General features: G+C 55.0%; 7 protein-coding genes and 2 long non-coding RNA genes across 9 annotated transcripts; 6 read left to right on the top strand and 3 right to left on the bottom strand.

Annotated features, from left to right (window-relative positions):
• Nucleotides 1-3576: 3576 nt before the first annotated feature.
• PAXBP1 (PAX3 and PAX7 binding protein 1) lies at nucleotides 3577-35301 on the bottom strand. Its single transcript, XM_029082383.2, has 18 exons — nucleotides 34966-35301; nucleotides 27652-27780; nucleotides 26786-26962; nucleotides 26153-26374; nucleotides 24397-24500; nucleotides 22779-22996; nucleotides 22075-22264; nucleotides 16521-16644; nucleotides 13333-13432; nucleotides 13107-13222; nucleotides 12021-12220; nucleotides 10783-10927; nucleotides 10005-10126; nucleotides 9465-9541; nucleotides 8231-8297; nucleotides 7470-7616; nucleotides 6451-6605; nucleotides 3577-5032 (listed from the first exon to the last, which is right to left on the bottom strand). Exons 1-18 carry the CDS (start codon nucleotides 35264-35266, stop codon nucleotides 4915-4917), a joined length of 2712 nt encoding a protein of 903 aa, XP_028938216.1. The 5' UTR covers nucleotides 35267-35301; the 3' UTR covers nucleotides 3577-4914.
• On the top strand, nucleotides 27919-37307 carry LOC114817857. Its single transcript, XR_003765725.2, has 3 exons — nucleotides 27919-28004; nucleotides 29602-29787; nucleotides 37272-37307. It is a non-coding gene; the product is annotated as an uncharacterized LOC114817857 (long non-coding RNA).
• A 242-nt stretch (nucleotides 37308-37549) lies between these two features.
• On the bottom strand, nucleotides 37550-45713 carry C17H21orf62 (chromosome 17 C21orf62 homolog). Its single transcript, XM_001521228.5, has 2 exons — nucleotides 45592-45713; nucleotides 37550-38906 (listed from the first exon to the last, which is right to left on the bottom strand). The coding sequence occupies exon 2, from the start codon at nucleotides 38901-38903 to the stop codon at nucleotides 38205-38207; it is 699 nt and encodes a 232-aa protein (XP_001521278.2). The 5' UTR covers nucleotides 38904-38906; nucleotides 45592-45713; the 3' UTR covers nucleotides 37550-38204.
• Nucleotides 45714-48896: 3183 nt separating this feature from the next.
• LOC120638949 (keratin-associated protein 11-1-like) lies at nucleotides 48897-49888 on the top strand. The gene has a single exon (XM_039914549.1). It carries the CDS (start codon nucleotides 48897-48899, stop codon nucleotides 49611-49613), a length of 717 nt encoding a protein of 238 aa, XP_039770483.1. The 3' UTR covers nucleotides 49614-49888.
• Nucleotides 49889-53867: 3979 nt separating this feature from the next.
• Nucleotides 53868-54617, top strand: LOC114817905 (keratin-associated protein 11-1-like). The gene has a single exon (XM_029082549.2). The coding sequence runs from the start codon at nucleotides 53868-53870 to the stop codon at nucleotides 54615-54617; it is 750 nt and encodes a 249-aa protein (XP_028938382.1).
• Nucleotides 54618-57737: 3120 nt separating this feature from the next.
• On the top strand, nucleotides 57738-58486 carry LOC103168978 (keratin-associated protein 11-1-like). Its single transcript, XM_007663858.3, has one exon. The coding sequence runs from the start codon at nucleotides 57764-57766 to the stop codon at nucleotides 58484-58486; it is 723 nt and encodes a 240-aa protein (XP_007662048.2). The 5' UTR covers nucleotides 57738-57763.
• A 9221-nt stretch (nucleotides 58487-67707) lies between these two features.
• Nucleotides 67708-74279, bottom strand: LOC114817684. The gene is made up of 3 exons (XR_003765538.1): nucleotides 73809-74279; nucleotides 73387-73603; nucleotides 67708-67747 (listed from the first exon to the last, which is right to left on the bottom strand). It is a non-coding gene; the product is annotated as an uncharacterized LOC114817684 (long non-coding RNA).
• A 636-nt stretch (nucleotides 74280-74915) lies between these two features.
• CLDN8 (claudin 8) lies at nucleotides 74916-76039 on the top strand. Its single transcript, XM_029081688.1, has one exon. The coding sequence runs from the start codon at nucleotides 75142-75144 to the stop codon at nucleotides 75826-75828; it is 687 nt and encodes a 228-aa protein (XP_028937521.1). The 5' UTR covers nucleotides 74916-75141; the 3' UTR covers nucleotides 75829-76039.
• Nucleotides 76040-81021: 4982 nt separating this feature from the next.
• Nucleotides 81022-82777, top strand: LOC114817733 (claudin-17-like). The gene has a single exon (XM_029081801.2). It carries the CDS (start codon nucleotides 81911-81913, stop codon nucleotides 82637-82639), a length of 729 nt encoding a protein of 242 aa, XP_028937634.1. The 5' UTR covers nucleotides 81022-81910; the 3' UTR covers nucleotides 82640-82777.
• The last annotated feature ends 22321 nt before the right edge of the window (nucleotides 82778-105098 follow it).

The following is a 105098-nucleotide window of genomic DNA, read 5'->3' on the forward strand; positions in this document are numbered from 1 at the left end:
GACGGGCTTACGGTCTAATCGGGGGAGACGGACGGACAAGAACAGTAGCAATAAATAGAATCAAGAATCAGGGATGGTCTCTATCTGTTGCCGAATTGTCCATTCCAAGCGCTTAGTACAGTGCTCTGCACATAGTAAGCGCTCAATAAAGACTACTGAATGAATGAATTCCCATTCTTAATCCCCATTTTACAGATGAGGGAACAGAGGCACAGAGAAGTGAAGGGACTCGCCCCAGGTCACATGGCAGACAAGCGGCCGAGCTGGGATTAGAACCCAGGTCTTCTGACTCATTCATTCATTCATTCAATCGTATTTATTGAATGCTTTCTGTGTAGAGCACTCTACTAGGCGCTTGGAAAGTACAATTCGGCAACAGAGACCATCCCTACCCAACAACGGGCTCACAGTCTAGAAGGGGTAATGGTATTTATTAAGCGCTTACTATGTGCCAAGCACTGGTCTAAGCACTGGAGTAGATACAAAGCAATCAGATTGTCCCCCATGGGGCTCACAGTCTTCATCCCCATTTCACAGCTGAGGCAACTGAGGCGCAGAGAAGTGAAGTGACCTTCCCAAAGTCACACAGCTGATTCGTGGCAGAGCAGGGATTAGAACCCACGACCTCTGAATCCCAGACCGGTGCTCTTTCCACCAAACCACGCGGCTTCCCTAGCCACGCTCCCAGGCCCGTGCTTCATCCCCTAGGCCATGATGATTCGAATGGGTTTTCGATTCCTTCATTCATTCAATAGTCTTTATTGAGCGCTTACTATGTGCTGAGCACTGTACTAAGCGCCTGGAGTGTACAATTGGCCTTCAGATAGAGACAATCCCTGGGGTTGGGTTTTTCTGTGATTTGGAGTTGGGGCTATTTTGCAGTTGGCGTTACTTGGAAGTGGCGGGGAACCGTCCCACCTCGCCCACGGTGACTTTCTCTAGCCCCAGCGTTCGAGTCCTGCTTCCTTTCATTCATTTAGTATTTATTGAGCGTTTACTATGTGCAGAGCACTGTACTAAGCGCTTGGAATGGACAATTCGGCAACAGATAGAGACGGTCTCTGCCCACTGACGGGCTCACGGTCTAATGGGGGAGACAGACGGAGAAAGACAATTTAGTAGCAATAAATAGAATCAAAGGGATGTACACCTCATTAACAAAATAAATAGGGTAATAAAAATAACTTTCAATCCACTCTTCACCACCTACCTAACCCTGCCCTTCTCCCACTGCGGCCCAGTCCACCCATTTCACTCTAGCGCTTAGTCCAGTGCTCTGCACGTAGTAAGCGCTCAATACTACTGAATGAACTCCCCACACCACCCTCCTTACTGGGCCTCGCTCCCACCTGTCTCACCTCTGACCCCTTCCTCTCACCCTCCCTCCTTCGTGAGGGAGAGCAGTGTGGCCTAATGGAGAGAACACCAGCCTCGGACGAAGGACCTGGGTTCTAATCCCGGTTAGTTCTCTCGGCTGCTGTCTGACCTTGGGCTAGTCGCTTCACCTCTGTGCCTCGGTTCCCTCATCTGTAAAATGGGGATTAAGACACGAGCCCCGTGTGGGATAAGCAGCATGGCTCAGTGGAAAAAGCAAGGGCTTAGGAGTCAGAGGTCGTAGGTTCTAATCCCGGCTCCGCCACCTGTCAGCTGTGTGACTTTGGGTAAGTCACTTGACTTCTCGGAGCCTCAGTTCCCTCATCTGTAAAATGGGGATTAAGACCGTGAGCCCCAAGTGGGACAATCTCACTGTATCTCCCCCAGCGCTTAGAACAGTGCTCTGCACATAGTAAGCGCTTAACAAATACCATCATTATTATTATAAGGACTATGTCCAACTCCATTATCTCATATCTGCCCCGGCATTTAGAACAGCGCCTGGCACGAAGTATTTAACAAATACCCAATTATTATTATATCCCACGGACCACAACTCTTTCCGACCAACTCCAGTGAAATCTTATGACTTCCAGGAAGGCTTTCTGAGTAATCTGTCACCTCCGCAACCTATTTTCCATCCCTCCCGTCACCAAAGCACTGGAATTCATACCCTTTGATCGATTTGGTGCTCCTCCCCTCCCCGCCAGCCCTTATGTAGCTATCTTTAGTCGGGTGCCTCTTCCTGTAATTATTTTAATGTCTCCGCGGCTGCACTTTAAACTCCTAGAGGGCAAAAATCACATCTAAAGCGTTCTTTCAAGTGCTCAGTGCCGGAGTCTGTTCACAGCAAGGGCTTGATAAATATCATTGATTTCGGAGGTCCAGCTGTGTCCTGGGTTCTGATCCCAGCTCTGCCGCTTACCTGCTGTGTGTCCTCGGGCAAGTCACTTCGCTTCCCTGGACCTCAGTTCCCTCATCTGTAAAATGGGAAGCAGCGTGGCTCAGTGGAGAGCGCACGGGCTTGGGAGTCAGAGGTCAGGGGTTCGAACCTCGGCTCTGCCACTCGTCGGCTGTGTGACTGTGGGCAAGTCACTTCACTTCTCTGGGCCTCAGTTCCCTCATCTGTAAAATGGGGATGAAGACTGTGAGCCGCGTGGGGACAATCTGAATACGCTGCACCTCCCCCAGTGCTTAGAACAGTGCTCTGCACATAGTAAGCGCTTAACAAATACCAACATTATTATTAAAATGGGGTTTAAGACTGTGAGCCCCACGTGGAGCACTTCGACTGTGCCACAAACCCAAGTAGAGAAATGGAACAAGGGAAGCCTCCTCTCTGCCCTCCAGTTGTACAGATTTATTCTGTTCTCACACCCCTCGCACATCTCCTACTAGAACAGAATGTTTCTTTCAAATGTCCCTGGAAGGATTGGTGCTCTAAGATGCTAAGTAGTAGGTCTAAATAAGCATTTCCTGTCATGGGGTGAGGGGAGGAGGAGATGTCTCAAGCAGCAGCACGGCCCGGTGGATAAAAACAGGGCCTGGGAGTCAAAAGGTCACGGATTCAAATCCCTACTCCATCACTTGTCTGCTCCGTGACGTCGGGCGAGTCACTTCACTTCCCCGGGCCTCAGTTCCCTCATCTGTCAAATGGGGATTAAGATTGGGAGCCCCACGTGGGAGAGGGACTGCGTCCAACCCGATTTGCTTGTATCCATCCCCGCGCTTAGTACGGTGACCGGCACCTAATAAGTGCTTAACAAACACCACAATTAAGTCATCCTGGAGCCCCAAGGGGTTCCCCAAACTACCAGTGACTTACCCATGCTGGATTAACAAGAAAAAAGGCTAAGAATTGAGGCCAGCACCACATAGAGCACACGGAGCTTTCCGTGTACTGACTAGCACTTTCCCGAAGAGCTTCCAGACCCCCACCCGCCGGCAATCTCCAAGGAGGGAAAAGCCAAAATCTTCATCTTTTCCTCAGGCAAATCTCTACCCCAAACCAGGGAGCAGAGCCCCCGGATCGTACCGTACTCTCCCAAGCGCTAAACACAGCAAGTACTCAATAAATACCACTCCTGCCCTGGACAACAGGCTTGTGCAAGGAGCTGGGTCCTCCTTTCTGACACGCTCGAATGGGCTCCTTCCTTCCTTCCACCACCCGAACAGGCTCCTCGACGGCAACATCGAAACACGTTCCAGTGACAGACAAGTTTATTGACAGAATTCCTCGAGCGGATACTGAGAAACGGATCGCTTCAGTCCAACGGGTTCATCCAAACGCCGTTCGGGACGCAAATGCTTCAGCCTCTTCATTGACGGCCCGGGCGGAGGCCGGCTCCTGCTCCCGGATGGGTCGGAGCACTCTCCGGGAGCCGAGAGAGGCGGAATCATCGGGAGAGACGAGTCCTCCACGAGGCCGAAACGGGGTGAACAGACGGTCCGGCCGCTCGCCCTGCAGGCGAGCCCCAACGACTCAGGGCGGAGGGGCACTTCCATCTGGCTACCGCCCATCAGTGACACAACCAGATCGGTCCATTTTCCAAAATGCCGCTCGCGAAAATACAGAATCGGGGAGTGACAAGTCGTACTGTGAGCCGGGAGTTACAGCTACTGGAGAGGACCGGCAGCATCGCTCCCTCGAGGCCGTGGGCTAGACGCTTAAGCCACTCCCTTCCCTCCCTCCCGAGCCCATCCCAAATCCTGGAAGAAAAGATCTCCTCTCCATCCTCTCGCACGGAGGGCCCTTCTGGCCGGGACCGTAGCTGATCCGACTGCGGCGACTCAGAGTTTCGTATTTCCTCGTGACCGGGTCAAAGCTCCGGGTTGCAGCCAAAGACCCGAAACTTGTTTAGAGTTATGTCCGGGATCGCCTTTAAAAAACGTGGCGGATCCGGGGAGCGAGACGTTACGGTCCAAGAAGGGGAGGGGAACGATTCCCCCGAGCAAGTCAATGTGAAATTTGACAGCTGGACTGCGATCTCCAGATCTCCAGGCGCCCAATTCAAGCCACTCCATCGACACCGTTTTTCCAAGTTATTCTAGCCCTTTTTTTAAAAATTATTTCTTCAACACTGCGGACAAGTCCCCCAGACAACTTTCTACTTGAAGAACTCGGTAATGACAAAATTTAATCTCCGATTGTAAAAAAAAACACTATAATTTCCATAGGGCAAGGGATTCCACAGTGGTAAAAAATCTAAGCACATGATTACACATCTGACATGCCAATTTAGCTGGAGACAAGCAGCCCAGGAGACGGCTGATTGACCGGTTGGGGGGAGGTTAAAAAATGTGGCTTTTTGAGAGGCGATCGGGACAATGCTATTCCTAGGCTTGAAAGTCATCTTTGGGGATTTCCTTTTCCCAAAGTGAACTTTCCTGATAGGGATGCATTACGGTATATAAGAATGCTCTCTGTATTAAAACAAGGATCATCAGTTTATACAGTTTAAGAAACTTTACATATATACAAAAATTACACGAGGAATAAGGCTTCTAAAGCTCCAGTGACGTTATTCTTGGTGAAATGTTCTATTTTCCCTCAATTAAGGTTTTCAGTTCTTTGACATTGTGGTCGTTTGCCACCGTGAGAGCGTGGTCAAGAGCTCGAATACTTGCGAGAAGCTTGATGATCTGCTTGATGTTTTCTCTGCGGATTGAGGGAAAAAATGGTAAGGGACAAAGACCATCTGGCAACACGGATACGATTTACCGCTCCCTTTAAGCTTATAATGTAGGAATTCCTGTAATTACTTGTTTCTAGCGATACTGTTCTAAAGTGAAATACATTGCTCTCTTGATTCTATTTATTGCTATTGTTCTTGTCTGTCCATCTCCCCCCCGATTAGACTGTGAGCCCGTCAAAGGGCAGGGACCGTCTCTATCTGTTACCGATTTGTCCATTCCAAGCGCTTAGTACAGTGCTCTGCACATAGTAAGCGCTCAATAAATACTATTGCATGAATGAACATAACCAAATGAGTCCGCACGAATACCACCTGATTACGGTCTGCTCCATTTCCAAGCCGTAATCTTTTCACTAGACTGCACGCTCACCGTGGGCAGGGAACACGCCTACCAACTCTGTTACACTGTACTGTCCCAAGCGCTTAGTTCAGTGCTCTGCACAGGAAGCGCTCAATAAATACAACTGATTGATTTCACCTGGTAAAATTTCTTTTCCGTCCAGGGGACTTCATTTCGGTCAGAGGAATAAGAAGAGTCGTCCCACCTCTAGACTCTAAGAACTTTTTGTGGGCAGAAAACGTGCCTTACCAAATTCTGTTATATTCCCATATCTGACAGGCGATTCCTCTCCCCCGTTAAAAAGCCTTACTAAAGGCCCATCTCCTCCAAGAGGCCTTCCCTGACTAAGCCCTCCTTTCCTCTCGCCCACTCCCTTCTGCATCATCCTGACTCGCTCCCTTTATTTATCCCACCTCTCAGCCCCACAGCACTTATGTACGTTGATTTATTTATATTAATGTCTGTCTCCTCCTCTAGACTCTACGCTCGTTGTGGGCAGGGAATGTGTCTGTTTTGTTGTTGTGCTGTACTTTCCCAAGTGCTGAGAACAGTGCTCTGCACATAGTCAACGCTCAGTAAATAGGACGGACTGACTTTTAGAAAATCTGACACCAACCCTGTCCCACACCACAATTACTTGCCCTCTCTCCCTCCCTCATAAGAAAGGGAAACTTCCCACCGCGCGGGGCGGGAACTGAGTTAGATTGGATTCTACTGGATCTGGATTCCAGCTCAGGTCTCCTAGTCTATAAAATGAGGATTAAATCCTATTCCCACCAAATGAAGACTGTGAGCCCCATGTGGGACAGGGACTGTGACCAACCTGATTATAAGTGAAATAACGATGATGATGATGATAACATAAAATAAGAAAACAACTGCTATGAGACTCCTGTGTTGCCGTGCCCACCCACAGAGATATTTCCTTTTGGATGACCTAACCCTGTCACCCTCCCATTGAATGATCAATGAGAAATGCCTCCCCTGCCCAAGTCCCTATCCCCCCGCTTTTCTCTTCATTAGGTGATACTGAACCATTACCTTGCATTTCTCTTCTCTACATCTGAGCATCCGATGCTATTTCTATAAATTGTATCTGCCAGGTGAACTAGGTATCTACAGAAGTTTTCTAACTGGGAAACAGTCTTTTCTCCTTTCAGGTTCACGAACCACTGTTTAGGGAAGCAATTGATGACCTAGAAGGAAGAGAATAAGGGCAGGGAGAGAAAAACTGCTCAAAAAAGAGTCTCAAAAATCAGACTCAGCAAGCAAGATTGCAAGCCCGCCTCCAAGTCAGGGGGTGTCAAACCCTGAGCACCCCCCAAAAGGCTATCTGGTCCCCCCCCCACAAATGTTAAAAACACTGAGGGAAAAACTGTTCCTTCTGGAAAAACAGAGCTTGACACGGTGGGGGGAGAGGGGAGAAGCAGGGAAGAAGAGGGCGGGCGGGAAGCCGGGACAGGCGTGAGGGAGGTTGGGGGGAAGCGGTGTGGTCTTGCTGCTGCTGCTCTCCTCAAATCCGGGGTCTGAGCTGAAGTAGAATCACGACGGCTTCCCCATCGAGATGTCCTCCCCCTCAACAAAACCGAGTTTGACAACCCCGCCGCTCTAGGAAACACAGCTAGAGAACCCAGGCCCTCGGCCAATTCCCACAACTCCTCCCAGAGGCCTTCCCTGACTACGGTCTAGAAGCTCTACTCTCCCAAGAGCTTAGCCCAGTGCTCTGCACACAGTAAGAGCTCGATTAATATGACACGAAACCCTGAATGAACGGATGTAAGCCCGTCAAACGGCAGGGACTGTCTCTATCTGTTGCCGACTTGTTCATCCCAAGCGCTTAGTACAGTGCTCTGCACATAGTAAGCGCTCAATAAATACTATTGAATGAAGGATTTCAGCAAGTCTACCCCTTTAAAACCCGTGGCAGATATCGAGAAAGATGATGAGCACTAGGCGACAGAGCCACCGACTGCCTAGACTGGTTGGTGGTGGTTCAAACGGGGTGATGCTATGTATAAAGTTTGAGGACGAGCTTTTGGCGGGGAGACCGTTTAACTTACATTTTGAGCTTTTTTGATGCTGTCATCTCCACATTCTGAGTTCTGAAAAGCCATAAGGATGTATCGATTTAACAAGCCATCTATGGATAACTCCTGGAGGGTCTTATTGGAAAGGATTCCGTACCACTGCAGAAAGTTTCCTAACAACTGCAAAGGGAAAGTCGATTTAACACGCCATTCTCCCAAACACACAGAAGGCACTCAATAAATACTGACTGAACGATTTTACAATTTGCTCCGGTTCTTTCTGAGAGACTTCTACAGGGTTCACAGTCACATCGTATGTAAAACGTTTCTCGGGAAAAATGGAGGGACAGAAAATACGTGTTTATTTGTTATCTAAATACAGAAAAGACTTGTCTCCATCTTTGTCCCCGAGTCACAGCGGAGGGCCAGGGCTGAGCCATGAGCCCCCCTGCTCCTCATGTGGCGTTCCCACCGACTTTCCCAGTTTGGCTGACGAGGAAGCCCGGGGGTCGGAATCCAGATCCCGCCTTCACTCTTAAACGCCCTGCATCAGTTGCTTCTTGGTCTCAATGGCCCGTTTCCTCTACAAGGGGTTGACTCTGCCTGGCACCAGCGGAGCGCCTCCCATTTCTCTGACTGATTGGGAAAGGAATTCCACTGGGCACACTGGGAACGGAGGAGGTGGCCCGAGGGGTTGGAGTTCCGTGGAATTCACGGCACTGAAACGAGTATCGCTAGAATTATTTTTAAGGTGTAGCATGGGAACTGAGGGAGAGGTAGAAGAGGCCACTTACCTTGACCGACGACCAAAACTGGCGTTGAAAAAACAGGTAAGGCCCAGAGTTTTTATTTTCCAAGATACTAATTATGAGAGGGAAAAAAAAGGGTAATATTACATATTGTTTCTTAAAGACTTCACGAAAGAACAACATTTAAAATTAAGGATGATTCCAAGTACTCAAAAGAAAGCAATAGAAAAGGAAACACTAAAGACTCAAGTAGGTGATATTTTTAAACCTTCATTTGACAATTTAAGTTATTGGACAGTACACACATTGATAGAGAGATCTATTTATTTACAATGAACAGCTTCATTAATGCATGAAGTTCATTTCAGAAGAAGGATTTCAAAGCAAAAACTTATCATTGGTCACTTTCAAAAGTCGTCCGTCTTTTAAAATAATTTAACTTTCCAAGTAGATTTCTCCCCCGCCTCTAGGACTAGTCCTTCTGAGGCAAGTAAAAGAGAAAACAGATGTTCCCAAGAGGCTGTGGCCTCTTATCCATGGCCCAGTAGAATGAACACTGGCCCGGAAGTCGGGAACCGAGTTCTAATCCCAGCTCTGCCTCGGGGCTGCCTGGGTGTCCTTGTTCCAGTCCCCGGGTCCCCTACGGATGGCCGACTCCTCCTCCGTACATGGGGAGAAGACCAGACTGCGAGTCCCGTGTGGGACGGGGACCGTGTCCCCATCTGATGATCTCGTACACCGGTACTTGACGTGGAGAAAGCACTCCCATTACGTGGGAGCCTGCTAAACTAGCAGTAAAAATGCACTTAAATTTGTTCAGTGAAATCTGACACATTGATAACTTTCTCGTAATAAGCAAGACAGAGAGAAGGAACTACTTTATGTTACTGTCTAGCACACTGCTGTCTACATCTTTGTATTCGGAATTAGCTGAAATAATAACTGTGACACTTGTTAGGCACCTACTAGGTGCCCAGCACCATTCTAAGCGCTGGTACAAGATAATCCGTTTAGACTCAGTTCCTGCTCAACATGGGGCTCACAGTCTAAGTAGGAGGGAGAACATTTATTTCCTCCCTATTTTAGGAGGCCAAGAGATTTTGAGTGACTTGGCCCCAAGTCACACAGCAGGAAAGCGGCAGAGCCGCGATTAGGCCCAGGCCCTCTGGCTCCCAGACCCGGGTCTTCCAACCAGGCCTCGCTGCTTTCCTGGCCTTACTGCCGGGGAGACGTTTTAAGAATCCGGCAGCCTGGTTCGGACACCTTAAGGACTACTTACTTCTTAGGATACAAGGGCATGAACACGTCGTCGTCCAAAGTTCTTCGCATCCTTAACAAAAGTGCCTTTAAATATACCTGCAAAGCACAAATAAAGCTCTGTGGGGACCACCCCCAACCTCGGGGGCAATTCCAAGAGCCAAGCGGGGGCAAGACGACTCTAGAGCGGGCTCCGCCATCAGCGGTGGGGCACAGAGACGCCTCGGTGTTTGAAACTAACTTTGCAGAAGGGCAACTCATCGGGCACCAAAACTGGCCACCGGACGTCGCGACCTGCACGACCTCGTGGTACCGACGGGGTCTTCCACACATTCCCTAGTCAGTTCCCTGCCCATCATCCCTTCCATTACCCTTTTAAAAACTCGGTTCTGGTCTTCCCACGGATAACTTCACGACGCTTCCTCCGATTCCACTCCCCGGGGCCGGGAAGTCGAGACCTCGAGGCGGCAAGCCCGCCAACCCCCCGGCCCCCGTGTGAAGGAGGGAGGTGACCCATGCCAGCCCGTGGCCCAGGGGTCAGGGGCACCCAGCACGGTCTCACCTGGGTGTTTTTGTTTTCCGCGTTGACCACCGAGGGGTAGCCGTTGATCAGCTTCAGGGTGATCCCGACCATCCGTGACGTCTGCGTCGTCGAAAAAGGGTCCCACGTATTTTCAGCGATTCCTAAGGGGATGAAAAAAAGGTCCCATCAAACACCGACCTCCACCAGTCCCAAGCGCAACGTGCCGCTCTGTCTGGATAATAATAACTGTGTTATCTGTTAAGCGCTTACTACGTGCTGGGGTGGAGACCAGCAGATCAGGTTGAGCACAGTCTCTGTCCCGAATGGGGCTCGCTGTCTTCATCCCCATTTTACAGATGAGGGAACTCAGGCCCTCAAAGAAGTGAAATGACTTGCCCAAGGCCACAAGCAGTAGACAAGTGGCAGAGCAGAGATTAGAACCCAGGACTTTCAGCCCTTGCTCTATCCACTACACCACACTCTCTAGAGAGAGCGAGCAGCATGGCTCAGTGGAAAAAGCCCGGGCTTGGGAGTCAGAGGTCATGGGTTCTAATCCCGACTCTGCCACTTGTCAGCTTGTGACTTTGGGCAAGTCACTTCACTTCTCTGGGCCTCAGGTACCTCATCTGTAAAATGCGGATGAAGACCGTGAGCCCCACGTGGGACCACCTGATCACCCTGAATCACCCCCAGGGCTTAGAACAGTGCTTTGCACATAGTAGGCGCTTAACAAATACCACATTATTATTGTTGTTATTATTATTATTATTGTTAGAGAGAGCGCCCCCTTGCAGGCACGTGTTCTGAAGCAGCCCACCTGTCAGCTTGGGGAGGATCACTTTCTCCACAATGGTCGGGAGCAGGGCCACGTCAGCATCCTCCTTCTCTTGCTCCTGCTCTTCGCAGCCGTAAAACAGCAACGACTCGAACCACAGCATGCTTTCGAAGTCCCGGCATTTAGCCTGCGGGAGCCAAGGTGAACAAAGTGAGCCTGTGACCCCAGTGACAGTCGCTGCTGCTGCTGCTCTGTGTGTGTGTGTGTGTGTGTCGGGAAGGAGGAAAGAAGAGATGAGGGGTGAGAAGTGGGGGGGTTTCAGCCTGCGAAGCGTTCAATCCAAGGGGAGACAGGCATCCCCTAAAAACCACTGAGATGCTCGTTGGGCACTATCACAGCTGGGCTCGGGAGGCAGGCCGCCACGAAACTCCACAAGTTGGGACCGGGGGTTCGTTTTCCCATCTGCTATCCCCGTAGAGAAGGGGGGTCTCAGCAAGCTCACCAAGACTAGTGGGGCGACATCTGGGCAACCAATGGGGAGCACTCCAGAAGACATATTCCAGAACCACAAAGGGAGAAAGGTCTTTTGGGTGCTTTTCTCCTCATCACCCGCACAGCCCCCGTGTCTTCATCGCTCTGAGTGTGCGCTGATATTACTCGTTGATGCTTATCTTTCCCGCCACCTCACTAGGCTGTAGAGTCCTAGCACAACCCCCGGGTATCTTTTCCCTCAGTGGCCCATGGTGGACATATACTAAACTTCGCCATAGCTCAGTCGTATTGCGTCCATCCCCTTAGAAACCACGACTTGCCAGACCTGAAAATGTCTTTCATCTTTCATCTGGGACTTAAAAGGTGAAGTGTTCGCTATGTGCCACGCATTGTATTAAGTGCTGGGGTAGATCACGCTAATCAGATTGGACACAGTCCATGTTCCTCATGGTGCTCAGAGCTTTAATGCCCATTTTACAGATGAGGAAACTGAAGCGCAAGGTAGTTAAGTGACTTGCCCATGGAACCACAGCAGTCAGGTCGTGGAACCGGAATCAGAACCCAGGTCCTCGGGTTCCCAGGCCCCGTGCTCTAATAGCCCATGCTGCTTGCCAGGCTGGATCTCCAGAATTTATACCAGAGATTTAAAAAATCCCTCCCGAGGACAGCTCGGGACGCAGGCTGGGCAGAGAACCAGGTACCCCATTTACTCCTTTGCTCAACCAAAATCAATTTTTGTTTTCACTCCAGAAGGTATTCAATAAAAGACTGCCTTCAGAGCTTCTCACCTCCAAGGGAGTCCAAGAAAGAAGTTGCAACCTTATTAGAGGATGAAATAATTTAGGTAAGCAAAGACCAATATACGCATCCTTATACGAAGTGAAGTACTTGGACCGCCAGATTTCGAACTGGGACTTGATGCAATCTATCGAATAGAAGCTCTCCAGGACATCTTCGAAGACTTTGCTGGACTCTCTGGATATGCGATCTGAAGAAGAAAGTCAGAATTCACTGGCGTCCAATCTTCAGGCACGAGAATCCAGCCGGCGTGGCCCATTTCATTCATTCAGTCGCATTTACTGAGTCCTTACCGTGTGCAGAGCGCTGTACTAAGCGCTTGGGAGAGTAACGATATAACAATCAACAGACGCATTCCCCGCCCGCAACGAGCTTATAGTCTAGAGGGGCAGACATTTAATATAAATGAATACTGTGGGGCTGGAGGGGGGTAGGGAGATGAATGAAGGGAGCAAGTGAGGATGACGCAGAAGGAAGAGGGAGAAGAGGAAAGGAGGGCTTAGTCGGGAAAGGCGGGAGGAGGTGGGCCTTCAGTAACGCTCTGAAGGGGGAGAGTCACTGTCGGATTCGAAGAGGGAGGGCACATTCCAGGCCAGAGGCAGGACATGGGTGAGAGGTCGGCAGCGAGACAGACGAGATCGAGGTACGGTTGGCAAGGTGAGCGTTAGAGGAATGAAGTGTGCGGGCTGCACTGGAGTAGGGGGGTAGCGAGGCGAGGCAGGAGGGGGCGAGGTGACTGCTTTTAAGCCAATGGTGAGGAGAAGTGGAGCTTCCCGAGAAGTGGGGAAACACGGCCCGAACGTCCTGGTAGACAAATGATCCGGACAGCAGAGTGACGTACGGACCCGAGTCTGGCGAGATGGGAGGCAGGGAGCCCATTTCCCCTCCGCCCTTGCTTCCCCCCCCCCACCGGTCTGGTATGGGGCTGGCTACAATTAAATGTTCAATACTATTATTTGTAATGGTATTACTAGCAGGACTAGGCCACTTCTACTTCAGAAACAAGAGCGAGAGGAAAGACAAGACGACACGGCAAAACGCTCTGTTTCGCTTCCAGAACCCATAAAGGAACACACCTCTTTCCAGGTTGAAATTCGTGATATCCGTGGACGTTTCCTCGTCGTCACTGGAAAGGCCTTCGAGGTGATCCGTCATCTTGCCCAACTGCTCCCTCGCCTGTCTCCGCCGGGTCCTGAATGTCATCGACACCATGAACACCCCCGACCAACGCCCGCGCTCTCCATTTCCTCCCCGCCAGTGCCACTCCGACTCCCAAGCCCCGGGGAAGAGGCGATGTCGTACCTCCTGGCCTCTCGCTCCGCGATCCGACGTTTGGCGTGCTCTTGATACAGCGCGCGATCTCGCCCAAAAGAGTCAAGATTTGGGGCCATGAGAGCTTTATCTGCAAGACACCAACCAGTCCAATTACAAGCCTCCCATCGGCAATCTGGAGGAAAGAGTTAGCAAAGAATAAAACTTATGATAGATTTCTAACCGACAAAGTAATACAATTGGGATGCTACTGCAGCCGGTGGGCCAACGTCAAGTTGCGGGGCAACAAACCTGAAAATTCCCAATCCATTTTTCCTGGGAGAAAAGGGATGGGAAGAGAGCAGAGGAGATGAAATCTCCTTTGGAAGAGACCCCCCCCCTCCCACCACCGCACCAGGGCTAATAGAAAACATCACAAGCCTTCTTTCTAGACGCGCGTAATAAGGCCTAAGATGATCTCAATGGTTCGGCCAAGCCAAGGCGGACGCGTCCATCTGTTCTTGAAGCAAGATTTCAACGGTTACGAGCTTAACCGTAGGAAAGAAAGGTCGAGACTAAAAGATGAGGCCTCAGGCGGAGGGAAGTTTCCTAACTCAAGACTACCGGGACTATGGGTGGATAATTCTCTAACTCCAACCACGGAAGAGTAGCTTCTGGAGAGACGAGGGGGAAAGGGCACCCCCGGCTTCATTCCCCCCAATGCCACGGCCTCCCGCTCCCTCGCGGCAACCCCGGTCTCCCTGGCCGCAAATCTCAGGGGGGAGAAGGACCTTCTACCAGAGAGCAGTGGGGAGAAGGGACGTGACTTGATTTCTCCCGAAGGCACAATTTAAGCTTGTGGAAGGTTTTTCCGGTTGCCTCGAGTGACCTCACACCAGGCAAGGGGCACCGGTGAACCGGACATCTGCCGCGTGCTAAACTGCCCACGCTAAGGAAGCCGGACGCCTCTCTCGGACTGTGCTTGCTTTATTCCGACGAAACAGAACCAGAACTGGGCAAGGACTTTGTCTCCTTCAGCCCTCTCACCTCCAGTAGCGGGATAAGACAGAACGGGGAAAGCGAGAGTTTGGAAAACTGGGGGCTGCCTCGTGTTCTGCTGCAGGTGAAAGATTCTGAAGCAAAAATCCCTCGCTCGCCTATCACTTCTCCATGCCTATATATCACGAAGGCTTCCGGAAAGAAACGACTCGAAGTATGGTTTCCAGGGTAATGCGGAAGCGATGCGTTCCATACCCTTCGCTTCTTTCGTCAAGATGGCGGGCACAACCAAAGAATGGACACCCAAGGAGAAAAGGTGGGAGAATGGAAAGGGTCAGAGAAATCCACTTGTCCTTGTGACCCTCTCAGGTTGGATCAGGTTGGTCTCATCCATGTGACTGACCACAAAGAGGTGCAGATGTGGAGTCGGGGCGGAGGTGGGCCCTTGTTCTCAAACCTTCCTAGTTCTCATCAACTCCCTCCCTTTCAAAGAAAGCGCTTCTCAACTTCTTTTTTCAGTGGCTTTAATTGTATCTGTACAGCGCTCAGAACACAGTAAGTGCGCAATAAATACGACTGAATGAATCTCTTAGGCGCTTACTGTGTGTCAAACACCGTCCTAAGCGTTGGGGTAGGTACAAGATGATTAGGCCGGACACAGTCCCTGTCCCGCATGGGGCTCACAGTCTAAGAAGGAGGGAGATCGGATATTTAATCCTCATTTACAGTAGAGGAAACTGAGGCACTTAAATGAAGGGACTTCCCAAGGTCACGCAGCAAGCAAATGGCAGAGCCGGGAGGAGAAGCCAGGTCCTCTGACCCCCAGGCCTGTGCTCTTCCCGCTAGTCCAAGCTGCTTCTCAATACCATCAAAAAAACTGCTCCCCAAACATCCGATCCAACTGCCCACACACGCTACGGATCCATCCTTCAAAGGTGCTCAGAGTGGGCAGAGGGTCTCCCCCTTCTTGATTAGCCAAATCCCAATGGCTGGCTGCTCCACCCTCACAAAAAGGTCCCCAGGCCTGCGAACCATCCGGAGGATGTGGCGCGGCCCACGTCCCTGGCTTCGGCAGCACGGGGTCATCCAAGACCCCCTATCTCTGCCTTGGCCAAATGGAGGCTCGGAGCTGGGCGTGGCTCTCTGGGGGCTGCTCTCCTTGCCTCTCTTTACCCTTTGGGGCACGAAGGAGGGGGTGGGAGGTCAGAACCACTGTGGAACGTGGGAGGGCCCCTTCTAGGGCGGGGACGGCCGCCTCCTTCAGTATCCCAAGTCTCTGGCAACTTCACCCACGTGTCTCTGCTTTCCACGGCCTGAAAACGTCCATGTCCTAGAGAGGGGTGTACCTCCGGAGCCAAGGGGATGGGATGTATGAAAGCGATAAATGAGTCCTGTGAACAAGAGCCGGCCCGGGGTCGGTGAAGTGGACTCCCGGCTTGAACCACTTGGTGGATGCAGGCGCCCAGATTTTCATTCTTCCCCCGCCCCGGCAACGATCAATATTTGGCTTTTCGTCTCAAAACGGGAAGCATACCACTGGCCAGCTGAACGAAACAAAGAACGCCACATCCAGCATTCCAGGAAGAATAAAACCAAGTCAGAAGAACAGCAGCCTCACAGGCGTTGATGCCGCATAACTGCTTTTGCCCCAAGTTAGCAAGGGGCCGACACCTCAGGGTTCACTTCACATCCCTCGCCTGCCGAATGCTAGCAGTATGGGGCACACTGAGCCGACTCAAAAAAGAGGCAAGGATTTTTTTTTTTTATTTTTTGGCTTAGGGGTCGAAGACCAAGGCCCTCCCAGTTTGGAAACACGACGTGTAATCTGATTCCCCCGAGACGGATCTTGACAAAGAGCTTGGCCCCACCGCGAGAGCGGCAGAATTTCCAAAGACCAGAGCCGCTCGGACGGGTGGAAGTGAGGCAAAGGGAGGGAGGGGGAGAGAGAGCAACAGGCCGGCGGTGATTCAAAGGAAGCGACCGAGGGAGATATCGTCGCTAAAGAGGGAATGACCAAACTGCCGAGAGCGTTAGTGGAAACAAACAATCCCGAAGGTTCCTGAGTGAAGCGGCACTTTTAAAAAAGCTACGGGGAGAGGACAACGCTTTTTTCGATTCGTCACGGGTGCGAGGCAGCTTGCTGGGTACGTTCTGCTCCGCGACTGCCCGCTTTCCAGCGAGGCTGCACTAAATCAACAAGGTTATTTAATGAATAATAAAAACCTTCAAGATGGACTGACTTGAATGGCTTGAAAACTCCGAAGATTCATCTTTAATATCATCTTGTCGTCTTTGGACAAGGCGGGAAGCTCGCTGTTTGTACAGCTGATGCATGGCGGACTCAAGCTCGTTAATCAGGGGCACCTGTAAAAATACAACAGATTTCGTAACACCCGGTTCTTCGGTTCCAAACCATTCGGGGCTCCACGCAATTCCCAGGAGACCGGGAACGTTCCCCATTTCCGGGGGGAGACGGCGACGGCAGAAAGGCCGTGCTTGGCCCCTTCCCCCTGGGCAGGAGTTCGCTTTAGAAATCGGCTCGGTTCCCACGGGGGGCAGGAGGGGGGCCACACGTCTTGGCACTCTGCGGGCCAGGGTGGCCCGCCCGGCTAGGGCAAGCCGGCCTGGAACTGGCCCCCGTAGGCGGCCGTGCCGGACCCGGGGGTGGGAGGGTGGCGGGGAGAAGAGGGGGGACCGCGCAGACTGTCTCGGCACGTAAATACTGCTCGTAACTCCAGGACTCGTTCTCACTGTAGCAGCGTGACTTGTAAACAAGTTATTAAACTGCAAACCGACCATCAACGTATCGAGACCGACAGGGGTAAAACAAGCAGCCACCAAGGATTTGGTGCTTTTCTGAATCCCTTAGGGCCTTGCGCCAAACGTCGATCCGAGGTCTCGGCCAGAGGCTGAGGGGTGTCCGAGATGGAAGCTTTTTACACTCACTCGGTGCATTTCACAGGCACTTCCGATCAGGGCAAATACAACTGACACCAAAATAAAATGCTACCACCTCCCTATCAGTTTAAGGGTACCAAATCATCTGGCCATACTCCAGGTTTCTTTTAAACTCTAATCCACCTAGCAACCAGGGGATTCTGCTTCCAGGATTTCCGCTCCCCTCAAGCACCTCCTAAGACACAGCCTCCGGGATGCGATCGGAGGCCCGCTCCCGTGACGCTTTAAAGCAACGATAGCATTTCCAAACTTGCTCTTCAAAGATTTCTTTAAACTCCTCTTCCGTTTCTTTTCTTCACACAGTGACGGCTACACTGCAAGGTCATCGCGGGTACGGGGTGTGCCTGTTTAATGTTGTACCGTACTCTCCCAAGGGCATAGTACAGTGCCCTGCACACAGTAAGCACTCAATAAATAATAGGGGACACAGAAAGGGCCCTGGTTCTCTGACGCCTGCAGACCTAAAAGCCCTTAGGAAATAGGACACTGATGCAGTCCAAACTGATAAAAAGGAAAAAAACACACCTTTCCTAAGTACTGCACGCCATGCCACTGTGTCATAAATGCAGTAATTATTATCATCTGTATGAGTCTCCCTGAAAATATAAAATGGCCCCTAAAAGTAGTTCACGAAGCCAGAGGTTATGACTTGGCAGATCAGGGTCCATCTCCCCGGCCAGACGTATGGTCCTCGAGGGCAGGGAACTTGCCTTCTAACTCCATGGCACTCCCCCAAGTGCTCAGGGGGCAGTGCTCCCACACGGGAGGCGTTCATTAAGGTACCCGTGATGGAGTGAGCTGGGAAAGACTCGACTTTCAGTTTTTGGACTTGGCCCCGAACGTGAAAGCAGCTTCCCGAAATGACTGCGATTTTGATTCGGAAAAAAACGGCCCAGAGGGATCTGGGCACTCTTTAGAGTAACGCAGAGTTGAATGAGACTCAGGGGCTTCTCGAAAGGGCCAGCTCAAGTCCTGCTGGTCTTCTTGTAACAGGGGCAGCGACTACTCTGCACCCAAGAGGACGTGGGTTCTAATTCTTGCTCTGCCACTTGCCTGCTGTGTGACGTTGGACAAGTCACTTCACTTCTCTGTGCCTCAGTTATCTCATCTGTAAATTGGGGATTAAGACTGTGAGCCCCATGTGGGACAACCTAAATACCTTATATCTACCCCAGTGCTTAGAACAGTGCTTGGCACAGAGTAAGCGCTTAACAATATCATTATCATCATTATTATTATTAAGCAGTGAGGTACCTTATGAGGTACATTATGAGACACATCAGTTCAACTAAAGACCAGCTCCCAAGAATTCCAACTTGGAGCTGCCCAGCTGGTTTTTATACAGGTAATTTGGGTTCCGGAGGGTTCTTCCTTTTACTAGTGGGGTCTGTAACTGCGTGAACGAGGTCCCGGTTCTTAATCACCCCAGTGGCTTACTTCAGGTAGCAAAGATTAGGATAATTCACTCCGGGGCACTTGGTTACTTTGGACATTTTCATTTTACTTTTCTCTTACAAGGGAATTAAAAGCACGGGCCCTAGAGAGGTTGAAAGTTTGAGCGGGAGGAAGGAGACCGTGGTGAGTGGCAAGGAGCCCAAACTGGTTCCTTTCCTTGAGAAGGAGCGCGGGCTTAGTGGGTGGAGCATGGGCCTTGGAGTCAGGCGGACCTGGGTTCTAATCCTGATTCCGCCACTTATAATAATGTTGGTATTTGTTAAGCGCTTACTATGTGCCGAGCACTGTTCTAAGCGCTGGATTCTGCTGTGTGCCCTTGGGGAGGTCACCGTAAAACCTATAGAGCAAGCTCCTTGTGGGCGGGAATATGATCGACTGATTTCACCTCTCTGGGCCTCACTTACCTCTCCTATAAAATGGGGATTAAGACTATGAGCCATGTGGGGCAGGGATTGGGTCCAACCTCACTAGCTTGTATCGGGCCCAGCGGTTGGTAGAGTGCCCGGCAGACAGTAAGCACTTAACATATACCCTTAAAGAATAAATAAATATCTCTCAATTGAGCAACGGCCATCACTTCTGAGCCACGCGGCCTCTGTCGGCCACCCAAAGCCATGGGAGGAAAGTGGCACCGTCGAGGGGTCGTGACCGATTTGGATCTGCCCGGAATGCTGCTCCTCCGTATTTTCTGATATGCCCAATTTCACTGCCACGCTTTTCACAGAAGATGGGAGAATTGCCATCCGGTGATTTCCCAAATACGGACCGTGGAGGCTTGAGAGCTGGCCAAAAAGTTCAGGCAAACTTGCTGAAAACCCCCAAATCCCACAGCAGCCAAGCTTTCAGGGTTGGCGAATTTATCCACTGTGGACCAGGTAAGTAGGTTCTACAGCGGAACTCAGTGACCAAGGAGATACCTACACTCTCCCTCTGTCTTCTCTGGTCGGCAAACTGCTCCAATAAGGCCAAAACCAAGAACAAATGTAAGGAGCTTTAGGTTAGCCCTGGCGCTCCTGGAGAAAATGATGGAATTTCGCCTAAAACTTGCCCCCAAAGTACAGATCGGTGGAAAAAAATATCAAAAAAAGGTGAATGACTTTGCCATTTTACTCTATTGCAGGCCCAAGTTTTCCATTTTCAAGTTATCAGCTGTTCAGGTTTCAGAACACTCGATTTAATTTATTAAAGTTTGAATTAGCAAACCTTGGGCCAACTGTCTTTTGCTTCGAAAGGCCCGGAATTAAGTGCCCACTGTTCTCCTTTAGCGTGCCTCACTTTCCTTTAGGTCTGCTTTTCCTGCTCCCCGGTTCTTCTGAACAGTAAGGTTTTCCTGGGCGTTGCAACACTTAACTGAGCGGAAAAGTTCCCAAAACGTCTCTCCTCCCTTCAAAGGAACCTAGGCGTTCAAGACCCTACGCGCCTGAAGCCAGTGATCAGGATGCCAAAAGGGAAGCCTGGTTCCCCTCTCTAGACGGTAAGCTCGTTGTGGGCAGGGAATGTGTCTGTTTATTGTTATACTGTATTCTCGCAAGCGCTTAGTACAGTGCTCTGCACACAATAAGCACTCAATAAATACGAACTGACGGACTGCGGACCTCCTGGGGCCCCGGGCCCAGGTGTCCGGCCGTGGCTCAGCTTCGGATGCCGTGGCACAGCGGTGCCCCGAACCCTGAAGTCCACCGGGGGTCACGGTGGGAGGTGTCTGTCTCCCCCTCTAGACTGTAAGCTTGCTGTGAGCAGGGAATGTGTCTGCTATATTGGGCTTTTGCGAGCGCTCAGTAGACTGCTCTGCACACTGTAAGCGCTCAAATACCAATGATGGATCGGGGGGCTTCATGCTCGTCCTCTAACCTGTAAGTTCGTCGTGGGCGGGGAATATCCGTGTTACACTGGTATACTGCACTCTCCCAAGCGCTTAGTACGGTGCTCTGCACACAGTAAGCGCTCAATAAATATGATGGAATGAAGCAATGAATGAGCGCCTCATTTTCAAGTGGCAGCAGATGTGGGATGAGGGAAAGTCCAGCTCTGGGGACCCGTGGGGAGCTTAGCATTCAACCACTCCGACTGGGAAAAGGAGTCCTGCTTTTCTGGGTGTGTGCAGCAAGTGTGTGTTAGACACGCTTTCTCTAGTTAACATCCGCTCATTCCAACGGGGGAGCGTTTGGAGAAAAAAGAAAACACCGAAGGCACCCGCCTTCTAGAAATAAGGGTGTGCGGTTTCAAGAATTTCAATCGGCAGATGATACATTTATCCATTAAGGTGACAGGATGCCGTTTACAAAAGCTCCGTTATCTTAAGGACAAAGAAGTCTTCCAGTAGGGAGAAAAACCAAAAAAATGAAGAGAACGCCAATCGTAACTAAGGGAAGTTCTCGGAAATCTTGACACCGGGTCTTTAACGGCAACCAATGGACGTCGAAATGGAAAGTGCAACTAGACGACTACATGGGTGGCGATGCCTCTTAGAGCAATTTAAAAAAACAAAAAACCACAACACACATCTCGGAAGACACGGCAACTCAAAAAGTATGGTATTGACGAGCGTTTCCTGAAATGGGCGAACACATAGAAACCGATCCGGTCCCGGGGGCAATGGTTATCATTTCCAGTCAGAAATCGGAGATGCTCACGTAGCCCTGGACTGAAAGCTCGCTGCGGGCCCGAGCCTGCTACTGTCCCGTGCCCCGATGAAGAGCTCTGCAGCCGGTCAATACTATCGGATCAAGAATGTATTAGGGAGCGGCGCCGGCTCTTTCAGATAGGTATTCTTTTAGGTACGTCTTTTTTTAAATTATAGCTCGATCATTAAATGATATTACAGACTATTTATTTATATTTCTGTCTGTCTCCCCCCAGAGCACGTCACGGGCAGGGAAGGTGTGTGCTAACTCTGTGGTGGCGTGCTCCCCCGAGCGCTTAGTACAGCGCTCCGCACATAGTAAGCGCTCAATAAATGCCACCGGTCAGCCCTTAACGGCACGTGTCCCGGGACCCCCGGCTTTCGACGAGCCCGCCCGGTGGACGGGACGTGAGTCGGCCTATTCTGAGATAAAGAGAGGACACCACACCGGCCCCGGACTTTCTCATTAGACTCATTCCCTGAAGCAAGTCGGCAAGTTTAAAAAGCAGACCCGCTCTCAGAGCTGGGGGAAATCCAGCCGGAGAAGCAATAGAACGTCTTTCGGCTGAACGGTGCCATTTCAAGGATCGACACTACTGCCGGGAGGGAAGCGATGAGGATGAAGAAACAGCTCCCGCGACCGCTCTAACCCCGAAAGCCGCCGAGCCGATAAATGTATCTCTGGCCGGGTGGGAAGCGCGCTAAGCGGCCCTAGCTTGGTTTTTACGGAAAAGGGATTAAGGTTTGAGCATTCTTACCTTTTCGCTGAAACACTCAAGCAAGTCTTGGACATACCCTCGCATTTCTTGCAAAAATCTGTACCGTTCACCGATCCCCCCAGAAGACCCTTCCAGCCGCTCAATGGTCCGGGTAGAGTCCGCTCGGCTTTGCTCGTGCTTTTCGTACTGCTGCCGGTTTGCTCGGTGGACTTCTTTCATCGAGTCCAACCTTAGACACAGGGAAGCATAGAGAAGAGCCCGTTTACACCCCAGAGCCGGTGAGGTCGGGACTCTAGCAACATCACGTCACTCGGCAAGTTCTCGCCTCTGCCGACAAGACGGGACCCGATCTTAAAACGCACCGGTCCTCGGGGCTGCCGTCTGTCTTTTCGGGCAGAGTTACGCGGCAGCTAACCAAAACACCTCCCCGTTAGGGTCTGCATTGTTTCTTTTGGGGCGGCGGGCAGGGAGGGGGCCTGGGGGACACACAGGACTACAAACACTGATTCAGTGTCCCAAAGGTGCCCGTTCAGATCTCTCTTCAACAAGCTCAAATGGTGACACATTTCTAACATTTCGGCCGAGGGTCCACGCTACGACGTCATCTTCCGCCTAGGGTTGCGCCGACGGGCCAGGGCGGGATTCTCCATCGCCGAACTCTGCCTCTGCTTCCCCCACGCTACGTGGGGCCCGAGGGACAGAAACCTAGGAGACGGGTCTTCGAGGGGGCTGGTCGGCCCTACCTGTCTTTAAGCTGTTTCTTTACCAAATCAATAGTAACAGGAGTCATCTCATTACTGGGACTTTTGAAAGGGACCGAATTATCTGTTTTGGGCGATTTGGCTTCCGACGATCCGAAGGCGCCGTAAGCGTAAGGGATGGCGAAAGACGAGCCGTAAGGCATCGCCTGGTACGAGTTCTGGTAGTACGCGCTCACTTCGGCAGGCTGACTCGCTTGGACCTGGCAGACAAGGGAGAGAATACGTAAACGCCCAGAACCGGGATGACCGCGGAACTGATCGACGCTTCCTGTGGGTGCCCGAGCACTCGCTGAGAGATCTTCGACCACGTCGGACACGGTTCCAGTCCTACCAGGGCTTCGATATCGAAGAGGGAGGCGAGGGGGCCTTACCGAGAAGCAGCGGTGCCTAGAGGACTGAGCCCGGGCCTGGGAGTCGCACGGACCTGGGTTCTAATCCCGGCTCTGCCACTTGTCTGCTCTGTGACCCTTCATTCATTCGATCGTATTTATTGAGCACTTACGAGCGCGGTACTAAGCGCTTGGAATGTACAATTTGGCAACTTTCCTTCTCTGTGCCTCAGTTACTTCATCTGTAAAACGAGGACTGAGACTGTGAACCCCATGTGGGACAGGGACTGTATCCAGCGACCCCATGTATCAACCCCAGCACTGAGTACAGTGCCTGGCACATAGTAAGTGTTTAACGAACTCCACAGTTATTATTACTATTACTGTAAACCCCGCCTGAGACAGGGACCGTATCCAAGCTCATTAGCTTGTATCTAGCCCTGCGCTTAGTACGGTGCCTGGCATATAGTGAATGCTCAACATATTCCCCCAAAAAAGAGAGAGAGAGAGAAAAACAGGGCTGGGAGAAGTTAAATGACTTTCCCAAGCAGGCCACTGGTGAAGCTAGGACTAGAACTGGGTCTCCTGGTTGCCAGTCACACATTCTTCCACACTGCCGCTCCATGAAATGTGGCCGGCACTTAACCTTTTGGGCCATCATCTTTCGGAACCAATTTAATCGCCAATTAAAGCCAAAAAGAAAGGTCCTCGGCCCCACCACAGTCGGGGCCCAACTGAGAATGGTGGGGACCCACTTTCAAATCCACTTCCGCCCAGCCCTAACGGCTTGTCCAAGGAAAGCACCAGCGAACTTGTAAAACAGCTACGACAGGATACGAAACGATCCCAAGGTCAGGCTAATCGCCACTGACCCAAAACAATTCCGTGTTGGCAAAACAGCACAGAGTACTTGTAATTTCTAGTTTGTATGCCTAACAGAAGGACAGACGACCTGGGCTGGCGGTCCAATGTCACGCACCATAACTTGAGCCTCCTTGACATTTCAGGTCAAAGCGCCATTTGGCCGGAAAGGCGTGGAGTGGCCTCGGCCAACTCGATCCTGTGCCTTGCCTGGTCGTCACCACCCTTCTGGTCTGAAAGGGAGCCCTCGAAGAAAAGACCGTCTTAACCTCAAATATTTCTCTGGAAACGTCCTAAGCCTCAATTTTTAATACAACTGACCTAACGCCTCATGAGATGGCAATCTATTGAAAGCAAGCTTTAAAAAAGGGCACCCGAAATGTTCCGCCCAAAACTTCTCCAACACTTGCCTGAGGTATGTTGATTCCTTTTCTTATCTGCTCCTGTTCCCACCGACTGAGTTCTTCATCCTGCTCGCCGGCGACTAAAGCTTCGTCATCACTCCCCTCGATCCCTGTCAGACGTGAAGGACCAAGGGAAGGAGGGAGGGAGGCCGCATTATTTCACGTTAGCCTAGAAACCCGGGGAAGAAGGATCACCACTCCCTTCTGGGTTTGCCCCGCTCTAGGTGGGCAGATGGGATTTAGGTTCGCCGGGCCCTCGGGAAATTCTGCCCACCTTTCACCCTGGGTCAGTGACTCCATTTTACCGGATGTGATCGACGTACGAAGAGACAAGGCCAGAGGAAGGCAGTACGGAACGGCACGAGCCCGTGTTGCCCCCTATTTCCTTCAGGGCATTCTGTTCCAGGGTCAGAGTTGGAGAGAAGCAGAACCACCCCCCAGTCTCTTGTACACCCCACACTCTAACCCCTGCCCGACACTATGCTTCCCAGAAGGCTTTAGCCATCGGCCCTCCCTCCCCCAATTCAATCAGTCCAGGGGTATTTACTGAGCGCTTAATGCGTGCAGAGAACTGTATTCAGAGGTTGGGAGAGTAAAATACTCAGACTTGGCGGACATGTTCACTGGCCACACGGACCTCACAGTCTAGTTGGGGAGACACACGTCAAACTATGATGGGTACGTCCGTAAGTGCCGTGGGGCTGAGGGTGGGGTGAATATCAAGTAATTAAGGGGGACCCATCCAAGCGCAGAGATGACAAAGAAGGGAGAGGGAGTAGGGGAAATGAGAGCTTATCTGGGGAAAGCCCACGGAGAGACGGTTTCAATGAAGGTATGGTCAGATCATGTTTTCAGAAGAGGTGGTTCTCAAGGATTGGCCTCTTCCCCAAAGAGCAGAGAGTTAGGAGAAGAACCAGGAAAGGACAGTTTCAATGAAGGTACGGTCAGATCATGCTTTCAGAAGAGGTGGTTCTCAAGGATTGGCCTCTTCCTCTTCACCCCTACCACCAATGCCGGTCCAGACATCCTGACGCGTAGGATTCCCTGCCTCCAGCCTCTCCCCTCTCCAGTCCATACTTAGCTTTGCTGCCCAGGTGCTTTTTCTCCAATATTCCTCTGTCCGTGTCGCCTCTAAACTCCCAGCGGCTGACGTTTCCTCTCCTGACCAGTGGCTTTGAGTCAGCTCTCCCCCAGCTCCTCTCCCACTACACCCCAACTCACTCCTTCCTCTCCTCTCCGGCCAATTTATTCAACGGGCCTTGTTGCCAGCTCTCTCACAACCTCCCTTCCTGCCTGAAATCCCCTCCCTCTTCATTCGGTAGGCCATTGCTCTCTCCTCCTTCAAGGTTCTTCTGAAAGCCCACCTCCTCCAGGAGGCCTTCCCTCATTAATCTTTCATCACCCCACGGGTGCAACTTCTATGGCATCACCTAAGCACTGGGGTACTCACGCCTTTCCTCCCAGCGCTTCACAGACACATCTCTTCATATTCTCTTGCTTCCCCCAGTCTGTACTTGACATGAATACCCGTTCCCACGTCGTGCCACCCCGTACGCCTAAGTCTGTACTTGACATGAATACCCGTTCCCACGTCGTGCCACCCCGTACGCCTATGACGGCAGGGATCCTGAGTGCTAATTCCGTTGGACTCTCCCAATGGCTCAGGACAGTGTCCTGCACAGAGTAAGCCCTTAATAAATACCTCTGACCGATCTTACGTCTTCTTGCTCCCTCCACAGCCCGGCCAAATAAAACATTTTACCTATTTCCTCGGCGATCTTCTGCCTCTGCGACTTTTCTTTTACAGAAAAAACGATTCGCCGCTTCTCGTCGTCATCCTCATCATCACTGGCGTCGTTTTCATCCTCTCGGACGAGGCGGCCTTTACCGGCCTCATTCTCGTGGGGTGTGAAGTCGCCCAGCTCCCGGGCCAACTGACGCTTTTTCCTCGCCGCGTGAATGAACGCCGCATCTGGGATTTCTCCTGGAAACCAAACAGAGTCGTCGGAGTATCTGTTAAAAGGGTCGGACGGCCAACCCGCTCGAGGGAGGACCGGCCTGCCGGACCTTCCGACCGCAGGAGGGGAAGATCCCCGCTCTCCCTATCCCTTAGACTGCGAGGCCAGTGTAGATCTCATCTTCCTGCAGACAGCGGCGTTCAGCACAGTGGAGGGTCAGAAGGAAGACTGAATAAAAACCGCAACCGGGCTAGGGAGCAGAGTAGGGGCCAGGGAGGAGCGGTGCGGCCTCTTTCCCGTCACCCTCTGTGCTTTCTTAATGGGGTGTGCTGAGTGCTCTTCCTCAGACAGAGGAACGGTCCAGTCTACCGGAGGCTGACCGGGGTCTGGCCCTCGGGGAACTCGCTACCGCGCTTGGCTCGGGGGGGTACACACACCTGGACGGAGGACGTTCAGGGAAGACAAAGCGCTGGAAAAAGCTCCTCCGGTTTTTGGTTTTTCTTCCTCCTTCTCGCTTTCCACCTCCATCTCCTCTTCGCCATGTTCGCTGGCTCCGGCCCCATCTTCTTGACTAGAGTCCTTAACGTGCCCTGCTTTGGTCAGAGGCGGTTCGGCTGAAATAATTTCAAAAACCTCACCGTGAGCGATCTACCTGGGAGAAGTCTGCATTTGAAATACCGACCCCAAATAATTTCAAAAACCTCACCGTGAGCGATCTACCTGGGAGAAGTCTGCATTTGAAACCCCGACCCCAAACGAACGCCTTAGAGAAGCATGACCCGTGTGCTTTACGTTCTGAGCTGGCTGACGTTTCTATTTCGGGTCAAAACTAGTTACGGATCTACGGAGTTGGAAGGCACGTTGCCGGGTTCAAGAAATTTCCTACTGGAAAAACTGTCTGAATAACCCCGCCTGGTCAAACGACAGCTGCGTCTCACAAGTGAGGCTAGAAAGGCTGGGTTCCAGAAAGGGATGATCTCCAAGTATTTACATTTCAAATCTTGTAAACGATGAAATGACTAAAGCGTCCGGGATGCAGGGGCATGGTTTCCATAAGGACAGAAGGGTCTGATGCTTCGGGTTGGTGTTTTTTTTTTTTAATATTACTCAAGCCACCCCTGTTGACCGGAGAGAGGGAGGCGGGGGAAGCAGAATGGGTTAATGGAGGAAAGGTTGAGGTGTTGTGATGGTACACAATTTGGGGGAGGTAGCCACGATCACAATGCTTTCTATTTGAGGAGTGTCTGCCTGACCCAACGGCTCCAGGGAAACACTTTCAACTGCTCCATACTCTGATACTTACAGTCAGGCAGCGAATTGAGGTCTGTCTTAACCTTCGATTTTTCAAGATCTTCTTTATATTCTTTCTTCAGCAGCTTTACTATCTTTTTGCTATAACTTGATTTCTTCACTTTAAAAACCTCTTCAGCTTCTTCAGAAAGAAAAAAAAAAAAAAACAAGAACGGGTAAGGCCGGGGCGTGTAAGGACGGGGTCAATCTGTTCACCGAAATAAATATTTACTCTGCCCAACTTACCCGGGTCAAATATAACAACAAAATGTTTTTTGCGGTTTTATGTCGCAGCCATGGAAGCCCTTAAACCCAGGCAAATGATTTCAAATCGATCTTGCGACTAGACTGAAATTTCACTGTCGGGTAAGTGTTCCTTCAGGGACCGGGTGAACAATCCTCGGCTCTTTCAACCTCCATCTTTCTGTCACCAAATCTTTCCTCCTTCCCTCACAACACTTTCAGAATCCACCCCTTCCTCTCTATCGCAGAAGGGCACCACGCTGATCCAAGCCCTAGTCATAATATCTCACCTCCACGCCTCCATCAGCCTCCTCCCTGACCTCCCTGCCTCACCCCTCTCCGGTCCACATTTGACTCTGCTGCCCGGGATCGTCTTTCTAAAATAAAGTTCGGCATACGTCTCCCCGCTCCCAAAAAACTCTAATGGTCGCCCGTCGCCAGATCAAGCAAAAACTCCTGACCACTGGTTTTAAGGCAGGCAGCCCTCTCCCTCCACTGCTGCTACTATTAAGGTATTTGCGTTTACTGTGTGCCGGGCACTGTACTAAGCGCGGGATAGACCCGAGCAGAGCGGGTTGGATAGAGTCTCTGTCCCACATGGGGCTCACAGAAATTAAGTGACTTACCCAAGGTCACCCGGCAGACCGGTGGCAGAGCCGGCATTAAAACCCAAGTCCTTCTGACTCCCGGACCCTCGCTGCTTCTCTAGCCTTCCTCCTTATCCTTCCTCCTCTCCGACCACCCCCCAAATCAAACACTGCTCTTCCTCTCAAGCCAACCTTCTCCCTGGGCCTCCCTCAGCTCTCACCACCGACCCCTCGCTCACGCCCTCCCTCCTGCCTCCACCTCCTCCCTTGTCACGTCAGGCAGACCACGGCTTTCCCCCATCTTCAACGCCCTTCTGACAGGACAACACCTCTAGGAGGTCTTCCCAGATTAATCCCTCAGTGCTAACCCCATTATCCCCACTCCTGTCGTCTCAGCATCACTTAAGCCCCCGGGCACTCCAACCCCCGTCACCCGTATCACTTACGAAAATAAATTTCCTCGATTATTTCTTCCTAACTGCAATTGATTTTAGTGTCCCTCTCCCGTGTTCAACTGTAAAAGCCCGGAAAGCAGGGATCACGTCCACTAAAGGTATCGTTCTCTTGAAACACTTCTTGACACCCAGTTCGAGCTCAAAAAATACCGACGGCCGAATAGATGAAAACTGGCCTTTCCATAATAATAATAATAAAAAAAAAAATATATTTGTTAAGCGCTTACTATGTTCCCAGCACTGTTCGGAGAGAGGAGAAAATTAAATCAGGTCGGACACAGAACCTCTCCCACACCAGACTCGCATGCGAAATAGGAGGGGGAACAGTAACTGAACCTCCATTTTACAACAGAGGAAACCACGGTACGGAGAAGTTGGGCGATTTATCCAAGGTCTCACAGCAGGCAAGTGGCGGAGCTGGAATTAGAAACCCAGGTCCTCTGACTCCCGGGCCCGGGATCTTTCCACCAGGCCACTCGCCTTTAAGCACCTTATCCAGAAAATAGGCGAGTATAAGATAAAGACATAAACAGTCGGGCGATGCGATTTTTCCAACTAGGAGCCCTACCGAAACTGAAGTTTCGAACAAAGGGATTATCCAAAATCCAAATTAGTCGCTTGTTAAGTCGGTCCCTGCCTATCCCAGACAATTAATATATATATGCTTACTAAATCCAGAACGACAGGTCCGAGGGCTCTCGCCGAAGGTTTCACGATGTAGGTTCCAGAGAAGAGGAAATAGTCCTTTACACGGTGGAGGATGACCACACGTGGAAGTTGCTACGACAAGAAGCCGCGGAGGCCGAACGACACAGGGGATTTCGAGAAGCGGCGTGGCCACGTGGATAGAGCTCGGGCCCGGAGGTAAGAAAGACCTGGGTTCAAATCCCCAACCTGCCCCTTGCCTGCTGCGTGACCTGGGCCTCAGTGACCCCCTCGGTAAGATGGGGGTTAAGACAGGGACGGTGTCCAAACTGATCAGCTGGTACCTCCCCAGCGCTTACAACAGTGTCTGACGTTCAGTAAGCGCCTGATACCAATGGGCCCATCATTACTATTATTTAAACTGGCGGTCGGGAGGTACCTAGTGGGTTCCCGAAAGTGAGTTTAGGCGGCCAAGCCCGAAGCACGGGATTAAACGCCCAGAGGGTCGGCTCCCCAAACGCGCTCCCGTTGCCCCCCCGCCCGAGACGGGACGCCGAGGGCGAGGGACCGCCGGCCTGGCCCGGGGAAGGCATTTACGACCCCACGTTCTTCCCTCGGCTTCTGCATCGCGGCCAGGTTCTATTTCTGTTGCCCTACTTCTCCTGGCGGAGTGTGAAATCCCCGGCCGAACTCGCCGCCGCGCACGGGAGGAAATCTTTGCCGAGAAAGAGTCAGAAGGGGCCGTCTCACCGGCCCGCGACCGGGGAATGTCCGCTTTCTCAGAGGCCCCCATTCAGGAAGGGAAGGGCCACTTCTCCGCTTTACTTTCTGCCTCTGGAAACGACTAACCCACCGACTCCACTGCATTCTCCCCAGCAGGACTTTGGTACCTGCTTTACGGGGCCGAGCCCCGGTTTATAGCAAGGGGACTGAGAAAGGGAGAGGGAGAAGAAAGGGCGAGTCCCACCTGCTCAGGTGTAATAATAATAATAATAATGTTGGCATTTTTAAGCGCTTACTATGTGCCGAGCACTGGCTGGGGGAGATACAGGGTCATCGGGTTGTAAGCTACGTGTAAGCAGCCCGCGTAAGCTACGCGAGCGGAGGGCAGGGGTCACTTTCCTCGCTTTGTCCTTCCGGAGAGCCGGGTACGGCTCAGGACGCCCGGGGGGGGGAGGGGGGGGCCCTCAGTCGTCCATGCAATTACTACCACTATTAGCGCGAGAAAGACGGGATGAGGAAAGGACGGAAGAGACGGGGGGAAAAGGGGGTCTTGAGGAGGCACGAGAATTCCACCCGACAAACGCTCCGGCCGCAGAAGGCTCCGACTCCCTCTCTGTACCAGCAAGACGATCGCTCTCTCCCCCTTCGAAGCTTTCCTGAAGGCTCAGTTTCCCCAACTGAGCCCTCATTTCCCCTACTCCCTTTTCAGTGGTATTTACTGAGCGCTCACTATTCGCGGAGCACCGTCCTAAGCCTTCGGGAGAGGACAGTATAACCTAATTAGCGGACACGTTGCCAGCCCCAAACCAACTTAATCTAGAGCTGACCTCGAAGTCTAGACTCTCTCCCTTCCGCCTCGCCCCCGGATCCGCACCCTTCTCCGGAACTCACTCTTCCCAACGTCAGCTACTTGTAGGCAGGGATTGGGTCCACCCTCTGCTGTACTGGACTCTCCCCAGGCGTTCAGTTCGCTGCTCTGCAGGTGGCGAGGCCTCAACAGACGCCGCCCGGCGACTGATTCGGGGCCTCGAGGTTTGTCGCGGGCAGGGGACGTGACTACCGACTCCGTGACGCCGCACGCTCCCAGGCGCTCAGCACAGTGCTCGGCACCCAGTACGCCCTCCCTCCATACGTGTGTTTGATGAATTGAGAGGCTGCAAGCTCGTGGTGGGTAGGGAACGTTTCTACCATCTCTGTGATGCTGTGCCCTCCCAAGCGCTCAGCGGAGCGCTCTGCCTAGAGCAAACGTTCAATAAATTCGACTCCCACCCCGGCTCCGCCGCTCGTCTGCGGTGTGACCCTGGGCAAGCCCTTTCCCTTCTCCGTGCCTCACTTCCCTCATCTGTAAAATGGGGATGAAGACTGAGAGCCCCACGTGGGCCAGGGGGCTGTGTCCAATCTGCTTATCTGGTACCTACCCCAGCGCTTAGTACAGTGCCCGGCACATAGTAAGTGCTTATCATACAGCACAACAATAATAATAATAAAATGGGGATGAAGACTGAGAGCCCCACGTGGGCCAGGGGGCTGTGTCCAATCTGCTTATCTGGTACCTACCCCAGCGCTTAGTACAGTGCCCGGCACATAGTAAGTGCTTATCATACACCATAATAATAATAATAATAATAAAATGGGGATGAAGACGGTGAGCCCCGCATGGGCCAACCTGATTTGCTTGTATCTACCAGCACTCAGTACAGTGCCTGGCACATAATAGGCGCTTCACATATACAATAATAATAATGATGATAAAATGGGGACGAAGACCGTGAGCCCCACGTGGGCCAACCCGACTTGCTCGTCTCTACTCCAGCACTTAGTAGGGTGCCTGGCACATAATGAGCTCTTCACATAACACCAGAACAGTAATAATGATAATGAAATGGGGACGAAGACCGTGAGCTCCGCCTGGGCCAACCTGATTTGCTCGTCTCTACCCCAGCGCTTAGCACGGTGCCTGGCACATAGTAAGCGCTTAACAAATACCATAGCAACAACCACCTCAAAATGGGGACGAAGACTGCCAGCCCCACGTGGGCCAACTTGATCTGCTCCCATCTCCTCCATCGCTTAGTAGACTGCCTGGCACATGGAGAAGCAGCGTGGCTCCGTGGAAAGAGCCCGGGCTCTGGGGTCAGAGGTCGTGGGTTCGAATCCCGGCTCGGCCACTTGTCAGCTGTGTGACCGTGGGCGGGTCCCTTCACTTCTCGGTGCCTCAGTTCCCTCATCTGTAAAATGGGGATGAAGACGGTGAGCCCCACGTGGGACCACCTGATTCCCCTCTGTCTACCCCAGCGCTTAGAACGGTGCTCGGCACATAGTAAGCGCTTAACAAATGCCAGCGTCATTATTATTACACAGTAAGTGCTTAACAAATACCATAACAATAATAATCACAATAAAACGGGATGAAGACTGTCAGCCCCTCGTAGGCCAACCTGATTTGCTCCTATCTCCCCCAACACTTAGTATAGTGCCCGGCACATAGTAAGCGCTGAACAAATACCGTAATAATAACAATTATAATGATGACGCAGTGGGGATGAAGCCCGTCAGCCCCACATGGGCCAACCCCATTTGCTCGTCTCTCCTCCAGCGCTTAGTACGTTGCCCGGCACATAGTAAGCGCCGAACAAATACCCTAACAACAATAATAATGATAATGCAATGGCGATGAAGCCCGTCGGCCCCACGGCGTCCAACCCGATTAGCTCGCCTCTGCTCCACCACTTAGTACGGTGCCTGGCACATAATAAGCTCTTAACGAACACCAAAACAATAATGGTAATAATGAAATGGGGATGAAGACTGTGGGCTCCACGTGGGCCAACCCCATTTGCTCGACTCTACTCCAGCGCTTCGTAGGATGCCTGGCGCATAATAAACCCTTAACAAACACCATAATAATAACGATGATGTAATGGGGATGAAGACCGTGGGCCCCACATGGGCCATCCCCATTCGCTCGTCTCTTCCCCCAGCGCTCAGTACAGTGCCTGGCACATAGTAGGCATTTAACAAACACCATAACAATAACGCAATGGGAATGAAGACCCCCCCCCAGCGTTTAGTACAGTGCCTGTGCCTGGCGCATAATAAGCCCTTAACAAACAGCATAATAATAATAATAATAATAATAATGCAACGGGGATAAAGCCCGTGGGCCCCACATGGGCCCATTTGCCCTTCTTCCCCCAGCGCTTAGCACAGTGCCTGACACATAGTAGGCGCTTAACCAACCCCATAACAATAACGCAATGGGGATGAAGACCGGCCCAGCGTTTAGTACAGTGCCTGGCGCATAATAAGCCCTTAACAAACAGCATAATAATAATAATAATAATAATAATGCAACGGGGATAAAGCCCGTGGGCCCCACATGGGCCCATTTGCCCTTCTCCCCCCAGCGCTTAGCACAGTGCCTGACACATAGTAGGCGCTTAACCAACCCCATAACAATAACGCAATGGGGATGAAGACCGGCCCAGCGCTTAGTACAGTGCCTGGCGCATAATAAGCCCTTAACAAACAGCATAATAATAATAATAATAATAATAATGCAACGGGGATAAAGCCCGTGGGCCCCACATGGGCCCATTTGCCCTTCTCCCCCCAGCGCTTAGCACAGTGCCTGACACATAGTAGGCGCTTAACCAACCCCATAACAATAACGCAATGGGGATGAAGACCGGCCCAGCGCTTAGTACAGTGCCTGGCGCATAATAAGCCCTTAACAAACAGCATAATAATAATAATAATAATAATGCAACAGGGATAAAGCCCGTGGGCCCCACATGGGCCCATTTGCCCTTCTCTCCCCAGCGCTTAGCACAGTGCCTGGAACATAGTAGGCACTTAATAAACACCATAACAATAACGCCATGGGGATGAAGACCGGCCCAGCGTTTAGCACAGTGCCTGCCACATAGTAGGAGCTTAATAAACACCATCCTAATAATAATGCAATGGGGATAAACAAAGTGGGCCCCACCTGGGCCCATTTGTTCGTCCCCCCCCAGCGCTTAGCACAGTGCCTGACACATAGTAGGCGCTTGATAAACACTATCATAATAGTAATGCAATGGAAACAAAGTGGGCCCCACTTTCTCCCCCCAGCGCTTAGCACAGTGCCTGGCACATAGTAAGCGCTTAATATGCACCATCATAACAACAATGCAATGGAGAGAAAGGGGGCTCCACTTTCTCTCCCCAGCGCTTAGCACAGTGCCTGCCACATAGTAGGCGCTTAATACGCACCATCATAACAACAATGCGATGGAGAGAAAGAAAGGGGGCCCCACTTTCTCCCCCCAGCGCTTAGCACAGTGCCTGCCACATGGTAGGCGCTTAATACGCACCATCATAATAACGAGGCAATGGAGAGAAAGAAAGGGGGCTCCACTTTCTCCCCCCAGCGCTTAGCACAGTGCCTGCCACATAGTAGGCGCTTAACAAACACCATCCTAATAACAATGCAATGGGGATAAACAAAGTGGGCCCCACCCGGGCCCATTTGCTCGTCTCCCCCCAGCGCTTAGCACGGTGCCTGCCACATAGTAGGCGCCTAATCAACACCATCCTAACAGTAATGCAATGGAGAGAGAGCAAAGGGTGTCTTCCCCCCTTCCCCCCGCCCCCCCGCGTGTCCCCGGCGCTTGGGGGAGGATGAAGGACCTTCGTCGTCGTCCTGGAAGCTGAGGAGGCTGGTGGGCCTGGGGGCCTCTCTGGGGTCCCGCGGCCTCTTGCGGGGCCTGAGCCCGTTGCCGTGAGGGGGGCAGGGGGCGGGCGGCGGCGGCGGCGTCTGCGGCGTCTGCGGCGGCGTGCGGGCCTCCCCCGGGAGCGGCTCCGCGGACCCCGCGTCCTCCGCCTCGGGGTCGGGGCTGGGGCCGGGCTCCCCGTCCCGCTCCCGCTCCCGCTCCTCCTCCTCCGAGTCGTTCCGCTTGCGCACGTTCACCCGCCGCACCTTGCGGAACATCCCGCCGCCGCGGCCGCCCGGGCCCACACCGGAAGCCGGCCGGCTGCGCAGGCGCGCCCGCCGCGCGCCCGGGCGCTTCCGGGAGGGCCGCTCCCTCCCGCCGCGCTCGGCGCCCCCTGGCGGCGCGGAGGGCCGACGGGCCTCTCTCTCTCGCCCCCCGTCACGTGACGCCGGCGGCGCCTGCGCAGTCCCGCCCCGGCCCACCGAGGGCCGCTCCCTCCCGCCGCGCTCGGCGCCCCCTGGCGGCGCGGAGGGCCGACGGGCCCCTCTCTCTCTCTCTCTCTCTCTCTCTCTCTCTCTCTCTCTCTCTCTCTCTCTCCCGTCACGTGACGCCGGCGGCGCCTGCGCAGTCCCGCCCCGGCCCACCGAGGGCCGCTCCCTCCCGCCGCGCTCGGCGCCCCCTGGCGGCGCGGAGGGCCGACGGGCCCCTCTCTCTCTCTCTCTCTCTCTCTCTCTCTCTCTCTCTCTCTCCCGTCACGTGACGCCGGCGGCGCCTGCGCAGTCCCGCCCCGGCCCACCGGGGGCCGCTCCCTCCCGCCGCGCTCGGCGCCCCCTGGCGGCGCGGAGGGCCGACGGGCCTCTCTCGCCCCCCGTCACGTGACGCCGGCGGCGCCTGCGCAGTCCCGCCGTCGCCCCTCTGAGGTCAGGGGAGGCCTCCCCAATAATAATTAATTAACGTTGGTGTTTGTTAAGCACTGTTCTAAGCGCTGGGGTAGCTACAGGGTCACCAGGTGGTCCCACGTGAGGTTCACAGTTAATCCCCATTTGACAGATGAGGTCACTGAGGCCCAGAGAAGTGAAGTGACTCGCCCACAGTCACCCAGCTGACAAGTGGCAGAGCCGGGATTCGAACTCATGACCTCTGACTCCCCAGCCCGGGCTCTTGCCACTGAACCACAGTGCTTCGCAGCCCCCCGTCCCACATGGGGCTCCCAGGCTCAATCCCCATTTTCCAGATGAGACAGGTGAGGCCCAGAGAAGTCAAATGACTTGCCCCAAGTCACCCAGCCGACAAGTGGCGGAGCGGGGATTAGAACCCACAGCCTTCTGACTCCCAGGCCTGGGCCCTATCCATTGTGCCACACTGCTTCTCCTAGGGAAAGAGCAGGAGCCTGGAAGGCAAAGGATTCATTCATTCATTCGAGAGTATTTATTGAGCGCTTACTATGTGCAGAGCACCATACTGAGCGCTTAGAATGTACGATTCGACCTGGGTTCTAATCCTCACGCCGCCCCTGGTCTGTTGGGTGACCTTGGGCGAGTCACTAACAGTAATAGATGTGGTATTTGTTAGACGCTCACTCTGTGCCGTGCACCGTTCCAAGCACTGGAGTATATACAAGTCAAATCAGGTCGGACAGGGGCCCCGGCCCATCTGGGGCTCGTAATCTTAATCCCCACTTTACAGTCGAGGGAACTGAGGCCCGGAGAAGTGAAATGACTTGCCCAAGGTCACCCAGCAGACATGTGGCGGAGCCGGGATCAGAACCCGTGACCGCCTGACTCCCAGTCCGCTGCGCCATGCCGCTTAAGACCGTGAGCCCCATGTGGGACAGGAACTGTGTCCCATCTGATGATCTCGCCTCCACTCCAGCACTCAGTACAGTGTCTGGCACATAGTAAATGCTTAACAAATACCGTAAAAAAAAAAATAGATGTGCAAATTGGCATCACTTGAGCACTAGAGTTCCTACTGCTCCCCGCCTCCATCACAGACCTCACGCATATGTCTTTTTTACTCTTTTGCCTCCTCCTATCTGTAACTGATGTTAATAGTCTGCTTTCCCCACTCGATCGCAAACTTCTGGAGGGCAGAGACGGTGCCGGTCCATTATACTGTTCTCTCCCGAGCGCTTACTACAGGGCTCCGCACACCGAAGATAATAATAATAATAATGTTGGTATTTGTTAAGCGCTTACTATGTGCAGAGCGCTGTTCTAAGTGCTGGGAGAGATACAGGGTGATCAGGTTGTCAGGCTCACAGTCTTCATCCCCATTTTACAGATGAGGCAACTGAGGCCCAGAGAAGTGAAGTGACTTGCCCACGGTCACACAGCTGACGAGTGGCAGATCCGGGATTCGAACCCATGGCCTCTGACTCCCAAGCCCGGGATCTTTCCACCGAGCCACGCTGCTTTCAATGACATATACCGAGCTCTGACTGTTTCCCAAGCCTAGTACTAAGCGCGCGGGTGGGAGGACACAACACAACAGAGTTGAGAGACAAGATTCCTGCCCTCAAGGGACTTAGCGTCTCATCGGGGAGACAGATATTAAAATAAATGAATAAAGGGTAAATACAATCGGTCGCTTGACCGGAGGGTCTCGTTTTCTCAACTCTCTCTCGGGCGGTGAGCCTCCGCGGAAAAAGGGACTCTATCCCATCGGATCGGCTCGTTTCTCCCACACGGTGCTTGGCACGCAATAAGTGCTTAATAAAAACCATCGTCATTAATAATAATAAATATTATGTTACTATCATGTCTTTAAGAAAGTCACTTCCAGTTGTGATCAGGGCATGCCAGAACACAGGGTCGTTTCACCAGAAAGCAGACGCTAGACTGTGAGCTCGTCGTGGGCAGGGAACGTGTCTGTTTATTGTTTTGTCGCACTCTCCCAAGCGCCCGGGACAATGTTCCGCACACAGTAAGCGCTCAATAAATACGGTTGAATGAATGAATGACTCTAAGGCCGCAGGCCCGGGGCTCTCGTAAACTCCCCGGGCTGAGCGGGTCGTTTGAGGAGGAGAAGGGGAACCGCCCCATAGACGAACCCGCCCGGTCTCCCTCCGCGGAACGGGATCTCTCCGTCACCGCACAGTCCGACCGGACGGACTCCCGCGGGGGGCGACGGCGATTTTGCGGGTCCGAGGGGGCCACTCCCACGGGGTCTCGTGGGCCTCCGAGAAGCCGAGCGACCTGAGCAGAAACCCCCAGCTCAGTAAATGAAGGTGATCACGTAACTTCGGTCGCTCGGCTCGGAGAGCGCCTTCAGGTAAGGAAGGTGAGGAAAGGAGCCGGGGATGCCAGCGACGTTTTCGACGCTGTACGATTTCAAGGACGAGTTCCCGTTGAACAGAGCCGTGTCCAGGAAGGAAATGTAGGAGGGCCTTCTCCTCTCTCTCGGCTGGTCGCCTTCCGCGATGCGGTCGCCGCTGCCGTGGATCAGCAGGCTCTGTTCCGGGAGCCGCCGGGGACCGGCCGACACGCGGAGGCTTCGAAGGCCCCGGATGGCCAGGAACTCCGCCGGGAGGGTGGACGGGCCGCACAGGGAGAGCTTCAGGTCCCGCACCGCCGTGAGATTCAGCAGCGCCGCCAACAGAGTGGCGTCGGTGAACCAGATGGTCAGGCCGCTGCTGTAGCTGGCCGGGCCCGCGGCCGACGGGAAGACCGTCCGGCAGGAGCACAGCAGGTTGGCCAGGCCGTAGTCACAGTCCCGGACGGCCACGGGGCAGCTGCAGTTGCGGACGGTGTCCTCCCTGGTGAAGATCAGCGTGCCGTTTCCCGGACCGTGGGCCCGGCCGCTCCCGAAGAAGCTGAGGAGGAGCAGGAGCAGGAGCAGGAGGAGGAGAAGGAGGGAATTGGCGGGACGGGCCATGGGTTCTATCGGCGGGGAAAAGGGCAGGCCCCTGAGCATCACCTGGGAGAACACAGAGAGCTGCATTAATTGAGCCTGTCTGCCGTGCGACCTTGGCAAAAGTCACCTCACTTCTCGGGCTTCAGTTCTGTAAAATGGGGATCAGGACTGGAAGCCCCCTGTGGGATAGCGACGGTGTCCCACTTGATTAGCTTCTATCCACCCCAACGCTTAGAAGAGTGCCTCACACATAGTGAGCGCTTAACCAATGCCGTTAAAAAAAAAAAACGGGGACTCGGGAAGGAGTGTGGGGACACGGGGACCTATTCCTCTCTCTCCCCATGGGCTCCTCCGAAAAACTGTGTTGGCCTTCCACGCCGTGGGCAAAGCTCTCCCCGGACCCCAGCGGCAGGGCAGCTCCGCAGCGTGACCCGCCGTGCCCGGATGGTCTGGGGACGGGGCCGTCCCAACCCTCCCTCCCCCGCAGGTCCCGGAGGTCGAGGTGGAGCGATGATGGGAAGGACTTTTCTCCAGCCGATGGTGGGAAGGACTTTTCTCCAGCCGTTTGCCCTCCCTCAGGGCCCTCGGTTTCCGCGCCGGGCAAAGTCACAGTCGGGCGGGGAAGGGGCTCGGAGAACCAGTGACGCGGGCTCCGCCCTGTCCTTCCGAGGGCGCGGTTTTGGAATTCCGCGGTGCCAGACAGGGAAGGGGATGGGGCCTGGGAGATAAAATGTGCTCACGCACGTGCCTCTAAATTATACTATGTAATTTATTTATTTATATTAATGTCTCTCTCTCTCCCCGTCTAGACTGTAAGCTCTTCGGGGGCAGGGAACGTGTCTGCCAACTGTGTTGCACTGTACGCTTTGAAGGGCTTAGTACAGTGCTCTGCACACGGTAAATACTCAGTAAACACCAATAAATGGGTTCTGATACCAGCTCCGCCACTTGTCTGCTGTGTGACCTTGGGGAAGCCACTTCACTTTGCTGGGCCTCGGTGACCTCATCTGTAAAATGGGGATTGAGATTGTGAGCCCCACGTGGATCAGGGAAGGTGTCCAACCAGATCTGCTTGAATCCACGCCAGCGCTTAGTACAGTGCCTGGCACATAGTTAAGCGCTTAACAAATACCTGTCATTACTTATTATTATTCTCATTACCATCAGTTGACAGATGGGATCAAGGATAGAACAGAGGCTGGGAGTCAGACGGTCATGGGTTCTAATCTCAGCTCTGCCACTTGTCTGCTGGGTCGCCTTGGGCAAATCACTTTACTTCTCTGTGCCTCAGTTCCCTCATCTGTCAAATGGGGATGAAGACTGTGAGCCTCACGTGGGACAACCTGATTACCCTGTATCTACCCCAGCACTTAGAATAGTGCTGTGCGCATAGTAAGCGCTTAACAAATACCAACATTATTGTCATTATTCTCTGTGCCTCAGTTCCCTCATCTGTAAAATGGGGATTGAGGCGGTGAGTCCCGGGGAATGTCACTGTTTATTGTTGTATTGTACTTTCCCAAGAGCTTAGTACAGTGCTTTGCATATAATAATAATAATAATGTTGGTATTTGTTGCAAAGCAATGTTCTAAGCGCTGGGGTAGATAGAGTAAGCACTCCATAAATACAACTGAATGAATGACAGAGACCGTGTCCAATCTGTTTTGCCTGTGTCCACCTCCGAGCTTAGTACAGTGCCTGGCACATAATAAGCACTTAACACATACCACAATTATTATTATTATTATTATTCTTTGCTTCCACAGTGAGCCGCGTTTGGGAGATTACGCCCATCACCCCATTGCTTAGTCTAGTGCCTGGAATATGGTAAGGGCTTAAGAGATACCATAAATCTCCTCGCCTCCCCCCCGACAAAAAAAGCTTATCGTCCCCTCCCAAGCACTTATTACAGTGCTCTGTACCCAGGAAGAGCTCAGTAAATACAGTAAAGCCCATCACACTCCGCTGAGGAACGTCCCAGTGCAAAGATGCCCCGATGCCCAGTCTGTCCTCCCCATTTCCCACACTCCTGGTTGGTCGGTCCCCCCCAACCCCCCAAGCTCTGCTCGGCGACTGCCGGAACTCCCCCGTCCACGGGGGTCAGGGTGCCAATTCGTCCCAGAGTTCCCTCCCAACTGGGATTTCTCAGAGCTTTTTTCCCAGCCAGAGCGTGGGGCTCCGCTCTGGTCCAAACAAGGAGCAAACTCACGTGTTCTTCTCCAGGGGGGCCTTGGGGATTTCTCCCTGGACCACTGGTTGGGCAAGGGCTCCGAGTCTCCTCTCCCGGGCCCAGCCCCGCACGCTCGCTCCCTTCAGCCCTCCTCGGCATGACCCTGAGCCCTCACCGGCCCGTGCGGTTCTCCCTCGGGGCTCTGCCCATCAGGGCCTCGGCTGACCGCTGCCAGATTCTAGATGGGAGGGTTTTCCCCCCGCCGCTCCCCCATTTGGAAATTCCGACCGACCGCGGGGAATCTTTCTCGGCATTTCGGTCAGGTCACCCCGTTCATCTTCCCCCAGGTGACCCCGTTCATCTTCCCCCAGGGTCGCCGTCCTCCACCGGGGGAGACTCGGCCACCTCCCCGGGAACTGCAGGGCCGAAGCATGCTTTCTGGAGGGGCTAGAGGAGCAGCTATCTGACCAGGCGGCTGTAATCCTAGGCCGGGGAGGAGGCTGTGACGGAATTTGTTTCGAAACTGAAATAAGTGAGGTCGGCGTCTCCTCGGGGCTAGGTACCGGTGGACCCCCCCTTCCCGCCTCTTCCCGCCCCTTCCCCCCCCCCCCACATACACAGTCGGAACAGCCTATCCTTCTGCGGCAGAACTGTACTAAAACATGGCAATCTGCCCAGCCCCCAGAAGGGCCAGCGGCCAAAAGGCTCTCTGCTCCTCGCCACGACATTTTCAGTTTACCGCTGTTCCCGCTCTACCTTCCCCAGCTCCAACCTCTTCAGGTCCTTGAAAGAAAAGTTGAGAGGAGTAAGCTCCTTGTGGGCAGGGGCCGAATCGACCTATCCATCTAGAGAAGCAGCGTGGCCTAGTGGAAAGGGCACGGGCCTGGGAGGCAGCGGGATTTGGGTTCCGACCTCGGTTCCCCGACTTGTCTGCTGTGTGACCTTGGGCAAGTCATTTAACTTCTCTGTGCCTCAGTTACCACATCTGAAAAATGGGGATTAAGACCGCGAGTCCCGTGTGGAACATGGACTGCGTTCAACCCGCTTTGCTTGTATCCACTCCACTGCTTAGTCGAGGGCCTGGAATATGGCAAGGGCTCAAGAGATACCATAAATCCCCTCGCTTCCCCCCCGACAAAAAAACCCTACTGGACTGTGCCCTCCCAAGCATTTATTACAGTGCTCTATACCCAGGAAGCGCTCAGTAAATACCACTGACTGATTGATTCTTGAAACCAGGTTTCATTCTGTGTATGGAGTCTAGCGGGCTCTCAACGCACTCGGAATGATGAGCCTGAATTCCCGCCAAGTCCCACAGTGGAGAAATTGGGTTTTCCCCAGTGGGAAGGGTGGGGTGGGGTCGGTGGGTGGGACGGATTGGGCAGTGAGCAGTCCGAACCGAGTGCCCTGAAGTGGACAGAGGAGTGGGAGGGTGGGGTGGAGGGGAAGACACAGAATCCCTGCTCTCAAGGGATTTACAGCCCCGGGGTAAGGATCAACACAGCCTCAAAGTCAATAACGAAAATAATCTCCATACAAATGAGATTACCCCCACCAGAAACGTGCATAATTGACCCAAGCCCTCAGAGGGCAAAAAGGATGAGTAAGTGCTTAGTTCAGAGCTCTGTTTATCCAAGAGTCCAGGTCAGAGTGACACGGCAGAACAAATTAACTGTGGTTTTGATCATCTTATCTTGCCCTAGCATCCAGCTCCAGTCCTGCCTTAGGGCTTCAAATTCCAAAAAATTCCCTGCGGACCCGAATGCTATGTTATGGATGGGAAATTCCCGTGGGAGAATGGTAGGTCTCAAACCTGGGAAGGAACTGGTCTGGTTTTTCTCTGAAGTGTCCACAGACAACAGAATGTGTGTGTTTCCACTGGCTGAGGCCGGCTGAAGTCAAATTGCCATTTTTATTGTTTTCGTCCCATTACTGGAAATGCAAAACTGAAGTCTTCGGTCCTTAATAATCCCCCTTCGCTGCTTCTAAACAATTAGATTCATTTCTTTGTGTTTGCTCATTAATCTGAGTACTCTAATTTGATGACTATTCTCATTACAGTATGTAAGAATTTTATAGAAAGAGCAAGAGAATAAAAACCCTAAATATTTGCCAGGGGAGGGTACAAATTATTACTAATTCCTTTTCAGCCTTTAGAGTAGACTGCCTTTTACAGACCTCCTTCCAAGACAAGTTGGGCCCTATCGGCTCTGTCACTATATAAAACTCTAAAAAATCCGACAAGATTCATCACTCCCTAAAAATAGATTCAGCGTATGCCACTCAGAGGGGTATGATGATAATACAGTGATAGTGGCGATAATAAAAACCGTGGTAACTGTAAAGCGCTTGCTATATGCCAAGAACTGCACTAAGCATTGAGGTAAAGACAAAATAATCAGGTTGGACAGAATCCCCATCCCACAGGGGGCTTGTCGAGCTAGGCCCCAAGTAGTTTTTACACTGCCAACGGTTATGGCTTTGATTTTCATCACCTGCTCCAACAACCTCTTCAGTGATGCAGAGAAGGTCATTACCCAGGGGAAAATGGTTAGGAGAAGCAATCTTTGGGAAGCAAACCTCGACCTCACTAATTCCACAAGATCGCGTGCTAAAGAGCAGCAGTCTGGCCTAGTGGAAAGAGAACACATCGGGGAGTTGGAGGACCCGGCTTCTAATCGCGGCTCTGTGATTCGTTGGCTGGGTGACCTTGGACGTGTCACTTCGCTTCTCTGGGCCTCGGTTCCCTCATCCGTAAAGTGGTGTCCCACGTGGGACACGGACTATGTCCAACCTGATCAGCTTCTGTCTTGCCCAGCGCTTAGTACGGTGCCTGGCCCGTACTCAGTACTTGACAAATACCGTAAAAAAAAAAGACATAAACTCTCCCCATCTTCAAAGCCCTCTTGAATTGACATCTCCAGGAATTTATCTTCCTGGATGCCCCCGCCACAGTCCGTCCCCGCTCTGCGCCACCCAGCCCTTCCAGTCCCGCCCTTCTCCGCTCCTCCTGGTCCTGCACACTGACACCGTCCATCCGACTCCACTCACAGCTCCGGGCTACTGAGGGATGGGTGACCCCAGTGACCTCTGACCTCTGGCTGGCCAACCCTCAGTCTCGTCTTCTTAGGCTAGAAGCAGCAGGTTCTGGGTCACGGGAGGCGAGCCCAGCTGCTTCCTCGATTCCCGGGGGGTCCTGAGACCCTCTAGCTGCCCACATATCCCTGGGAAAGGCCTAGTCCCCGGTCCCCAGCCCCACCCCGGCTCGCCCCCCGACCACCCAGGCCCTTCCGGTAGGCAACTTTCCTCACAGCGGAGATGGAAGAGCCCGATAATGACTCCCGAACAAGCCCAGTCCACTGAGGTTATATTCAGTCCGTGAGTCTATCCAAGAGGAAACATGGGAAAGAGGCCCAGAAACCCTAAAGCAAATAGCAACATCAGGTGAGAGTCGGGAAACCCGTTTCCTGCCAAATCCACATCCCTACGCCACAGAAGTGCGGCAGACGGGATCTGTGCAAGCCTGGGAATGGAAAGATCGGGGGAGGACGACTACGACGGAGTCTCAGGGACCACCTCCTCGGGAGGAGGCAGCCTCAAGCACGCAGCTGGGGGTGGGGGAAGGACAGCGCATTCCAGGAATTCCCGGCAGGAACGAGCGCTCCAAGGTGCACATGCCGTGAAGGAACCGCTGGAGGGTGAACGGGCGAGCAGCTCGGCTCATGATTCACCTTGAGGTTCAAGGCCGTTCTCCTCGTGGTCGTAGCCGGCGGCTCCCCCGGCCACCACCGCTGGGTGGACCGAGGGGCGCGGCTGCTCACGCGACAACCCCCCCCGGGGGGGGTTCTCAGACAATAATAATAAATAATAACGGTGGTATCTGGTAAGCGCTCACAACGCGTCAGGCACTCTTCTAAGCCCTGGGGTAGATACGAGCTAATCGGATTGGACACGGTCCCTGTCCCGCACGGGGCTCACGGCCTTCACCCCCCATTTGACGGATGAGGTAACTGAGGACCAGAAAAGTGAAATGGTTTGCCCACGGTCCCACAGCAGGCAGGCTGCAGAGCCGGGATTAGAACCCGGGTCCTTCTGACTCCCACGTCCGCGCTCTTCCCACTAGGCCGTGTCGCTTCCCGGGAGCCTCTGCTCCCAAATGGTGCCATTTTTTACAAGGGGTGAAGAACTGGACAGAGCACCTACCGAAGGACGGGACAGCAATTAATTCGTCTCTCCACCGAGAGGAGCGGCGGCCACACGTTCATCTCTCTCGTCGGCCGGGGTCTCGGGCCGGAGGACTGACGCCAGTGTTAAAGGCCGGCCCGCCCCACGTGACCTGCGGGAAGGGTTATCGGGTCTGGGTATTTTGACGCCAAAGATAATACCCGGGGGAAGCTCCAAACAGCCCGGGAAGCCAAGCGGCGACTCCTCGGTGTCCCCGAGGGAGGGGGCGGTGAGGGGAATCGCAGAGCTGGGGGCCACCCGGCGAGCGGGACCACGGGCCCCAAAGCGACGGTGTCCCGTACGGTTCCGGAGGGACCGTCTCGCCCAAGAGGGAAGAGGCGGCGGGTACTCACCCGGCAGGGGTTAACCCACGGGGCCCGCGGGTCGCTGCCTCCCGCCTCCGAGGACGCCGTCCGCCGCTGACCCGTGCTCCGGCCGGCCGGCCGGGCAGAGCCAAATGGGCGCTTTGCACTCGCTGCTGTTTGCTGTTTTCAAGAGCTGGCGGGCCTTGCCGTTTCCCTGGCAACCAGGAGGGACGCCCAAGGCCGGCGTCCGGCTGATGACCCGGACGGGCCCCGTCGGCTCCCCGGACCTGGCTCGAGGACTCTGGACTTCGGACTCGGGTAGGCCGCGGAAGAGCTCTGGATGCCGACGCTGCCCCTCCGTCTACCACCGGCGCGGGGGCTGCCTCCGCCGTGCACAGACGAACAACACACCCTCACAAACACCCTCAACGAGACACAGGGACGTCACGGGGACGTTGCTTCGGACCCCCAACCTCGTGCTTCTCCAGGGGAACGCCTCATCCCCCGGACTCCAGAGCCCCGCTAACGGTGGCGGCCTGGGAGTCAGAAGGTCTTGGGTTCCAAACCCAGCACCGCCACTTGTCTGCTTGGGCAAGTCACTTCCCTTCCCTGTGCCTCAGTTCCTTCACCTGTAAAATGGGCATGAAGACTGTGGGTCCCATAAAAATAATAAGTATGGGATTTGTTAAGCGCTGACTGTGTATCAAACACAGTGGCGAGGGATTGTGTCCAACAGGATTAGTTTCTATCTACCCCATGGTTTAGTAGAGTGTACGTCACAAGGTAAGCGCTTAACAAATACCATGACCAAACAAACAAAAAAAAACCACAGACATTTTGGGGCCAGTTTTCTCACCCCCTCCAGACAGGCAGAACCTGCCAGCCTGAAATCTCACCTTCTTCCCCTGCTCTCCGCTCCAGTGCCTCCTCACTGGATGGTAGGTGCACTTGAAAACCTCCAGCTATCTTAGTCTCGAGCTTCCTTTTTGCAAAGTCAGCCTGAACAAAAGCAAACTGAGGAAAAACTGGGATAACCAGCAATTTATCAATGGTACTTACTGAACGCTTAATGCGTGCGGGGCTCTGCACTAAGAGCTTGGGAAAGTACAACAGAGTTTTGGGGGGTTTTATGGTATCCGGTAAGGGTTTACTACGTGCCAGACATTGTACTAAGCACGGGGTAGATACAGGGTGATCAGGGTGGACCCAATCTCCGTCCACATGGGGCTCACCGTCTTAAACCCCCTTTTACAAATGAGGTAACTAAGGCACGGGGAAGTGAAGCGACTCGCCCAAGGTCCCACAGCAGAGGTGTGTCAGAGCCAGGATTAAAATCCAGATTCTTCTGACTGCCCGGCCTCTGCTCTGTCCACTAGGTCACGATGCTTCTCTAGGCCACGCTGCTTGGGAGACAGACCTTAATATCAATAAATGATTTGAGATACGTACTTTAAATACATATACATTAGTTCTGTGGAGCAAATATCAAATGCCCAAAGGTCACAGATCCAAGGGCAGAGCCAACGATGATAGTAATAAGAATAATTATGGTACTTGTTAAGTGCTTATTAGGTGCCAGGTGCTGTACTAAGTGCTGGGGTGAGTATAAGCAAATAGGGTTGGACATAGCCCCTATCCCACGGGGGGTTCACAATCTCAACCCCCATTTTATGAGATGAAGTGACTGAGGCACTGAAAAGTGAAGTGATTTGCCCAAGATCACACAGCAGATTAATAATAATAATGTTGGCATTTGTTAAGCGCTTACTATGTGCCGAGCACTGTTCTAAGCGCTGGGGTAGATTCAGGGTAATCAGGTCCCATGCGGGGCTCACAGTCTTAATCCCCATTTTCCAGATGAGGTAACTGAGGCACAGAGAAGTTGAGTGACTTGCCCAAAGTCACACAGCTGACAAGCGGCGGAGCTGGGATTAGAACCCATGACCTCTGACTCCTAAACCCGGGCTCTTTCCACTGAGCCACGCTGCTTCTCTGGATTAGTGGCGGAGCTGGGATTAAACCCCTTGACCTTCTGACTCCCAGGCCCGGGTTCCGGCTGCTACATCATGCTGCTCCTCAAGACAGATAGGGACGCTAAAGCCGGGGCCGAACTATGCGGGGGAAAAGTTTGCCTGGATTTTAGGGGGTTATTTGGCGGTGGCGGTTGCTTCGAATCCATCAATCAAAGCTAATTAGTTGAGCACTGACTGTGTAAAGAGCGCTTGGAAAGGTACACGTCCGTAGACGGGATCCCTGCCCTCAAGGAATTTCCATTCTAATTGGGGTTATTTTGAGGTTGGGATTTTTTTATGGGCCAGTTATTTTGAGGTTGGGCTAAGGGCTCCACATCAACAGTACACGGGGCGTGGATCCATTCAGATTTGGCAGCGACAGCGATTGAGTACTGCAATCTGAAGCTGCGGCTCTATCAGCTACCGCAAAAAGGTTATTCCTACCAAAATGGCTATTCTGGAATTTTTTTTTCCAAGAGTGAGCCCTTAACCGCTGACTTCCAAGCCTGGGTGGTGGGAGCACCGCAGGGGAAAGGAAAGGGGCGAGAGGGGAGAGATACTGGAGGGCTGGTACCTTCTGGATCAGATAAGGGAGAAGCAGCACGGCCTAGCTGAAAGAGCAAGGGCTTGGAAGTTAGAGGATAGGGATTCCAATCCCAGATGATAAACAAGTCTGTTGTGTGACCTTGGGCAAGTCACTTAACTTCCCTGGGGCTCAGTTACCGTCTCTATAATGGAGATTAAGACTGTAATCCCTATGTAGGACGGGGATCGTGTCCAACCTGATTATTTTGTATCTGGCCCAGCGCTTAGAACAATAGTTCTAAGTAACGATAGTAAGCACTTAACAAAACCCACAATTATTATTATTATAAAGGAGCCCAAGGAGGGGGAGCAAAGCCAGTAAGGGTCGCCACGAGCGTGCCTCGATAATGTAACTCACGAGGTTCGAGGGGAGTCTGATCGCCCTGGTGGGAAGAGATTCGATGAAGTCCAACTCTGTCCCCGTGGGTAGGTGTGGTGTAAATGGCAGAGAGACGTCCTCTGCGGGATCCCAGCGCCAAGAGCCTCCGGGTGGGGACGGTGGGCGAGGAGGAGCGGAGAGGGATGCGAAAGGCCCGGATGCCCTTCCTGTTTTACGGGTGAGGAGGAAGGCCTTTAAGAGGCAGTAAAACAGCACCTAAAGAGATGTTGTTACCTAGAGCAAATTGGTGTAACCACAAGGAAGGGAGTCCCGCTCCGGAGCCCCCGCCCACGAGCCGGGTATATAAGAGCGGTTGGCCGGCGGAGACCCTCAGACCTCCTCCGCTCTCTCGTCCGAAACCGCTCCTCTCATCCACCATGTCCCCCGTCGCCTGCTGCTCCGCCGGCCCCACCGTGGGCGGCCTGTGCCCCGTGCCGGCGGCACCGTCCGTCACCTTCTGCTCCGGCGACGTGAGCTGCGGAGATGCCCTCTGCCTGCCCGGCGCCTGCCCGGGGGGCTCCTGGCTCCTGGACAACTGCCAGGAGACCTGCTGTGAGCCGTCCGGCTGCGGCCCGGTCGGCTGCGGGCCCGGCCCCTGCTACGTCTCGTCCGGCCGCCCCTCCTCGTGCTACGTCTCCGGACCCGGCCTGGCCGTGAGCTGCCTCCCCCTGACCTCGTACGGGTCCGGCTCCTGCGCCCCGGCCTGCGGTCGGCCCGTCGGCTACGTGGCCGGCCAGTTCCCGAGCTTCGTGGCCGGCGGCTGCCGCCCCCTGACCTTCGTGTCCGCTGGCTGCCGTCCACAAAACTTGGTGTCCGGCAGCTGCTATCCCCTGAGTTCTGTGTCCAGCGGCTGTAGCCCCGTGTCATACGTGTTCAGCAGCTGCCGGCCCCTGAGCTCTTTGTCCACCGGCTGCCGACCCCAAAACATGGTGTCCGGCACCTGCTACCCCCTGAGCTCTCTGTCCAGCGGCTGTAGTCCGCTGGGCTACATGTTGAGTAGCTACCGGCCCGTGACCTACGTATCCAGCGGCTGCCGTCCTCTGAGCTCCGTGTCGGGCGGCTGCCGTCCATCCTGTGCCGCACCAAGCTGCTGAACGTCTCCTTGTTCCAGAGGGCCGTGCCGAGCGACAAGGACCGGCGACGTCCCCATGGCGCCGGGAGAGGAAGAGGCTCGTGTGGACCCATCTCCATCGTCTCTGTCCTGATCACGAGCCGGGTGTCTCCGCCTCCGTCCTCTCGTTGTCTGACCTCACTGACCCAATTCTCGAGTCCTCCCCTGCCTGGCCCAACCGATGGGCGATGGATTCTCTCTCTCTCCATCTCTGAATAAACTGTTCTGTTTGGCATCCAATCCTGGTCTACGTCACTCTCCCTCCCCCGCGGTGTTTAGGATTCCTGGGTCTCGGTCCGAGCCGAGCCCAGCTCCCACCTTCGCTAAGTGGTCCGGGGGACGGGGCGTGGGGGGACCGAGATCGCCCTGTCCGGGCCGCGGACTCCAGTGCCAAGGTTCTGGGGTTCGAGGATAAGGGATAAGGAGCCGGGAGAGCAGGAGGGAGAGGATGGAGCCTGCAGCCGGCCAGTTGGATGACTCTAATGGACGGGCAGTGGCGGCCCTGGTTGGTCAGCAGCAGTCAGTGGATAGTAGTCTTGCCCTGCATCCGTCCAGCGTCCGCGGGTGGCGGTGGACTTGGACATCTGTGACTGACACCGTCCCCTTCCTCCCAAGGGACAAGCTGGTTGGGTTAACAGTTAGTTCCTGATTGGAGAGGCAACTCTAACCAAAAGGAGATCACAGCCTCTGTTTCCTGGGATTCCCTGGAAAAGCAGAAAGGAGGTGCCCCCCTAAGATATTCCCTGTTGGAGATGCCGGTTCACAACTCTTCCTTGGACTTCAGGTCCATACACCATTATCCTTTTCACTGACCCAAGCCCACTCCAAACCAGACCCAGCCCATGAGTGGTCTCGGGGGCTTTCCCAGGGCTGGTCTGCCCCGTGGGGCTGGGCAACCTGAATGTCGACCAGACCACGTGGTCTCCAGAGATGCCACGAGGGGCCTGCGGGCTTTGGGGACCCACAAACTGCTTTTTTCTCCCTCTGGCGCAAGGCTGTTACACACCCTTCCGCCGTCCACTGTGATGTGAGTCCCAAATGGAGATGGCCAGAGATGGCCTGAGCGAGGGTGGTGATAAAGGGGCGCTCTCTAGCTTGGGGCGTCCCCTCTATTGGGAAAGGGGCTTGCGACTGGATGAGAAAGTAGTCAGTATTTGGGTTGTGTTGTTTCAGGAGGTACCCAACCTAAATTGGCAGGCGAAGTTTCCTTTTCCTGGGTAAACCGACAAGAGTGGGTTACTCTTTTTTGCAGACCAGGGGTTGCGTCTATAGGAGACTGCACAACCTCAGGGGGTGCTCCAGCCTTGGGGTCAGTGTGCCGCTTTCGCTCTCCTGCCTCCCCTCCCCACCACAGGGGAATTGGGGGTCAAAGGGGGCATGAAGTCACGGTGCCCAGCCTGCCCTGCCCCGGAGAAGTAGCGGGACCCAGTCCCGGGCAGAACCAGCGACATAACTGGTAGAGCAGAAGGGTCAGAGGGATCGACACAGCGAGAAGCGGCTTCTTCTAGGGACGTGGGGACACTGAATGGGTCTCAGCCAAAGACTTTAATGGGAACCAGGAATGGGGGGCTCTCTGTGACAAGGCCCCTGGGGTCCCACTCTGGCTTTCCCAGAGGAGCCAAAAATGTCCCTTCTCTTCACCACGGCCTTGATGATGAGGATAGTATTTGTTAAGCGCTTACCATGTGCCAAACACTTGTTCTAAGCAGGTTGTCCCACGTGGGGCTCGCAGTCTTAATCCCCACTTTACAGATGAGGTAACCGAGGCACAGAGAAGTGAAGTGACTTGCCCAAAGTCACACGGCTGATAAGTGGCGGAGTCGGGATTAGAGCCCACCACTCCCAAGCCCAGGCTCTTTCCACTAAGACGTCTCTACTGGCCCCCAGTTCCACAGGCCTAGTGGGAGTTAGCACGGCCTAGTGAAAAGAACGTGGACCTGGGAATCGGAGAACTCGGGTTCTAATCTCTGCTCCGCCAAATGTCTGCTGTGTGACCTCGGGCAAGTCGCTTCACTTTTCGGTGCCTCATCCATAAAATGAGGATTCAAGGCTTGTTTGTCCCAATGTGGGCCAGGGATTGTGTCTCACTTGATTATCCTTTATGAACCCCAAGATTTAGTAAGGTGTTGAGCACATAGTAATCACCTAAAAATAATATCATCATTATTAGTTCTGTGAGCATGCTTCCAGGCTACCTCCACCACCGGTCGGCCAAAGGAACCCAACGCTCCCGGGGAGTAGGATCGCGTCTACCGAATCTATTAGAGTGTACTTTGCTGAAGGCTTAGTACAGTGCTCTGCACATAATAAGCGCTCACTAAATGCCAATGATTGATAGGAAGCGGGCGTCGGACGCGCTCACAGAGTTTCGATCTACAGGAAGGAACTTCCGGAGGGGAAGCTGAAAGAAACAGCAATAGGGGCAATGGGAGAGGCTTCGCCGGGGGGGCGGGGTGGGGGTGGGGGGGTTGGGGGGCAGGTCCAGCTGGGGTTAATTGGATGAGGGAGCAATCTGACCCAGTTGGTCATCTTGACCACCCAGGATTGCACAAGGAGACTCTTCTGTCACCTATAACAAGCTACGGCTCGTTAAAGACACCTCACGCCTCGACGACAATCGCAGCACAACAATTGAGTCAGGATGCCATGACACGCATCAGGGCGCCGGAGGCAGAGAGCCCTGGAGGGCTGGGGGGGGAGGAGGTCTTACGCTCTGCACCCCTCGTCTCACCTCAGCTGTGCAATGAGACTCGGGGGAGCAGTCGGGTCCCCGGATAGGGCCGGTCGCGGATATCGGAAGATCGAATCACGGTACGGGGAACTTGGAGATGTTTTCCTTGTGGCTCTTTGAACCCCATTATAGAGTCGCCTCGTGATAAAGGTCAAAAATTTGCCGAATATGCCTTCGGGAAACCCATGCTCCAAGCCCACTCCTTGCCCATTTGGCAAAGGTCACAAGTTGGGTCCGTCCCACCACCCTTTTGGCCCTCGATTATGTCTCCCACTGGGCACAAGGACCCAGTTGAAAGAATAGGATGTTGGTCGACCACCTCAACCTCCCACCCACCTGATGAAGGACGGATCACGGCGCGACCTAAACTTTTCCCGTCGGAAATCTACTGTGGACCGCAAATCCACCCCCTTGTCCAGTCTCCTCTTGGACCTACTGGTAGAAAGGAGTTCTCCTGGTTTTGCCTCAGACTTACCACTTTCGGGCTTCCCTTGGCAGAAAACCGGATGAACCACAAATCCCATATTCATCCCAAACCCATCCTTGATGGTTCTGGAGCCGTAGTCCTGTCCACGCCCAGAGATGGGGAAGTAAATGCTCCTCTTCATAGACAGTGAGGTGAAGGCTGGAAGGAGAAGGAAAGGCAGATATCAGTTTCCCGTCTTACTAGAGAAGCGAGGTGACCTAGAGGAAAGCGCACGGGCCCAAGAGTCAGGGAGCTGGGATTTAGCTCAGGTTCTGCCACTTGTGACCTGTGTGACCTTGGGCAACTTATTTAATTTTTCCTTGCTTTGGATGAAATACCTGCTGTCCCTACCTCTTAAACTGCGGGCTCCGGGTGGGACAGAAATTGTGTCCAAATGGGATACCCCACCCCCACTCCCCGACTGTGAGCTCACTGTGGGCAGGGATTGTCACTGTTTATTGTTGTATTGTTCTTTCCCAAGCGCTTAGTACAGCGCTCTGCTCACAGTAAGCGCTTAATAAATGCGATTGAATGAACGAATGAATAGCTCGTCGACACTCTAGAGAGGCAGCGTGGCCTAGTGCCAAGAGCCCGGGCTTGGGAGTCAGAGGTCGTAGGGTCTACTACGGCTCCGCCACTTGTCTGCTGTGTGACTTTGGGCAAGCCACTTCACTTCTCTGTGCCTCAGTTGCCTCATCTATAAAATGGGGATTGAGATGGTGAGCCCCACGCGGGACAACCTGATTACCTCGAATCTACCCCAGCGCTAAAAACAGTGTTAGGCACATAGTAAGCGCTTAACAAATACCACAGCTATTATTATTTTTTATTATTACCGGGTAATGCCAAGGCATCTTAGGATGCAATGAAACAGCGTATTAATAAGCCACCATTATGTAAATTGATCTAAACCAGGAGAAAGAGTGTCCGGTGGAGCCCCGCCCACGAGCCGGGTATATAAGGGCTTGCGGGCAGCGGTGACCCTCAGACCGGGCTGACCTGCTCCACGCTCTCGTCCGAAAGCGCTCCTCTCATCCACCATGTCCCCCGTCGCCTGCTGCTCCGCCGGCCCCATCCTGGGCGGCCTGTGCCCCGTGCCGGCGGCACCGTCCGTCACCCTCTGCTCCGGCGACGTGAGCTGCGGAGATGCCCTCTGCCTGCCCGGCGCCTGCCCGGGGGGCTCCTGGCTCCTGGACAACTGCCAGGAGACCTGCTGTGAGCCGTCCGGCTGCGGCCCGGTCGGCTGCGGGTCCGGCCCCTGCAACGTCTCGTCCTGCCGCCCCTCCACGTGCTACGTCTCCGGACCCGGCCGGGCCGTGAGCTGCCTCCCCCTGACCTCGTACGGGTCCGGCCCCTGCGCCCCGGCCTGCGGTCGGCCGGTCGCCTACGTGGCCAGCGCCGGCCAGTTCCCGAGCTTCGCGGCCGGCGGCTGCCGCCCCTTCAGCTCCCTCTCCGGAGGCTGCAGCCCCCTGACCTTCGTGTCCGGTGGCTGCCGTCCTCAAAACCTTGTGTCCGGCAGCTGCTATCCCCTGAGTTCTGTGTCCAGCGGCTGTAGCCCCGTGTCATACGTGTCCAGCAGCTGTCGCCCCGTGACTTTCCTTTCCAGCAGCCGGCCCCAAAACGTAGCGTCCGGCGCCTGCTACCCCCTGAGCTCCGTGTCCAGTGGCTGTAGTCCCCTGGGCTACGTGTCGAGCGGCTGCCGGCCCCTGACTTACGTGTCCGGCAGCTGCCGGCCCCTGAGCTCCGTGTCCAGCGGCTGCCGTCCATCCTGTGCCGAACCGAGCTGCTGACCGTCTCCTTGTTCCAGCGGGCCCTGTTGAGCGACGAGGACCAGCGGTGTCTCCACGGCGCCGGGAGAGGCAGGGGCTCGTGTGGACGGTCTCCGACTCTCTCCTCCCTCTGTCTGACGTCACTGCCCCAACCCTCGAGTTGCCCTTGGCTGGTCTATCTCTCTTCGGCTCTTAATAAACTCTTCTGTTTGGCATCCAATCCCGGTCCGAGTCGCTCTCCCTTCCCCGCCGTATCAACCATTCTTTGGTCTTGGCCTGGGCCGAGCCCAGCTTCGACTTTCACGGACCAGACTGGGGAACGGGGGAGGCGGGGGAGGGTCTTGTGCAGTTCCCCCGGGGCCACCTTCGACCCACACTCGGCACAGAGAAGCGGGGAGGGTGACGCACACTGAGAACCCGGAATCGCTCTTAATAATGATAATGATAATGGTATTTTTTCAGCACTTACTACGTGCCAAGCGTTGTTCTAAGCGCTGGGATAGACACAAGGTAATCAGATTGTCCCAGGTGGGGCTCACAGCCTTTAATCCCCATTTTACAGATGAGCTGAGACACAGAGAAGTGACTTGTCCAAGGTCACACAGCAGACAAGGCGACTCAGGGGGGCGGCTTCAATGTCCGTGGCATCGTTGGAGAAAATGGAGTTTACTAAATACGAAGTCGTTTAGTAGACACAGCTATATAACATGTAAAGAAAGAGCGGGCTCGGTCAGGCATTGTGTCCAGCGTGGACAGCGTGACCCCCAGGGGCCACTCTGGCCTCGGGGTCAATGAACTGCTGCGACTCTGCTGATTCTCCTCCCCACCAGTGGGAGCTGGGAATTTGGTGCTGCCCAGTCTTCCCGCTCCCAGGAAAGTGGTGGGACTCTGGGCAAAGCCTAGAAGCAGCGTGGCCTAGTGGCTAGAGCCCCGGCCCGGGAGATGGAAGGACCTGGGCTCTAGTCCCGGCTCCACCACTTGGCTGCTGTGTGATCTTGGGCAAGTCACTTTACTTCTCTGAACCTCAGTTACCTCATCTGTCAAGTGGGTATGAGCCCCCACGTGGGACATGGGCTGTGTCCCGCTCGATTAACCTTTATATGCCCCATTGCTTAGTACAGTACCTGGCACGTAGTAAGGGCTTAACAGATATCACAATTATTGTTACTGTTATCAGCCAGTGACGTAGCTGGTCGACCAGAAGGGTCAGCACAGCGAGGATTATCTCTCCTGTGGGGGCATGGGGACACTCCATGGGTCTGGCCCACAGAATTTAATGGGAATCGGGACCCCCGGAGTCCAACTCAAATGTTGTTCCCATTGGGATTAGCCCAGATGCCCCAGAGGAGCCAAAAACGTCTCTTCTCTTCACCAAGGTCTCACATAGTACGTTACCACCCGTCCCCCAACCCGCAGGACCGTGAGCGTGTTTCCAGGCTCGTCCTATCGTCGGCCAACCCAGGGAATGGGCATCGCACATACAAAATGATCCAGAGGTGGAAATCCCCGAGGGGAATGGGGGAGAACGACAGCTCTGGGGGTCAACGGGAGGACTCTAAGGGGTGGAAGGAGTCGGGGGGGGGAGGCAGGTCTAGCTGGTGCTAATTGGCAAGTCACTTGACTTCTCTGGGCCTCAGTTCCCTCATCTGTAAAATGAGGATTAAGACTGTGAGGCCCACCCGGGACGACCCGATAACCTTGGCTCTCCCCCAGGGCTTAAGAACAGCACTTCGCACAGAGGAAGCGCATAAGAAACACCATCTTCATCGTGATTATTATTATGATTATCGTGGCGTAATCTGACCCAATTGGGCCTCTTGACCATCCAGGGTTGCGCAAGGAGACTCTATTGTCGCCCGTGAACCGCCGAGGCTCGTTAAAGACACCTCGCGAGTCCTCAACAATCGCAACCCAACAACAGAGTCAGGATGCTGTGACACGTACCAGGGCGCTGCAGGCAAAGACGCCTGGAAGCGGTGTGTGCGTGTCGGGGGGGCCACCACCCTGTGCCCTTCCAGTGGGAGATATTGGGAACCCGCATCTCAGTGGACGGACTCCCGATGATGTCCTCATGCTGGAGAGCAGACATGTTGGGTCCCCACATTGGAGTTTGGATGTGGCACTGGGCGACGATGATGAGGACCTGGGCGATGAGGGGGAGGATGACAAGATGGCCTCTCTCTCGGCCAGAGCGTCGCACGGCTGGCGGGAAGGAGAGTGTCCGGATGTGGTGGCTGTGGGTCACGGCACCTTGGGACCACTGCCTCTCTGACATAGCACCAGGATGCCGGGAGGACCCGGGGTACTGGTTGCCCACCCGGACGCGGCCCCCGGTGACAAAGGGTGGGCCACCTAGCCCCCTTACCATTTTCCCGTAAGATCCAATCGGGGCTCTATCATCCTTTAATTTCATCAAGTCCTTCTTGAAGGTTCGAAATGTCTTTCCTATCCAGCTTCGCCTGACAACAGATAATAATAATAAGGATGGTATTTGTTAAGCACTTACTATGTGCCAAGCACCGTTCCCAGCACTGCGATAGATGCAGAGTAATCAGGTTGTCCCTGGTGGGGCTCAGTTTTAATCCTCATTTTACAGATGAGGTAACTGAGGCACAGAGAAGTTAAGTGACTTGTCCAAGGTCACCCAGCAGACGTGGCGGAGGGGGGTTTAGAACCCACATCCTCTGACTCCAAAGCCCGTGCTCTTGCCATTAGGCTACGCTGTTTCCCCCGTGGTTCTCGCTCCAGGGCTACTGAGGGTCCAACCAAGCTTTGAAGTTGCCCCGGTAGGGCGGGATCTAGTAAAGTCCAACTCTGTCCATTTGGGTCTGGGTCGCATAAGTGGGCAGAGAGCATATCCCCTGCAGGATCCCCGGGCTAAGGACCTCCAGTCGGGGACGGTGGGCGATGCGGACCGGAGAGGGATGTGAAAGGCCCGGACGCTCTTCCTGTTTTACGGGTGAGGAGGAAGGTCTTTAAGAGGCAGTAAAACAGCACCTAATGAGATGTTGTTACCTGGGCTGAATCGGTGTAACCACGAGGAAGAGTGTCCCGGTGCGGAGCCCCCGCCCACAAACCGGGTATATAAGGGCTGGTGGCCGGCGGAGACCCTCAGACCCGAGTGACCCGCTCCGCTCTCTCGTCCGAAACCGCTCCTCTCATCCACCATGTCCCCCGTCGCCTGCTGCTCCGCCGGCCCCACCGTGGGCGGCCTGTGCCCCGTGCCGGCGGCACCGTCCGTCACCCTCTGCTCCGGCGACGTGAGCTGCGGAGATGCCCTCTGCCTGCCCGGCGCCTGCCCGGGGGGCTCCTGGCTCCTGGACAACTGCCAGGAGACCTGCTGTGAGCCGTCCGGCTGCGGCCCGGTCGGCTGCGGGCCCGGCCCCTGCTACGTCGCGTCCGGCCGCCCCTCCTCGTGCTACGTCTCCGGACCCGGCCTGGCCGTGAGCTGCCTCCCCCTGACCTCGTACGGGTCCGGCCCCTGCGCCCCGGCCTGCGGTCGGCCGGTCGCCTACGTGGCCAGCGCCGGCCAGTTCCCGAGCTTCGTGGCCGGCGGCTGCCGCCCCTTCAGCTCCCTCTCCGGAGGCTGCAGCCCCCTGACCTTCGTGGCCGGCGGCTGCCGCCCCCAGAGTCCTCTGTCCAGTGGCTGCCGCCCCTTGATGCTTGTTTCTAGTGGCTGCGGCCCCTTGAGTTCTGTGTCCAGCAGCTGCCGCCCCCTGAGTTCTGCGTCCAGCGTCTGCTACCCCCTGAGCTCCGTGTCCAGCAGCTGCCGGCCTCAAAACCTGGTGTCCAGCAGCTGCCGGCCCTTGAGCGCCGTGTCTATCAGCTTCCGTCCATCCCTCGCCGTGCCGGGCTGCTGTCCGTCTCCTTGTTCCAGGGGACCGTGCTGAGCGGCGAGGACCAGGCGTGTCCCCACGGCGCCGGAGGAGATCCGTGCGGACGGGTCTCCGAGGCCCTCCCGGTGCCGATCACGGGCCGTGCATCTCCGTTTCTATTCTCCCTCTGTCCGACTTCACTATTCCAACTCTCAAGTACCCCCTGCCTGGTCCACCCGATGGGTGATGGATGGATTCTCTCTCTCCGCCTCTGAATAAACCCTTCCGTTTGGCATTCAATCCTGGTCCGTGTCGCTCTCCCATCTCCTCCGCATCTACAATTCCTTCACCTTGGCCCGGGCCGAGCCCAGCTCCAACCTTCACGAGCCGGTGTCGGGGACGGGAGGTTGGAGGGGCCGAGATCCCCCTGTCCGGGGAGCGGGCTCCAGGGGTCTGGGGTTCGGGGACGGGGATGAAGCGGCCGGGAGAGTGTGAGGGAGTGGGTGAAACCCGCAGCCGGCCAGGTGGGGCTTCTCGAATGGTCGGGCAATGGAGGATCTGGTCAATTAGTTGTCAGGAGTCCGGTGCCGGATCGTCCAGCCTCCACTGAAGGCAGGTGGCAGAGACAGCTGTCAATGGCGTTATCCGCCATACCACAGGGAATCATTTTTGGCTTTTTCGAGGCCTGAAAGGTCCTGAAAAAAAAAATAAATTAAATAAATGGTGGTATTTGTTAGGCACTTACTTTGTGCAAAGCAGTGTTCTAAGCGCTGGGGGATACCAGATGATCAGGTTGACCCACATGGGGCTCACAGTCTTCATCCCCACTTTAGAGATGAGGTCACTGAGGCCCAGAGAAGTAAAGTGACTTGCCCAAAGTCACACAGCTGGCAAGCGGCGGAGCCGGGATTAGATCCCACGACCTCTGACTCCCAAGCCCGGGCACTTTCCACTGAGCCGCGCTGCTTCTCGTTTGTTCTCACCTGAACAAATAAGAGCGGTCGTAGAGTGAAGGAGGCACAGACTCACAAAACACATGGCACGCCCGCAGATGAGAGCCAGGGCCTGGGAGTCAGAAGGTCATGGGTTCTAATCCTGGCTCCGCTGCTTGTCAGCTGTGTGACTCTGGGCAAGTCACTTCACTTCTCTAGGCCTCAGCTACCTCATCTGTAAAATGGGGATAAATGACTGTGAGTCCCATGTAGGACAACCTGATTGCCTTGTATCTACCCCAGGGCTTAGAACAGTGCTTGGCACATCCTAAGGGCTTCAAAAATGCGATCATTATTATTATTACTTTGTTTTATAGTACTTGTTGACCACCGATGATGGGTCAAACACTGTTCTAATCACTGAGCTAGACACTAGTCAATTAATAATAATACTAATAAATAATGTTGGTATTAGTTAAGCGCTTACTATGTGCAGAGCTCTGTTCTAAGTGCTGGGGTAATAATAATAATAATGATGTTGGTATTTGTTAAGCACTTACCATGTGCAGAGCACTGTTCTAAGCGCTGGGGTAGACACAGGGGAATCAGGTTGTCCCACTTGGGGCTCACAGTCTCAATCCCCATTTTACAGATGAGGTAACTGAGGCACAGAGAAGTGAAGTGACTTGCCCACAGTCACACAGCCGACAAGGGGCAGAGCGGGGATTCGAACCCATGACCGCTGACTCCCAAGCCTGGGCTCTTTCCACTGAGCCACGGTGCTTCAGGTTGGACACAGTTCCTGGCCCGCGTGGGGACTCACAATCTAAGTAGGAGGGAGAATGGGAGAACAGAGAAACGGAGAAAAAAAATAATATTAATAATGGTATTTGTTAAGCGCTTACTATGTGCCAAGTGACTTGCCTAAGGTCACACAGCAAACAGTTGGCAGATCTGGGACTAGAACCCAGGGCCTCTGACTCCCAAGCCAATGGTTTTTCCAATTGGTCGAACATCTCCACGGAAGACCCTGAAATCACTGGGGTGCGGGAATCGCAGGGGTTTAAACCCAGCTTGCAAGTGACACACATGGGTAGAGAAATGAGTGGGGATTAATCCAAAGGAGAACTCGGTCGTTCTCCTATTGATAAGAGGGAAATTATGAGAACACTGATGATGCAGACGCAGGGTCATTACTATAATAATAATAATAATGATAATGATGATGGTATTTGTTAAGCTTTTACTATGTGCCAGGCACTGTACTAAGCACTGGCTTGGATACAAGCAAAATGAGTAGACACCAATGTCTTTCTCCCCTTCTAAACTGTAAATTTGTTGGGGCAGAGAATGTCCGCTGATTTTGTTAGTGCAGTGCTCTGCATATAGTGAACGCTCAATAAATACCACTGATTGGTTGATTACTGGTTGATTGGGTCCAGGACTCCATCCTTTCCGGACACTCGGATGACGCTAGTGCCGTCCCCTTGTGGACCCCTCGTCTCACCTAGTGACGGACCATCAGTAGGAGTAGCTTTAACTGAGTGAAAAATGGGGTGCAGTGCATTGGCATACACGCTCGGGAAAGACGTAGCAAGAAAGTGACGCGTTCCCCGCCCAAGAGGAACAGACCTTCTAACGGAGGAGGAGGCAGACATCAAGGTATTGACAAAGTAATCGAAATAATTGAACGCACACTAGAATAAGGGAGAGATTGATTGGATAGGTGGAGTGCTGACTTCGACGTCCATATTCCACCCGTCACCAAATCCCGACCGTTCAACCTTCACAACGCCTCTAAAGTCCACGCTTTCCTTTTCCATCCAAAATGCTACCACGTTAATGGTATTTGTTAAGCACTTACTATGTGCCGGGCACTGTAACTGCAGTTACTCTGGAGCAACTACCAGCTAATTTGGTTGGACACAATCCCCGTCCCAGATGGGGCTCACAGTCTTAATCCCCATTGCACAGATGAGGTAAATGAGACAGAGACAAGTTAAGTGACTTGTCCAAGGTCACGCAGCAGAAGAATGGCAGAGCTGGGATTAGAACCCAGATCCTTCTGACCCCCAGGCCCGGGCTCTATCCACTAGGTCACACTGCCGCGCAGTCCAAGCATTTATCTTCTCCTCCATCAACCTCCTTGCTGACCTCCCCGCCTCTCATCTCTCCACACTTCGATCAATCGCGTTTACTGAGGACTTCCTACGTGCAGAGCACTCTACTAACCATCTGGGAGAGTACAGTTCAACAGAATTAAGTTCAGTGCATACTTAACTCTGCTGCCCACATCATTTTTTCTACAAAAATGTTCAGTCTATGTTTTCCAGTCCTCAGGAACCTCCATCCCTCTCTGCATCAAACAGAAGTTCCTTAGAAAAGGCTTTAAGGCCCTCAATCACGTTGCCCCTTCCTATCTTACCGCTCTGATATCCTACTGCAAGCCACTTCGCTCCCCTAATGCCAGTCTACTCACCGTATCTCGATCTCTTTTACCCCGCCGCCGAACCCTAATCCATGTCCTGCCTCTGGCCTGGAACTCCCTCCCTCAATTTTTTTTTAAATGGTATTTGTTAAGCGCTTACTCGATGCCAGGCACTGTATTAAGTGCTGGGGTAGGTACAAGCTAAGCGGGTCAGACACAGTCCATGCCTTAAGCCCCATTTACCAGATTAAGTAAATGAGGCACAGAGAAGTGAAGGGACTGGCCAAAGGTCACACAACAGGCAAATGGCAGAGCCGGGACTAGAACCCAGGTCTTTACGACCTATGGGACTGTGCCCCGTCAGAGGTTTACTCTCCCCACTTTCAAAGACTTATTACAAACGCATCTCCAAGTGTCCTTCCCCGATTAAACCCTTATTTCCTCTTCCCCACTCCCCCGTGCGTCACCCTTGCACTAGGATTTATTCCCCCTTCCTTTAGCCCTACAGCAGTTATGTACAAATCCGACATTTATTTTATTGATCTATATTAATGTCTGTCTCCCCCCCTTGAATATAAGCTTAATGTGGACAGGGAGCGTGTCTACCAACGCTGTTATTTTGTACCGTCCCTACCTCTTAATTAGAATGCTCTGCACACAGTCAGTGCTCAGTAAATACGTTTGATGGACTGACTGACACAGCACATAAGTTTTAGGTTGGCAATTCATCCATGGCAGATGGAAAGTGCTCAGTATGTCTTCCGATCAATCAGTGGTATTTACTGACGGCTTATTGCGTGCAGAGCACCATAGTAAGCGCTTGGGAGAGTACAATAGAGTGGAGTTAGTAGACGAGTTCCCTGTCCGCGACAAGCTGACGGTTTAGTGTTCCGCAACATCACAGTGCCCCAGTTGTCCTGAGCATCCCGAGGTGATGCAGCATCGGGGAAAGATTCCAGGGAGGGTCATTCCAAGCTGTAACAGTAGGTGACTGGTTTTTTTTTTCTTTTTTATGGTATTTGTTAAGTACTTTACTATGTCTTAAACAATCTTCTAAGCGCTTGGGATATACACCTTAGTTGTGAAAGACACAGTCCCAGTTCCACATGAGGCTCCCAAGCTAAGTAGGAGGGAGAACAGTATTGCAGCCCGGCCTAGTGGATAGAGCACGGGCCTGGCAGTCAGAGGTCATGGGTTTCAATCCCCACTCTGCCCCTTGTCTGCTCTGTGAGCTTGGGCAACTCACTTTGCTTCTCTGGGCTTCGGTTACCTCATCTGTAAAATGGGGATTGAGACTGTGAGCCCCACGTGGGACAAGGGATGGGGTAGATACCACTTAATCGGGTTGGACACAGTCCCTGTCCCACATGGGGCTCACAGTCTTCATCGCCACTTTACAGATGAGGTCGCCGAGCCCCAGAAAAGTGAAATGATTTGCCCAAAGTCACCCAGCAGATAACTGGCAGAGCTGGAGTTAGAACTCAGGTCCTTCTGATTCCTAGGCCCGGGATCTATCCACTTAAGCCACACTGCTTCTCTCTCTTCCCTGCCTGACCCCGTTCCTTCCTGCTGCAGCCCCCCGCCCCCGCCAACTCTGGCCGTCCCCTCCCATCCCCGCCCCTGCACCCCCCAGCCTCGAGCCTTTGGCAGTAAAACCGTCCAACATCCGGTCGGATCCGGGCTGACGCCGGAGTCAGCAGGTCAGGCCCTTTGAAACCCCAAAACAAACCCGCCCGATTAATGGAGGTTGCGGGCGGGTCCGGGCAGCTCTAATGATCCGTTGCCGGTGGTGCCGGGCGGAAGAGTGGGGCCCGGGGCCGCCCTCGGCCAGTATATAGCCCGGCGGGGCCACCGGCTCCCTCCCCTCGGCCTCGTCGACACCATGGCTCCCCCGGCCCGCGGCCCCGGGGACCCCCGAGGCCCCGGCCGGGACCCGGCCTTCCGGGTCGCCGGGCCCCACCTGCTCCGCGACGCCCGGGAAAGAACCCGGACCCTAGGCCGGAGTCCGGAGACGCAGACACTCCCGGCCCGTGGCCCCGGCCTCTCCCTGCCCACCCGCCACCGCGAGGGGCCCGAGACGGTTTGTTCCCCACCCAACGCTCTCCCCGGCCACTATTACCCCCGGCGGGGCAGCCGGCCCTGCTCCTTTCCCCCCCTGCGCTACTTGACCTGGCCTTTCCCCCCGCTGCGTTACCTGCCCTGCCCCCTCTCCCCTCTGCACTATCTGTCCAGCGGCTGCCAACCTCGGACAGCAGGACGCTGCCCACCGACACTGAGTTACCGGCCCCTGGCACGGGACTGCCTCCCCAGCTCCTTCCCACCCCTGCGCTATCTGTGCCACGGCTCCCGGCCCCTGGAGGGCATCCCCGGGCCCTGCCTCCCCCGGAGACCCAGGCCCAGGAGCCTCCCACCCCACGGCGGCCTGTCGGTGCGGTTCCCCGGGTTCTGCTGAACCGCCCCCGCCGATCCTCCGAGCTGCCCGGCTCCGCCCGACCCCGCAGCCCCTCGGCTCCCGCTTCGGACACGACTCCGGGGTCCCGCCGTGTCCCTTCCAGCACCGGCCGGGAGCCCCGAATTTGGCTCAAACTGAGCCGCCCTCGTCTCCAGCCAGTATTCTCCGGCCTCTCGGCGTCCTCGACCGCCTCCCGTCAAGTCGTCGGCCGCACCCCGGATCCCCCGACCCGGTCTCTCAACCGGCACAGCCAGCCACGGGACTTCTCCGCTCGAGATGCCACCCTCCCCTCACCTTCCCGCCCCTCACCTCTCCACCCCTTCCCTTCCCCTGCCTTCTCTTCTCCCCCCAACTCTCAATCGCTTAGTTCAGCGTCCCGCACGCTGAAGATGCTCAATAAATACTTCCGATTAACTGACCGATCGATCGACCGACTGATTGACTGGACTGGACTCTGATTTCAGGCTGGCTCCTGAAAGAGTCCAAGGCCGCGCAATCCTCCTTCCCCTCCACACCCTCACTGCGGGGTCCAGGCCTAAGACAGATACAGATAGAGTACACAGAATAAATAAGTGAATGTAAAATTGAATAAATAGGCAAAAGGACGGAGGATGGGTTACGAAAGTAGTAGCTGAGATGCAGCGTGGCCTGATGCATAGAACTCGGGCCCGCGGGTCAGAGGACCAGGGTTCTAATCCCGGTTCCGCCGCTTGTCTGCTGGGTGACCTGGGGCAAATCAACTCACTCCAGTGGGCCTCAGGGATCTCATCTTTAAAATAGGGATTAAGCCCTGTGTCCAACCTGCTTAGTTTGTATTTACCCCATTGCTAGGTGTAGTGCACGGCATATAGTAAGTGCTTAATGAATACTATAAAAAAAAGTGTGCTAGAGATGGCTTTTGGACCGATACAACTTGGGGGGATGGTGAGAGGTAGGTAGGAGGGGTCGGGATTTTAGGAGGGCTCGAATTGGATGGAGAGCTGAGGTCTGGTGAATCGGCGAGGGAGGGAGTTCCTCACCAGGAAACAGTGTGAGCAAGGGGATGGGGGTGGAAGAGGCCGGAGGAACAATAGTCGACGAACAGAGCAGATACGCGAAGGTGGGGAGTTTTTCCTCGATGCGGAGGGAGATGGAGATTTTTCAGGAGCGGACAGATTGAAGTGGGAAGAGGCCGGAGGCCGCGGGACGGGAGACGGGCCCGAGGCGATAGTCTGGTCACGGGACGGGAGGTAAGATCTCGAACCACGGAGCTGACTTTGAGGTCGGTTCGGGGAAATGTAGGGACAGAGTGGCAGGTTTTAGCAAGCGACTGAAGGGGAGAGCAGGAAGAGAGCGAGGAGTTGAGGATGACACCGAGGGAGGAGGGTTTTTGACAGGTGAGAAACCTAAAAGGAGGAGTAGGTTGAAAGGGGAGAAAGAGTAGCTCGTTGTCTGAGAGGACGAATGAGAGAAGCCCCTCCTGGCCACCGAGATCTAACGCCCAGCAGCCCCTCGCTGACTCTTGTCCCTTCCCCTGCCCGCTCTGGGAGACAGGCCCAGCCAGGTTGTCCAGGCGGCTCAGTGCCCTGCCGCGACCCAATAATAATAATAGTAACGATGATGATGATGATAATAACTGTGGTATTTGTTAAGCGCTTACTGTGTGCCAGGCACTGTAGTAAGCACTGGGGTAGCCCCCTAGACTGAGCTCATCGTGGGCAGGGAAGGTGTCTGTTGTCGTATCATATTCTCCCAAGTGCTTAGTTCAGTGCTTCGCACACAGTTAACGCTCAATAAATACTATTGAATGAACGAATGGGGGGCATACAAGCAAATTGGGTCGGACACAGTCCCTGTCCCACATGAGGCTCACAGTCTTAATCCCCAGTGCAGATAAGGTAACTGAGGCACAGAGGAAGTGAAATGACTTGTCCAAGGTCACCCAGCAGGCAAGTGGTGGAGCCAGGATTAGACCTGAGGACCATAACAATAACAATAATAATAATAATAATTATGGTATTTGTTAAAAAGAGCACGGGTTTAGGAGTCAGAGGTCATGGGTTCTAATCCCGCACCCACCACCTGTCAGCTGTGTGACTTTGGGCAAGTCACTTCACTTCTCGGTGCCTCAGTTCCCTCATCTGTAAAATGGGGATGAAGACTGTGAGCCTCACGGGGGACGACCTGATTACCCTATCTACCCCAGCGCTTAGAACAGTGCTCGGCACATAGTAAGCGCTTTACAAATACCAACATTATTATTATTCTTATTATGTGCCAGGCACTGTATTAAGCGCTGGGGTGGATGCAAACAAATAGGGTGGGACACAGCCGCTGTCCCGAGTGGGGCTCACACTCTCGATCCCCTCTTGACAGATGAGGTAACTGAGGCACGGAGAAGCCAAGCGACTTGCCCAAGGTCATCCAGCAGACAAGAGGTGGAGCTGGGGTTAGAACCCATGTCTTCCCGAGTCCCGGGCCCGGGCTCTACCCACTAAGCCACGCTGCTTCTCAACGGACTGCACTGGGGCCCGTGACCTCAGCCGGGGCCTTGATCCCAGGGCCCGGGAGGTCAGGTGATTAATTATATGTCGCCGCTGGCAAATATATCTGGGAGATGCGCTGAGCTTAATAGCCACGTCCGAGGGGAGCGTCCCAGGCTGCAGACCGGTGCTTATCTGTGTCACCGCGGACGAGACGCCGTCGGGACAGGAACTCTGGGTGGGGATGAGGGGTGGGGACCAGGGAGGGAGGAGGCGGAGAAAATCGAGGCCGCGAGCGGGATGGAGGGAAGGCGCGCTCTCTGGAAAACCATTCTGTAGCAAAAACCACACCAAGGGAGGGCTGTGACCCCCCCCCCCCCCAGACCCTCCCCTCGCAGAGGAAGAGAAGCAGCGTGGCTCAGTGGAAAGAGCCCGCCTGGGGAGTCAGAGGTCATGGGTTCTAATCCCGGCTCTGCCGCTTGTCAGTTGTGTGACCTTGGACAAGTCACTTCACCTCTCTGTGCCTCACTTACCTCGTCTGTAAAATGGGGATGAAGACTGTCAGCCCTACGTGGGACAACCTGATTACCCTGTATCTCCCCCAGCACTTAGCACGGTGCTCAGCATATAGTAAGTGCTTAACAAATACCAACCTAATTATTATTATTATTATTATTACTTGTCTGCTCTGTGCCTGTGAGCAAATCATTTGACTTCTCTGTGCCTCAGTTACCTCATCTGTAAAATGGGGATTAAGACTGCGAGCCCCATATGGGACGTGGAGGGGGTCCGACTTGATTAGTTTGTATCCACCCCAGCGCTTACTAGATACGTACTATGTGCTTACAGTACATAGCAAGCGCTTAAGAAATATCATTTTAAGAAAAAAGAAGAGGAGAGAGTCCAAGAAACTCACCACTAGAAACTGGCTGGAGCGTGGTTTAGTGGAAAAGGTTCAGGCTTGGCAGTCAGAGGTCATGGGTTCTAATTCCGGATCCACCGCTTGTCAGCTGGGTGACTTTGGGCGAGTCACTTCACTTCTCTGGGCCTCAGTTCCCTCATCTGTAAAATGGAGATGAAGACTGTGAGCCCTACGTGGGACAACCTGATTTCCTTGTATCTCCCCCAGTGCTTAGAACAGTGCTTGGTACATCGTAAGCGCTTAACACATACCAACGTTATTATTAAAGAAGCAGCATGGCTCAGTGGAAAGAGCACGGGCTTGGGAGTCAGAGGTCATGGGTTCGAATCCTGGCTCTGCCACTTGTCAGCCGTGTGACTGTGGGCAAGTCACTTCATTTCTCTGGGCCTCAGTTGCCCCATCTGTAAAAATGGGGATTAAGATCGTGAGTCCCACATGGGACAACCTCTTTGGAGTCAGGGATCATGAGTTCGAGTCCCAGCTCTGCCACTTGTCAGCTGTGGGACTGTGGGCAAGTCACTTCACTTCTCTGTGCCTCAGTTCCCTCATCTGTAAAAAATGGGGATTAAGACTGTGAGCCCCACGTGGGACGACCTGATTCCCCTGTGTTTACCCCAGGGCTTAGAACAGTGCTCGGCACATAGTAAGCACCTAACAAATACCAACATTATTATTATTATTAACCTGATCGACTTGCATCCTTCCCAGCGCTTAGAACCGTGCACTGCACATAGTAAGGGCCACTTAACAAATACCAACATCATTATTATTATTACCCACCCTTGGCTCTTGTGGGAAAAAGGGACAGATGGTAGGGGGGCGGATTCCACTGGCTCTTACAGGCTGCAGGGTTTTGCTCTCAAATGGGAGACAGAGGGATGACCAGCTTGGAGCCGTGTACTCAGGATAGATCCGGGCTTTGTTTATTATGGCAATTTGTCAAGCGCTCATTATGTGCTAGACACTGTTCTAAGCCCTGGGGTGGATACAAGATAATCAGGTTGGACACTCTCCCCGTCCCACCTCAGGGCTCAGTCTTCAGCCTCATTTTACAGACGAGGTAACTGAGGCACCGAGAAGTGAAGCGACTTGCCCAAGGCCACGTGGTAGACCATCATCATCATCAGCGGTATTCACTGAACGTTCACTATGTGCAGAGCACTGTACTAAACACTCGGGGGAGTATGGCCTAGTGGAAGGAGCCCGGGCCTGGGAGTCAGGAGGTTATGGGTTCTAATCGCGGTTCTGCCACTTGTCTGCTGTGTGACCTTGGGTGAATCACTTCATTTCTCTTTGCCTCAGTCACCTCATCTGGAAAATGGGGATTGAGACTGTGAGCCTACGTGGGGCAGGGACTGCGTCCAAATCGATTTGCTTCTATCCACTCCAGCACTTAGTACAGGGCCTCGCACATAGTGAGCGCTTATCAAATACCATTATTATTATTATTATAACAGTGCAGCAGAGTCCATCTGCCGCTCCCCGACCCCTCGCTCCCCTCCCCTGTTTTCTCCCCACGGGGCTCGCCCCAAGCCCGTTTCCTCATCCCCTAATTCCCTACCCCATCTGTCCCCTTCTCGCTCTCTGGGATACTTTCCTCCCCACGCTATCGCCCAGTCTGCTCCGGGGCTCCTATTTCCAGCCCTGCAACTTCCCACTCGGGTTCCCATCACGTGTTCATTTAATTCGATAGTATTTATTGAGCGCTATGTGCAGAGCACTGTACTAAGCGCTTGTTATCCCAGGGACGGTTCTGCGAAGGGATCTCGGAGCCAGCAGATGTCACTCTCCGCCCTCCCCCGTCTTGAGTCGGGATCGGAGGCAGGGTTTGTTAGTTTTGTTTTAATGGTCTGCGTGGAGCGCTCATTAAGTGTCAGGCACTGTACTGAAAGCTGAGGTAGAGAGGAGCTAATTAGATTGGTCACACGAGGGACTCAGAGCCTTAACTCCCATTTGACAGGTGAGGCAACTGAGGCACAGAGAAGTGAAGCGAATTGCTGGCTTAGAACCCACGTCCTCTGCCTCCCCGGTCCATGCGCTCTCCACCAGGCCACGCTGCTTCGCAATGGTCACATCCCGCTCAGATTCTGGGTGTGTCGGATCCGGCCGATTCCCGTGTCTTGTTATGTTTACTTTTGCATCATACTCTCCCAAACGCTTAGTACGCTGCTCTGCACACAGTAAATGCTCAATAAATAAATCGAGTGAAGTGAATGAATGTCTCGGTCGCTCGTTTCCATGCTTTTTCTCTACAACCATCGCACCACTTGGGTCTTTGTCTCCCAGGGATCACGCCCTTGAATTTCTATCGTACCTTCCCGAGTTCGGGGAAAAGCACCTCAAAGATGGCAGGCCCCGAAGAAATGCTCTGGGCTTCCTTAATTATATGATCCGGAGACCGGGATGGGGAGGGCTGGGATCTGCCGACTCTTTCAAACGCTCCTCCTCCTTTAGCCTATTTGGGGGTGTCCCTGTGGGCCACCCGGCAGAGAGGCCGTGAGGCCGAGCGGACAGAGCCCGGGGGCTGGGAGTCGGAAGGACCTGGGTCGTAATCCCGGCTCCGCCACTTAACTGCTGCGTGACTTTGGGCAAGTCGCTTCATTCCTCTGTGCCTCAGTTACCTCATTTGTAGAATGAGGATTAAGACTCTGAGCCCCATGTAGGACAGGGACTGTGACCGACCCGATTACCTTTCATCTGCCGCAGCACTTATTTCAGTGCCTGGCTCATAATAAGCCCTTAACGAATACCACCGTTATTATTATTATCCCCAGAACCCCCAACTGGGATGTCCACTCCCCTGTACCCCACATCTGGACACTTTAATCCTTGAGATCTTGAACAAAATGGCTTTCTCTGAGGAGGACCACTGACAACTTGAATCAGAAAGGATCTCAAGGCACCTGTGAGGATGGAGCTTCAACAAACTGCCTGACAAATGGCATTTCTCTCCCCCCCCAGTTACTGGGGATAGTGGGGATGAGATACAAAATGGGGTCCAATCCCCAGCCAAGGGGGTGCTCCAGGCAAGGGCTCTCTCTGCTGACCCTCCCGTTTCCTCCAGCCGAGGACTCAATCCACTGCTCCTCAGCTCCTGTCCCCCCCCCGGGAGGCATCAAGCGGCAGAGTTTTCCCGGCCTGAAATCCCCTGGGACCGTGTGGAGGAGGCAGGAGGAGTCGGACAAAGCGGGAGCTGTAGCTGAGGAAGGGAGGCCAGTTAGGCAAATCACCCGTTAGCCCGGGAGCCGTGGCCCCGGCGGCACCGGGATACCGAGTCGTTAAAGAGGATGGCTGCACTACCGTAACGTTCACCCTGACACTGGCCCATCCGCCCCAGGCCCTGCACCCCGGGGCCACCGCCCCAGATCGGACACTAAGAACTGCTCTGTGAGATCCAAAATCTCCTAGTTCGGAGCATTCCCTCCTCCCTTTGCTCTTTGGCTTTGAACAAAGTCCTCCAAGTCCAACCCAATTAAAAGTTTAAAGCGCCGGTCCCCCAGAGGCAGGAAAAAAAAATCATAATTGGAAATTTTCAGCGGAGAGCTAATTGTTTGGTGAATTAATCAGTAACCTAGCTTAGCTGTATTTGCCCAGTTAATTACTTTTCTCCATCCCGTTCACCTCAACTTACAAGGAAAGTAATTCCTTTTGCGCCTTGCCTACTTGAATCCTCTCTCTACATTTCCTTTTCTACCTCAAGTTTTCTTTCCGTTCACGTAGTCCGTACGCTGGCCTCTAGACCGTAAGCTCACCGTGGACAGGGAAGGTGTCTACCGACTTGGGCGTGGTGTACGACTGCAGATGGAGAGTGGGGCGATGTGAGAAAGATGGAGTCGCCTCGGGTCAGAGACGACTCGACAGCATGAGACGAGGCGGGACTCCCCCGAGCGCTCAGCAGAGTGTTCTACATGCATTAAATGGTCGATATAGGCGACTGACTGACTGACCTTGTTCTCTACACTGTGGATGCTGGGCACAGGAGTCTGACCCCTGCTCTGGCACCCCTAAACCAGACTGTAAGCCCGGGGCGGGCAGGGATTGTCTCTCTTTATTGCTGTACTTTTGAAGCTCTCAGTACAGTGCTCTGCACAAGATAAGGGCTAAAGACATACGAGTGAATTAAACAGATGAATAAAAATCCTTGTACGCACAACACACAACACGTGTCTACCAACTCTCTTGCACTGTATTCTCCCTAGTGTGAGAAAGAAAGTGTGTGTGAGAGAGAGAGGGGGGTATGTAGTCATTCATTCGATCATATTTATTGAGCGCTTACTGTGTGCAAAGCACTGTACTGTGCTTGGAATGCGTGGGTGTGTTTGTGTGCATGGTGGCTTCGGCTGACTCTGGAATGAGTTTTGATGGGGCTCGACAAGGGAGGGTAAACGGAAACATGTCACGGGTCCAGGCTCAGGTCGGGTTCTTCCAAGAACGAACTTCTTCTCTTCCTCCTAGAGGACAGAGAGGCCGCGAGCGGCAAGCGAGGGAGCATCCTGGGTGGATTGGGCACTGATTAGGGTTAATCAATTAATAAGTTCAAGTGGGTGGGGAGGGACTGCGGGAATTCTGGGGTGCTCAGGGCTTCTGGGATTTGTCAGCTGGTGGTGGGCAGGGAATGCGTCTGTTGCAGCGTCATATCGTACTCTCCCAAGGGCTTAGTCAAGTGCGCTGCACGCAGTAAACGCTCAGTAAATATGGATAAATGAGGAGTTGGGGGCTCCCACAGCCACGGTTCCCGATCCTGGGAATTTGGGGAGATGGGAAGAGGCCGTGGTGGATGAGGCCGTGGCATGGCCGACGCTTTCGGGGGTGAGCCGGACCCTTAGAGGGCTGGCCTTCCTGGGAATGGGGCCGTCTATTCATCTGAAGAGAGGTAGGAGGCCTAGTGGATGGAGCCCGGGCTGGGGAGTCAGAAGACCCTAGGTTCCAATCCCGGCTCCGCCACTAGTCTGCTGTGTGACCTTGGGCAAGTCACTTCACTTCTCTGTGCCTCAGTTACCGCGACTGTAAAATGGGGATTAAGACGTGAGCCCCGTGTGGGACAGGGACTGTGTCTGACCCCATTTGTGTGTACTCACTCTAGCATTCACCGCAGCACTTAGTATGGTGCCTCGCACATAGTAAGCGCTTAACCGGTACCACAATTATTATCACTATAATGATCATCTTGGGCTTTAGCCACCATAAGAGACTACTGGGATTGCCTTTGTTCCTAGTTATTAATAATAATACTATTCATGGTATTTGTTAAGCACTTATTATGTGCCAGGCACTGTACTAAGTGCTGGGGTGGATACAAGCGAATCGGGTCGGGCACAGTCCTTGTTCCACCTGGGGCTCACCATCTCAAACCCCATTGTACAGATGAGGTAACCGAGGCACAGAGAAGTGAAGTGACTTCCCCAAGGTCACGCAGCAGACAAGTGGCGGAGCCGGGATTAGGACCCAGGACCTTCTGAGTACGCAAGGGGCTAACACAGTCCGACCCAGCCAGCCATAGGAAGCCGGGAGGGGGGGCTTCTTCCCTCTTGGTTGGGAGCCCAAGCCCGCGGGGTCAGACCGGGACGGGTTGGCGATAGGATCTCTGCTGATATGGAAGATGAGTTCTGGGAAGAAATTTCCCTCCAAGGCCGGCGGGGAAAAGAGGAGAGGACGAAGCGGGGCCTCGGCCGGCGGAACCTCCCGGTGCGTCGGGCCTGAGGCAGTCCCTGTACCCACGCGTCTCCCCCACCGCTGTCCCCGCCCCTTCGATCAGAAATCGGTCGGCGGAGCCACTCACCTGACTCGGAGATGCTATCTGGGAGGTGGAGAAAACCAGCTGGAATTCGGGTCCTGCGGGTCAGTGGAAGGTGAAGGGGAAGCAGCGTGGCTCCGTGGATAGAGCACCGGCCTGGGAATCGCAAGGACCTGGGTTCTAATCCCGGTTCTGCCGTATGGCCGCTCTGTGACGTTGAGCAGATAGATCACTTCTCTTCTCTGGGCCTCAGTCACCTCATCTGTAAAAAATGGGGATTGAGAGTGTGAGCCTCATGAGGGACAGGGATTGAGCTCCTCGCAGAGGAAGCACTCAATAAAGACGACTGAATGAACCCGATTAACTTGCATCTACCCCAGCGCTTAGAACCGTGTTTGGCACAGAGTAAACGCATAACAAGTACAGTAATAATAATAAAAAAAATTAAGCCAGGGTTCAATACTCACCTGGTCTTGCGCGCGTCCTCGGGGAGTAAAGGTCTGTGCATCCTCGGGGACGGCCCGGAGCCGGGAACGGCAGGGAGGGGTCATCGGGGTCTTGTCAACCAAGTCTGGGACACGGTCAGACTCCCCCTGGGACAGACACAGCCAGGTGCAAACGGGAGAGACCAGCGAGAAGGGAAAACTGGCTTCTTCTTGGAATATTTTCTCCTAGGAATAATGTCTAACGGGGCCCAAACAGGGGCCAGCCACCCACGGCCAAGCGGGCATCTATGGGAGACAGAGGAGTCAACACTGGGGTCTCCCCAGCTCAGCCCAGGGCCTCGGTTGCCAGACGATTGCCAGGTGGCATTGTCCACTCTCCGGGGCTGCCCCCTCAACCCGCCGCTGCTCTGGAGCAGAGAAGCTCTGTGGCCTAGTGGATAGAGCCCGGGCCTGGGATTCGAAAGGACCTGGGTCCTAGTCCCGGCTCTGCCACTCGTCTGCTGTGTGAACTTGGGTAAGTCATTTCACTTCTCTGTGCCTCAGTTCCCTCATCTGTAAAACGGGGATCACGACTGGGAGCCCCACGGGGGACGGGGACTGTGTCCGACCCGATTATCCTGTATCCGTCCCCAGGGCCTAGAACGGTGCCTGGCACAAAGTAAGCGCTTAACACATACCGGAGTTATTCGTTATCATTACTAAAATCCGGCTCAGCAAAAGAGTCGCCGCCGCCCAGCAGCGGCGGGAAGGTGGATCCTTGGCATCGGGGGACCCCGGGCTTCCCGGAGAGGGCCGGGAAGTCTGTGAGGGAGGTAGATCGAGGGGAAGGCCTTGTTTAAGAAGAGGGGGCGCTCAGGGGTGAGAGAGAGCGGGGTCAGGGTTTCTTTCAGTCTCACAGCCGTTTTCCCCTGCCCTTTAATTCTCCGGTTTCATCCGTCGCCGCGGGCTTGGAAGTTTCCATCCAAGTCAAACAGCTGCAGGCCTTCCGCGGCCCAGTGACATCTAGTTTCCGGGGGCAGGCGTCTGGGCACCCAGTCCCTCTCCCTCCCCGCGGGAGTCTTCCCGGCCCCAGCGGAGATCGGGTAGGACCGGCCCCAGCTCGGCGCCCGAGCGGCCCGGGCCGAAGCCGGCAGCGGAGGCGGCGTCCGGGTGCGGCCAGGCGTCCCGGTCATCGGGCATCGGCCCCCGGAGCCGCTCCGCCTGATTGGTGAGTTCCCCCGCTGGGCCCGGGGGAGGGGCCGGGCCGGTCGAAGCTGGGTCATCCCGGCGGGCGGAGCGGCGAGGCCGAGTCCGGCCGAGGACCTCCCGACGGCCCGGTGGGACAGCGCTCCGGTCTGCCCGTCCGTCTGTCCGAATGGCCAACCGGGCCGCGGCCGAAGGCGCCCTGCAGGTGTGCGGCCTGGCGCTCGGGGCCGTGGGCGCCGTGGGCGCCGTGGCCGTGACGCTCATGCCCCAGTGGCGGGTGTCGGCCTTCATCGGCGGCAACATCGTGGTCTTCGAGACCTTGTGGGAGGGGCTGTGGATGAGCTGCATGCGGCACGCCAACGTCCGGATGCAGTGCAAGGTGTACGACTCGCTGCTGGCCCTGCCCCCCGACCTGCAGGCCGCCCGCGGGCTCATGTGCACCGCCTGCGCCCTGGCGCTGCTGGCCCTGGGGGCGGGCGCGCTGGGCGCGCGGTGCACCCGCTGCCTGGAGGCCACCCAGCCCGCCAAGGCCTACCTGCTGCCGGCCGCCGGCCTGGCCTTCGTGGCCGCCGGGCTGGCCGTGCTGATCCCGGTGTGCTGGGCGGCCCACTCCGTCATCCGGGACTTCTACGACCCCATCGTGCCGGTGGCGACCAAGCGGGAGCTGGGGGACGCGCTCTACCTGGGCTGGGCGGTGGCCCTGATCCTCCTGGCCGGAGGCGCCGCGTTCTGCTGCAGCTTCGGCCGTAGCGGCCGCCAAAGCTCCCGGTACTCGGCCCGGCCCCGCCCCGGGGCCCTCCGGAGCCACCGGTCGAGGAAGGCGACGAGCCTCCCTTCCAAGAGCCGGTACGTTTAGCGGGGCGGGGGCTGCTGCTTCGCCTGGAGGACGGCGGGGTCCGCCCCGAGGGCGCGGAGGCATCGGAGGGTGCGTCCGCCTTGCCGCCTGAACTGGCCCCGCTTCTCCGGGAGCTCCGGGTACACCCATCCTCTCCCTGCCGCCTCCGAGCCCCACTTTCAAGGACCCGGCTGCTCTCCCTGCCCCCTTTCAATCAATCGAAGAGCGCTTACCACTTGCAGGGCACTGCCCCTCTCGCCACTCCTTCTCGGCCGAACTTCGGGACACCGCCGCTTTCTCTGTCCCCTCTCTCCCGGAGCTGGGAAGCACTGCCTCTCCCACCGCTCCCTTTCTCCCTGAGCTGTGGGGACGCTGCCCCTCTGCCTGCCTCCTCTCCATCCCGAGCTCCAGGACTGTTCCCCTCTCTCCGTCCCCGTCCCCTCTTCCCTAGAGCTCTGGTACAATGGCCCCCTGCCACCCTGCCGTCCCTTGCCTCCTCTCCCCCTGAACCCCGGGCCACCGTCCCCGTCTCCTCTCGCGAGTGGTGGGGGAAACCGATCGGCCACGTTATCTGCTCCGATCTGGGGTCCAGGACTCCGGGCGTCAAAGCCAGTGGCTCCCCGGGTGCCACTCGAGGGGCTGGTCAGCACGGGCGTGGGCTCTTTAGCCCCTGCGGCCAGCCAGAGAGGGGAGAGGCGGTCTCTGGGAATGACGGGCTTCGATTCTGTCATGATGGGCAGGGGCAAGGGAAGAGGGTACATTCCGGGACCTCGTGAACTGCCTTCCTCTGGCTGGAATGCCCCAGGCCCACAGCCTCCTCTACCATCCCCGGTTGAGAGAGATAGAGCGTCGCCCTGCACAGGAGCAATTCTAGACCCCCGGCCTCCGATCCCCAACCCCTCCCCCCCATTCTGTGCAACATACAGATGGGCCGGCCAAGTGGGGGAGGCAGACCCTTTGACCAGGTGAGTCCCTGCGAAGTTCCGGCCAAGACTCCTCAGAGGGAAGGAGCTACGGCCCCTTACTTCCCGCCAGCTGGTGGGACACTCCGTGGCCAAGCCCGGGGTGAAGAGGGCAGCTGCCGCCCGGGCCGCCGAAGACGTTCCGCTTCCGGGCCGAGCGGCTACGTCTCGGCCGCCGGCTCTGAGGGAGCGGAGGGTCGGACAGACAGCAGTAGGGGATAGAAAGAGGCTTCCAGATGGAGCCGCCACACCTCTGGAAGGGCGGGGAAGGAGGCCCAGGGCAAGCCGAGGGGCTTAAGCCCCGTCGCAGCGAGGAGCCGGGGCTGGAGGCCCAGGCTCAGAGTTCAGGTGGTGCTTTTCTGTGACTCAGCTCCCGGCTGACCCAAGAAGCACCGGGAGGGTCAGCGCCGCCCGTCTGCATCACCAGGGAGAGGAACGGGAAGGGCATCCGCCTCTGCCGACCCCACCTGGAAATCCCCACTTGGGTTCATCTCTCCCGCACCGTGCGCCACACCTGGCCCCGCGCTCCCAGAGACCACACACGTGGAAAGTCACACTCCAAACATCACAGGCACCACAGACCACCCCCCCCACACACACTGGCACGCGGCCACTCCCAAATCCCGGAGACCCTTCCCCTTTGGAGGGAAGAGCCGTGGCCCCGTTTGAGAAACGAGCCCCGCCCAACCCACCCCGAGAGAGGGTCCCATCTGCAGCTGGGGGGCAGGAGGAATCGCCCTTCGGCGGGACTTGGGTTCGGGTGCCCGACGGGCAGGACACGGCCTCGCACGGTCCGGGGGGTCCGACGGGGGAGGGGCAGCGTAGGGGGCGGGAGGTAGAAGGGAAGGAGCCGCCCAGCCCTTCCAGGAGGCAGATTCCTGAAATGTTTCTGGAGTGTTTGCCAAGTGAACTGGCAGCTGGAAAAACTTGTCCTGGAATAGGGTGAGGCCTTGAGAGAATGGATGGGCCCAAGCTGGAGAGAAAACCCAGCCCAGAGGGGCAGGGGGGTCTCTCGGCACCAGCGAGGCGGGTTCGGGTCACCGGGCGGAAAGGAGTCTCCCTGGGGCCTCCCTCCTGCTTTTGGAATCTACGTCGGCCGCTCTGCCCTCCCCTCAGATCCTCCCGGCCATACCTCGGCCCTCCCCTCCTTCGGGTCGGCCTCTTCCACGGAATCCACGTGGTTTGGGTCCCTCCAAGAACTCCTCGCCCCTCTGGGCGTCCTCTGAGTTTCTGTGACTTGTCACTTCTGGAGGCGGTCTCGTGTTCGGGTGACTGGCTCCATCCGGACGGACTCGTCGGTGGGAAAGTCCCCCGGGGACAGGGACCCGGCCCTGTTCTGCCCATCTCACCCCCACCTCAGCGCCTAAGACTGGGCATCATTCCCACGGGCACTGCCCACTCCCCTGCCCAGACACCTGGCTCTAAATTCCTGGGTGGCTCGGAACAAGTCACTCACCTTCTCTGGGCCTAGCTTTCGCCACCGGCCCCTCCCTGGCCTCCAGGAGTGCTGGGGTGGGAGCGGCCTGTTGGATAGGATCTTTATGCATCAGACAATGACTCCTATGTGACTGAGAGGTGTTTCTTGGCCCTCTGGGGCCCGAGGACACCATTTGACCAGGACAGGGTCCTGGCATCACCTGAGCCGCAGAAAGCTTTATTTTCTGAGGAGACCAACCGGCAGAGACCAGTTAGCCCTTGGTGTGTGCCCACCCCGGGGGCCGTCCTGGGAGCTGGAAACTGTTACCAGCTCCTTTTCTTGCTCCTGGGGGGTGTCCACTGGGGTCACCTGGCCTTAAAGTGAACGTCCAGTCCACCAGTGCTAGTTGGCCCTGATGTCGGGTGAGGATAGAATTTCCTGTTGGTGCTGTGTGGCCTGAGGAGGAATAACTGTGCCATGGAGCTACTACGTGTCTCGCCACAGGGGCATTTTTTAAAAATGAAATCTGTTAAGGATTTACTAGGTGCCAGACCCTCTACTGAGCACTGAGAGAGATACAAACTCATCAGAAGCAGAATGGCGTAGTGGAGAGAGCATGGATAGACAGTGGTTAGAGCAGGGGCCCGGGCATCAAAAGGTCATGGGTTATCATCCCGGCTCTGCCACTTGTCTGCTGTGTGACCTCGGGCAAGTCGCATCACTTCTCTGGGCCTCGGTTACCTCATCTGTAACATGGGGGTTGAGATCGTGAGCCCCACATGGGACAGGGACTGGGTACAACCCGGTTTGCTTGTATCCACCCCAGTCCTTAGTACAGAGCCTGGCACAATGACCACAGTTAGCCACGTTGGACACAGTCCATGTCCCGTGTGGGGCTCACAGTCTTAACCTCCCTTTTACAGATGAGGTAACTGAGGCCCAGAGACGTGAAGCGACTTGCCCAAGGTCACACAACAGACAAGTGACAGCGTGGCTCAGTGGAAAGAACATGGGCTTGGGAGTCAGAGTTCACGGGTTCAAATCCCCACTCAGCCGCTTGCCAGCTGCGTGACTTCGGGCAAGTCACGAAACTTCTCTGTACCTCATTTCCCTCATCTGTAAAATGGGGATTAAGACTGTGAGCCCCACGGAAGACAACCTGATCACCTTGTATCCTCTCCGGCGCTTAGAACCGTGCTTTGCATAAAGTGAGCGTTTAACAAATGTCATCATTATTAAGTGGCAGAGCTGAGATTAGAACCCAGGTCTTTCTGATTCCCAGGTCGGGGCCGTTTTCACTAGGTCACACTGCTGCAACCAGGGGCTGTTTCCTCCCAAAGAGGCTGTGATTATCACAGGGGTCCATGGGGGGCACCTGGTCAGCCAAGGGGTCTTGACCAGCCATGGGGCTCTGGCCTCTCCATGGGACATCAACACACTGGGCTCGGGAGCTCTGCCGGACTGAAAAAAACAAGGATATGATTTTTTTAAATGGTATCTGTTAAGAATTTATTACATGTTAGATACTGTTAAAAGCGCTGGGGGAGATACAAGCTAATCAGGTTGGATACAGTCCCAGTCCCACGTGGGGCTCGCAGGATGATAATAATAATAATTGTGGTATTTGTTAAGTACTTACTATGTGCCAGGCACTTTACTAAGCTCTGGGGTGGATTCAAGCAAATTGGGTTGGACACGGTCCCTGTGCCACGTGGGGCTCACAGTCGCAATCCCTATTTTACAGATGAGTTAACTGAGGCCCAGAGAAGTGATGTGACTTGCCCAAGGTCACACAGCAGACGAGTGGAGGAGCCGGTATTAGAACCCATGACCTTCTGACTCCCAAATCCATGCTCTATCCACTATGCCGTTCTGCAGTATTAATCTTCCTTTTGCAGATGAGGTAACTGAGGCCCCGTGAAGTGATTTGCCCAAGGTCACACCCCATACATGTGGCAGAGTTGGGATTAGAACTCAGGTTCTTCTGACTCTCAGGCTCACGCTCCGTCGAAGATTATGGCTCGCTAGTACCTGTAAATCCCCGGGCGGGGTAGCTCGTCGGTGGGGTGAGAGGAGAAGGGCAGGCAGGACCGGTCGAAGCGAATTGACCAGACCCAACACTGGGAAGACCCCAAGGCCCAAGCCTGGGCGTCTCAAGACTGGTAGAAGAGAAGCCAGACTTATCACTCGGACGGAAGGAGCCTGAGGCCCAGGCTTGGGCCACCTACGACTGGCAAAAGAGAAGCCACCAGATTTACCACTGGGAAGGACCCGGGAGCCCAGACTTGGGCATCTCCCAAGACCGGCAGAAGAGGAGCCAGACTCGTCACTGGGAAGGACCGAAGGCCCAGCCTTGGACATCCCAAGGTTTTCAGAATTTACCCAACAGCAGAGACTGGGGTTCTGGGGCCGAAGTCCCAGCTGCAGCTCGAGGAGCTGAATTTCAATCGACCGACTCCGTCAACCAACCCCTCGGGGCCTCCACCACCCAACCCGGAAACAGGGTCAGACGAGGGAGACTCCCGTCGGGATCCTCTCCGGAGGGACTGCTTCTCAGCGGCGTCTGGGGGCCGGAAGACAGACGTACAGCTCCCTGCTCACCTCCGGCTGCCCAAACGGAGACCCGGTGTGGACCAAGGGGGGAAGCAGCGTGGCTCAGAGGAAGAAGCCTGGGCTTCGGAGTCAGAGGTCCTGGGTTCGACTCCCGGCTCCGCCACTCGTCAGCTGTGTCTGTGGGCGAGTCACTTCACTTCTCTGGGCCTCAGTTACCTCATCTGTAAAATGGGGATTAACTGCGAGCCTCACGTGGGACGACCTGATTACCCGGTATCTCCCCCAGCGCTTAGAACAGTGCTCTGCACATAGTAAGCGCTTAACAAATATCAACATTATTATCATTATTCCCTCCTACCAACGTGGGGGTATTCTCGCCACAAGTCTGTGGCCTGCTCCAACTTCCGCCCAAATGCCTCACCTCCCGCCGACGGAAGATACCGAAACCAGAGCCCGGGCCCCGTGGGGCCGGGGCCGGGGGTGGGGGCGGTGCGCGACCGGGGCCCCCCTGGGTTTCGAGCCCGGTCTCGGCTCGGCCGAGGTCGGGGTGGGTGCTCTGCCCGCAGTGGGCGCCCGATAGACACCCCTGACTGAAGAAGAGTTTCTGTCCGGGCACCCTACCGGGCCCTTAAAAAGAAGTCTCGAAACCCCAAGGCCCACCCAACAACTTTCCGACAGAATACTGCGTTTGAGTCACGGGATCTGGGCCAACTGGGTTCTGGAGCGCAGGCGGATTCGCTCAACCCGTAGGGAAGCAGGGTCTCTCCGCATCAGGGTTGGCTTTGCCGGAGCGAGCCTTTCTCTCCACAAGGAGCCGGCCGCAGCGGGAGCCCCGATGCCTCGGGAGCTCGGGCCGGGGCGCTAGGAAAGTTGAGAAGTCGGGGAGCCGGACGGGGAACGTCCCGCCCCGTCCCATCCCACCCCGCCTCCCTGAGCCGGGGAGTCGCTCCACTCAGGAACGAGTTGGCAATTAAAAAGGACAACACCCATAAAGCAGCCAGTGACTTGGAGGCAGCTGACCTCCCCGCCAAGCTGGACCGGGGTGGAATGGGCGGCACCTGGGGCAGAGGAGCCGGGAAACGACGGGGAGAACCTGCCCAGGCTCCGTCCCGGCGCCGCTGACCGAGAGGCCCCTCCGTCTCCCGCGGTCCCGCTCGACAGAAGGAGGGAGATGGCGTCCTGCTACCCCCTGCAGGTGGCCGGGCTGGTCCTCGGAAGCCTGGGCACGGCGGGCACGCTGCTGACGACCCTCCTGCCCCAGTGGCGGGTGTCGGCCTTCATCGGCAGCAACATCGTGGTGTTCGAGCGGATCTGGGAAGGCCTCTGGATGTCCTGCGTGCGCCAGGCCGGGACCCGGCTGCAGTGCAAGTTTTACCCGTCGCTGCTGGCCCTGCCCCCGTTCCTGGAGGCTGCCCGCGCTCTCATGTGCGTGGCCGTGGTCCTGGCCCTGCTGGCCCTCCTCGTCGGCGTCTCCGGCGCCAAGCGCGTCCGGTGCACTGGCTCGGACGAGCGGGTCAAGGGGTACCTTCTGGGGGCCTCCGGGGTCGTGTTCGTCCTGAGCGCCGTCGCGGCCCTCATCCCCGTGTGCTGGACGGCCAACATCATCATCCGGGACTTCTACGACCCCGCCGTCCACCCCGGGCAGAAGCGGGAGCTGGGGGCCGCGCTCTTCCTCGGCTGGGCCTGCGCGGGGCTGCTCGCCATCGGCGGCGCCCTGCTGGGGTGCGTCTGCTGCCGCCGCCTCCGGGAAGACCGCCGGCGAGCCAAGAGCCCCAGGTACCCGCCCCCGAGGGTCGGGAGCCGGGCCGGGGGCCCGGGAGGGGGCCGGGCCGTGGGCCGGGGCCGGGACTGGGGCCCGGAGGTCAAGCCGCCGATCAAGACCTCCGCCAGCTACGTCTAGCCACGGCGTCCTCGGCCTGCCCGGGCCTCCCCGGAAACGGCGGCAAAACAGGCCGGGACCGACCGGTGGAGGCCAGCCGTCCCGAGAGGGATCACGCGGTTCTCTGCCGGGACTTGGGGGGGGCAAACGGACTCTAGGTGGGTGGTGCGGGGTGGGGGGTGGGGTCCCTGGGGCGGCGGCGATGGTTGCACGAGACGATTAGTGCCCCGTGGAGAGACGCCGGCGGGGTCCCGTGCCCCCCCGCCCGCAGCCCACCGCACGGAGCCGAAGTCTGACCGGTGCACGCTGGGAAATCCGGTGCCGTCGAAAAGAACGAGACCAGCAGACCTGAGTCAGGACACCGTGGGGGGCCTCTGGGTTGAAGGGCTTCCTACTCGGCCGTGGGGATCCGTTTTAGAAGACGGCTCTCGATTGCCCCGTTGAAGTATGTAAACCCGCTGTGGATTGTAACTTCATAGTAAAGCGTTTCCCCAAATCCGAGGTTAGTGATTTCAGTGCATCCTCTAGCCCGTGCAAGGAAACGGACCAAACGGGGAGGGCGTTGTGTTTGTGCTTCTTCACTCTGGGGTCCGATCGAGCGGGAGGGTGCACGGGGATCTGTGTGTACGTGTCGGAGCGTTTGGGGATGCAGGGGTGCGCGAGCCCGTGTGGGGATACGTGTGCGAAGGTGGGTGGGTGTGAGGGTGGGGCCCACGGGTGTGAGCTGGGTGTATGAGTGCATGTGTACGGGGGAGGGAGTGCAGGTGTGTACACACGGGCGTGCGTGCGTGTGTGAGTGTGTTGGGGAGGGGCACGGAGATGAAAGACGACAATTCTGCTTGCTCAGGCCCAGCCGGGGAGGAAGCTTGGTCCAGGTGGGGAAGACCTGAGGATCGGTTTCTGTTCCTTGTTTTCCCTTGACTCACGCTCACAGCGCTGCCCAGGGAGCGGGGCAGGAGGAGATTCCCTTCCCCACCCCCAGCCTCCCCCCCAGCCCCGGGACCGGGCGCTCCTGACGTCTCATCTCGGCCGGGGGAGGGAAGGTTGGCCCACTGCCTCCTGTCCTGGCTCCCGTGGGTGAGTGGGATGCCCTCCACCATCTCCCCCCTCACCAGATGGCTTGCCCAGGGTCACACGGCAGACGAGCGGCGGAGCCGGGATTAGAACCCACGTCCTCTGACTCCCGAGCCCGGGCTCTTTCCACTAAGGCACGCTGCTTCTCTACCGGGCTGTAGCCAACCCGATTTGCTCATATCAGTACGTGGCACGTAGTAAAAGCTTCACGAATACCATAATTGTTCTTATTATTATTGTCCCCTGCCCACAACAAGCCTCCGGTCAGGAGGGTTTCTGTGGGCAGGGAATATGCCTCTTTTTTGTTCCACGATTTCTCGGGAGCTCAGTGGACTGTGTTGTACCCAAGGGGCGCTCATTAATATAAGCCATCATCACTACTATTACTACTAGAGAAGCAGCGTGGCTCAGCGGCAAGAGCCCGGGCTTGGGAGTCAAAGGCCCTGGTTTCTAATCCCGGCTCCGCCTCTTGTCTGCTGTGTGACCTTGGGCAAGTCACTTAACTTCTCTGGGCCTCAGTTCCCTCAACTGTAAAAACGGGGATTAAAAAACTGTGAGCCCCACTTGGGACAATTTGATTTCCCTGTATCTACCGCAGCGTTTAGAAGAGCGCTCAGCACATAGTAAGCGCTTAACAGATACCATAATTATTATTATTATTACTTCTCTTCTCTGGGCCTCAGTTCCCTCATCTGTAAAATGGGGATTAGGTCTGTGAGCCCCACGTGGGACAACCTCATTACCTCGTATCTACCCCAGCGCTTAGAACAGTGCTTGGCAAATACCAACATTATAATTATTATTATACTTCTCTTGGATGCGGCATGGCCTGGTGTAAAGAGCCTGAAAGTCAGAGACTCTGGGTTCTAATCCCGGCTCTGCTACTTACCTGCTACCTGATCTTGGGAAAGTCACTTAACTTCTCTACACTTCAGTCTCCCTCAACTGCAAAATGAAGATTCAATACCTATTCTCCCTCCTACTTACCGAACGAGCCCCATGTGGGACGTGATTATTCTGAATCCACTCCAGGGCTTAGTATCGTGCTTGGCTCAGAGTAATCGCTTAACAAATATAATTATCAGTACTATTATTATTATTATTTGGGGCACCAAAGTGGCTCTGGGAAAATTTTAAAAGAGGCAAAGAAATAGAGGGGACCCAAGGTGCAAAATGGCATACGATTGGAGGAAGGGCATAAACGGGGAGAATAAAAACAAGACAGCCAACGAGGCTCTTCTGGGAGCGCTGAGGTGGCTGAAGGGATGGCAAATGCTGGATTGATGGGGGAATTCATCAGGGAAGAGCTCTCCCAGGAGGTGATTTTTTAGGAAGAAAATAGAAACATCAAATTGCGTTGGTTAAGCGCTTACTATGAAGCTTTGAAGTCGGGGAGGGACGCGGTGGGGCCGATCAGAGCCGGGAGGGAGTTTCGTACGGGGAAAAGGCGTGAGCAGTGGGTTGGAGCCCGATTGTAGTTTATGGGGTTTGTAAGCCAGGCACCGAAACGATACCCATAAAACTTGAAGACAAATGACTGACTTGTTGTAGAGATGGGCGGGCCGAGCCCCTTCTTAGATTGTGAGCACCATCTGTTCTCGCCCATCTACTAGGTTCTACGCTGTAAACTCGTCTGTGGGCAGGGAACGTGTCTACCAACTCTTATACTGCTCTCTCCCCAGCGCCTAGTGCAGTGTTTTGCCCACAGTAATAGCTCAAAAAATGGGATCGACTGATCACTACCCTTGCGTGCTTGACACATATGTAACAACTCTACATACCCAGATGGTAAGATCACTGTGGGCAGGGACCGTGCCTACCAACTCTGTTGTGCTATTCGCTCGCAAGGGCTTAGAACAGTGCTCTGCACATAGTAAGCCCTCAATAAATGCCACTGATGAAATACCATTCTTCCCGTGAGGCTGTTCCCCGAGGCCAGCGGGAGAGGATGCTGGGGACCCCACAGAGTGGTGAGTTTCTGCCCATCTTGGGGGTCCCGGGGTCCTCGGCTCCTCTCCTCTACCACCAGTGCACAGACAACAAATTAGGGGTTCGGGGCTGCCGTACCCAGGGCCCGCCGATGGAGCGATTCTACATCCCTTTTTTTGATATCTGTTAAGCTGCTACCATGTGTCGAACGCTGTTCTAAGCGCTGGGGTGGATATAAGTGAATCAGGTTGGACGCAGTCCCTGTCCCACTTGGGGCTCACGGTCTAAGTAGGAGCGAGTACAGGAGACCTGAGGCACAGAGAAGTGAAGCGACTTGCCCAAGGGCACCCAGCAAGCATTTGGCAGAGCGGGATTAGAACGCAGGTCCTCTGACTCCCCGGCCGGTGCTCTTTCCACTGGGCCACGCTGTTTCCTTCTCCCTAGGCCATGTCGCTTGCCTTGCCGGTGACTGCCCGCTCGCACTCTCCCTCCTGGCTTTAGCTCCCTCCCTTCACCTCCGACAGAACACTGCTCTCCCCATCTTCAAAGTCCCGCTGGAAACCATAACTCCTCCAGGAGGCCTTCCCTGCTTAATTTCTTAACTCAACACCTCTATCCCCGACTGCCATTTCAACCCTTCTGTGTCATTTGGGTGCTCATTCCCATCCCCCATAGGAGCACCTAGGTCCCCTGGCAGCTGCTTCCCCCTCTCTGTAATTTATTTTAATGTCTTTCTTCCCCCTTGGGTTTGGTCTCACTAACTCTATTGTCAATCAATCAGTGATTGCTATTTATTGAGCACTGTACTAAGTGCTCCGGAGAGTACAATCCAACAGAGTAAACAGACAGGTTCCTTGCCCATGTGGTTTTGTGGATAGAGCACGGGCCTGGGAGTCAGAAGGTCACGGGCTCTAAGCCTTCCTCCACCACTTGTTTGCTGGGTGACCTTGGAAAGTCATTTCACTTCTCTGTGCCTCGGTTCCCTCATCTGTAAAATGGGGATTAAGAGCGTTAGCCCCACGTGGGACGGGGACCATGTCCAAACTGATTAGCTTGCATCTACCTCAGTGCTTAGTACAGTGCCGGGCACAAAGCAAGCGCTCGACAAATACCATAATAACAATTATTATTGTTATCCTCTTGCAAGCGCTGACCTTGCCCGGAGTTAAGGGCTCGGTAAACACCAGTGCCCAACGGATTTTGCCCGGCTGCTCCTGCATCATGTCAGGATTTTCTGGACACAGCTGCTGGCATTGGGCCCCGGACCCTGCGGTCCTCACTGTGGGGAGCGGCACAGAGTGGACACGGATGATACCGTCTGGGGTCCGGGCATCCTGGGGACCGGGACCGGCTACCCAGAAGCCAACGGCCACACGGGCAGAACTACCGGCTGACTGACGACGGATTGAGCGTCCATCGGGAGCGGGAAAAGGGGCACGAGACCCCTTGGGGCTCGGCCCGAAGGGGCGAGGGAGCGGTCATGGAGCCGCTGGGGTCAGGTTTTGGAGCGGGAAGGGTAGAAGGGCGGCAGAGATGGACCGGGAGTGGAAGGGCGGGAGGAGGGGACCGGTGGTGATATTTGAGGTCCTGAGCTGGTGGTGAGGGGAAGGAGGAGGAGCAGCCGGGGGGCCGGAGGCGGCAGTTGAGGCGGAAGAGACGCCGCCGAGGTAGCTAGTGGACCTGGGCCCTTACCGAGTACAGGTGTACCTTGGAGATTTACGTCCACTTCTCTTCCGCCCAGAGTGTCGGAGGACCACGGTCAAGTGTCTTCCTCCCGTCATCCGTGTCCAGGACTCTGCCCTCGCCGGGTGTCCGGCCCGGGACGGTTGGTCACGGACGCCTCACGGAGGTGGTGGCCCAACGCAGGCTGAGCGGAGGGGGCCTAGGCCGCGCTGGACAAGGAGGGGCAAGGGGTACACCTCCGACCCAGTCTCCGGGGGCGACCGGAGTAGAGGTCGTGTAGATTGACGTGGGTGTTGGGGGAGACGGGAAGGAGGAGCTCAAACAAGAGTAGGGGGCGGAGGGGGACGCGAAGGCCCGACCCGGGAGCCGAGCAGGTTCCGAAGGGGAAAATCCGGGTGGTTTAAGCCCGGGTGGGGAAGGGTTGGAGCGGACACGCTGATGACACCTGCTTCCTCTCCATCCAGAACAGCGGGTTTCGGGTGGGGTCGGGGCCGGCGCCCCGTCCCCTCACGGCTCATTATAGGGTTTGGTGTAAAGCCCCTTTCCGGTCTCCGGGTCCCGGTCCGGGTCCTTCCCTGCCCGGAGTGGAGCAGGGAAGGGGAGGAGACGGGAAAGCAGGTGTGTCAGTTTGAGATCATTCCATCCCCACCCCATCGGGGGCTCTCACTCCTAGAACGGTGACCCAAGACCCTGAGCACCAGCCACCCCACCCCTCCTCCTGCTCAGACCAGACGGCCCAGGACCCACCCAGCTCCCCTGGTCTAGCAGGGTCCTGGGAGGAGCAACGTGCTCTGGGAGGACACTCACTCTCGCGGCTTGGGATGCTGCGGTCTCCTCCGGGATCCTCCGGGGGTTTCTGGCTACGCAGCTGCCCGTGGGAACGCATTCCCTGTGCCCACCTTTTCCTGAGGAAAGAAAGATTTATGGCTCCAGTGGGGACACCCCCTGGCCTGGCGAGCCGGAATGTGGGGAACAAGTCCTCGGGTTTGCCCTGCCCACACCATTCACGGTTCGGTAGCCCCCACTCTCTTAAAAAACAAAATGGTATTTGTTAAGTGCTTACTGTGTGCCAGGGACTGTCCTAAGCACTGAGGTACATAGAAGATAATCGGGTTGGGCACAGCCCGTGCCCTACATAGGCTCACCGTCTTAATCCCCATTTTACAGATGAGGTAACCGAGACCCAGAGAAATGAAGTGATTTGCCCAAGGTCACACAGCAGGCAAGAGGCGGAGTTGGGATTCGAACCCATTAGGCTCCATCGATCAGGCCGCGCTGCTTCTCCCTCCAGTGTTCACGTCACGCACGGGAGCCAGCTGCGGTAGGCCAGGGTGGAGATGGGGGCAGTGCCAGGCCATCGGTTTGGTTTTCCGTCAGTTCCGGTAGCTCCTGACGTGCATCTGGCCCCCGGTCCACAGCGACTCACCCCGGGAGCCCTCCTGGCCCGTGCCTCAGGGCTCGGACCCATTGGCACGCAGTTCTTGCCGGGTGTTGGTATCGAGCGTCCGGAGGCGGGCGTGATAAGAGGCGCCCACACGCGCACGGGATCGGCCGAGGCGCCGCGGGACAGAGCGGCCGGTCTCCCCTCGACCCCTCCCGGAATGTCCCTGTGGCCGTCCCTGCCTCGGGCGCCCCCCTCCACTCACCTCGGAGCCCCGGGCGGCCTCTGACTCCCGGTCCCGTACTCAATCCACTAGGCTACGTGATTTGTCTATAATAATAATAATAGCGATGGCATTTGTTCAGCGTTTACTGTGTGCCAAGCGCTGTTCTTAGCACTGGAGTAGAGACAAGCTCATCAGGTTGAACACAGTTCCTGTCCCACGTGGGGCTCACAGTCTTCATCCCCATTAGACAGATGAGGTAACTGAGGCACAGAGAAGCGAAGGGACTTGTTCAAAGGCTACAGCAGACAAGTAGCGGAGCCGGGAATAGACTCCCAGGCCCGTGCTCAATCCACTAGGCCACACTGCTTTCTTATCAAATAATGGTATTGGTTAAATGCTTACTGTACCTGGTGCTGGGGCAGATGAAGATACAAGATACAAGTTAATCAGGTCCCACTTGGGGCTCACAGTCTAAGTATCGTCCTCTCCCAAATGCTTAGTGCAGCACTCTGCACATAGTAAGCACTCGATAAACGTGATCGAATGAATGAATAACTAGGAGGGAGCACAGGTATTCCCTCCCCATTTTGCAGGTGAAGGAACGGAGGCAAAGAGAAGGGAAGTGACTTGTCCGACGTCACACAGCAGCTCCGCGGGGCAGCCGGGATGAAAACCCAGGTCCTCTGACTCCCAAGCCCAGGCTCTCTCCGCTAGACCGTGCCGCTTCTCCCAGGGCTTTCATCTCAGGGCTCAGTTTCCCAAAAGCTCCGGGCAGTGACGAGGTGACCCCCCGGAGGCTCTGACCTCCAAGAACACATTCTCTGTCTCGGAGCTCTCGTGTCAACCTGACCGGGCATTCACTAGTCGTACGTGACTTCCTCGGGGCTCTTTGTCTGACATGTCTTTTTAACGGGGACCGAATTCCCAACGGAGAGCCCGACGCTGACCGCGGCTACCTCCAGGGCTGAGCTGGTCCTTTCAGAAGCCGAGGGTCAGCCCGCTGTTCCTGCACCGCCGGTTCCGCTTTCCTCCCGCGGGGGTGATCTGGATTTTTCACGGGGTGTGAGAGTCTGATATTTAGTCAGTTAATAATAATAACAATAATAATAATAATGGCAGTATTTGTTAAGCACTTTATGCCAGGCACTGTACGGGAAGCAGCATGACGTAGTGGACGGAGCACGGGCTTGGGAATCAGAAGGTCATAGGTTCTAATCCCAGCTTCGCCGCTTGTCTGCTGTGTGACCTTGGGCAAATCACTTCACTGGGCCTCAGTTACCTCTTCCGTAAAATGGGGATTGAGACTGTGGGCCCCACATGGGATAGGGACTGTGTCCACCCCAATTTACTGGGATCCACCCCAGCACTTAGGAAAGTCCTCGGCACTTAAGAGCTTAACAAGAACCATCATTATTATTATTATCATCATCGCTAAGCACTGGGGTGATGCAAGCAAATTGGATTGGACACAGTGCCCGTCCCGCTTGGGGCTCACAGTCTCAATCCCCGTTTGACAGATGAAGTAGCTGAGGCCCAGAGAATTGAAGCGACTTGCCCGAGGTCACACGGCAGACAAGTCAGGGGGATTAGAACCCATGGTCTTCTGACTCCCAGGCCCGCGCTCTATCCACTGACACCGTACTGCTTCCATTTTTTTTTAAAACGGGGACTGGATTCCCAACAGGCACCTGTCACTGAGCCCAACTGCCTCCCAGGCTGAGCTGGCCATTTCAGAAGCGGAGGGTCAGCCCGCTCTTTCTCATCGGCCAGTTCCGCTTTCCACCCGCAGAAGTGATTCGGATTCCCCGGAGAGTTTAGGAGTCTGCTCATTAGTCATTGGGTTCCCCCCTCTCCCCTCCGCTCTCTCGCCTTAGCCGCGGAACTCCCGTCCGGCAGGTTGGCTGAGATGTTTCCCCGTGGACCGGGGCCGCCCCTGGAGCAGGCCCTCTCCTGCTTTACGAGCGTGGCTCTGAGCCTGCCGGCTTATTAGTAGCTTCGTGTCTCGCTCCCCGAGAGAACGGCCACACCTCTCGAGCCTTTATTCCCGCTGCACCTGCTCACTCTTGGACACACCGGCTGGCCCCTGGATACTAGCAGAGCAGCCCGGGACTGACTCCCTTTCGTTCATTCAGTCGTATTTTCTGAGCGCTTCCCGTGTGCAGAGCACAGTACTAAGTGCTTGGGAGAGTGCAAAAGAACAATAAACAGACACTTTCCTTGCCCACAACGAGCTCTCCCCACTGAGCCAACACCCCGGTCCCGTGGCTCACCGCGGCACTAGGAGGTCAGGGTGGGTAGGTCCCCCTCAGGGCCTCTGGCCAGCAGCAGCGGCAATTAGCCCGGGCTCACACCGGTTGGGCAGAGCCAATTCATCGTCCCGTATCCCAGAGGCGTGACGGCTCGGCCACCTCACACTTCCTCTTTCGAGTGTGGCAAGGTGCCGGCTCACGGGAAGATGAGATAATGAGGCGGTGGGGGGGGGGGGGGTGGCGGGATTAGTTCCGGGGAGGTGGGAGAAAACATACACTCTAATAGAAGCCCTGGGGTGCCCGGTGGGGGGTCCCGAGGAGGAGGGTCTGGGTGGAGGGACTCCGGTGGGCCTCCCACCATGAGAGGTAGCTGGGCCTTCCTCGAGGACCAATGTCCATACCTGTAATTTATTCATTTATATTAATATCTGTCTCCCTCTCTAGTCTGTAAACTCGGTGTGGGCAGGGAATATGTCTCATGTTGTTCTACTGTACTCTCCCGAGCGTTTAGTACAGTGCCCCGCACGCAGTGAGAGCTCAATAAATACGATCGACCGACTGACTGATCCTGAAGCACAATCACAGCAGCCCACCTACGAGGAGGGCCGCCCAGACCCTGTCATGGCCACCCTCGAGGGCCCAGGATGGTATCGCCCAAAATGATCGAGTCTTGTTTTCTGACCATCTCCCGCAGCCCCTCGGGAGCCCCTTGTTGACCCTCTCGCCTCAGGTCCCTCCCGGCTCCGGCCTCTTACTCCCGGTCCTTCCTTCCCCTCTTCCCTCCCCCGCCTCCCTTGCTCCCAGACCACCAAACCTCAACTCTCTCCCCCTGGAACACTCCCTAAACCACCTCCTCATTCAGGATACTTTCTCCAACTTATCCGCACTCCCCTGGGACTAGAAAACTCACAGGTTTATCGGATCGTTTTGTGCATCTATTGACTTGCGTCTACTATCTAAAAATCTATCAACTCGTCAACTTAATAATAATGATGGTATCTGTTAAGCACTGTGTGTCACACACCGTTCTAAGTGGTGGGGTGGATAAAAGCTCATCGGGTCGGACACGGTCCCCGTCCCACCTGGGACACGCAGTCTTAATCCCCATTTTACAGATGGGGTAACTGAGGCGCAGAGAAGTTGGTTGACTTACCCGAGGGAACACGACAGACAAAAGGCAGAGCCAGGATTAGAACCCAGATCCTGCTGACTCCCAGGGCTGTGCTGTATCCACTAAACCACGTTGCTCCTGCCTCCTTCACTAAGAACGGAGATATCGTTCACTCGTCTACGTGCCCAGAAGGTCCCCGAGATGGAGCTCAATCAATCAATCAATCAATAGTATTTATTGAGTGCATACATGGTGCCGAGCACTGTACTAAGCCCTTGAGAGAGTACGGTAGAATTAACCGACACCGTCCCTGCCTGTAAAGAATTTTAGACACCCGTGAAGTGCCGGGGATGAAGCATCTTGGGAGAAGCAGCGTGGCCTGGGGAAAGATCCCGGATCCGGGAGTCAGAGGACCTGGGTTCTAATCTCGGAGGTACCGCTTACCTGCTGTGTGATCTTGGGCAAGTCTTTTAGCTTCTCTGTGCCTCGGCTTTCTCCTCTGTAAAGTGGGGATTAAGTACCCGTTTTCCCTCTCAAGTGGGGCAGGAAGAAGCACCGTCCAGAAAAACGGTCTTAGAAAAGATTTATGAGAGTGGCGGCTGCAGACTTCCTTATTCGATATTCCATATTTCATGTTCAGTCTGTCAGTAGTAATAATCCTATCTGTGGTATTGGGTGCTTACTATGTGCCAGAGAACGTACTAAGCAATTGGGAGGATACAGGCAAATCAGGTCGGACACAGTCCCTGTCCCATACGATGCTCAGGGTCTTGATCCCCATTTTGCAGATGAGGTAACTGAGGCCTGGGGCGGTTAAGTGACTTGCCCAAGGTCACTCAGCAGTCAAGTGGTGGAGTCGGGATCGGGACCAATTCCCGTAAGTTCAGACTTCACAGCATTGCTAAAATCTGCCCTTTCTTCTCCGTCCAAATCCCGACGCTGTTGATCCAAGCCCTTAGCCTATCCCGCCTTGATTATCGCACCAGCCTCCTTGCTGACCTCCTGCCTCCCGGCTCTCCCATCTCCAGTCCACACTTCCCTCTGCCGCCCAGATCATTTTCCTAAAAAACGTTCAGCCTACCACTCCCCACTCCTCAAGAACCTCCAGTAGCTGCCCGTCCACCGCCACATCAAACAGAAACTTACCATCGGCTTTAAAGGACTCGATCGCCTTACCCTCTCCTGTCTTACCTTGTTGATTTTCGACTACAGACCATCCCATTCGCTTGGCTCCTCTAATGCCGAACTACTCACCGTGCCTCGATCTCGTTCATCTCACGCCTGCCCCCTCACCCCCCGTCCTGCCTCTGGAACTCCCTCCTTCCTCATATCCAACGGAGGATCACTCTCCCCACCTTCAAACCCTTATTAAATCCACATTTCCTCCCAGAGGCTTTTCCCACACCACTTCCATACATATCCGTAATTTATTTTAATGTCCATCTCCCCTTCTAGACTGGAAGCTTGGAGTGGGCAGGGAGCTTGTCTGCCAACTCCAAGAGGGCCTTCCCCGAGCTCCCCTTTCCCCTTCTCCCACTCCCTTCTGCGTCACCCTGACCCGCTCCCTTTATTCGCCCCCCTCTTCCCGCCCCATATCTGTTATGTATTTATTCATATCAATGCCTGTCTCCCCTCTAGACTTTAAGCTCGCTGTGGGCAGGGAATGTATCTGCTTATTGTTCTATAGTCTTCTCCCCAGCGCTTAGTACAGTGCTCTGCACACATTAAGCACTCGATAAATACCATGGAGTGAATTCCGTTATATGTACTCTCTCAAGTGCTCAGTAAAGTGCAATGCACAGAGTAAATACCTAAAAAATACAGTTGATTGATTGACTGGGGGACGCAACTGCTCCTTTCTGGAAGTGACCCGGTTCCTGCGTCCCCGAGGGGATGTGAGACAAAATTTCCAGCTCATGAGCCTCTCGGGACTTGTTCCTTCCCTGGTTTTCCCCCCTCTGCCCCGCCACTGGTGAGACACCTAAGGAGGCGTTCCAGGAAGGATGCCAGGATTACGTGCCGCCCTCCTTTCCAGATCATCCGGTGAAATACGGCCCGCCTGATGTGCTTCTTGAGGAAATACTGACCCCTACTGTCTAACCGCCACCTCCCAAATAATAATAATAATAATAATAATAATGATAATAATAATATTTTTTAAGGACTTACTATGTGCCTGATACCATTCTAAGCTCTGGGGTGGATACAAGCAAATCGAGTCGGACACAGTCCCTGTCCCACGTGGGGCTCACAGTCTTAATATCCACTATACAGTCGAGGCCACCGAGGCACAGAGAAGTTTAAGTGGTTTGCCCAAGGTGTAGACACGTGGTGGAGCCAGGATTAGAACCCACGTCCTCTGACTCCCAAACCTGGCCTCTTTCCACTAAGGCTCACTACTTCTCTAATGCCACCAGAAACTAGGTAGAAGAATGCTTTATTGGAGGGTGGGCTAGCCTCGCTTAATACGGCCCACCCCCATTCAGTCAGTCAATCATATTTACTGAGGGCTTCCTATGTGCGGGACACTGTGCTAAGTGCTAGGGAGAATACAATAGAACAGTGCAGCAGACACATGCCCTGCCCACAGCGAGCTTACAGTCTAGAGGGGGAAACGGCCACTATTATGAATAAATAAAAATAAAGACGTGTATGGTGCTGTAGAGAGGCATTCAGGTACACATCCTTACCCCCTTCTGTCTTTTATTATCATATCCCACATGGGGCTCATGGTCTTAATCCTCATTTTACAGATGTAGTAACTGAGGCTCAGAGAAGTGAAGTGACTTGCCCAAGGTCACCCGGCAGACAAGTGGAAGAGCCGGAATTAGAACCCAGGTCCTTCTGACTCCCAGGCCTGGGCTCTATCATTCATTCATTCAATAGCATTTATTGAGCCCTTACTACGTGCAGAGCACTGTACTAAGCGCTTGGAATGGACAAATCGGTAACAGATAGAGACAGCCCCTGCCCTTGGACGGGCTCACGGTCTAATCGGGGGAGACGGACGGACGAGAACAATGGCAGTAAATAGAATCAAGCACACTGCTTCTCTACAAATGCGACAGGTCAGAGGGGTTGGTCCTTGCAGAGTTTGCCGCAGGCAGGGCGGTCAGTCACGCAATGGCCTGGCCAGCTACGCCCGCCCACTCCCAAGAAACCTCACCCTGGACCGGAAAGGTACCCTCTTCTCTTCGCGGGCACGTGTGCGGCTCCACGTGGAGCCAGCCGGGGAGCCACGCATCCCCGGAAGATTCCAGTCCTGAGCTCACTGACTAATCCACAGGGAAAAAAATCCAAAAGCCCCGGGAAGGGTCGAGGAGCGGAATGCTGGACCCTCCCCGCTTCCCTATTATTATCAGGGAAGGGATAGGCCGATCCCGTCTGTCTGGGCCACTGGTCATCCGCTGGCAAGTCCCTTAGCCTCTCTGGGCATCAATTTTCTCACCTGTAAAATGGGAATAAGGACACTTGCCTCCCAGGAACATAGCGAGCAAAGAATGGGATAATTGATGGGAGGGCCCGTTTGGAGAAACATACACACCGTACATTCAAGGTGGTATCATTAATGTCGTTGTTATTATCTCGTTTGAATTCGGCCACCCACGGATTTTTAAGTGTCTACAGACAGTTGGCTCCTCCCTGTCTCCACCCGTCTTGAGTATCCTGGGTGCTTGTTCGCCCGCATCAGCCGAGGACACTGTCTTCCACAAGGATGCCAGGACGGACCCTTGGAGGATCTGGGTGTTGGATGCTCCCCTGGAAGCTTATCCTCGTGGTTAGGGATGGGCCAGCCAACATCCTTAATTCTCCCCCCGTGGCCCAGCACAGACCATCCACAGCCCCGACTCGCCGCCAGTGGCCCAGCACCGACCATCCAACACACTTGACTGTCCCCTCTCCCCCAGTGACCCGATACAGACCATCCGACACCCCCGACTCTCCCCTCTTCATTCCTCACTGTCCCTAGTAATAATAATAATGACGATCGTGACAAAGGCATTTTTTAAGCGCTTAGTATATGCCAGGAACTGTTCTAAGCCCTGGGGTGGATGGAAGCAAATCGGCTTGGACACAGTCCTTGTTCCACCTGGGGTTCACATTCTCAATCCCCATTTTACAGATGAGGTAACTGAAACACGGACAAATGCAGAGACTTGCCCCGGGTCCCACAGCAGACGAGTGGCGGAGCCAGAATTAGAACCCACGACCTTCTCACTCCCAGGCCTGTGCTCGATCCACTACGTCACGCCCCTGACTCTCCCTCAGTCACCCAGCACGGACCGACCATCCGACACCCCCGATTCTCCCCTCTTCCTGTCTCTGCCCCCGTGACCCAACGGGGAGAGAGAAATGTCGGAGAACACTTGGATTCGGGGCCTGGTTGCATTGGAATAGGAGAACAAAACGTCCACCTATGTCGGTCCATCTCCCATTGATTAATAATGGTATCTGTTAAGCGCTTTCTATGTGCTAAGCACTGTCCTAAAGGTCAGTGCCTGTACAGTGTGGATTCTCCCATTCGTCGTGTCTGGACAGATGGTGTGGTCCTCTCCCTTATCCTTGGACCCCGGAGCCCTCGTGTCCCTGGGGGTTGGGGTAGGGAGGGTATCATCTCGTTCCATCTCTGGGCGCCGCACAGACGCCTCCCCGCGTCCCATCCTGAGGGTTGGTCTGCCCGAGATCCAGGTCTGTCCCCCGAGGACTGAACGGGGTTTCTAGGGTGGAGCGGGGGACCCTCCCACCTCTCCACTCGCTCCCTTCTCCTCCTCTCCCCTTGCTCCCCTCAACCAACCCCTCCACAATCCCCTTCTCCCACAGATAGTTTGACTCTAATTTGCTGCTCTCCCGCCACGCTCCGTAATTCCAAACGAAAGCTAAGCCGGAGGCCTCATCTAGGAAAGCCGAGAAAATTAGTTCGGATGAGTTCATCCCAGATGTCGGGGGAGGCACCGCACAGCGCCATCCCTTGTGCCCACTGGGGCGGCAGGCGAGGGGGGAGGAGGAGGGGTAGGGCGAGGGAGGGGGTCAGAGCCGCTTAAAACCTCTGAGGCGGGCCCCGCTTACATAATCAGCTAATCCTCCCGAAACCTCGGGGGGACATATGGGTCTAATCGCTTCTACGGCATTTTCCCATCCTTAACCAGCTGAGCCGGACTGAGTGGCCGGGGCGGGGAGGGTGGGGGGACACCGTGCTCAGGACTCCTGGGACCCAGGAGACCGGCGGACCATCGCCAGCCCGGGAGAAAGGGCAGGGCAGGCCCCTAGGCCAGCCGACCGTCCCCTGTGGACCCTGGGTGGACGGGGACTACGGCAGGCTATCTTCGATCTCTCCCGGTCCCGAATACCATGCTTAGCGCCTAGTAAGTGCTCACTAAATACTCTAACTGTTAATATCATGGATGTCTCAGCCATCCCAGTTCAAGGTGAAAGCCCCCAGGACGCTTCCTGTGAGCCGCTTCCTTGGGCGACCAGACTGGAGCAATTTTTAAAAAAATGGTATTTATCCAACACCAGGTGCCAGGGACTGTACTAAACCCTGGCGTGGTAGATCAAAGCCAATCAGCTCGGACACGGTCCCCATCCCACATGGAGCGCGCGGTCTCCCTCCCCATCTTCCAGATGAGGGAACCGAGGCACGGAAAAGTGAAGTGACTTGCTCGAGGTCACACATCAGACATGTACGGGAGCTGGGATTAGAACCCGGGACATTCTGACTCCCAGGCCCGGGCTCTATCCACCAAGCCACGTTACATCTCACGGGGAGTAACGATGGCGAATGTGAAGCTGGAGGAGATTCGATGCCCTGATGGGAATAGGAGGCTGGGAGAGTCAGGGGGATTCTGGCAGGCTGGAGTCCAGAAGCTTCGGGAGAGTCAGGGCCATTCTGGTCACTCAGCTCGTTGCGGGCAGGGAATGTTGCTCTGTTGTCCTCTCCCAAGCGCTTACTACAGTGCTCTGCACACAGTAAGCACTCAATAAATACGACCGGCTGACCGACTGGCACCGGGACCTCCGGGCTGCCCACCGTGCCCAGGCTCACCCTGTGCTGGTTGGTGTTTTCCCAGTGCGCTTTCCCGCCTCTCAAACTCTTGTATTCTCCTTGCAGCAGCCCTGGGTGGCAGGGAGAGGCAGGGATCCCTCTCCCTGCTTTACAGACGGAGAAACCGAGGCCCTGAGCCGTTAAGCGACTTGCCCGAGGCATTACAGCAGGTGAGTGGCAGAGCCAGGGCTAGAACAAGGGTCCCCGGCCTGGGGAGGCGAGGCGGGGGTGTCCAACTCCTGGCTGCCTAGGCTTTACCCACCCGCACACTTACCAAGACTGACCTCTGCCTTGCTGAGAAGCAGTGCGGCTCGCTGGAAAGAGCACAGGCTTGGCAGTCAGAGGACGTGGGTTCTAATCCCGGCTCCGCCACTTACCAGCCGTGTGACTTTGGACAAGTCACCTAACTTCTCTGCGCCTCAGTTCCCTCGTCTGTAAAATGGGGATGAAGACTGTGAGCCCCACGTGGGACAACCCGATTACCTTCTATCTACCCCGGTGCTTACATCAGCGCTGGCCACAAAGTAAGCGCTTAATACTATTATTGTTATTGTTAATATCACCCACCACGGGTGGACAATGCAGAACTGGCACCGGCCAAGCGATGGAGTCAGTGGCCCTGCCAGGGCGGGGGGCGGGAGGCAGTCTCCAGAGCCGAGAATGAGACGGGCAATTTTGGAGCTACTTGGGTGATCCACTCATTCCCTCCCGACTCCGACTACCGGTTCCGGCTCCCAGCTACGGCTCTCGGGTGCAGTCCGTGTAGCTTCAGCCAGAATTTCCAACGGAGAGTCTCAGTTTCCCCTCTGTGCCTAACTTTCCTCGGCTGTAAAATGGGGGCAAAATACCTTTTTCCCCTCCTATTCAGACTGAAAGCCCCAAGCGGGATAGACAGTGTCCAACCAGAAGCAGCATAGCCCAGTGGCTAGAGCACGGGCCTGGGAGTTAGAAGGACCTGGGTTCTAATTCTGACTCCATCACTTGTCTTCTGTGTGACCTTGGGCAAATCACTCCGCTCGTCTGGGCCTCAGTTTCCTCATCTGTAAGACGGGGGATAAGAGTGTGAACCCAGCGTGGGAAAAGGATTGTGCCCAAACCAAACCTGGCACATAAGAAGCCCTTAACTACCACAGTTGTTATTGTATCCACCCTGGTGCTCAGGACACAGGGTAAGCACTTCAGAAATTTATTATTAATATTAGAAATAAGAAGAATCATCAAAACAACGACATGCGGAACCTCTCGGGGAGATGAATAAGCGTAGAAGAGCCCAACTGCTGAAGGAGATTGCTTAGCGGCAGTACTCCAAGTATTTACCGAGCGCCTGCCGAGGTCAGTGCCCCGAACTAAACGCTGACCGGAAGCCAAACACGGGGTCCCGGCCCTCAGGGAGCTTCCAGTCTAATGGGGCAGGGAGACCGGCTGAACTCATTACAAATGGCGGGAGCAAGTTGGAGGAGGAGGAGGCCGCCTTACATCCTCCTCTTCCCCCACTCTGACCAATCCTCCCCAGTCACTCTCTCCAGCTCTTCCCCTCCCTTCCCGCTTCCACCCCCTCCCAGAAGCCTCCTCCTCCTGGAGATCTTCCCCCACTCACCCCGCCTAACCCCCAACCCCCTCCGCACATGTGGCGTTCTTCTCTGACTCACCTGTTGATTTTTTTTTTCTCCACTTGGTTTATTATTTATATCCGTTCTCTCACTCTTAACTGGGGCACACGCAGCCTCAGTTTACGGTGCCTCCCTCCCCTGTCGTACGTGGAGCTCCTCGAGGACTGCGGTCCCGTGTCTCTGTCATCCTCCCTCAGTCGAGATCCCCAACGCTGACGGCCCGATTCCCGGGACGGCGGGAAAGAACCCTGCAGAATCCTCCGCGCCTGAAGCCCGGGGACGTCCTGAGTCCAGCGGTCAGCCCGCACTGAGCGGGCGGCGACCGTCGGCCGTAGAGGTTGTATTTATGAACTGGCACCTATGCGGGGAGCACTGTACTGGACACCTACCGCGTGCAGAGAACGGTGCTGGACACTTACCCTGTGTAGAGCGCCACGTTGGACACCTGCCGAGGGTGGAGGCCTCACTGGTCACCTGTCATGCGTGAGCACGGTGCCGGGCACCCGCCGTGTGCGGACGTTACACCGGGTACCTGCCGTGTATGGATGTCACGTTGGGTGCCTATCGGGAGTGAACACCGTGCTGGGCGCGTGCCATGCTCAGGTGTCCTGTTGGGCACTTTCTGGGTGCAGATGGCATCCCGGGCCCCTGGGCGGATGCTGCGCTGGGCATCTCCGACGCGTGGACACCTTGCTGGGCATCGGTTACGTGCCGACATCGTACTGGGCACTTGTCGTGTGCAGACGCTGAGCTGGGCACCTGCCATGTGCGGATGCCATCCCGGGCACCTGCGTGGACACCCCGCCGGGCATCTGCAGTGTGTGGGAAACGGAATTAGCCACCCGGGCAAGGTAGAAGAAATAAGAAGGAGCTGAAGGAGCTCACAGCCTAACGGGGGAGACGGCAGACGCACGCCGACCACACTGCCCGCAGCCGGGACTCCGACACAAGGGCATAAGTCGATCAGTACACCTAATAAATACAGAAGTACTGGGGGCGAGGCAGGGTCAGGTAGGTTGGGGGTTAGTCAGGGAAGGGCTCTTGGAGGAGGTGACTTTTTAAGAGATATTGACGGAGGAGAGGGTGAAGCCTCCAGATCCGGAAGTGCTGCTGCCATGCAGCCCAGAGTCAAGTGGCCGCAATGGGCCTCCCAAGATGAGAAGCACCTTGGCCTAGTGGAAAGAGCACAGGGAGTCCCAGGACCTGGCTGTGTGACCTTGGCCCAGTCACTTAACTTCTCTGTGCTTCAGTTGCTTCATCAGTAAATAGGTGTTGAATACCCGTTCTCCCTCCTTCTTGGATTGTGAGCTCCTCGTACGGACGGAGACTGTGACGCACGAATCGCCTAGCGGACACAGCACCTCCCGAGGGTCGGAAGGACCTGGGTTCTAAATCCCGGCTCTGTCACGGGTCTTCTGGGTGACCGTGGGCAAGTCATTTCACTTCGCTGGGCTTCAGTGATCTCATCCGTACAATGGGGACTAAGAGTAAATGGGGAAGGGGGAAGAGCTGAGGGAGGGAGTAGGGAGAATGAGGATGGAGACTGTGAGCCCCACGTGGGACAGGGACTGGGTCCAACCTGATTAACTTGTACCTACCCCAGTGCTTAATACGGCGCCTAGCACATCGTAAGCACTTTACAAATACCAGAAAAATGACTTCACTGTCTGCAGACAGTCTTTGTGCTGAGACTGACAATTCTATGTCCCCCCGAACCCCGTTCACCCCAAGACTTTTCTACTGCCACATTCTAGATGAGGGCCCAGCCTGGGATAGACTCTTTCATTCCTTCATTCAATCATACTTAATGAGCGCTTACTGTGGGCAGAGCACTGAACTAAGCGCCTGGGTGAATACAATATAACAAGAAGCGGACAAACTCCCTGTCCACAACGATCTCACAGTTACGATGGAGTCCCCCAGACCATCTACCCAGGTCCTGGTGCGGAGGAGTAGTCGGTGGTCCCGGCCCTGTGGCTACTCTGATGTAGCCCCGTGGGGCGATCCGTCCACCTGCCGGCCTCACTGGCCTCCGAGCCCACCCACCTGGGGCTCCTGGACCACCTGGAGCAGAACTCTGGTGCTTTCAGCTGGTCTCTCTGGTCCACCAACTGGGCTCCCTGCCTAGGTTTGCATTTGCTTTTTAAAATTAAAGCTGGAGACCTGCCAGACGGGGAGACAATGTTCCATTTACAATTTAAATAACCCAAGCCTCTTCTCCGTCTATAAACAGCTAAGAGAGGTGGGAGGTGGGGGTAGGGTGGGGGGTAGGAAGGGGAGAAGCCACATCACCTGCTCTTGGACTCCTGGGCCCTTCGGGATCCATCTCTGGGCCCTGGATTAAGCCTGCGGCGTCCAGGAGGGGTCTTCCCCCACATCCCGCCCCGGGGGGAGAGTTCGGGGGAGATGAGGAAGCGGGGCAAACATTGGCGGATTCTGGAGCTGAGGGATCCCGTGGCAATTCTCTTCACAGGAGGGTGCAGAGTTCCCGATAAATAGATTTTTCCACGTTTTCAGTTAGCACAAATTGCGCCTCCCTACTTTGCGGCCGTCATTCCATCGGGAGGGAGAAAACCTCACCTCTCTGAGCCAAGTGATCATCGGGTCCCTCTTCAGCCATATTGAGCCCCCACCTTGCCCACCCACCGGAGTCACGGGAGGGGTGTTAGATCCCAGCGGGGCATTCGTCAGGGAGGGAGCTGGCCACAGCCCACTGTTATTCCTGCCAGGTTTTCAGCTGGGACTCATGCACTTTTTTTTTTAACTTTATCTGCTACTTATCCAGTCATTATACTAAGCAATGGGGTGGGTACATACAAGCTCATCATGTTGGGCGCAGTCCACGTCCCACATGGGGCCCACAGCCTTCATCCCCATTTTGCAGACGAGGTGACCGAGGCACAGAGAAGTGTCTCGCCCAGGGTCACACGGCAGATGAGTGGCAGAGCCAGGTTTAGAGCTCGGATCTTGCTGACTCCCAGGCCCGGGCTCTCTTCATCATTCATTCAATCGGATTTATTGAAGGCTCACTGCGCGCAAAGCAGCGTACTAAGCATTATGCCATGCTGCTTCTCTGCCTTCAACTCTCCTACCTGTTTTAATAGAGGGTGGCGTGACCCAGATAAAGCAAAACCCCAGATAATACAAAATAGGGTGGGTGATGGGTGAACCTCCTTCTGGGCAATAGGGGAAGGTGACCCCAGGAACTGGGTGGGTGATGGGCAGTGACCCCCCCCCCCCCGCCCCATCCGTGGGACCCGTGTGCGTGTAGGTGTTTGTCTGGAAGTGTGTCTTTCCGACCCATTTGCTCTCTGAAACCTGCACGCCACTCCGGAGTACTGTTCTGCATACTCTTGTCCGGCCTGGCATTTTTATGGTATTTTGTTAAACGTTACTCTGTGCCAAGCAGTGTAGTAAGCGCTGGGATGGATACAAGCTAATCGGGTTGGACAGGGTCCGTGTCCCACGCGGGGCTTGCAGTCCTTACCCCCTTTCTACAGCTGAGGTAACCGAGGCACAGGGAAGTGAAATGACTTGCCCCAGATCACTCTGCAAAGTAATGGCTGAATCGGGATTAGAACCCAGGTCCTCCGACTCGCAGCCCTGGGTGCTTTCACTAGGCCACACTGCTCCCCTTGCCTCGGGGACTCACAACGAGGGGTTGCCCGCACAGCTCGGCTCGTCGTGGGCCTCTGGGGCCGGACTGTCGACTGAGGCGGGAGGGACCGGTGGGGGGGGGGGGGGGGTCACCCACTGGAGGGGTGTCTGCTGGGTGACCTTGGGCAAGTCGCTTAACTTCTCTGAGCCTCGGTGACCTCATCTGTAAAAGGGAGATGAAGTCACTGTGTGGGACAGGGACTTGTGGGACAGGGACTTTGTCCAACCTGGTTGGCTTGGATCTACCCCAGCGCTTAGTACAGTGACTGGGAAGCCCTTCACAAATACCATTAAATAAATTGTATTTATTGAGCGCTTATTTTGAGCAGAGCACTGTACTGAACACTTGGGAGACTACAGTATAAGAGAGTCGATAGACACCTTCCCCGTCCAAGGTGAGCTAACTGGCCACCTCTAGTCTTGGCACCTCTAGGCTGGCTGCTTTGGTTAAGAAACTAAAGAGAAGAGAATAATCACAATAATGATGGCATCTGTTAAGGGCTTACTATGTGCTGAGCACTGTTCTAAGCCCTGGGGAAGATACAAGGGAACTTGGGGCTCACAGTCTTAATCCCCATTTTATAGATGAGGTGACTGAGGCCCAGAGAAGTCAAGTGACTTACCCAAAGTCACACAGCAGACAAGTGGCAGAGTCGGGATTAGAACCCATGACCTCTGACGCCCAAGCCCGTGCCCTTTCCACTATGCCACGCTGTAGACCCGGCTCTGCCCGTGCCTACTGTGTGGCCTCGGGCAAGGCGCTCAACGTCTCTGGGCCTCAGTTTCCTCATCTGTAAAATGGGGATCAAGACCGCGAGTCCCATGTGGGACAGGCACTGTGTCTAACCCGATTCGCTTGTAGCCAAGCTAGCGCTTAGTACAGTGCCTGGCACAGAGTAAGCACTTAAATACCGAGAAAACTGCCACGTGCTCAAATTTTCCAATATAATATTCATTCATTCATTCAATCGTATTTATTGAGTGCTTACTGTGTGCTGAGCACTGTACTAAGTGCTTGGAAGCAGCGTGGCTCAGTGGAAAGAGCCCGGGCTTAGGAGTCAGGGGTCAGGGGTTCTAATCCCGGCTCTGCCACCTGTCTGTTGTGTGACTTTGGGCAAGTCACTTCACTTCCCGGTGCCTCAGTTCCCTCGTCTGTAAAATGGGGATGAAGACTGTGAGCCTCACGTGGGACCTCCTGATGACTCCGAATCTACCCCGGCGCTTAGAACAGTGCTCGGCACATAGTAAGCGCTTAACAAACACCAACATTATTATTATTATTATTATTATTATTAAAGTACAATTTGGCAACAGGAAGAGACAATCCCTACCCAACCATGGGCTCACAGTCTAGAAAGAGACAGACAACAAAACAAGTAGACAGGCAACAAACCAACGGATTGCTCAGCTCCGGAACTGGGAAGAATCCCAAAGGGGTATCCAGTCCCTGCAAAGATCACAGGTCAGTCCGTTGGGGAGCTTATTGTATGCAGAGCACCGTACTGAGCACTCGAGAG

The sequence above is a fragment of the Ornithorhynchus anatinus genome, chromosome 17 (assembly GCF_004115215.2).
Source record: "Ornithorhynchus anatinus isolate Pmale09 chromosome 17, mOrnAna1.pri.v4, whole genome shotgun sequence".
NCBI classification, from domain to species: Eukaryota; Metazoa; Chordata; class Mammalia; order Monotremata; family Ornithorhynchidae; genus Ornithorhynchus; species Ornithorhynchus anatinus.

Coding starts and splice junctions, on each gene's coding strand:
- PAXBP1 (XM_029082383.2), bottom strand. CDS start 35,266: ATGTTCCGCAAGGTGCGGCGGGTGAACGTGCGCAAGCGGAACGACTCG. Junction 27,781..34,965: donor CTTCCAGGACGACGACGAAG/GTCCTTCATCCT, acceptor TTCTTTCTGAAG/AAGCTGAAGAGGTTTTTAAA. Junction 13,223..13,332: donor GCGGAGCGAGAGGCCAGGAG/GTACGACATCGC, acceptor GATGACATTCAG/GACCCGGCGGAGACAGGCGA.
- C17H21orf62 (XM_001521228.5), bottom strand. CDS start 38,903: ATGCTCAGGGGCCTGCCCTTTTCCCCGCCGATAGAACCCATGGCCCGT.
- LOC120638949 (XM_039914549.1), top strand. CDS start 48,897: ATGTCCCCCGTCGCCTGCTGCTCCGCCGGCCCCACCGTGGGCGGCCTG.
- LOC114817905 (XM_029082549.2), top strand. CDS start 53,868: ATGTCCCCCGTCGCCTGCTGCTCCGCCGGCCCCATCCTGGGCGGCCTG.
- LOC103168978 (XM_007663858.3), top strand. CDS start 57,764: ATGTCCCCCGTCGCCTGCTGCTCCGCCGGCCCCACCGTGGGCGGCCTG.
- CLDN8 (XM_029081688.1), top strand. CDS start 75,142: ATGGCCAACCGGGCCGCGGCCGAAGGCGCCCTGCAGGTGTGCGGCCTG.
- LOC114817733 (XM_029081801.2), top strand. CDS start 81,911: ATGGCGTCCTGCTACCCCCTGCAGGTGGCCGGGCTGGTCCTCGGAAGC.